General features: G+C 42.9%; 6 protein-coding genes across 19 annotated transcripts; 4 read left to right on the top strand and 2 right to left on the bottom strand.

Annotated features, from left to right (window-relative positions):
- Positions 1-3,927: 3,927 nt before the first annotated feature.
- LOC310764449 (prolactin-releasing peptide receptor-like) lies at positions 3,928-19,426 on the bottom strand. 8 transcript variants are annotated; one of them, XM_083618417.1, is made up of 3 exons: positions 19,058-19,426; positions 7,675-7,740; positions 3,928-5,091 (listed from the first exon to the last, which is right to left on the bottom strand). In XM_083618417.1, exon 3 carries the CDS (start codon positions 5,063-5,065, stop codon positions 3,944-3,946), a length of 1,122 nt encoding a protein of 373 aa, XP_083474543.1. In that variant the 5' UTR covers positions 5,066-5,091; positions 7,675-7,740; positions 19,058-19,426; the 3' UTR covers positions 3,928-3,943. The 8 variants fall into 8 exon arrangements, with proteins under 8 accessions (XP_083474543.1, XP_083474547.1, XP_083474545.1 ...); XM_083618421.1 differs by having other exon boundaries at positions 3,928-5,076; XM_083618419.1 differs by lacking the exon at positions 19,058-19,426 and adding an exon at positions 18,849-18,886.
- A 12,366-nt stretch (positions 19,427-31,792) lies between these two features.
- On the bottom strand, positions 31,793-40,143 carry CCDC32 (coiled-coil domain containing 32). The gene is made up of 4 exons (XM_083621258.1): positions 39,913-40,143; positions 37,085-37,340; positions 35,072-35,228; positions 31,793-33,933 (listed from the first exon to the last, which is right to left on the bottom strand). The coding sequence occupies exons 2-4, from the start codon at positions 37,326-37,328 to the stop codon at positions 33,792-33,794; spliced, it is 543 nt and encodes a 180-aa protein (XP_083477384.1). The 5' UTR covers positions 37,329-37,340; positions 39,913-40,143; the 3' UTR covers positions 31,793-33,791.
- Positions 40,144-40,411: 268 nt separating this feature from the next.
- On the top strand, positions 40,412-51,817 carry LOC310764724 (protein-L-isoaspartate(D-aspartate) O-methyltransferase-like). 6 transcript variants are annotated; one of them, XM_083619165.1, is made up of 10 exons: positions 40,602-41,010; positions 41,886-41,926; positions 42,263-42,404; positions 44,650-44,754; positions 45,797-45,828; positions 46,683-46,787; positions 47,469-47,589; positions 48,989-49,074; positions 49,548-49,717; positions 51,301-51,817. In XM_083619165.1, the coding sequence occupies exons 3-10, from the start codon at positions 42,293-42,295 to the stop codon at positions 51,311-51,313; spliced, it is 744 nt and encodes a 247-aa protein (XP_083475291.1). In that variant the 5' UTR covers positions 40,602-41,010; positions 41,886-41,926; positions 42,263-42,292; the 3' UTR covers positions 51,314-51,817. The 6 variants fall into 6 exon arrangements, 4 of the variants coding, with proteins under 4 accessions (XP_083475289.1, XP_083475291.1, XP_083475292.1 ...); XM_083619163.1 differs by lacking the exon at positions 41,886-41,926 and having other exon boundaries at positions 40,412-40,603; XR_014549202.1 differs by lacking the exon at positions 41,886-41,926 and having other exon boundaries at positions 40,416-40,603; positions 49,548-50,315; positions 50,395-51,817.
- A 421-nt stretch (positions 51,818-52,238) lies between these two features.
- RPUSD2 (RNA pseudouridine synthase domain containing 2) lies at positions 52,239-59,264 on the top strand. Its single transcript, XM_083615714.1, has 3 exons — positions 52,239-53,869; positions 55,122-55,418; positions 56,175-59,264. Exons 1-3 carry the CDS (start codon positions 53,351-53,353, stop codon positions 56,922-56,924), a joined length of 1,566 nt encoding a protein of 521 aa, XP_083471840.1. The 5' UTR covers positions 52,239-53,350; the 3' UTR covers positions 56,925-59,264.
- Positions 59,265-61,969: 2,705 nt separating this feature from the next.
- KNL1 (kinetochore scaffold 1) lies at positions 61,970-92,658 on the top strand. The gene is made up of 26 exons (XM_083609972.1): positions 61,970-62,661; positions 64,819-64,870; positions 65,149-65,188; positions 67,233-67,292; positions 68,419-68,480; positions 69,641-69,687; positions 69,797-69,833; positions 70,663-70,700; positions 72,356-72,408; positions 73,806-76,745; positions 77,091-77,229; positions 78,818-78,885; positions 79,216-79,311; positions 79,732-79,847; positions 81,958-82,048; positions 83,185-83,301; positions 84,248-84,335; positions 84,989-85,072; positions 85,556-85,595; positions 85,710-85,811; positions 86,538-86,638; positions 87,746-87,814; positions 88,149-88,258; positions 89,262-89,380; positions 91,053-91,175; positions 91,761-92,658. Exons 2-26 carry the CDS (start codon positions 64,836-64,838, stop codon positions 91,873-91,875), a joined length of 4,890 nt encoding a protein of 1,629 aa, XP_083466098.1. The 5' UTR covers positions 61,970-62,661; positions 64,819-64,835; the 3' UTR covers positions 91,876-92,658.
- Positions 92,659-96,414: 3,756 nt separating this feature from the next.
- RAD51 (RAD51 recombinase) lies at positions 96,415-106,915 on the top strand. 2 transcript variants are annotated; one of them, XM_083619142.1, is made up of 10 exons: positions 96,415-96,568; positions 97,189-97,302; positions 97,815-97,952; positions 98,180-98,297; positions 98,973-99,064; positions 99,869-99,963; positions 100,814-100,927; positions 103,236-103,365; positions 103,526-103,647; positions 106,097-106,915. In XM_083619142.1, the coding sequence occupies exons 2-10, from the start codon at positions 97,201-97,203 to the stop codon at positions 106,218-106,220; spliced, it is 1,035 nt and encodes a 344-aa protein (XP_083475268.1). In that variant the 5' UTR covers positions 96,415-96,568; positions 97,189-97,200; the 3' UTR covers positions 106,221-106,915. The 2 variants fall into 2 exon arrangements, with proteins under 2 accessions (XP_083475268.1, XP_083475267.1); XM_083619141.1 differs by having other exon boundaries at positions 96,423-96,568; positions 97,170-97,302.
- The last annotated feature ends 20,561 nt before the right edge of the window (positions 106,916-127,476 follow it).

Here is a 127,476-nt window from a genome sequence, read left to right as displayed (position 1 = left end):
ACTCTGCCATTTTCATTCTAAAAGTCCAGGGAATTTTACTGGACTACTTCATTTTTAGAGCACTCTTCCGAACAAACCATCTAAGTTTTTCGGTATGAGTATGCATCATTTTTAAAGCTTGATGTTTGGTGGACTTTCTGTATGATCTGCTTAATGCATACTGGTCTTACCTAGACACATTTTCCCTTGAAAACTCTTCCAACAGAGTAGTAGTAGAGATAAATGTCCCAGAAGAAAAGTGAAGTTGCTGGTGGCTGTACTCTGTGTTGGACTGCATTTCTTAAAAGCAACTTGATTGACAAGAGGTAGCATAAGAAATAACTGCAAAAGTGGCACTTCATATCAGGGTGGGAGATTGGATGATGTGAGAATGTTCCTACTTCTTTAAAAGAAACACTGAACATGCACACGCATGGCTTTAAAAAAATGTGTTGCTCTCTATGAATTATGCACAGCATAATTATGATAGGAAAATAGCTGGATACAGTTTATTCCATTCAGCGTAAAGTAAAGCATAACCTTCCTACAATACATTTCTTTTCACAAGCCACCAGCCGCAACTTGTTATACATGACCGACAATGACGCAACCTTTACCTTTTAAAACATTTATTTTTATTTGTTTTCAAGTTATTATGGAGCCACAGAGACAAGTAAACAATAACAAAAATTCAAGAATGCAAGAGACTAAAGGCAGGGCATCCAGAACCTAAACATATTAAATACGGTAATAACACCTGAGCTAAAATCATGACAGTCATATTTCTATTGACGGCACAGGGAGTGAGATAACTGTAAATCTGAAACCAAAACTCTAAACAGAAGTGATCAGGATCTTCCTATTCCTTAGAGACCCATAACATATGTGCTATTTTGTTCTGCAATAACTAAATTACAGGGACTTTTATACCGTAAGGATATAGCCAGATTTGTCAATGATTTCCACTGTGTGACTTCACCCCTAAAGGCGCATGCCTCCATGATCTCATGAGACAGACAGAGAGCCTGTCAGCAATGCTCTCAGCATCCATGTCAAAAGTTCATTTTGGTGTAACGACTTCATAGAGAAATACAGTCTTTACTAAAGCATTATTAGACCGCACTAAGCTCTCCCAAGTGTTGCAGCGCACTGTGCTTGTTACAACTAAATAGTTTCTGGTCTCACTCGTGAAGAGTGCTCGGCTGCATTTGAAATACTTAGCGCAGCTCAAGGGATTTCTGTGGTGATTGAGATTTTGCTGCTGGCACAGAGTAGCAAGGGGCTGCAAATCTTACCTAGCCATCCCCTTTATATGAAATAAATCAATAGGCACCTGCTTATACCTAATCCCCTTGAAATGGATTTTATTGAGCTGTTACTAGGAGAGGTTGTTTCAATATGTGGCCAGCTTACAAAAATAGATACGGACTTTGCTAAAAAATATAACCACATACCTTTTATCAAGCTGCAGGAGAAAACAACATGCTGCCAATTCTGCATATGTTTATTCAGAAGTAAATCCCACTTGCTCAGTAGGATTACTCCCAGGTAAGTGTGCATAGGATGATGTGAACACTTTGTCTTTGATGTGCTCGTGTTAAATAGGCCTTAGTGTTGCCCCACCCCCAAAATGCTAAACACTCCCTGAAGAATCTTAAAACTCTACTGAGGCTAGTGGAAGAGATATAAGCAGTGCTTTTTTTTCTTTAAAAGTGTTTAGGAGTACAGTGGTACCTTGGGTTACAGACGCTTCAGGTTACAGATGCTTCAGGTTACAGAAATAGTACCTCGGGTTAAGAACTTTACTTCAGAATGAGAACAGAAATTGCATGGCGGCAGCGGGAGGCCCCATTAGCTAAAGTGGTACCTCAGGTTAAGAACAGTTTCAGGTTAAGAACAGACCTCCAGATCGAATTAAGTTCTTAACCCAAGATACTACTGTACTCTCATTCCGTCTGAGATTCAGGAAACTCTGGGACAAGGAAACGAGGCTGCCATCGGGGGTAGCAACGGAACTGATGTTTCACCGTGCTAGAGAAGAACCTAAAAAGTTTTAAATCATTAGCTTCTTCTCCCGTTAGATTCACAAAATGTTTAGGGGTATGCGTACCCCTGCGTACCCCCAGAAAAAAGCACTGGGTATAAGCATGTGCTCAATTCAGTGACTCCAATCACTAAGATATAAAAATGCTTCACTTTAGCTGTATATTTACAAGCATGAAGATTGCAAGTTCTGTAACCCAATCCTAGGCATGATTACTCATAAGTAAGTCAAACATTGTAGCTCTTTCTTACAAGGAAGTGCTGCAGAAATTCCACCCTCACCCAATTATGCCAGTTGTTCTTTTCTGCAACTTTCCCAGCTCTACGATATCCTTTTGGGGGTGTGGAGATCAGAATTGCAAGCAGTATTCCAAATGTGGCTTTGCCACAGGTATCTATTTGGACATTACAATATTGGCAGTTTTCTTTTCAGTCTCTCCCCTGGTAGTTCCAGGGACAGAAATGGTTTCTTCCGCAGCTGCTACTTGCCAGATCTGACCTCCTCACTGACCAAATATCTATTTCCCAATTAGTCATGACCAGTTCAGACTGGATCATTATATATGTGAAGTTGTTTTTTTGGGGGGGGCGTTTCTGCATCATTTTACACTTAGATCTTTCCTTTTATTGCCAATCTACGTATACACTTGCAAAACTTTAACCACAAAGCTATAGCAACAATAATAGTAATTTTAAAATAGAATTTCCATTTCTGAGAAGGTATTTTTGTACATGCTATTTGGACTTTAAAAAATTCCAGCAAAGCCATAATTTAGAATAAAAATTTTTAAAGGTGCTGGGAGAGTATTGGAGTTTGTGGAATTCCCTAGCTCTTGAATAGGAGTTAATGGTGCAAATACATTGGTGCTGTGGCCTAAATATCTAATTGGCTGCTTGTTACAGTGTATTTTCCCATATCCAACTTTATTTCAGTTTCTGACATGCACATCACATTGTCACAATAATTATCTTACTTTTAAAACTAGCACAATAAGACACTAGCACAGTGTGAATGGAATCTTAATTATTCCCATTTGTTTCACTTACTCGTGAAAAATAACTTTGATGTAATGTATGAATTGTAATTACAAGCAACATTTTGAATGTTCTCCATGGAAATGCAATATATACATCCACATCTGTTCAACTCTGGTGTGACAAAGTACGAGGGGAAAAACTGGAGTTCAAAGCAAGCAATTTCTATAAATTTGGCCCTATAGACCTGACAACATTGGTTCAGCTTTTACCAAATGTACTGGTCCACTTTGCAAGTACAAAAAGTAGTGTGTCTTCTGCCAATGATATGTTCAGATGTTGATTCTGAATGAATATATATAACAGCTGCATTTCTCAGATTAGCTGGCTCCGCTTCTTCAGCCAGAAACCCCATCTGCTGGTTTTGCAATCCATCCTCCACTCCCAGTAATGCCATTTTTACAGATCTGGAACCTTTTTTAAATGGAGGGCACTTCCTTATCTTTATCTATTTATTTATTAAATTTGTATACCGCCCTTCACAGGGCAATTCACAACATGAAAATACAAACCGAGAACACAGAATACATAACAGAAAACACAAAAACCAGCCAATAACCACCACCGCCCCCTTTACAGGCTGTACAGACTACAGGGCAGGTATGCACACAGTAGTAGAGGCTGATGGGACTGCAGAGCCAAGGAGCTGTCCGTTCAGCACCAGCATCATTACAGCTTACCTGGATTACAGGGCTGGGCTGGGGCAGGGAGAAAGAGAGGGCAGGGCAGGGCAGGGCAAACCCAATAGCAGGAGCTCTGCTGTGCCTGTGCATCCCCAACACCATCCAGGTAAGTTGAATGGGTGCCAGTTTCAGGGGTCCAGCACACCAGCTGCTATGGACCACACATTATACAAACTGAGAGCTTGACAGTAGATTGGCTCTTTTTATATTTGTAGGGCTGCTGGGTTTGAGCTAAAAGGAAACTTCTCTTGCAGCGCTATTTTTTCACTGTGGCCCACAGGATGATCTGCCAAAGTGGAGCAGGTATTCAGCCGGGAAGCCTTGCGGCACATGGTGCTTGACCTCTTCCTTTGATGAAAGTAGTTGCTAATGTGGAGTCGGAACTTGTTGTGGAGGGAGGCATAGATGAACGGATTGAAGCACGCAGAACTCATGGCAACCACATGACAGGACACTTGAATGACGTTGACATATCTCTTGTCTAGGACGACAAACTCCTCGTCTATATCTATGATCAGATTAACCACCTGAAGAGGGAGCCAGCAACAGGCAAAGCACATGACAGAGATGACGAGGATCCGGAAAGTCTTTTGCTTCTTTTTAGTCCATTTCTCTTGGCCGTGGTAGGCAGCCCCTGGGACGCTCCTGTTCTGGAGGCGATAAGTAATGGCGCAGTAGGAGATGGAGACGGCAGAGAGCGGGAGCATGTAGGACAAGAGGAGCATCAAGCAAGAGTACAGCCACCTCTCGGTCTTGTGGTGCTTCCAGAATTCTTCGCAGATGATCATGTCGTGGCCAATGCTGTTGAGATCCAGGTAATGGGTGTGCATGGATGTGGGGACTGAGACCACGATAGAGAGCAACCAAATGAAGGCCACAATGTAGGCACAGGACTTGCATCTGACCCTTTTGCGAATGGGGTAAGCGACGACAATATACCGGTCCACAGCGATAGCAGTGAGGGAGAGGACGGACACAAACACAGTGGCCACTTGCATGAGGGTGACAAAGTAGCACATGAACATCCCAAAGAGCCAACCGCGAATCTCAAACGCGTACGAGGCAGTCAGCGGGACACAGAAAATGCACATGACCAGATCAGCGGCTGCCAAGTTCCCAATGAGGAAATTGGTGGTGCAGTGCAACTTTTTGGTGGTACCAATGAGGAGGAGGAGGAGAAAGTTCCCCGTGCAGGCCACCGTCACCAGGATGGCGTAGAGAGGAATGAAGAGTGGCTTCAGTTCAAAGAGAAGGTCCAGGCCTGTGAAAACGGGAGCTGAGCTATTGGAGCAGGAGTCGTTGAGGAGCTGGTTGTCCACTGCCATGTTGGTTTTCCCTTGTGACGATGCTTCTGCAATAAGATAGAAAGGAAAGTTAGGTGGGAGGGGGAATTTATGAGATGTGGGGGACTGTTACATTCATAGCCAATCTGCACACAGAATTATTCTCCCCACAGTTCCCAGTATGTTAAATATCACTGGGAAATGGGGATAAGTTGTAGGTAAAGGTATAGGTAGAGGAGCTTTCCTCAGTCTGGTGCCCCCCAGACATTCTGGAGTAAAACTCCCATCAGAGCATGCAAAATGTCTGTATAACACCAAGTTTGGGAAGACTGTAGCAGCATGTGGCAAAGGGATGTGAATGCCATGCCTAAACTTCCAGTCCCTATCTTTAAAATCCCTGCACATCTTAGCCTTCATCTTCTATCACCCTTAGCACCTCCCACTCTTCATAATGCATCCCTTAGAAGTCCTGAGAGCCAGTGTGGTGTACTGGTTAAGAGCGGTAGACTCGTAATCTGGGGAACCGGGTTCGCGTCTCCGCTCCTCCACATGCATCTGCTGGGTGACCTTGGGCCAGTCACACTTCTTTGAAGTCTCTCAGCCCCACTCACCTCACAGAGTGTTTGTTGTGGGGGAGGAAGGGAAAGGAGAATGTTAGCCGCTTTGAGACTCCTTAAAGGGAGTGAAAGGCAGGATATCAAATCCAAACTCTTCTTCTTCTTCTTCTTCTTCTTCTTCTTCTTCTTCTTCTTCTTCTTCTTCTTCTTCTTCTTCTTCTTCTTCCAAGCAGATCACATTTCATTGCGCCTCTTCTAAGTTTATTCCCTGCTCCTCAGGCATCTTTACCTTAAGCACTTTTCCTCCCAAAGCTATGGAGTCCTTCGGGAATTCTTATTTGCAACTGTAAAAGTGTCCTTAACTTCTGTCTCTCCTCATCCTCTTTCTCCCGCCTACCATCTCCAATGGCTAATCCTGTGTTGCAAATCAATTTCAGGTTGAGACTTGTTTTGTATTTTATGTTTGAACGGTGATGGGCACCACAGCTGGTCTTTTAAAAATAAACACTAAATTGCAGGATTACTCCCATGATAGCAAATTAGAAAGTGGCACCCTTTCATGTCTTATTTGTAAAGCCTTATGTCATTTTATCTTTGCAGCAGCTTGCAGATACTGTTTGTCAGCTCCAGTAGTTCTTTAAGAGCGCTTATCCCGTGTCCTTCCTTATCTGAGCATTCACAGCATTGCATTGTAGCACCCCCAGTCCATCCACTCTCAGGACTTTAATCTCCTTTCTGCTATTCAGAACATGACCCTGGTCTTTTATTTGCCATGCTCTTGGGCTATGTCATGGCCGTGCACAGTTTACAACTGGGAGAATAAGAAGAAATGAACATAGGCTAATGGAAAGAGCGTTTTCATTTGGCAGTGGCTGATGTCCACTGATGACATAGAATCTCTTGAGGCAAGAAACGTGTTGGCTGGAAAGAGCTTTCTTCATTAGTCCCACCACCCCCTGCCGCCCTTGATACAGTGTGTCTTTTTTAAAGGAAGTTCACATGGTGCCTACTGTGATGCACTTTAGCCACCAGTCAAGGGTATTTTAGTTTCCCCAGGCTTCTATTCCACTTGAACTTCTCCCTTTTTAAACAGTTGAACTCAGCTGTTGTTGCTGTGTTTGATGCATTTTGCGGGTGCTAGCTCTGTGTGCATGTGTGTGAGATAGTTATGTTACATATTCATATTATTTGTCACCTTAGGACCTCTTGGGAGTTGAAGGTGCAGGGTACAAATGTATTAAAGTCAATAAGTACTGGTTTCAAGATATTGCTGAAGAGCAGTGTTAGAAACTGAGATATGAAAGCTAGGAGCTAAAATGTCACCTTAAACCTAGGTTATGGGCACAACAACAGAATGTCTAGGCACACTTTTTTAATATAACAATAATACAAAGCAGAAAATGAATGAACTGCAGCTAAAATATTATGTTCATTTTTCACATGGTCCGGTCCTTCCCCTGCCCACTCCCCTAATATTCTTAAGAGGGTCTCTTCTCCAGTCTTCAGAGAGTAGCTGGAAGTGGGGAGGCAGAAAAAGGTCCTCGTTTCCTTCCACTCTGCAGTTTTAATCTGAAATCTTAGATGCAGTACTGCGCCCAGAGCTCAGAAACTGCTCACACTAATGAAATTCCCTGTTTCAAAATGCACCTAGAACAATGGGAGTTTCGAACACTGCTGAAGAACTACCTGACCTGTGCTCCCAATTTCTCCATGTCTTCTGTACCACGTTCAGATGCTCTGTAGTTAGTCATCATGTTGCTGCAGCACAACCCCCCTGTCTAGCTTTTAAAAGCTCTCTTCAGCCAATTCCATTGTGCCTTCTTCTCCCATATCCTGAAAGTCTCTTGCTCTCCAAACCCCCCCCCCCCTGCTCATTTCCACTTGCTGATGCATGTGCCTGAAATCCCCTTCTCAGCATAACACCTCCCTCCCTCCCTCCCTCCCTCTCTCTCTCTCTCTCTCTCTCTCTCTCTCTCTCTCTCTCTCCCTCTCTCTCCCTCTCTCTCTCTCCCTCTCTCTCTCTCTCTCTCTCTCCCTCCCTCCCTCCTTCCCTCTCTCCCTCCCCGCCAGGTCAAACCCTTTCTTAATACTCACCTTTTCCTATGAAGCCTTTGGCTTAACCCCTTGGTCTTCATTAAATGTGCATTCATACATGATGGCCTGTGTGCACATAAACAAATGACACCAGCAATGTCAATAGTGTCACTTGTATGGATTTAACAAGAATTAGACTGAATTTACAAAGGCTGCTTCTCCCCAATGACAACCTTCCATTTCCAGTTAATGTTACAACTATTCTACTGCCATCCGATATAAAATGAACTCTGCAATATGTAAAATAAAGGCATACACATCATCCTCATCCCATTTAACTGTATTGCTTATTCTCCCCCCCCCCTTCCCTTGTTTCAACTACAATCAGTGCACCATTATGGGTACAGAGCAGACTCACAGAGAAACAAGGAGGGGCTGCCTTTGCACCATCCTAGTCCTTGCCTGGTCTGCTCTCCCAAGTCAGCAAGAGTGTGTGTGTGTGTGTGTGTGTGTGTGTGTGTGTGTGTTGCAATTGTTGCTTGATCTGTGTATCATCTGGTTACAGGTAAGGGTGTTTGTGCTATTTGTAACAGAAGTTAGTGTTTAATTTCTGCCGCTGGGGTTGAAGTGTGGTCCACTGCCCACCTTACTATAGCAACAGGCCGAGGGCTGACCCCCCAAAGGGGCTGACCCCAAAGGAAACCCTGGGGCAGGGGTGCGCAATGCTGCCAGTCAGGCTATAGAAATTGAAATATACTCGGAGTCAAGTGTGAATTTCATGCTCTTTATTCAGCTCATAGTAGCAATAAATGAATTTTCCCCCCAAACGTCTAGCTATATATACATTATTTACACAATGGGCCCCGTGTGATTGGCTAATTCCGGGCTGCTCCTGTAGGCCAATCAGGTTGCTGATTCACTTCATCCATGAGCCTGATTGGCTGCTTCTGCAGGTCAATCAGGTCACTGATTCACTTCCACCTGGAGCTGGATTGGGTGGCTCCTGCAGACCAGTCAGACTGCTGCATTCTGAATCCTATTGTTCTAGGATTCAGCTCTGTACATAACAGAAGTGTAGGCCAAGCACTGCATGGGACACTTTGGAGTGGGACAACTATTGGGCAGTTGCTTTGGGGGGAAGGTAGTGAAGAGGGCCATGGCGGGGCAGCTGCAAGCATTCTTGGAGGACACAGATTATTTAGATCCATTCCTATCAGGCCTGGCCATGGATCTGAGTCAACCTTGGTTGCCTTGATAGATGACCTTTGCAGATAGTGGGACGGGTGTGTGTGTGTATGACCTTGCTCCTCCTTCTTGATCTCTCCTTGACATTTGATAGCCATTGCTTGTGGTCTCCTCTTCGACCAGCTCTGGGGAACAGGACTCAGGGACACTGTATTGCAGTGGTTCCAATCCTATTTTCCAGACCAAATCTAGAGAGTAGCATTGGGAGAGCTTCTATATTTTGTTTACGGGTGATCCTTGCACCAGGCAAAACCATTTCCTTGAGTGGTTTAGGAGTTGGGACACTAATATACCAGAACTATAAGGGAAGGGGGTTATATATCCACAGTTTCCCACACCTGGTGAATAATACATTCCTGTTGATACACTTTCAAAATATTACTATCAGTTGGGAACATAAGGCATTCGCCTGCCTTCCACTGAGTCAGCCCATTGGTTCCTCTATTCCAGCATTGTCTACCTAGACCTTCCGGTGTCTCAAGCAAGAGTATTTCCTAGCTCCACCTGGAGTTTCCAGGGATTGAACCCAAAGTTCAGCAAAGTTCTTCTGAAGCTCTGCAAAGTACATCAAGAGATCTATCATTCGCTCAGTTGGACACTTCTGTCTTCAGTATGATTTCTCCTTTTATAACATTATTCAACACATGTTTTTATGTATGTCTTTACTCAATAGGGGCTCCATCCATAATGATCTAGGGTAGCCTGCTGTGTAGAAATGGGTGACAGATTGTATGGCCTCACCTTTGGAGCTCTGGCACCTTTTCATTTTGGTGTTAATTGGATTTGCCAATTAGCAGGATATAAATTGTACAAAGGCTTGAGGTCAAAAACCAGGAGGAAATGTAAACCAGTTTATCCTGACAGAGTTTTATCCTGCGGAAGGACTATCTAATAATCTCTAGTTAGGAGCAGCTCTTGGTTCAAAACAAACCAGATCAGTAGTTGGCATAACCAGAGCAATCTTCAGGGGCATCATTTCAGTTTTCAACTCGGGAGGGAAGATATTTCAATAGGGGGACAGTATTCACAGCCAGCTTTAAATGTCTCTTTCACTATATTCAATTTTAAACTGCAAATAAAAATCAGTGCATTTTGAGATTGTGTTGTAATTTCCATTTACATCTTGTCTGAGAAACAATCACACATGGACAAATAAAGCTGCCCTCCCTCCGTCTCTCCACACATAGCACGTTGTACCACTTCAAGATTGGTGCTATACCACACAACCAGTAACATAGAAATTGGGGGTGATAGCATTCATTGTTAGGGTCCAGGGACAGGGAAGGGGATACACAAATGGTGTGCTTTGGAGTGATGGTGAAAGCAGGGTGCTGATTCCTAGCACTGGCATTGTTGGCCAGATTGGAAGTGTCCTGCATGAATGACAAATTACCCCAGTCGGGGGTACAGCATGGAGATGGGGCTGCGGGGTGATGGCCCCGGGCACAGTTTTCTTGGGAGAGCTGCTCATGCCGCCCTGTCAGCCCTGTGTCGCTTTGCGAGGCAGAGATCTGATCTGAACGATTCTCCTGGCGAATCGTTCAGATCAGATCCCCACCTCGCAAAGCAGCTCGCGGCTGGTGCCATTCCGGAGGCATCAGCGGCAAGGGTTGAGGTGGCATGGCAGGCTCCTTTCACCTTCCATGCCCCACCCCCCTGGTGCACGCACATGCCCCTCCTGGGCACCAGCAAACCACGCTACACCACCGACCCCAGTAGCATCTGTGATTAGACAGGCCTATGTCTCCTTTGCATAGGAAGGAGAGGATACCAGCCACTGAACTTCTGAGACCACTACAAGGTAAGTGATACAGATATCCTTGTTGGGATTTGTGTGCTCACCAGCTGCATGATAGCAGCACATTATTTACATCATGTGATACTTCTGATGTTACTGAGCGTGAGACAGGATGTCCTACGCTGTTCTCAGGGTTGTGTTCTCAGTGTAACTTGAGACCTTCCTGTTGTTGCTGCAAAGGAGGAAGGAGTGAGTTGTACGGAGGCTGCTGAGAGAGCAGACATGATTTGTACTAGCTCTATGTACAGTGTACAGTCTGTGAATAAAGTACAATACTAGGCTACTTTCAGACTGTTTCTTTCTTCTGCTGAGATGCAAGGGGAAAGTGAGTGTGCATCTCTCAAGAGGGAGGTGTCGCTTATTACCGGTCTCCCTGGACTGAGCCAAGACCAGCCAGGGGCAGACCACCCGAGAGAGGCCTCAGAGGAGTCAGCCTTTCCTGGGGGGGGGGCTGCTTGCCAACAGTCCTGTGCAGTTCTATCATCACTGCTGCATTCTATAGCTGGCAGTTGCTTTCGGACATAACATGGATATTTCACCTCCTGCTTCCACAACATCTCTGATGGAATATCCTTGGAAAAGGTAGACACTCCTATCTCCAGTGACACCTGGGCCCTTCATTCAGTGAAGTTACCCAGCTGTGCACATGGTCTAGCTCACTCTGGTTTTACAATGTTCCCCTGCCAGCTTCGCTGATGTACCGGAGACCAGACATGAGCATATGGTGTAGGTAAGATCCTCCACTTTATAATTGTCAGCTTTATAATTGCCTCATTTTACAGCAGTTACATTGAAAACGGCTTATGCTGAACCTCAGATCCAATTACACTCTGATTGATGGCAACTCCTCTCTTCTCTTCTCTTTCTCTCTCAAACCTCTTGGTGCTTTTTCGGAGTGGTTTAGATTTTATTTCCCTTCTCTGGAAAAAAAAGGAAGTTGTTGTTTTGAAACTGAAAATCTTCTAGCATTTTTCATTTCTATGAAAAATTGTGTTCTTTGTCTTCCATTCACCAGAGATTGCAAGAAAATTCGCAGTTATCATCCCTATGAAATTGGCAAAATGCCCATACTCTTAAGATGAGCTGCTGAAATTGAAGATTTATTGGCAAGCTGTTGGTAGGTTTGAGAGTAAACCTATACTTATAGAATGGCTGTTGTATGGAAATTGGAGGGTAAATTAAGTTTAGATCCAGTTTCTATGTATAGTACAACCACCACCACCACTACGAATATGGATTGCTTCCTCCTCCTTGATGATCACTTGTAGCTGAGTAAGATTGTCTTCCATGAACATGGTCTTAACAGTGAGTCGATAAGTGACTGTGGAGGCCAATTCTGGATCCACACGTCCTTCCACAGTGAAGACATAGGTTTCCAGGCAGGAGTTGATCTTGGTGAAGGTTTGCCAAACCTGCCTTCCTTTTAGCATGTCTCTCCCTTTCGTCCTGAGTCTGAGCATCTTCAAAGTCCGTGATACCTTTGGTAAAGGCTGTTCTCCAACTGGAGCACTCGCAGGGCAGTGTTCCCAATTGTCAGTCTTTATACTACAATTTTTGGGATTTGCCTTGAGAGAGTCTTTAAGCCTCTTTTGTTGACCACCAGCATTACGCGTTTCATTTTTAAGTTCGGAATAGAGTAGTTGCTTTGGAAGACAATAATCAGGCATCCGAGCAACATGACCAGTCCAACGAAGTTGATGTTGAAGAATCATTGCTTCAACACTGGTGATCTTTGCTTCTTCCAGTACACTGGCATTAGTTCACCTGTCTTCCCAAGTGATGTGTAATTTTTTTCACAGACACCCACCCCACGCACGCTCCTCCCCCCTCCAGTGACAATGGGTAGATCACTGCCAGTTTTTTTATACCTGGAGAAGATCACAGTCTGTTGGGAGTTGGATATGCCTGAATAGGGCATAGTCAGATGATGAGCTTAGTCTCCAAACCTGTCAAGCCCTGCATGACACAAGAGGGTTATCCAGATTGAACAATGCATAGTCTATTCAATACCAGAGGGGTAAAGGTGGGGGAACACATTGTGAGTGCTTAACACTGGGATATTTAAAGGTCTAGCAACCTATATTTCCCATGCTTTGCAAATGCTACATGTATTTCAGTTTTAAACTCTGCTGGAGGTTCTTTTGGCTAGAGAGTGAGTCAACCCCACACTTTTGGAATTCAGGCAGTCTGCTGTTTTGTTTAGTAGTTTCTCACACACAAAGGACTTCAGAATTTATTGGTATTCACCAGTTCTTTCCCAACACCCCTAAACTACTCTACTGCCTTCAGGTTTTGTGAAGGACACTATCCCATGACCAGTTTTGAAGAAAGATCTGACGGCCACTGTGGTTGGCGCCTGTTTGGGAAATGGGGATGGGTGGAAGGTATCTTGTTCTTTTCCTCACAGACAGCGGCATTTCCCCCTGTCTGTTGGGAAACTGTGTACGTGCAGCTACTCACACAGTCTCAATTAAGGTTTAGCAGACAGCCAGAAGGCAATCTGAAGGAGTAAGTCTGCCTGGTGATAACAAAGGCATGGAGACATCTCCCTGATTGGTCAAGCTCTTTCAAAGGAGTGATAATTAATGGCCTACTGACTGGAATGTGTTAGTTCAGAGTTCAGTAGTTCAGTTGTTCTGTGTCAGTGTAGGAGTTGTGAGTCGTGTATCAGAGAGCTAGCTAAAGATCTGTGTTCTGTTCCTGTAAATAGTCCACTGTATATAATAAACACCTAACTACAAGTTCCTGGTTCCTGCTTCGTCTATCCTGTCTGCAGCCAAGTTGCCAATTGCTTCCGTGGATTCTGCGTTTACTCTGCTAGGTCTGGCTAAGGTCCTGCAACTAGTCAGAAAGTTGTGAAACACCAAATAGGTTTTACCAATACCTTCTTGAGCAAAACTGTCTTCCAAGCCATCTGGGAGGCTACTGGGAGGCAGTCCTGTTTAGGGAAGTTTTTAATGTTTGATGCTGTATTGTTTTTAATATTCGGTTGGAAGCCTCCCGGAGTGGCTGGGGAACCCAGCCACATGGGTGGGGTATAAATAATAAATAATAATAATAATAATAATAATAATAATAATAATAATAATTATTATTATTATTATTATTATTATTATTACTGTGTCACACTGAGAATTTGGAAAGCACAGCCTTCAGCATAACCAATGGATTAAAGAGGGAGGGGACACAGCAATCCCAACAGCAGTTGATTCAAGAATAACATTTCCCACCTACAAAATATTGTGACCTGAATGAGAATCCTCACAGCGGAAACCTGTACAGAGCCAAAATAAGGGTCTAGCACCACAAATGAAGAACCACCATGTACGTTTATGGGGGTGGGGAAGAGAATTATTGCGTAAATAAAGCCATCAATAAAGCAACCACACACACACCCATCCCTGTGTGACTAGTTACTCTTTGAATAATAGCTTGTAAAATTCAGGTTTTAGATTCCACATGATAAATGCCAGAATGCTTTTTTGGTGGGTAAAGGTAAAGGTGCCCCTGACCATTAGGTCCAGTCGTGGATGACTCTGGGGTTGCAGCGTTCATCTCACTCTATAGGCCGAGGGAGCCGGCGTTTGCCCGCAGACAGTTTCCGGGTCATGTGGCCAACATGACTAAGCCACTTCTGGCAAACCAGAGCAGTGCATGGAAACGCTGTTTACCTTCCCGCTGGAACGGTACCTATTTATCTACTTGCACTTTGATGTGCTTTCAAACTGCTAGGTTGGTAGGAGCTAGGATCGAACAACGGGAGCTCACCCCGTTGCGGGGATTCAAACTGCTGACCTTCTGATCGGCAAGCCCTAGGCTCTGTGGTTTGATCCACAGTGCCACCTATGTCCTTTCTTGGTGGGTAAAGGTAAAGGTACCCCTGACCGTTAAGTCCAGTCGCGGACAACTCTGGCGTTGTGTGCTCATCTCGCTCTGTAGGCCAAGGGAGCCGGCATTTGTCTGCAGACAGCTTCCGGATCATGTGGCCAGCATGACTAAGCTGCTTCTGGCGAACCAGAGCAGCGCATGGAAATGCCATTTACATTCCCGCCAGAGCAGTACCTATTTATCTACTTGCACTTTGACATGCTTTCGAATTGCTAGGTTGGCAGGAGCTAGGACCGAGCAACAGGTAGGTGTAAGCAAAACAGGAAAAAACAAATTGCCTCAGAAAACAGCAGTGAGGTTGTCATCCTAAATCCATTTGCATCATTTCTCTGGGTGTGACTGGACTCCAGGGACTGACTACAACTCGGATTAGTAGCTCTCTGCCAAGAAGGTACAATATGAAATAAAGCTGAGGATCTGCCAATGGATAATTTGGAGTATTCCATATCTTGCCACAAGGAGGAGCAAAATGTCCACTGAAAGAAAAGCACTGGGGAACTGATTCTTTTCACAGGGAATAGTGAGTTGTATTCACTATCCAAAGCTTTGCAGAGGAAGAAAACTCCCAGCCTATGCCAATGAATTATGCATTATGCTGATGTTTTCCATCTGGGGGGAAATTGGAAATGTGTGAATGGTTTTTAATAGGCACTCTAATAAGCAGTGGCTTCTTTACATAGCCAGGGATAGCATGAATCCCATAATAGATCTGCTTGCCGGCTCCTTCCGAATCTTCCCCCCATCCCACTCCTGATGTCAGCACTCTGCTCCTGGGGGTGGTGAGTGCAACACTGGAAGGGGATCAGACCAATTCTGCAAAGTGAAGCAGAAGAGGGTCTGATTGTAAGAGGGGCTTATGGAAGGAATTCCACATGGAAACAGTTCCAATAAAGGGTGAGGGATTGGTGAAATGTGGGGAGGACTTCTATGAGGGAAGAGCATGAGCATGGCCAATAAGCACACATGTTGTGGGAGGAAGAGATTTTCCATGCATGTGAGCAAGAAACCAAACCTTTGTTTTTTTCACTGCAATACATTTTCTTAACATTCTTTGCTGTTTCCTACATCCAGATTGGTCCTGTTCAGTAGTGAATTCTGAGCAGATTGACTGGATGAGGATGACAAGAGTTTACAGTGCAATCCTAAGCATGTTCACTCAGAAGAAGCTCCTGCTGAGTTCAATAGGACTTACTTTCTAGAAAGAATGCTTGGGACTGTATTTTCCATGGGTAAGTCCTACATTTGTGTTGACCACATGCTAATGCAAGCAAAACCCAATCTAACATCTCTACTGGCTTAAATGTGCAGTTTTACTTCCATGTTCCATCCGGCATCGGTGATGTTCTCACATTCCACATCAGCAACAATCAGTACATCAATGTGAGATGCTTTTGGATATCTGGTATGGAAACACTATAAGTAGCATGCCTCCTCTTGTAAGCAGCTTAGCTCATTTCTTTTCCTTCCCTCAGTCAAGCAGAAACATGAGTGTGTTAGCTCCTGTGTTTGAATGGGAAAGGGTTTTTGCAGGGAGTTCTCCTGGTATCTGCTTACGTAGGATCAATAAAATGTGTGTTGCTGTTACTTCTGTTGTCCTGCCCCTTCTGTGTGCTGCAAAATGTACAAGGAATCAAAGAAGCTGCCAAAGCAGATTTGCTTCATGTGTTATATTCAAATTACGCATGGGCTGGATTTAGGTTTGATGAGGCCCTAAGCTACTGAAGGTAATGGGGCCCTTTATATGTCCAGCTGTTCTTTGTCAACAACAAATTGTCACTGTTTTTTATGGTAATTTATGAACTTAATAGGTCTCTAAAGCCATTTGCACATAACAATATATATATATATATATATATATATATATATATATATATATATATATTATCATAAAATACATATTTTATGTAGGCACCCTATATATAGAAATGAGCAAACCAGTGATATTTTAGGGAGCAGGCTAGCAGGTGGGGCCCATTACTTACATCACAGGAGCCTACACAACGCAAAACACTATTGCTGTATGTAGGTTTTATTTTATTTGTTTTTTATCTTATATTTTGGAAATGTACATCCAGGTGTTTTTTCCTTTAATTCTTTTTGGGGGCCCCCAGGAGAATGGGGCCCTAAGCTATAGCTTGTTTAGCTTATACTGGCACTGCATGGAAGATACTGTACATAGGAACTAACACCCAAATTGCACATGTACTATAATCCAACATGTGAGGGCTTTAAAAATATGTATGTATTGGAAGCCATAGCTGCGTAGCAGACAAACAATCTATATCTATATACCAAGATAGGACTATCACATGCTAATATCTACAGATATGTTTCATAGTTATTCCTACTTGGAAGTACTTTCTGTGCAGGAATTGTGTGACTATCAAAGTGGCCCTGAGTTCCATTAATTATTTGCTCACAGTTGAAGTTGCTTGCATGGACATAAATGCAAGGATTACTCTTGCGTCTGCAGGAATCTAACCAAACTACACAAATCCTCTTAAGGTACTGACTAAGATGAATGCTTCAAACATGACACCAATGTTGTCTTGGGCTCCTTTGGCAGGAAAGGTTGGATATAAACTTAATAGATAAAATAAACATAAATGTGATAAAATAGTGTTTTGCCCTGATTTTAAACCCCCTCAGATTGCAGGTGGGTGTGATTGCAGAAAAGAAAAAAAAATGATGATTTGCCAACAAGAAGATGGACCACCTTGTTTCTGCTTCCCAGCTTGGTTCATCAGAATTCTTTTGTGCACAGCAACCTGTAAACATTTTACTTACATATGACCAAGGCAGAGTTCACTCAGCCTTCCATCAGTAAAACCAACTTTGTATTCTTACCACGTTGCTTGACCATTTCAAGGGCACTTGGAATAAAGATTGTGCTGTCTGTTAATAGATCCTGGATTGGAGCATATCTCTTTCCCTTCTGATTCACTGCTAGGGAGACCCAAGGCAGCCTCATGTAATTCACACACACACTTTGTCACCTGACGGTAGAAAGCTGCTGGGTAATTGCCCTTCTCATTTCAAAAGGTACTGTGCCAGCAGCATGACAAAAGAGGGCACAAAACCTATCAGGATCTGTAGAATGTTAATTAACATCACGACTTTTCCCAGTGCACTTTTTCTATAGAGAAAGCACTTCAGCTATAAGAGAAAGCAGGTAACCCACATGAGGTTTGGCCAATTCCAGCTGCTTAGCATGCAAGGCACAGCTGCTTAGTAGCAAGACACAACATGACAATAGGCACTTTCCTCCTGCATGGTAGTGTTTTCTGTGGAGGGAAAGTGTAAGGTGTGGTACAGCTCTTCACCCTTCACTCCCCAGCCCTCGCCACCAACGGGTGGGTACTTGTGCACTTGGCACAGAGGGCATGCAATAGGGATCTCCACAGGGGGTGCCTGGTTCTGTGCGCCTGGGGCAACAGCCCCCCTGCCCCCCCCACTATGCCACTGCTTGGAGGATTCAGAATACTTCGTGCTGGTGTAGCATAGTAGCTTGTACAAAAACAAGTGGGGCAGTGGCTCAGAGGCTGAGGCTGCATATACATGCCATACCTTTAAAGCACACTCAAAGCACACATATATGCAGGGCTTTTTTCAGCCAGAACTCACTGGAACTCAGTTCTGGCACCTCTCAGGTGGCTTCCATTGACACTCTTAAGAGAACAAGGAAGGTGTTCATGGTGAATTCTGGCACCTCATTTAAAAGGGTGGTGTGTGTCTTTAGCTACATTCAAGAGGTGCCAGACTCTAATCATTCCTCTTCCGCGAACTCACTAGGCGGCTGTAGTCAAGCCACACACTCACCAGCCTCATCAACCCCCCACAAAAACAACTACAGTATGGCGAATAATAATATTGACAAACCAGTGGTGAGAACAGGGCAATTTGCTTCTGTTCTAATAAGATGCTTGGCAATTCCCACCCACAGAATCCATTATTTTACTACAGATCTGACAGTCCATGATTCAGATTTCACCTCTGCCATGAACTCACCAGGTGGCCTTAGGCAACCTACTCTTTAACCCAGTAACGTCTCAGTCTGCAATATGGAGAATACTGACCTACCCTATAGGGGATTACAACTAGATAAGGCATGTGACGTAAGCACAATTAATAATTATCATCTATTATTGTTATTGAGGGATTTTGGGAGAGAGAGAGGTGTTTGAACCCCTCTCCCCTGCTCCCAAATAGGTGACTCCAAGGAACTTGAAACAGGCAACTTGAAACAATGAAGAGAGAATAGCTAAATGCCCCAGAGAGCCCCGGGAGAATTCGGGGCACTCACATTTGTTTGCTCTCTGAACTTCTGTGGTCTTCAGCGATAGTCTCACACACACCCAACCCTGCCGCGTTGCTCACTACTCACTTTCCGCTTTAATGAATCCCGGACACTTATCTCGATCCTCAGTCTAAGCTCAGGGCTGAGATTTTTGCGCACAGAGTCACGCTAGGGGGAAATTAGTTATAAAAATAAAAAAAGTAAATTTCCCAAACCTTTTCCTCCTGCCTTTAGGCTGCTGGCTCTTGCTTCTCCGCGAAGGAACACTTTAAATCCCCTTGAAGTAGAAGGAGAGCCACAACAAGTGGCTTTTCGGCAGGCGGTTAAGTGTTTTCTGTAGATCCGTCTGGAGCTGCTGCGAAGACGCGGTTTCTTAACAGTGTGTTAACAGTGTGTTGGCTGCTCCTCTCTCTGCCCCCCTTGTCTTTCCGCTAGATGTTTCAGAGAAGATTCAATAGCCTTCCTGGGCTGTGGGCTCGTCCCTTTGCTCCGCAGCATCGTCCAGGCTGGATCAAGAGAGCCCCACGGGGAGCTGTCCGCGCCTGGTGGTGCTAAAGCAACGCGCGCACTGGCTCTGACTTGCAAAGCGAGCCGCAGAAGCAGACCCTCGCCCCGCTCCGACCGCCGTCTTTTATTCAAATCAGCGAGCTCCTCTTCTCCTCCCACTTCATCCCCTTTGCATCAAATTTTATTCCGCCCTTACCGGAGAAGAAGGGTGCTTGCGGCGGCAAAGAGAGGTCGCCTGCTGTGATGACCTCTTCCTCCTGATCCACCAGCATTCACTTTAAATGACCTCGGTGGCTTTCCATCTATGCAGAAATTCCAAACGAAGCCTGAAAGCTCTTTCACGCCTAAAGCATCGAGATTTTAAACCCCACTGGTTTCTTTCTTAAAAAAAAAAGTTTTTATTTATGAAAAACAACCGAAGCACAACCAAAATTGCAAAACGTAGGAGCAGAGCAGTACAGAAGCCATGTTTTCCAAATAAGTAGAGAGCAGATATTGTGGAAAGATGCGAGCTGCAAAACACACGGTGAAAGCCAAATTTTGCAATTTGTTGGGGGAAGAGAGCTTTGTATATCTGTATTTGACACGTAAGAAATGCAGTCTCACCAAATAGTATAGGAACGTTCTGGGTCTTCCCTACTCTTAGAAACACGTAATATGTGAGTTATTTTCTCAGCAATAGTCAGAGTCCACATATTCTTATACCACAACGAGAGTCTTGAAGCATCTTTGACTTCTGAGCCAAATAAGTTCTTGCTGCAGTCTGCATCCATGTAAGATGTTCCTTACAGTGGAAAACATTTTTTTCAATCACCCCACAAGTTCAAAGGACCAAGTTGTGGGGAGATTTAAATGGGGCATTTAATTAAAATAATAATAATTTCAGAATCATCAGCCCAAAATGTGGATGCCAAAGAGCATTCCCACCATTAAGTGGGAAAATTGCCCCCTGCTACCACAACTATGCTAACAATCCTATAGTATGGGTTATTTAATAGCTTATTAGAAAGCTGCAAAGCTGTGTGGTACTACCTGTACATAACTTTTAAGGAATATTCCATTCCATAAAATGAGGTGATTTATAGGGCTTAGACCCCCAAAAGTCTTTCCACTTATATTCATCTATTTTCAGTTGTGAGTTCTTCTCCCAGGTAAGTTTAAGACCTTCTAATGAAACATAACAAAAAGTTGTTGTTGTTTTTTTAAAAAATAAAGCACAAATACAAATACTCTGCCCCAATGACCCAGATTTAATTTTTTTTTAAATCCTTCAAATTTAGTAAGGAGTCCAGCAGTGTATGCCTTAAAGACAGAATTAGCCAATAAATGTTGAAACTGACAGATATGCAGCCAATTTAGCCCTGGGTCTCCTACAACTAGTCTGACTTGTTCAGTAGAAATTGAAGCATCATTGTTATAAAAGTTTCATAACCTGAATAAGTTCTCCCAATATAAAATGATATCCTGCAAGCTCATATCCCCGATCTGTGGGTGGTAGTTTGTGGCATGAGTGCTGAACAAACTGGAGAAAGACGGTGCTGCCATTTCCCCCCATATCCTCAGTGTATAGATTGTAATGCAGAAGGAAATGGCAAGACCCATACATCTTTTTCTTGTGACCTACCCTATTCTAATGAAATTCATTTCTTATTAACCTTCCTAATAATAAAACAAAGCTGTCCTATTTGAAATGTGTCTTAATATCACAACAGATGTGAAAGCTTCATCCCCTTCCATCTGGCCTATAACAATAGTTTTTCAATGCTAATCCAGGGTTCTTTTTGAAATAAAAAATTATAAATTAGATTTTGTCAATTTTTAAGAATGCCAGGATGGAGGGTATGGAGAGAATCTGAAAGAAATACAAAAAAAAAAAATTGTATTATTACAATTTGGCCTAACAAGGACAATTGGGGACTGTTCCATTGACCAGTATCATTTAAAACAACCACAACAAGAACAGCCGTTGGGAATATAATTTACGGTATACAAGTTGTTTATATTTTGTGGAATTTGAACTTGTAAAATTTATTGCCCTTTGGAATATTGGCTGCTTCTTTTAGCTTTGATTGCATACCTGGGGCTACATTAAAATACATGATTCGGGATTTGTGAAGGCTCATAGGAAGACCTGCCATCTGTTCAGCTTGAAGTAGCTCCCTTGAACTAACTGAGCCTCTTGTGGGTTACTTACCATGCAGATCATGTTGTCTAGAAGTTTAAAAGATGCTCTTCCGCCTTTCTCCAGGGCTCCTTTATATTGGGGTTAGAACAGAAAGTGATAGCTAATGGCTCCAGGGAGAAGTCAAAGGGCAGTGGAAAAAAGGGGTAACAGGTGGATGCCCCTGTTGGTAGATATGGGGCTTGCTTCAAAGGGAAGAGAATTCCAGAGAACTGTTGCCACAATGCTAAAAGCATCTGCTCACACTAGAGTGTTTCTGACCTCAGAGGTGTGTGGCACCATTACTTCAGATGGAGTCCCCAGTCAGAATATATGCTATCTCAGCTTCCTGTTATTTTTTTAAAAAAAATCAGAAATGATGTCAGTGTCTGACAATACCTGGTGCTTTGTGCCACTTCCATTTTTCGCTCCCTCAGGTGATTTGATGATTATTTCCTAAGGAACACGTTGCTAAGGAGCACAGACTTACTTTGACTGGCTTTAGGACATTCCCAGAGCCAAATGCAGGGAAATGCAACTGTTCGATTCTTAATGGGGGTGGGGGCTCTCTTAAAAAATAGTAAGAATCAAGGCAGCCTGAAGCTGTCAGAGGAACAAAATTTCCCAGAAAGATCAATATGCTTTCAATGCACCATGCTGAGATGTATTAATTATTTCCTGAGGTCAGACTCTGCAGTGAGTTGGTACACAGATTATGCAATGGCAACAATATTGAGAACTTGAGCAAAAGCCTACTGTTTCAGCTGCCATGTATTTATTTGGGAAGCCCTGGATTTTGTATTTTGTGCATGTGGATTGATAACAGATAATATTGTTTCTGTGAAATACTGAATAGCTTTCACCCAATAAACTGTACTCCAGGATGATAGCAAGCCACCAAGTTGCTATCCCCATGCATTAAAAATTGCTATGGACCAAGCTTTTCCTGGTGCTACTAATATACCACATTTCCTACCCTCTGGTGATCAGTGTTGTTGATTTTATTTATGTATTTTACCTGCCCCATTTGTACAGTTTGGATTGTTAATTTGTGTTTTATTGCTGCTAGGTAATTTTGAGCACCTTTTGATGGAAAGGAGAGATTCAAAGTTAACAACCAAACAGCCAAACATTAAGACTAGGTATGTGCGTGTAGAATTAGAATTTAAAGACAACCTGAAGTGTTGGGACGTCTTCATTTTGGAAATGGCAGCTGAAAGCAGGTAGGCTTCTTATAGTTGCGCAGATTCAAATGAACACACAGTGTTTTGAACCTGGAGCTTCACACTAGGAAGTGGGAGCTCTGTTGCGGCAAGTCACATCCCAGACCATCTCTGAGCCTAGCTATGTTAATTGCAGGCAAGCAAGAATATCAAGATTGTCAACAGAAAGCAAACCACCGTTACAGCCTCACCCCCTTGAGGCTGTCCGACTACATCCCTTTTAAAATGCACAACAGTATTAGGAAAATTTGTAACTTTTCCTTTGTTTGTCTCACTCCTATCCTTCCCTTCATCAGTTCATGATCTAGGGGTAGTGAGGATAACCTTTTTCTCCCTTGAAAACTATGCAGCGCTGAAGGAAGAAGTTGGAAGAATAGCCCACTTTCCCACTTCTTCTTTCAGTCCTAGGTGCTTTTCAAATTTCAGATAATTCTAGAGGCTCTGAGTTTTACACAGGTCTCTGGAAAAGTGAAGGGGTGTGGGTGTTTTCTCTCTGCCTACTCAAACATCCAAATGACCCATAGACCTGAAGAAAGTTGGCAGCCCCTGAACTAAAACATACATGCATCTCACTTGTTAACAGAACAGCAGTGTTAGTATTAATTTAGAGCTGGCTGGGCTCTAAATTACATCTTCATGTACATCTTCAACTCTTGCAAAAAAAAAAAAAAATCAGTACCAGGGGCAGCTGCATGCCAGAGTGGAAGGCCTCACTGAGATAAAGAATGTCCCTTTACTTATCGTCAACAGGTTTACCACACCTATCAGCCAATCACCGATTCCCACCACCCTTCTGAGTAATACCCCTCCCCACCCTCTCACTATATATAAGGGTCTGGTGACTTCTGTTTCAGTGTATCTGAAGAAGTGTGCATGCACACGAAAGCTCATACCAAGAACAAACTTAGTTGGTCTCTAAGGTGCTACTGGACAATTTTTATTATTTTTATATATATATTCCTCTACCTATGTGTCTCTCTTTCTGCACTATGTCCACTGAGAAGTCCCACTGTCTTCACTTCGGCTTACACCCTAATAGGTGTGCTTAAGAATGCAGTTTTAAAATACATTTCTATTTTGTATGCTTTTTTCTTCATTTTGCTTTTTTCATTTTTAACCGCTGCACCTGCTTCTCTCTCCCTCTTTGTCTTTCCTACTACAAACATACGTTACAAAGGTTGGACACCAGCCAATCTCTGCTGACTGGTAGCAAGATTCCAGGAGGTTCCAAGCACTCACCTGGGGTCTGTGTTCCTTTGAGAATCAAGAGGTAGCTTTAAGAAATATGATTTCACGGATCGGATCAGAAGAATCTTTATTTGCATCAGCCACTACCCATAGCAATAAAATAAAATAAAATGTATTGAAGGTAGAGGTAAAAACTTAACTATACAAAATACATTTTGGAGGTTTACATCAATAATCAAATAATAGAGATTTATTCACATATTTACACCTGAATTAAGATGGAGTGAGTGACCATCTTACGACATGGTCATCTCAAGAGGGGCTTGCTCCTCACAGCAATGCAGCACTGAAGTCCAAGACATCTCTCCCAGTCTCCCTTCAGCCAGCCTGCCAAGATCTGTTCTGTCTTAGTTCTCCTTCTTCCTCTCAGCCAAACAACTCCTTCCCTTCCATTTCCTATCCCAAGCCTAGTTTTGTAGAAGCACATTTTTCCTGTGAACGCAGCCTGCCTGCTCCCCATCACCTTGGTAATCCCACAGCCTTGAGACCCTTCCTTAGATGTCCTAATGACCAGTAATTAGCACTTTTGTCTGTTAGTGGCTTTGCTCTTAACTAGCCCTGCCAATATGGTTTGCATAAGCCAGCTCAGGGATTCCTTGTCTGGTACAGTTCTGCAGCTTGTATTTTTCATTCATATCCCAAATAATAAAAATCCTACCTTTTGTTAATTTCTTAGGTTTAGGGGATCCCCCTCAATTTATAACAATACCAACCCTTCAGCTATTAACTGGGTTGTTCTCCGTGGGGACTGCAGGCACAGCTAGTATTTCAAGTCTACAGCTTCCATTAGAACTGCAGTCTGTTATTCAAAAAATTCTGTAATTATTTGTGAAGTTTGTACAATTCAAAGGCACAAAGAGTTAGGGCAGGCATAGGCAAACTCGGCCCTCCAGATGTTTTGGGACTACAACTCCCATCATCCCTAGCTAACAGGACCAGTGGTCAGGGATGATGGGAGTTGTAGTCCCAAAACACCTGGAGGGCCAAGTTTGCCTATGCCTGAGTTAGGGCTTATCTCCATACCTGTGGTGCAACAGATAGTCCATTAGCACCTTCTAACCAAAGCACCAATCCCCTTCTGCTTTGCTTCTTGCATGTACCAGTGCAAATTCCATTTCTAAAGCAGTTTTCTATGGCATAACTTAAACATGAGTCATTTTGGGGTTGCAGCTGAATACTTGTATTAATACTGTGACATTAAGGTGCACATGTGATGTTTGCCTTCTAAGACAATCAGATGAAGGTGGCCCTGTGGTCTAAACCATTAAGCTTCTTGGGCTTGCTGATCAGAAGGTGGGTGGTTCAAATCCCCATGATGGAGTGAGTTCCTGTTGCTCTGTCCCAGCTCCTGCCAACCTAGCAATTCGAAAGCACACTAGTGCAAGCAGATAAATAGGTACCGTTTCAGTGGGAAGGTAAATGGCGTTTCCATGCACTCTGGCCTCTGTCACGGTGTTCTGTTGGGCCAGAAGCAGTTTAGTCGTGATGGTCACATGACCCAGAAAGCTGTCTATGGACAAATGCCGGCTCCCTTGGCCTGCAAAGCGAGATGAGCGCCGCAACCCTATAGTTGCCTTTGACTGGAGTTAACCATCCTGGGATCCTTACATGTGGTGTTTTCCTTCTAAGGCAATCAGCACTTAATTTTGAGTGCTCATGTTCAGACATACTCAGCATGACACAAAACAGTCTCTCCTAAAACCATAATTTAAATTACCATTATGTCTGGAGACTCCAAGTGTGTTATTCAACATAATTATTCCATATTCGTGTAATTGGCTATTCATGGTGAATCAAGACTAAGTCTTGCTGTCTGAATTTCACTGCCAGATACATCTTGTGTGCTAACTTCCTTTGTTGCCTTTGGAGAAAAACAAGTGGGTCCTGCAACAAAATGTTGCAGCATGGGCTGCCTGTGTTCATTGTTCTAATAAGACAGCCATGTCCTCCTCCAGGATCATCCTTTCCAAGCCCTGCTTAAAATGACCATGCTGTAAGATTTGGATTCCCTCTATGGTGTCAATATGTGAATAAATCATACTTCTTAAAGCTCCAACAGTCACTGTCACGCCTTCAATTCTCTAAAGGAGCACAAGCCCTGGGTGAGCACCTTGAAACCCCTGGAATCTTGCTACCACTGGGCAGAGAGTGAGGATGGCGCCCAACTTTTTAAACATGTTTACTCAGAAGTAAGTCACATTGAGTTCAATGGGACCAACTCCCAGGACAGTATGTATAGAATTGCATCCCAGCTCTCCAGTTGAATTTGGTGGAGTATGAGCAGCTTGTGGATCTAACGTATAGAATAAGAGAACAACAAGAACATTCCTTTAAAGAAGATCGGAAAATGTTTATTGAATATATGGGGGAGGGGTTGTGTACACTTGAAAACGTTGGCAGCATTAAGATAAATTCAACAGTGTAAATAAGTTTTGATGGAAGTAATAATCGACTACTGAATGGTTTAGTTGATATAAAATATGCCGGGATTTATGCTATGCAAAATGAACCATTGAAAGAGAAGAAAGGAAGTCATTGATATGTTAAGGTTGTATAAATGAATATTCTAAATTGTAAAATAGAAAATTTAATTAAAATTATATTTATATATGTATATATATAGAGAGAGAGAGAATTTGGTGGAGTCTAATAGTGTCCAATCTGCATTTGAATTTATTTTTTTCAGTCATGTTCCTTGAGTACAATACATTAATGTCCAAAACAGAAGACCAAGAAGAGGAAGTTGAACAATCTTTTCTAAAAATAATATAACAGATTCCTCAAATTATTCCAGGAACATTCTCAATGTTCTTTCATCTCCCTACCTCCACACCAAATTAATATACAAAGAGATGGCAGATAAACTATACAAAAATAAAACAGAGTCAAAATCAAAACATGCCTTTCAATTAAATATGTAATTTGTGTGGTCTTTAGAAGTCAGTGGTTACCATGGCAATCCATATCCTTTAAAAGCACTCAGCACTGCAAATCTCCTCCTTCATACAGTAATGTTGTGGAAGGGAACTGAGGCTTTATAAGTCTACGCTGCTTTGGAAATGCCAATTTTTATAGTAGTGAAAGAAAATGCAAAAGATAAACACTGTTATTTCACAAAGCAGCTATAATTTCATTGAATAGGGAAAAGAAAAGGAACAGATTCTGTTTTTCTGCAGATTTCATTTGTAGGCAAAGCATGTCTCCATCATCACCAATGAGGTGACAATAGGTATTAAATAGAAATATGAGGTCCCTGAAGACTGGAGATAGGCAAATGTTGTCCCCATCTTCAAAAGACGGGGGGACCCAGATAACTACCAAATGGATACTAGGAAAGGTCTTAGACAAAAGCTTTAGATTACAGTCCTGTACCCACTTACCTGTGAGTAAGCTCCATTGAACTCATTGTGCCTTACATCTCAGTAGACATGTATAGGATTGTGCTATTACATCTCTGTCATTGAAAAAAATGAGAACTAAATGTACTAGAGTTTAGCAACAATCTGCTCTAAGTTTTTTAGTTATATATTTCTGGTTGCTACACATAATTCTCCCCCTGAGCCTTCAGGGGGAAAGCTGACAGAAAATGCAAATAAATAGATAAATTCATCACATGGCCCCTTTGTATTCGGGAAAGATTCACAGGAACACTTTATGAAAAATGCAATGGAAGAAGCAGGTTTCTGATACATAAACATAGGATACCATAAAGTGGCATTTATGCTCATTAACCTCAGTGGAAATTCTTAAATCTACAAGAGGGAGTGCCAATATGATCAGACAGGAGATAATATTTAAATACAGCATTCTACATTACCAGTGCCAGGCAATGCAATGCTGTAATTACATTCTTACCCATTTTTAGAAGATCCTATCTAAATTTCTCTTTCTCACTGATGCATACTTTTCCTTGAGGAGGTGCAGGGGGGAATTGAGTAACAATATGTTTGACCCTTTTGATGCTTTTGAATTATGGTGCTGGAGGAGACTCTTGAGAGTCCCATGGACTGCTAGAAGATCAAACGTATCCATTTTTAAGGAAATCAGCCCTGAGTGCTCACTGGAAGGACAGAGCCTGAAGCTGAGACTCCAATACTTTGGCCACCTCATGAGAAGAGAAGACTCCCTGGAAAAGCCCCCGATGTTGGGAAAGATGGAGGGCACAAGGAGAAGGGGACGACAGAGGACGAGATGGTTGGACAGTGTTCTCGAAGCTACAAACATGAGTCTGACCAAACTGCAGGAGGCAGTGGAAAACAGGAGTGCCTGGCGTGCTCTGGTCCATGGGGTCACGAAGAGTCGGAAACGACTAAATGACTAAACAACAACAACATGCTTGACCCAGTGTAGGACCTCTTGTTAGGATACTGAATTTGGACATTCATCCTGAGGTAGCCTACTCACCTCTATCTTTAAGCATTTACCCAGGTTCACCCACCAAATTAATACAGTTTCAGACAAAAACCTGGGACATAGATGAATACCTGCTCTAAACAAAGAAATGGATCTTCCAGGATGGTGAAGACATGGCAAGGCTGAAAAGACCTATTCCTATTTTATCTGGGAGTTGGCCCCATTAAACTTAATGGAATTTACTTCTGAGTAGCCATTACAATGTTGGCGTTTCTCTGCTGTGCAGCCTTGAGTAGCTTACCACCTGGTGTACCAGCACACAGACCCAGAAGCCTTCAGTTCCAAGTCTCAGTAGATTGAGTTATTTGCTATGAAATACGTAGCAGGTCATAATAAGGAAGGGAAAGACCCATCTCCCTCATCCCCCAGTGCCTCCAAGATGGGAACCTGAAGGAATCCACTGTTGAAGTCTCCAATAATACTGTGTGGCTGTGTTTTTGTATCTAAGCATGTGTGTGCATATGCACACACACACACATGCATGCACATGCACACACGGTTATTAATGGATATAATTTGCCATTAGATTTCAGTAAAAATTCCTCATTCTATGTTGTTTTGTATTCGAATTATAGGATTGGATAGGGTCTTCATAACCTAGAACAGTGGTTCCCAATTGGTGGTCTGTAGACTCCCCAGGTCCACGTAACCAGGGGGTATGTGGCTCCATTTACATAACAAAAACTACCATAGAGGTATCAAAATTTTCAAAAGTAGTCCATTGCTGGGCTTTTGAAAAACAGGGGGTCTGCAGTAAGTACTTAGCTGGTACTTAGTAAGTACTCTGGCCTAGAAGATAAAACAAACAATAAGGTAGTACTCCATTTACCATCCCAATATTTCACAAAATAAGGCTATGTTCCAATAAAAGCATTCATTGGCTGGCTGGCTGCCTCTCCTCGAACAAAACTGGCTGGTTTCTTCATTTCCACATTATGCCAAGTTCTTTTTAGACAAATAGGATGGTGCCATCACAATCTTCCAGTTAGCAGAATCTGGGTTTCCATGTACAGTGGTACCTTGGGTCTCAAACTTAATCCCTTCTGGAAGTCCATTTGACTTCTGAAATGTTCGAAAACCAAGGTGTGGCTTCTGATTGGTGCCGGTGCCCCAGAAACAATAGCCGACAACCACATCATTCAGCTCCCAAAAAAACGTTCGAAAGCTGGAACGCTAACTTCCGAGTTTTTGGCGTTTGGGAACCAAGGTGTTTGAGAACCAAGGTACCACTGTACATATAATAAATAATACATGAAAGATTCTAAATCACGTGTGCACTTTACCTTTCCAGCCACAATAAGGATGTTTTGACAAGATCTCGTGGTAAATTATATCCTGAGAAACAGTTTCTATCCAAATGCAATTTTGGTTTTAAACGCAGTGTAAGGTAGTCTCTATTGGAGTATATTGTATTTAATTATGGGGTATCAGAGTTTTTAGGGGGCTAACCAGGCTGGGATAGCTGGGATAGCAGGCTTGTTGGTTTTTGAATGTCTGATGTAGATTTTTTCAATTTCGTTGTTCTGTATGGGACAATGACAATAAAGGTTATCATATCGTATCATATCCAGCAATAATGTTATGTGATCTATGTGTGTGCGCGCGTATAGGAATATTAAGAAACAAAAACAGAGCAACAAAATATCATTGGAGTAGCATGTTGCCAACAATAGATCCCATCTCCACTTCAAGCAGACATTTGGATGGCCAGATGTTAAGGACGTTCCTGTAGCTCTTGACTTCCTCCACTGAGCAGTGTGTGGGCAGGAAATCGGAGCATCCTCAGTATGTCTGTCCAGCCTCGAAGACCTCCTCCAGCATGGGAAAAAGCCCACCATCCTGGCTCCATTGTCAAGCAGCTCTTACTTGCAGACTTTTCTTTTAATATTCTACCAATCTCTTTCTCCCTGCTCACTGGCCTGCTGTGGGATGGATAGATCGCTCATGGAAGATATCTAAGCTGATCACATGCTTTTGAAATTGGGCAGGCATAATGAGATACAAGGAGGCATGCTGCCTTTGTGTTCCGCTTCTGGTCCTCCTTGAAACATCTGGCTGAATCCAGGTGACATCAAAAGGTACAAAATCATGTATATTATATATTTATGCAAAAAAATCTAGGGGTTTCATTTTCAAGAGGTGTCATTTTCAAAGTGTTCCTCAAGAGGTATCAGAAGGAAATGTTTGAAAATTGATGAACGACCACTATAGATAAAAAGGATTTACTCCACACAACTATTTTGAGGACAGGTTATAACAATGTATAAAAGCCATAGCAGAAATTGGTAATTGAACAGGCGATGTGTAGGGAGAAGGGATGAAAGTATTTTGAAATGATAGTTGGAAAAGTTATTTTATTGGGAGCAGCAAAGAGGGGACATCTGTGGGTGGGTGGGAAGTCAGCTTTTAAATTTGTATTGAATTTGTTTTAATTTGGTGGCAATTTGTGAAAAATTATGGAAAATCAATAAAAAATATTGGCAAAATCAACAGAGAGGCCACAGAGGAAATGGAAAAGTGTTTTAATTGATGCTTCTTCAGAGTCTAGGGCAACTGCTGTGATTAGCACTAACAGTACATTTTAAAATAGAAACAATATGATGTCACACCCACACACCCAGGAGTAGTTTGACCTGCCAGGATAGCAATTGCTCCATGGATTTGTCATTTAGCAGGAAATAATATTAACTGTGTGATGAACCCAGGGTTTGTGCCCATATACTGCATCATGCACAGGGACCTAGTTCTGCTTCTCTTGTCTCCTGCTAAACAGGGAACACAGGCCTGGTTCACATGACATGGTCAACCAAATTGTGCCTTATGGAGACCATACAATCGTCCAGGCTTCCAGAGATGGGCTTGCAGGTGCTCTGCCCCAATTCTTCTTGCTCCCATGCTGAGCTTAGCTGAAGTTTGGCTTAGCATGTTATCCTAAGCAGGACTCCCGGTTAAGTTCTCTCCTCTAACCAGCATAAATAAGAAGGAAGGCAGGTAGACTTGGAGGAATCTGAGGTTGGTGGGGCAGCACCACATTTTCCCCAATGGATCAGCCTCCACTGGTTCTTGCTGTTCCCTAGTTTCAATTTGCCTGTTCCTAATCCTACCCACTTAACCGTTCCCTCTTGCTACTTCTTTCTCAGGTCCTGGTGTCTCCTTTTCATAGAATTATAGAACTGTAAAGTTGCAAGGGACCCTGAGGATTATCTAGTCTGACTCTTTGCAATGCAGGAATTTCAACTAAAGCATCCATGACAGATGGAAAACCAACCTCCAAGGAAGGAGGGCCCTATCCTTTTAATTCACCGGGAAAGGGTGTGTGTGTGTTCCTAACTCCTCCATACTCTGTGTAGAGCCTAATGCACTGATGACACTAAATAAAGACAGCAAACTTTAAAAGCCTCAGTTCTGAAATCGCATGTTCTTCTATCACAACACAAAACCATGTGAAGAGCCACAAAGGTACATCATTTATACAACAGGCAAATATGTTTTGATGGATCAAGACAGAAGTCAGTGAAACTCAATTTTGAAAAGGCATATTAACTACGCAAATAGACAACCTAGAGACTATCCCACCAATGTGACAGCAATATATGCAGTTCATCATCCATAGCATATTACCAGAGCAGAAAAACTCAGAGGGAAGTGAAACATAAAATGATGGGAAATAATAAAATGTAAACTTCCCCAATTTTGAGATGTTTTGTCTAACAAATTTCCGGATAATTTCAGCAAAACTGCAATTTTGGAGAGCAGGCAACCACAGCACACATTTCCAAATACTTCAGAAACACACGTACCTAGTGCTATGCTAATTTTTTTTCCAGGTTCAGTATTTCCTATTTTGCCATCTTGGCTTGCCAGCAGTGCCAAACCCAATTCAGCTATTGCTTTGTTACCTTTTTCAAAAAAAGCACTCTGAGACCAGTGAAGTCACTATATGGCCATTCAGACATAACATATCACCAATGGCAAAAAAAATATTCAAACCAAGTTTGCTTTCAATGATATCACCATGCAATCAGATCCAGTTGTTTGCATTATTGCAACTCCACTGTCTGCAAGAAGCAGAAAGTCAGTGAGGGGAAAATGGCACAAAAGCAGCAACTGGCCTGGGCTGCTACATATGTTGAAAGGTATCAGGGAAGGGAGCAGTGAAGGGCTATGGATGGCCACGGAGTGAGGGAACGTAATGAAAATGAAGTCAGGGCATGACATGTGGCTGCAGCACAAACATTTTCACCTCCTTTTGCATGCACTGACACACACGAAACACACACACATAAGTGAATATGCCACAGGGAGTAAAAAGGTTAATGAACTACATCCTCCTTATCCAGCTCACCACTGATTTCATACTTGGTCTTATTTATGCCAACTAAGTTCCTACAGTTTTAATTCCATATTGTTTCGGAATACATTTTTCTTTTCTTCTTGCAGCAAGGGAAACTGAGAGTGAAGAAGAAAGCATGGATATTCCATTAGCTGGAAAAGATACTTGGGGAAATCAGATCTCATGAATGGCAAAGCAAAGTAGCTCCATTCCAGAACAGTTTTAAATTCAGAGTTTTAAGAAAATAACTACATGAAGTGCTACACTTTTCAATTCAAGACCTGCTTGCTTGCAAGGACAAAGACAACAATTTTAACAAAAAGAGGGCTGTGTGGGTTTTTTCTAGTAGAAGACGCTTCATCTCTTTAAGACTGAAACTGAATGTAAAATGTAGTGGTGTGTATTTTATCCCCCCAATTTTTTTTTTCTTCCTAAAACCAAAAGCAAAGGTTGCCAAGATCACTCAAAACTGCACCCGCGGTTGCTTTTCACTTCACAGAGGAAAAGATACAGGCATGCTTGGGCTTAAAAAAAAAGTTGGGAAAAGAGATACACACGAGTTTCAGTCTTAGAAGTCATACATTTGGGGATTATATGCTGTGAGGAAAGGAATGTTTTCACGTCCTGAAATTTGAGAGTACAATGTTTCTGCACAGTCCATTGAAGTGTGAGGTGACGAATTGTCTGAAATAATGCAGTTTACAGGATCCATGTGCATGCAAGTCCTCCAAAAAGAACACAACAAAAACCTCTGGGAATGACGCAGACCCCCAAAAAAGAGACCATAAAGGAGAAGAGCGAAGCAAATGGATGAACTCTTCACTCCCATGCCTGACTCCAGTCCATCTCATTATCCAAAGATTATATCCACTGCCTTTTATGTTCAGTCATCTTAGTAGATTCTTACATATGACTAGATTTAAATCTGCAACTTCAAAGCCACTGAAATTTAAGAAGTACAGTGGAAAGTGTGGTCTACTATCACCAAGCACTGGCACTTCCCTCCTCTTGCTGCTTTAAAAGAAACTGCACCAGTCCCCGGACTGTAGGCAAAGGTCAACATTTCACTGTTCTACAGCCATCATCAGTTCTTCTTCTGTCTCTTGCTTCTCTATACGAGCCTCGAGCGGAATCAAATACTGCACTTCCTCGGTGCTGACGGCCACTTTCTCAGGCTGTAGCCAACGCTTCAAGTGTTCCAGAGTGCTGAGAGAAAGCAGAAAGGGCAGGGAACAGTAAAGAAAGAAGGCAAAAGGCCAGGACCAGCCCCCACCCCATCCCCACTAATCATTTCAACTATTTTCTACCTAAATGTAATGGAAGGAACTTTTGACTGTCAGATTAGAGAGGCCCAAATTCAAATCCCACTCAGCCCTCAAGTTGGGTGACCCTGGGCCATTCACTCTCTCAGTCCAAGCTACCCCACATCTTAGAAAAGGTTCGGGTTTGGGCTAAACTCCAACGGTTTACGGAATCCTGTGACAAGCAACTATTGAGGAACACCTATCAGTTCAGCACAGGTCCTCTCCAGAGAGGGCACACTGCAGATAGGCGAGTCCCTTGTTCCCCTATGAAGAAACACACAGAAAACTAGCACAGGGAGAAATGGCTCAGCTAGAACAGTTTTCCAGTGGACTAGATTTCTACATGAAATGAGTTTTCGACCTAGAGCAGAAACAGAAGAATACACAGATAATAGGAATTGGGGAAAAGTCTCCTCTAGGGTCAGACTAACAGGGCAATCCAAACCCAAACCAGGCAGTAACAGGCCGTGGTAAGAGTGGAAGAGACACCACTAGATCTGCAGCCCTGTCACTCAAATCAGTTGGGGCAGAAGGCAGTGCGGGAGGCAGGCAAATTGCTGCACCAGGCCATTGGCCAACAAGGGATGGCAACGGGGCTGGCTCAGGATCCAGTGGATCTTGGTTCAGATCAGCCCATCTTTTGGCGTGCCCCATTTGGGGGCTTTGGGGGCTACTGCAGGCAGTAAATGCACCACACCTGCACATTTGGTGAGTGGAATGGAGTTCCACGCCAGCAGAGTGATGCTGGTATCACTTTATGGGGGAGGTCTAGGGGGGTCCTGAGCAGAGGGATGACTCTGCCTAATCCAGCCCTACTTCCCCACAGCACAAAGGGGTTTTTCCAGTCTGCGCATGATGCAGTCTGCACACGATCAGAAAAACACCCTAGTGTGTTTTGACCTGAGCCCTGGCACTGAAAACAGGGCTGAGGGCAAACCGTGGCTTGAATTAAGAACAGCCCTTACTCCATAAGTGGTGGGCACTTCAATAAGATGCACACTTCAAAAGCCACTGCATGAATAAAAGCCTCATTGAATTACCTCTCGTCCGATTCAGTTCCCTCCGTGTAAAATTCAGACTCAGACTTCTCCTGCAGAAACCTGTCCCAGCATTCTTTCTTCGCCTGAGAAAGAGTATGCAGCATGTCTTTGGAGGTCACCTCCTGTGACAAACCCTTTATCCTCATCAATCTTCTCTCTAGAGGCGGGGAGGGGAAATCACACAAGTGTGGCCAAGGTAGAGTCAGGAATTTTCAATCCAAACCATTTCATGGGTTTTCATATGAATTGTAAACCACCATTTAAGGCGGGGTGACTAACCTGTGGCTGTCCGTTGTTGCTGGACCACCAGCTCCCATCATCCCTGACTATTGGCTGCGTTGTGTGGGACTAATGGGAGTTGGAATCCAACAACATCTGGGGTGGATGAGCACAGGTTGAGCTAGGGCTGGGTGATATATCGTCCAAAACTGGTTTGAAGTCCATATCGTTATATCTAGAGTTGCCATATGTCCAGGAAAACCTGGACATGTCCTCTTTCGGGGGCCAACATGCCCATCTGGGCAGATTTTTACATTTTAAAGGAAATGTCAAGGGGTTTTTTTGTTTTTCTGGGCTTCGGCTTTGGCAGCCCAGGCTCGGGCGTGAGAGGGTGGCGTGCATGCATGCCTCTTTCTAAGGCTCAGGCTATTCTCTTTTTTGCTCTTCAAGATATGGCAACCCTATTATCGGTTTCATAATTTTTGACCTGGCAATATATATCGCAAATCATGGTGGGTGGGTGTGCGCGTGCACTATGCAAAAAGCATGATGAGGGAAGAAGCCAGCCATTGCCTCTACATACTTCCATCTTTATTTCAGACATCGTGATATATTGGTATATTGCGATGTTTCGCTGGTGATATAGTACAATGTTGAAAACGAGGTATTGCCCAGCCCGAGGTTGGGCACCTCTGATTGAAAGTATCCACTTTACCGCAGCACTATATTAGATATTTCTCTTCCATGTCCTGACTTTTGCTCATTTTAATTTTGCCAGAGAATCGGTAAAAAAGAACTAGCATGCAATGCCTCGCTAAACTACTTTTCCCTCCACTGCCCACTCATGTTCTCATTCCCAAACCCATAATAAAAATGGAAATCAGAAATGGTTCTGCATTAAATCTGTATCTACACTAAAATAAACAATGGAAGTACATTTCATTCTAGGTTAAGGATCACTGCTCACCCATCTGCCTAGAAATATTTGAAAGGAGAGACTCAATTGAAATTATTGTGTGCAGAGCACACAAGCAAGAAGTTTAATGGAAGTCTTCAAGTTCTTGTTCTGGAAATTTAGCTGCAGCAAATTCTTTTCTTCTCCCAGCAGAACACTAGATGGATTATATTCCTCTCTCGCTGCACAAAAGTTATTGGAAAGAACAATCTAATATACTCTTCAGAGATTTATGCAGGAATAAATTAGACAAAATTGGGCAAAGGTTTTCTCTCATACACTGCCTACTTCTGTAGTGACAATTATCTTGTCATTCCAGTGCTCTTAAAAATAAATTGTAGAACCTTTCTGAAGTCCCGAGAAGATCAAAAAATGTACAGGAGAGACTAAGATCAATGATTTACACAAAAAGTAGCAATGGTCACAGATTTTCAGGCCATGTCCACCTATTGTGGAACAGATCCATTGTCTTTAACAGGCATAGGCAAACTCGGCCCTCCAGATGTTTTGGGACTACAATTCCCACCATCCCTGACCACTGGTCCTATTAGCTAGGGATGATGGGAGTTGTAGTCCCAAAACATCTGGAGGGCTGAGTTTGCCTATGCCTGGTCTTTAACATATAATTTTGGACTGAATGGATTTTTAGTCCAAAAGCCTTGATTTTCAGCTGATCCAAACACTAATACTTGCTGTTTGGGATTAAATGCATACAGATGGAACAATCCCACCCCTGTCATGTTACTGTAATAATAATTAACAATTAATAATTACTATTCTCAAAGGTTAGGTATTGACTGCAACAAATTCTCCAACTCAGCAGCTCCCAATATACTGACCTAAAGATGCCAAATAGGCATCTGAATCCTTCAGTGGTGCCCAGGGCTTCATGCTTTCTTGGAAAGTGGTGTTCATGACTTCATTCTGACTTTCCACATGAACGTGAGCATCTGTGAATGAATCTGCAAATGCATTGCTTGACTCATCATTCTTGTCTGGATGTGGCAGGGATGAACAGATTTCAGCCCAGAGGTCCTGGCTGGAAATCGTGACTATGGAGTCAATACTTTCAATCATTATCATGATGGAGAAATCCTGGGGGGGAAATATGTAGTTTATGAACTGCGTAATATAATACATACATCTATATATTTCCTCCCTCTTCTATCCCATAAAGATGAGAAGCCATGGGATTTTCCGTTCTCATTTAAAACAAAACAAACAAACAAACAAAAACAGAAGCCAGAAGCCAAACTGCTCAAAGACTAAAAATCCAGGCACCTAAACAAAAGAATGGGGTTTATGCTAAAGAACACTTAATGTAACAGCCTAGATGGTTGTCAAGCCATGATATTTAACCAACTTCATACCATGAAGGAACAAAGGAAGGAATGGAAGAGCTGTGTGGAAGGGCATAAGGCTTGTTTATATATTGGTTTATCAAGCCAAGATACGATCATTCAAACTCTCCCAACATTTAGACAGAGGAATAGTTTGGACAGAGAAAAGTACATATATTTCACCATGTATTTTTATGCATTTGAATCCCATGGTTCATGTTGCTGTGATAAATTTTATTAGTGATTTGTATTTTAATATTGTGTAGTAGGGGTTGTGAAGAAAACCGCTTGCTAACCTTTATTGTCTTATAGATACCTACCAACAAGATGCCAGGAAGCTGTTTTTTTAATGTAGGAAGTTACAGTGAGAGTGATGGTGGCGAATGCACGGGATTGGGGTGGGAGTGTCAGTAAAGTGTCCTACCTCAGCAAGGTGGGAAGTCACTGAGAAAATTGCCAGTGTCTGTTTCACCATATAGAAACATAAAACTGGCACAGGCGGGTAAAAAATATCCAGGACAATTCTATCATTAGAGCCCATGATTGCTAGAAAAAGGACTACAACAAGGGAGCATAAAAACTCTGACCGTTCTAAATTAACAACATGGTTTAAATGTCTGGCCAACCAACCAACCACAAGGTTCAGGGCCAGTTCACATAAGCATGTATAGGAAATAGGGGGTATTCCATAGGCAGGCCATCAGATTTGGCAAACCAATCCATCCTACGTACCAATAGAGAAATCACTCTCCAAGTATGAATATTTAGGTAGGCAAAAGAACGAAGGTATCAGCAGGCTTGGAGGAAACTTCAAGGTGTGCAGCCATACAAAAAATATTTAGGGGAAAAAATCTAAAGGGTGGGAATAACAGAAGAGGCTTTATTCAGCATTGTTATGTACTGAGTTGAATAGGATCCAAAATGCAGCAGTCTGATTGGTCCACAGGAGCCACCCAATCCAACTCCAGGTGGAAGTGAATCCGCAACCTGATTGGCCTACAGGAGAATCCTGGAATTAGCCAATCACGCAGGGCCCATTGTGTAAATAATGTATTTAAAGCAGACATTCTGGGGGAACTTCCATTCCTCCTCAACACAATGAGCTGAATAAAGAGAATGAAATCCACTCTCGACTCAGAGTATATTTCAAGCACAGACCTCAGCAAGTGTAATTGCCACATTCTGGGCAGAGTTAGCAGAAGTGATAAGTCTACACATATGCAGAAGGGGCAAACTAGGTATGTGCAAAGCAGAAATGTCTTTAAGTCGCTGCTTGTACTTCTTGCAACAAGGAACCCAAAGAAAGCCCAACAAAGACTGATCATGCTCAGTAGGCACACTTAATACCATAGGAGTGGGAAGGACAAATAGAAAACTAGCAGAATGGATTATCCTGAAAGGGGTGGTGGTGGCAAGCACCCTGATCAGTATTCCACACACTGCTGCAGTGTTAAGAGTTTTGCTCTTGTATCGCAGTGTGTACCGGGAAACTAAAATTAAACGCAGAACAGGACATCTGCTACCGGGATTTCTAAAGGACGATCGAGCCTGTCTACGTGTGCTGTATCATTCGTGGGTGTCAATGTTTTCATGACCCGCGTTTCGCACATACATCTTACAGCAACAGTCAAAATAGTCAACTGCTAAGCGACTGGCTCTTTCCAATGGTGTGAAGCAGCAGGTTGGGAGTAAGGCCTCAGGGGGGCTGGGGGGTCGGTCAGAGAAAAGCCACAGCAGACACCTCCCCTGGTCGCTGTGACCAGGCCAGGCTTCTGCCACTGGACTTCGGACACACGACCCTCCAAGTCCACAGACCTGGGATCCGGCTGCGCACGAGATAAAAGCAATAGGACACCAGGGACAATAAGGCAAGGGGATAAAATCGTATTTCCCCCACCACCAAGAAAAAGTGGGCGCTTTTGCAATCATAAACTGGACACACCTCCTGACTCTGAATTGATTCTAGAATGAATTGATTTTAGACTGCACAGTATTTCAATGAAATGATTATGATTTTATGTAAAATGTGTTATTTTTTACTGTTGTTAGCCGCTCTGAGCCCGGCTTCGGCTGGGGAGGGCGGGATATAAATTAAAAAAAATTATTATTTATTATGCGTGTTTGCGGCGGCGATGACATTCGGAGTAATCCTGAGAGTAGCTCTTGGCGTTAAGGTCAGGAGAGCAAACGCGCCTGGCGGGAGAGGCCTCTCACGGTGGCTTTTCCAGGTGGTCCCCTGCCTCCCCCGGGGCCTACGGCCTCCCATGCACCCGCATCCCCCCCCCCCCGTGCCGGCGTCCCCTCCTGCGCCCCTCCTGTTCGCCTACCTGGAGCGGCTGAGGCTGCTCTGCCCCCTCCGTCGCTTTCAGAGTCCACAAAGGGCAGAAGTCTCGGGAGCCAGGAAGGGCGGGGCGGGGAGCGAGGAACCTACTGTTGTCCCAAACTGGCCAATCAGTGAACCGAGCACAGCTTTCCCGCTCCCATAGGCTGCGGAGGGATACCAATCACCACCGAAGCTTGGCAAGCAGCAAAGGAGAAGGCTGAATGGTTCGCAAACAAGACTTCCGGTTCCCCTTGACAAACTCAGGAGGTGAGGGGTAAGAACGGTGGAGAAATCAAGGAGAAATAACCTCTGGAGGCAGGGCGCGGCGGGCGTGATTGTTTCAGAGCAGAGGAACCAGGAGGGCCTGTCAGCTTTATCGCTACGTCACTGACAATTTTGCACGGACATTCCCCCACCCCTCAGGCCTCTGAGCATGGAAGTGCCTAACTAGAACCGGAAGTGAGGGTATCTTTATTTTATCCAATCTCTTTAGGACCCGTCTCGCGCGACATTTTAAAGCCGGGCGGAAGTTACTGAACGGCGGCTTCTCTCTCCCGCTTACGCAACAGCGTAAACAACAGCAAGCCTCAATTCCCCCAGTTACTCTCAAATGCCGTAATAAGCAGCTGCTGCTGAAAGAGGAGGAGCTAGGAGGGCGAGAATGCGAGTGCGGAGGACTTAGTGCGACTGCGCAGGTGAGTCCGCCTTTTTGTGGGAGGGGTGGGGTCCTGGGGACGGGGTCCTGGGTCTTGGTTCTCTCTGGGAAGCGGGAGGGCTGCTCGAGCCTGAGCTGCATTTGGGGGGACAGCAGTCTGCTCTCTCTTCTCCTGGCGCTTGGGAGGGAGGCATCAGAGGGGCTCCTCAGAAGAGGAGTCGGAGCCCAGTCCAGCCCACCTCCTCTTACCACTAAGGAGCCTTGCATATGGGCTCTTCCCTTCCCCCACCTTCCCCATCATAAGACACTCTTGAAGTGCCTCTTTTTATTCTCATCTTTTAGTGGGGCGGACATTTCCTTTTATTATTATTTATCAAATTCGTAGACTGCCCTTCATCCAATGCCTTGTTTTTGCTTTGAGACACACATGCTTTGAGGAACAAATATGTATGTTTGAGGATGGTAATAACACTGTGGTACCATTAAAGGCTAGCCCATTTATTGTGGCATCGGGTTTTGTGGGCAGCAGTCCATTTCCCTCATATACATGAAGTGTTGTCCTAAGTTACAGGTAGATATTTATGTGGGTGGAAATTGCAATCAGTGTGGTCAGAAGGAAATGCAATGCAAAAACAAAAACCGCCAAGTGAGATAATTGTTATTTATGTTATTTGTGTGACCACTCACAAGTAAGTTGGCAACCCATACAAACAGGTTGGTAATGCATGTAATATTTTATACATGTAGTATTTTAAAAATCCATTTTCCCATTCGTTCTACAAGTTGATGTACTGTAAGTCAGTGACATAGCTTTGCAGACAATTACAGTCACAGCCCAGTCTCTACAAAAAAGAATAGATGAGCACTATTGCAAATTATTTCACTTGTTAGCTTAACCTGCCCACTCCCCTTTACTGGCCCTCCCTGCCCACACCTACAGCCTTGGCCGTGTGAGGCGGCTGCCTTGGACAACACATCTTGAGTCCCATTAATAGGCAGCAAAGTGTCTGTTGTTCTATTTTATAATTTTATTTTATAATGTTACAATTATTATTGTAGTCTTGCTGCCAGAAAGGAGGTGTTTGTAGGGTTTTCTGCCTCACGTGCCAAAATAGCTTTGATTGCCATTGGCTGCAATACACCCTGATTGTAGCGAGGAGGACATGCCGTGCACTGCTATGTGCCGCTTGGCCACAGACAGTAAAATATCTTGGCCAACTCCTTACGTTTATCAATGTCCTTAGTTTGTATTTATTTTTGTCACTGTGATAACAAAATTTATTTATTTATTAATACATTTGCATTCCACCTTTCTTTCCAAGGAGCTCAAGGTGGTGTAGACCCTTCTTTATCTACATACTCAGTGAGTTTCATAACACAGTGGGGATTTTAACCCGACTTTCCCAGAACCTAGTCCAATGCTCTAATATCTCTCTTCTAACTTCTTGGACTGGTGGGGGGTTTTTTTGTTTTTTTTTAAACTTATTAGCAGTACTTTTATTGACATCAAACAGTCTGTTAGTATTTGACTTAGACGGCAAATGTGTTCTCCAGATTTCCCTGTATTGCATCTGTGCATCTGTTCTTAATCTTGGCGGCTCCTGCGTGTGGAGGATTTGGTTTCTATGAGGCGTTACATGATCTTGCTCTAAATATAAAAAAACTTTCTCTCTTTGGTTCATTGTGACTGGCTGGTCAGGCTTGGGAATCCCCTGCACATTTTTATGGGATGAGCTGTACGCTGCCTTTTGCCACCTTGCTCATGGGACTCCTGCTGACAAGAACCATGGCCTGGACCTCGACTGGAAAGACACATGCGGAACTGATCAACAATCTTTACAGTAAGTACAATACAGAGCAAACAGAACCAAGGACCGGCAGCAGCCTGACGTTCAGGGCTCACCTCTAAAACAGCTGATGAAATGTTTGGATACTGTCCAAAATCCTCACTTATTTCTAGCATTGTTGACTTGACACCTATTTCGTGGAGTGGATGTCAGTGTGAAAACCTGTTTTAAAATTCTACCTGCATATGAGCTTTAAGATTCTGGGCTCGTGTCTGTCTGCTCTGCCTATGTATTCAGCTATACAAGCAGCCACAAATGATGCAATAGAGAAATCCATCCTAAGCATCTAATTTAAGAGAGGTTATTCAGAGCATGCAGAGGCTCAGCTCCCCTACAGCTGAGGCAGGTAGCCATTTCTTCTAATGAGTTTCTTTGGGAATGCAATAATCCATAATTGTCAGGCTGCCTGTCTTAGATGGGAGCTTACTCAGACAGTACAGAAACCAGGAGAGTCAATCTGCCAGTGGCTATGATGGCCATAAAAAAGCAAAACAATTAACTGGGAACCTTTCTGTATTTGTCCGTCCAACGATTGTTTATTTTTTTTAAAGAAAATGAGTATATTTTGCAAGTTACAGCCCTGCCATTGCACCTGTTTTTCCTTGGGCTCACCCAGGGCACAGCTGCAATGTTAGGCCAATTGTGTGGATCTTTTCTGTGGAATGGATGATAATGTGTAAATGACATCCTAAGAGAGCACAGCATAATCTGTGCAGTTCTAGAGGTGAAATCTTAAGTCAAGTTCATTTCCCCAGTCACACTTTCCCAAGCTGTTTTATTGAACGTCAAACCCAGCTTAAAGCACTGTCTCTGAGAATAGATCTCTTTGCGTTTGGTATTTTTCGGTAAAGCCCTCATATGGAACAGGACTGGTCAGGGTTTATTTTTACACAAAGCTATTGAGAGCAATTGCTTTTTCTCTTATTTTACGTGAGGTGTAGCCAGTGACCTGAATGTGAGTCTGTTCCCAAATTGTCTAGATGAGCTGATTTCTATTTTGCAGCTCATGGGAACAGAGGGACCAATTATAATCGGGGCCAAGGACGAGCAGAACCTCCCCTGCATCCAAATCCCAGCTTGCTATTGCTGGTTAGGGTGGAAGGTAGGGAGGGTGGTCCATTGGTGCTGCACCAGTTCCTTGGGCCCCTTGGGTCTGAAACCTCTGTTGCCCTTATTTTTTTTGGGGGGGGCGTTTCTACTGGCTGCCTCTGGCAGGAGACCCACTGGCAGTAGTGTCCCACCATCTCGGGTGGAGCTTGGGCTTGTTATGTAGTAGAGCCACACCGCAAGCAAAGAGGTGATGCATCCTAAACTGCCCACCTCTTAACACCAGAGGATTAGGATTGCAAACCTGCACCAGCTTTTCACAGGCAGTAGCAGGGTGGTCTGCATATGTGGACTTATTCGCATGGACTGGAGCTGAGCGATGTGGCTGGGTTTCAGCACCCAAGATTTATTTGCTGAATTTGGGGTCTAGAGCAATAACCCCCTTTCCCTCTCCCTGGTGTGTTGCATGCATGCGTATGGATAAATAGTGGATACAATGAGAGCCAGTGTGGTGTGGTGGTTAGAGTGTTGGACTAGGACCTGGGAGGTAAAGGTAAAGGGACCCCTGACCATTAGGTCCAGTCGTGACCGACTCTGGGGTTGCGGGTCTCATCTCACTTTATTGGCCGAGGGAGCTGGCGTACAGCTTCCGGGTCATGTGGCCAGCATGACTAAGCCGCTTCTGGCAAACCAGAGCAGCGCACGGAAACGCCGTTTACCTTCCCACCGGAATGGTACCTATTTATCTACTTGCACTCTGACATGCTTTCGAACTGCTAGGTGGGTAGGAGCAGGGACCGAGCAACGGGAGCTCACCCCGTTGCGGGGATTCGAACTGCCAACCTTCTGATTGGCAAGTCCTAGGCTCTGTGGTTTTACTTGGCCATGAAGCTCAGTGGGTGACCTTAGGCTAGTCACTGTCTCAGCCTACCCTATCTCACAGGGCTGTTGTGGGGATTAAATGAGGAGGGGGAGACCCATGTATGCCACCTTGAGCTCCTTGGAGGAAAAAGCAGGATAGAAATGCAATAAATAAATAAAAATTAAAAAAACAGTGTAAATTAGTACCTGTCTTTGGATCACAGTGCAGTAAAATTCAGTATTGAACAACCTAAAAGTGATACTAAATATAAATAGTAATAAAAAGTATGCTGCTGTCAACCTTATTATCCTCTCTCGTGTTTTTCTGTAGAAAATGGTGTGATTAAGTCTCAGCAAGTCCTTAAAGTGTTGTTGGCAACAGACAGATCCCACTATATCAAGTATTTTCCATATATGGACTCTCCTCAGTCAATTGGTAAGAAATGTTGCTGTAGATTGCAATGTCAGTTAAAGGAAATACTGCATATTTTAGAGACCATATTGTCCATAGCATTGTCTTTTGGGAACTCTCCAAATCCTAGAATCTAAAGTTGGGAGGGATCTCAGAAGTCATCTAGCTCAGCTTCTGCTTAGATATCTCCAGCTCGCTACCTCCCAAGGCAGGACTGTTCCACCCTTGAGCCATTAAGAAGCTTTCCTAACCCTTTCCCAGCATCTGCTTCCCTGCCACTTCCACTTGCTGATTCTAGTCCTGTTCTCTGGAGCAAATCCCTGTGAACAAATCTACTCCTTCTGCATGACGGCCCTTCAGATATCTGAAGGTGGCTGTCAGGTCTCCACTTAATCTTCTCTAGGCTAAACGTACTTGGCTCTTTCAAGCATTCTTCATAGGGCATGGTTTCCAGATCTCTGAATGATCCTGGTCACCCTGCTCTGGACACCTCCCTAGTTTCTCAATGTCTTCCTTAAAATGTGGCATCCAGAACAGGACTCTACCTCAGATGCAGCCTGGCCAGTCTAGAAAGCAAGTGAAACCATTATTTCTTCTCATCAGGACACTATGGCTACTGTTCAGGCATTGGCTTTTTAGCTGCTGCATCACACTACTAACTCATTCAGCTTGTGCCAAGCCAGGTCTCCTCCACTCTATCCTTGCACCTTCATTTGTGTGTTTTGCACCTAAATGCAGGACTTCGCCTTTATCTCTGTCAAATTCCATCGTGTTAGTTTCAGCCCAGCGTTCTAGCAGCCCAAGATCATTTGAAGTCTTAATTCTGTAAGACTGAGAGTTGTCCTTTGTGCATGGGCTGCAAAAGTAAGCTCTGAAAACTAGCAAAGTGGACAAAATATTCTACAGATAGTATGTCAAACTGAAAGCTGGAAATCCTTAGGTCTTTGAGTTGTCTAGGAAAACCGAAAGGGCGGATTTGTGGTGAGAAACGTACAAATCGCTAGAAAATGCTCCAATTGTTGTAGTTATAACATGAAAAGCAAACTTATCCACAGCTTTCTTTCAGGGTACAAGGCAACCATCAGTGCTCCTCACATGGTAAGACATACTTTTACATCCAATAATATACAGTATATGCATTGATAGCATTCAGTGGTTGAGGAAGCACAAAGGCCATGAACCATCGCAGCTGCCTTATGCAGAGTCATTTCATTGGTTCATTTGGCCGAGCGCTGCTTTCTCTGGCTAGCAATGGTGCTGGTTTTAGGCAATCTTCTGTGGTCCTGTTGCCTGAGATCCCCTGAATTGGTGACGATGGCGAATTCTTTCTGCTAGGCATTGGCTGAACAATCCTGTGTGCTGGAAATGCGTGTAAACAAGCCCACCGGTTTTGGGGTGGTCCCAAACCCCTCAGAGCTTAGGACAGCTGTTCCTTGCTTCATTCAGGAATACAGGTTGCACTTGCTGCTGGCTGGCTATCAGGTCAAAAATGTCCTGCTCATCATGGGGCAGAAGTAGGTATCTTGGTCTACCGCTTGACATCACCTCCTTTATCCTGTCTCAAGAGACTGCATCTGCCTTCTTCAGTCTCAGGCCCTTCCCCTCCCTTTCCATGACTGCTACTGAGGCTTTGAAGCCACCAGGAGGAGCTGGAAAACTTGCAGGCCCTCTCAGTCTCACCCCACCCCTTGCATATCATCGAGGCTCCTTGGGAGCAGGCAGTCTAGTCGTTTCTTCTCCACACCTTGTGTGTGCCTCTATTGCAAACTTTAACATGCCTCGGAGAAATTCCTCAGCTGAAATATCTGTGGGCGTCAACTTAGCAGAAGCAACCTCAAAATCTTTAGTAAGACTGTGTATCTTAACCATCCTGCTTCTTGTTGCCTTTTGGCAAGGGGATCGTGAAAGATGCCGGTGTGGGAAGAGTGAAATATAGTTGCTTTCTCCCACAGCATGCTCATGCCCTTGAGTTACTGAAGGACCAGCTAGTGGAAGGAGCAAAGGCGTTAGATGTCGGATCAGGAAGTGGATACCTCACAGCTTGCTTTGCAAGGATGGTAAGCAGAATGGAAATTGAGAGGAAATCCTTTTTTTTCCTGTTTGGCTAAAAACGTCTACTTGTAAAGCTTACCTTCTTAAAGAACAGATGATCTTATGCATATGTTTGGTGTTGCTTCTCTGTAGAGCAGGATTTGACTGCTGAAAATGATTGAATTTGGATAAATTGCAAGGGGTCTGCTAAAGTGAATTTTAGTTTTAACACAATTTTAACAAAAGCAACAAGAAACGCCTCTCTACATATAGAATTCTGAAACTATTCCTCCACTGTCAAGTAAATTGCCTAGCACTGGGGGGGGGGGGATAGAATGAGGCTGCAGTCCTATACACAGCTCCTTGGGAGTATGTCTCATTAATTCAACATGACTTACGATGGTTCTGAGCAGGCATGCATAGAATTGTACTATAAGATTTTCCTCCATTGGAATTGGCCAATTAGTATATTTAATGATCATGTGGAACGCGGGACAGGTAAAATTGTAGGAATAACTGCAAAGGGACTGTTCACTTTCAAGGTAACCAGTCACTGGAACTATCCTTCTGTCATTCTAAAACTGGATGGAGAAATAATTGGATAAAATTGATCAGGCATTGCAAAAAAGGGAACCTCTCTGCTCTCTCAGATAATTTTGTTTGTGGTAGTAACACAGATTTGAAGCACATGTGGCATCTCTTGACAGGTGGGTCCCACAGGGAAGGCAGTGGGAATCGAACACATTGAACAGCTGGTTCATGAGTCCATCAAAAACCTCAGAGAAGATGATCCCTCTTTGTTGAGTTCTGGCCGAGTGAAGCTTCTAGGTGAGCATCGGTATCCTTTGCAAATTTGATGCTTTTGAATTATGGTGCTGGAGGAGACTCTTGAGAGTCTCATGGACTGCAAGAAGAACAAACCTATCCATTCTTAAGGAAATCAGCCCTGAGTGCTCACTGGAAGGACAGATCGTGAAGCTGAGGCTCCAATACTTTGGCCGCCTCATGAGAAGAGAAGACTCCCTGGAAAAGACCCTGATGTTGGGAAAGATGGAGGGCACAAGGAGAAGGGGACGACAGAGGACAAGATGGTTGGACAGTGTTCTCGAAGCTACCAGCATGAGTTTGACCAAACTGCAGGAGGCAGTGGAAGACAGAAGTGCCTGGCGTGCTCTGGTCCATGGGGTCACGAAGAGTTGGAAACGACTAAACAACAACAACAACAAAGCTAGAACCCCTTCACACTTGTGAAAACTTTACTTAGCAGGAACGGTTTCAGCCTAGCAATAACCCTAAGATTTGTTTCATGAAAATAAATGAACAAGCTACTGCAGAGGATTGCACATTTAGAGCTAGTTTTCCGAGCCTGCAGTCTTAAGCACACTTACTTGGGAATAAGCACTATTGAGCGCAATGCTTACTTCCAAGTAACCACACACAGGATTGCAATGTAGAAGTATATTTTTGTAATGCGGTCTTCCCAGCCTGAAGCCCTCCAGACTACAACTCCCATTGGTCCCAGTCACACGACCATTGGTCAGGGATAATGAAGATTATGGTCTGAAACATCTGGAGAGCAACAGGTTGGAGGAAGCGAGATCAATGATTTCTGAGCATCTAAAAATAATGGTAAAGGACCCCTGGACAGTTAAGTCCACTCAAAGGCAACTATGGGGTTGCGGTGCGGGAGCCAGTATTTGTCCACAGCCAGCTTTTCTGGGTCATGTGGTCAGCATGACTAAACCGCTTCTGGCACAACGGGAAACCGTGACAGATGTCAGAGTGCATGGAAATGCCATTTACCTTCCCGCCTTAGTGGTACCTATTTATCTACTTGCACTGGTGTGCTTTTGAACTGCTAGGTTGGCAGAAACTGGGACAGAGCAATGGGACCTCACCAACGTCACACAGATTCGAACTGGCAACCTTCTGATCGGCAAGCCCAAGAGGCTCAGTGGTTTAGACCATAGCGCCACCCACGTCTCTTTAGTTCTGCTTTCCCAATTCCACCTAACCTTGGTAATATCAAAGAGCACGGTTATCTTTTTCAGGTCTCTCACTATGGTTATTATACTTCATTTTGATACCCCCAGTGCCAACATAATCTGCATACAAGTCTTCCTTGCACGCAGATGCCAAGTGAAAGGAAAGGCAAAGGAGAAGTGTATAGGAGAAGCTGCCATCTGAACAAGAACCTTCACTGCACATTCTCTTTCTGTCTCCACAGTTGGGGATGGCAGAAAGGGGTACCCTGAAGAAGCCCCTTACGATGCCATCCATGTTGGAGCAGCTGCACCCACAGTGCCAAAGGAGGTAAGAGAAAAAGTTGCCTGTCTCTTTCCTCTCAGCTCTGGCTTGGAACCTTTTTGAAGCGGTTAATTTACTAAGTCTAAAAGACTGTTGTGAAAAAAGTATAGCAATATGTTTCAGCTGTTATCATAAGGAAAGAGAACTAAAATTGAATAGAACAGAGACAATATTTTACATACTGAAATCTCTGATGGCCTGGAGATTTGACCACGTTTCTATTGACATGAGGTGTAAGAAAAATGGTTCACTCTTGGCATTTCTCAGCACATCACACAGAGAGTGTTTAGGTATAAGTGAGTAGCAAATGTGTTGCCATTTTTAATTTTTATTTTGGAAATGGCTGCTTTTCATGGACTACTTCAAGAGCCAGAGAACAGTGTTCAGTTTGTCTTACTTCCCTTTTGTGTGTACGTGGAAACTGAATTTCTCCGTTTTGTTTCTGTTTTGCCTTTGCTCTTATTGATTCTTACTACTAGTTGCTGAATGAGCTGAAACCTGGAGGACGACTAATTCTGCCCGTAGGGCCAGAGGGTGGAAACCAGGTTTTGATGCAGTATGACAAAACCAAAGACGGGCAGATTGTGGAAAAGCAGCTGATGGGTGTGATATATGTCCCTCTGACAGACAAAGAGAAACAGTGGCCTCGGTAAATTGTTAATAAGCTCCTACCCTCTTGTGTTCCAAGGCATTGCTGGATAAAAGCTCACTTTCCCCACAGTTACAGCACTACTAAAAAGAGAATCCCTATCACAGGGTGTGTTTATTAGGCAAAGATACTAATATGCTGTGAGCAACTTCGTAGTGAAACCATTTTTTAAAAAACTGTGTATTCTCTTAAAACAGAGAGTAAATGTCTTGGGAAACATACAGGGAGTGGGAACCTTTGTCCCATGGACCAAATGTGGCCTGGCCTGGGTCCATTTGTCTCATAAGTCCATTTTTTCCAGATCAGAACCATCAGTCAAACCAAAAAGTTTCCCCACCCCAATACAGAGGTAACTTAATGTTCTTTTTAAGGCTATGTAACGCTGGGATTCCAGGCACTTTCGCAAGAAAGCCCAATTGAACAAAGCTAAGCTTATTTTTCAGTAAGATTGTAGTCTTCTCACAGGCATGCGGTTGTGAGAACATGATTCCAGACTAGATGGGCCACTGACCTGATCCAGCAGGCTCTTTTTATGTGGATTTGTTTGTTTGTTTGTTTATTGCATTAACCACCCACCTTTTTCTTCAAGGAGCTCAAGGTGGTCTTTAATTTAATCTCCATAGCCACCCTGTGAGGCAGGTTAGACTGAGCGTTTAAAAAATGATATTCAACTGCAGTCAGACATAATGGCTAATTGTGGTTTAATTAAAGCAGGATGTAAACGTCAATGAAGTAGGGAGGACGGGACACTGAACAATGGCAAGCCAAGAGCTGAGTTTTCAAACCAGGTTATTATAGCTAAACTGTTATTGGGCAAGAGAAAGCCAGTGTTTCCATTAGCCCTTGTTCACAGGGAAAATATAAGACCAAGTAGTGATTGTACTGTGCCTCGTGATACATGGGATAAGGAAAACTCTATTGCCTCTTGTAAACACAGATGAATAGGTAGAATCTATGTTAAAAAAATCAGTCAGAATGTATATTTAAAAGGCCCACAAACATCAATTTTGAAGGTCGAAACTTTGAAACAGGTCCATAATATTTGGCCCAAGAAGATCCAGCATCTGCTGGGGGCATTTAATACAAATGATGCTATTGGCATGATCCTTCCCTGTGTGGAGGCTTTGCTTGCATGCAGAGACAACACCCACAAATGGCTATTTATTCCCGCTTCTATATGTAAAAAAATGTTTTTATATCTGAAGTTTAGAAAATCTACATTGCCCTTTCCCAATATTCATGTCACTTCCCAACATTAAGGTCTTATTTTTGTAAATGAAGAGTAAAACTCCTGAATCAAATGAATTGCAGAGCCATCATTTTCTTGGTGTGATCAAATATTCATAGATATTTGCATGTTAACCTAATGGCATTTCCCTTTTTATCTGTGATTTCATTAACTGCTTATATTATAGTCTCTACCACTTAGCTGTATATATTATCTTTGAGAAAACTCAAGGCAAGGAATACCATTTCACTTTGGGCAATATTTTCATCTTTCCAGCTAAGTGTGAACACTTGATTTTTGCGAAAATATATTCATGTATGCTTATATTAATTGTCAATTGTCTCTCTTTCTTTAGGGGTGAACTTTAAAGATCTTAAATCACCTTTAAAGGATCTTTGGAAAACCTGTGAACTATGTTTGGAAAGAATAGGCATTCCTATGCTGTGCAGATAAATGCATAAGGCACTGCTTCTTAAATGGACTTCTTTAATACTATTAAAGATAACAACTCTTGTAATGTGAGGGAAGCTAGGATCAGTCCTTCCACCAGGCTAACAGATTCATTTTCTGTTAACTCCAAGAACTCTTGGAATTGGAAGGCAAAGCAGAGTGATAGGTTCAAGACTGATAACTAGCATCAGTCCAGCTGTTTCATAGGATACAAAAAAAAAACCTGCATGCAGAAGCAAAAGAAAAAGTTGAGGTGGGTGTTTGTGCACAATATGCCTTTTTATTATGCAAGGAAGCAATGCTTATGTGGCCGTCTGCTGTTGGGAGAATAATTTAATTGGTCTTCTACTTCTGAAAAAGGACATAACTGAAAATAGCCCGCAATTGTAACATCTCAATCTAATAAACTAATGAACTTGGAACTTGCTTTTCTTCTTTGTTTTTACTATCACACTCATAATACAATTTGTCCTGCTGGATGAGGACTCTCCTCAAGCATCTGTTTTCATCAGTAGCCACCCATCTGTTTAAAATCTCACATGTAAGTCAGGATACCTGTTTGTTCTTACCATTTGGTATCTGAAGGTTTACTGTCTCTACTCATGGGGGAGGGAATACTGCTACCCACCAAGCTAATACTGTCACCCTGCAGCTTGTACATATTGTCATCTGTAAGGTTGAATCTTCTTGCTATTTAATACTGGATAGCAGTGGGCAGCATTTCGGCATCTTGTGCTGTGCCAGAAATGTATGACTCAATACAGAATGGGGTGTGTGTGTATTTCTTCTTCTTTGGCAATCACTCATAGCCGAGGAAGATTGTCTTCCATGAACAGTGAGTCCATAAATGACTTTGGAGACCAATTCTGGATCCACAAGTCCTTCCACAGTGTTGGACATAGGTTTCCAGGCGGGAGTTGATCACGGTGCGTGTTTGCCAAGCGTGCCTTCCTCTTAGCTCGTTTCTCCTTTTCGCCCTGAGTTTGTGCTTCTTCAGAGTCCATGACACCTTTGATAAAGGCTGTTCTCCAATTGGAGCGCTTGCAGGCCAGTGTTTCCCAGTTGTCAGTGTTTATACTACATCTTTTTAGATTTGCCTCAAGAGAGTCTTTAAACCTCCCTTGTTGACTACCTGCATTACACTTTCCATTTTTAAGTTTGCAATCAAGTAGTTGCTTTGGAAGATAATCAGGCATCTGCACAACATGACCAGTCCAGCGAAGTTGATGTGTAAAAATCATTGCTTCGCTACGGGCGATCTTTGCTGCTTCCAGTACACTGGCATTAGTTCGCCTGTCTTCCCACGTGATGTGTAAAAAAAATTGTAGTCCCCGGTGATTCTGATGGCGTTTATAAGTGGTCCATGTTTCACAAGTGTACAATAAAGTTGGTAGTACAATAGCTTTGCAAACCAGCATTTTGGTTTCCCTGCGAATGTCCCGGTGTGGATGCGCAAAATAAAATGGAGCATAAAATTGTATGGAAGTATAGGTCTGAAATTGTTGTTTATGGTGAACATTTTTCTATTCTCTAAATTTCTATTTTTAACTTTTCTTCTTTTATTCTCTTTTTTCCCCTTCTTCTTTTTGAATATTGCTTTACAGATGTATAAATAATTATGTTCATGTGTATATGTATGAAATTTGTTTCTTTATTTCTTTTCTTATTTGATATTCTTTTATTTATTTTATATTTAATAAAATTTAATTCAAAAAAAAATAGAGCTAGCTGGCTATAATGTCCGCGTAAGCTTATCGGAGCCGTTTCCCCTGAAGGGCTTGCTTTACATACAGTCTAAGCGAACTTCTGGCAGACTGAGCAGTCGCTTGTCAGGTCTGTCTTGTCGCGCGACTTATCCGTCACCGAGAGCGAGCGAGCGAGCGAGCGCGATTGGTTTAAGTGACGACGCGTCACCGGGCAGCGCCGAGGAGCCGTGTCGCCGCGACGCGCGGATCATGCGGCTGACTCTGCTGCGCTCGGAGCGGTACTCGCGGTCGCGCTTAGCCGAGCCGGGCGCCCGGCGTCGGTTGGCAGCCGCCGCGGCCTCGCTCTTGCCCGGCAGAAGCATGGAGGAGAGCCAGGCGGGCGGCGAGCAGGGGAGCTCTCCTCCGCCTGTGAAGAGGCTCCGGCTGTGGACCGGGAAGGGGAAGGCGAAAGGGAAGCGGCCCGGGCTGGCCGAGGAAGGCGAGAAGCGCTACGTGCCGCCTCCCAAGAAGCGCAACCCCGGCGTCAGCTTCGGCCAGAGCCACTTCGCCGAGACCAGCTACTACTTCGAGGGCGGCCTCCGCAAAGTGCGGCCCTACTACTTCGACTTCCAGACCTACTGCAAGGGCCGCTGGGTGGGCGAGAGCCTTCTGCACGTCTTCGGCACCGAGTTCCGCGCCCAGCCCCTCGAGTACTACCGGGCCGCGGCCCAAGCGGGCCGCCTCCGGCTCAACGAGCAGCCCGTGCGGGACCTGGGCGTCGTCCTCAAGGTCAGGCCGGGACGGAGGGAGGATGTGGTGCTGGGGTCCGAGCGGCGGGCGATTTGGGGAAACGACGGCGCGACCCTCCTGCTTGGCAGTTTGCAGGCGGGGAGATGGCATGTTCGTATGCTCCCAAAACAGGCAATGGTGAAGTGGGGAACCGCCCACAGGAAAGTAGTATAGGTGGGTCAGTTACCTTGCTTTCTGTTTTGGAGTGGACTTGCACACCGAAGTGGTGGTAATAATTTTATTATTTATATCCTGCCCACCTGGCTGGGTTTCCCCATCCAGGAACAGTTGCCACCTTGCCTGTGGAACAAGTTGCAGAAACCTACATACATGATTGATGGCCGGAGGGAGGGGAGTTACTGTATAAATAGTATGGTCAGGAGGAAATGGCATGCAAGTAGACAGTGAAAATTTTCCTGTTTAAAGTGATAAAAACATATCCGTGAATTGTCACTGTTAATAAGCTAATTACCACTCTCTGTACTTATCTGCTTATCATTTCCATCTGATCTCACTATATTCAATTCCCTCCCCTCACCCCCAAACACACACACTTCAAAGTCATGAATATATTTGCCTGCAAGTCTGGACCATCATTTCATGCATCTGACAAAGTGGACTGTAGTCTACATGCAAAAGTTTATACCATAATAAATGTGTTAGTCTGTAAGGTGCCCTAAGACTCTTCATTGTTTTTGCTAATATTCTTACTATTTCATGGGAGCATGTCATTATGTACATTAATGGCAGAAAGCATTTTTGTTTTAGTTTGTAAAGATGTAAATTAGAATTCACTTTGCTCCCTGTTGTTGTTGGAACAAGACATCATAGAAATTGACATAATATGAAGGCCTTTACCTGACATAGGATAATGTATTTTGGATACAACAAAATATTTTCAATGTTTTAGTTAGGATGCAATCCTAACCATCTCTACTAAGAAGTAAATCATATTGCATTCATAGTGGCCTATTCCCAGGAAGTGAGGCTAGGATTGCAGTCTTAGCTAAGTGCTAGAGTTTTATGACTGCCATCTTAATTATTATATATAAATTACACTGCTATATATAATGTTACCCACCTTGCGCATCCTTGGTGGATATATAACCAATAGATAATAATATTCCCCTTTTATTATTTTTCCTGTTTGTTTTTTTTACTAAATGGAGCTAATAACCATAATTCTTCACAAACAGGCTATTCTAGGAAGTTTCCTGCTCCTGCTAATGTACAGTAATTGTTTTGCTTTCAGAATAATGACTTCATCCGGAACACCGTACACCGCCATGAACCTCCAGTCACAGCACAGGCTATTGAGTTCCTGGAAGAAAATGATGAGGTTGTGGTTGTAGACAAACCTTCATCCTTGCCTGTTCATCCATGTGGCAGATTTCGGCACAACACTGTCATTTTTATTTTGGGTAAAGAGCACAACCTGAAGGAGTTGCACACTATTCATCGGTTGGATCGCCTGACGTCAGGCGTCCTCATGTTCGCGAAGTCTGCAGAAGTGTCCAAGAGGATCGATGAGCAAGTTCGACAGCGACAGGTGAAGCCCCAAAGGTTTTTGTTCACATTTATAACCCACGCGTCCTCCAAATAACTCTCGGAGACATACAAAGGTGGAGTTATACTCTCCTGTTGTCCTCACAGCAACCCTGTAAAGTAGGCTAGAGTGACACCCATTGAGTTCATGCAGTGTTCGAAATTCACCAGGCACATTTTGCACCTGGCTATCGGCCACTTGCAACCAAATGAAGACGTCCGGGCGCCAGGATGGCACCTGATGTCTCTCCTTCATCTGGAGGTGCATGCCTGGGGATCCTTGGATTTTGACTTTTCACACACTAGCAACACATCCTGTAGAATTCTATCTGTTATATTTTATCAGCACAATCAGAATGAATTTCAGGAACCCAAAAGTCATATTGACCTTCAAGCCATCTGGCCTCAAAATGACAACTAGGCATTCCATTTTGGCAACTGTAGCCCTGGTTTAAGGAGTCATTTGGCATCTAGCTTATATATTTGAGTTTCTAACACTGGCTTCATGGTAGAAGCAGGGATTCAGACAGGCCCGACACTCCAATCACTATAACACATTGTTGTCTATAGAAAAATTCACAGTGAAATGAATGGATTTGGTGGACATTACCCTTGCATAAAGCACTCAGATAGGCATAGGTGCTGGTTCAGACCCTTGCCAGATACCATGCAGTGGTCTTTGTGGGGCTTCTGCATTCTAGAACTTAAACAGATTCTTATTTTTGTTTCCTTCACCCCACTTCCCCATACCCCCCAATAGCTGGAGAAGGAATATGTGTGCCGTGTACTTGGAGAGTTCCCAGAAAATGAGGTGACGTGCGAAGAACCCATCCTGGTTGTCTCTTACAAAGTCGGGGTGTGTCGAGTGGACCCCAAAGGTAAAGTCTGTAAAACGGTCTTCCGGAGGCTCAGCTACAATGGCAAGACTAGTGTGGTGAAGTGTTTTCCTTACACTGGCCGCACGCATCAGATCCGTGTCCATCTCCAGTTTTTGGGACATCCTATTGTTAATGACCCCATCTACAACACCGATGCCTGGGGTCCCAAAAAGGGCAAAGGTGGCCATATTAATAAGACGGATGATGAGCTGCTTCGGGCTTTGGTGGAGGAGCATCTTTCGAAACAGAGCCTGGGTATCCTGGACGTTGCTGAGGAAGATTTGAAACCCATTGTAGGAGACAGAGTGCAGGAGGCTGTGTTGGACACCCCTGTAAATGTCAGTTCTGGCACTCGTGAGGAATCTGCAGGTGGAGAAAAGAGCAGGATATCGTCATGTTCTCAGAATTCTGTTCCTCAGGCAGAGCTGCACAAGACGGAAAGTGGAGAAACTTGCTCAAATGAGTCCTGGGACGAAAAGGACCCTCTCTGTGGAGAATGCAAGATAGTGAGGCCGGACCCATCACCCAAAGATCTAGTGATGTATCTCCATGCTTTGCGCTACAAGGGAGCAGAATTTGAATATTGCTCTAAGATGCCAGCCTGGGCACAGGATGACTGGGAAGAGACCTGAGACTTTTAAAATACTCTGTAAAGACTGTGTGTTAGTGTGTGAGAGAAAGAAATGGAAACATTTTACATGTTTAGATGCACACTGAATCGGTCAGTTCATATGTAACAATCCTGGCTTAGTAGATGATTTATTAAGCTGGGAACAAGGGTCAGACCTGCATGCTCTGTTCCTTTGTGGTCTCTTTAAACCAGTTTCCCATTACACCTGAAGTAGGGAACTGTGGGTTTACTACCCAGGACCTGAAATCATGGTTAGTAAACCAACCTTGAACACGTTTTCTGCTTCAGTTGTAACAGGCAACTGTAAGAAACCATGCTCAAAGTGCCAAGCAGTATTGGAAGAGGAGAGAACAGTGCCACTTAAAAAAGAAAAGAAAAAGCTGTGTCCATGTTGATCCATCCTGTCCTAAGTATACAGTTTTTTTTGGGGGGGGGGATGTGTGAAGATGCTTTTAAATAGGCTTCCTTTTTAAGATCTCTTCCCTGTGGCCAGTGACTTCATTGCTAATCCTGGTTCCTTTTCCATGAATGAGCACCCCAAAGATGGGCCGATGCGTTTGTATGAGGATGCCTTAAGTGCTTGAAGCAACTGCCTTTATATCAAGAGGTGGGTAATGGCTAGACGCTGGGCCAAATCTAGCCCATAGTGTATTCAGTCCATGGCTGCCTCTGCCACATTTCCATGTTCTCCTTGCCCAGCACAGAAGCCAAGCAGGTTGTCTAAGGAGGAATAGCTCAGAGTGTCTATCTCTCTGTGTGTAGTCAGTTGGGCCATGTAGTGCTTAGGTCTGCATCAGCAACTAGCACTTCAGCTTTCTTCCAGACACAGCCGGACCTTATAACTGCTGAAACCTTATCAAGCATCATTAGGTCTGTGAAAAGTTGCAGAGAGAGTGCTTTGAAGCAGCAGCTTGGTTTTGGGTTTGTAAATGGATGCGGGCGAGGGGTGTGTGTGAATGGGGTGAATTGAGCAACAGTAGCCCCTGGCATACAGCTCTGTAAATGTTGACCCTGATGGAATGCATCCTTCTGCAGAAAAAAAGATTCAGCTCTGTTTTATAAGAAGGAATGTGATGACAGAGCCTTTCAGATGGTTGCAACTACTAATCAAATGTGCATCTGTGTAGGGTTGAAGCAGGGTGTTTATATGAGAACAGCTTATTATATTCCTGTCTACGAAACTTTTGAGCCTTCTTCCCTTTGGGCTTGAGAGACAATGGAAATGTCTTCATTGCGTGGGAGGTGGGAATGCTTCGCCTTGTTAGGACCAAGTGTTCCGCTCCCTCTCTGAGAATAGAGGGCTTTTACTCGCAGTTTCCTAAACACTGTCTGGTTCTTGCTCATGAACTGCAGTCATGATTATCTACCTAAGACAGTAGTAATATATTTTAATATCCAGGGGCCCTATTTTAAGATTTCGGAGCAACCAATATGACAAAAATAAAGGAGGGTCCTATCTAGGTGGCTTCTTTCCTATACAAAGCTTAATTGTAGAGATTACAAGAAAATAGTTTTACCATTGAACTGCATGTGTACAGTCACAGCTTCCAGTGCACTCAGAACTCTGCCCACCCATCCCCTTCCCTTTGGTGATCCTGTCATCAGTTTTTCTAGCTTATTGCTGGGTTGAGCAGGAGTTTTGCACCTGCTATGGTACACCTCTAAGGTCCAGGTGTCAGCCCTGTTACCATCCTGCGGGGTCTGGAATGTGAAACACTATAAATAGTAAATACGTTATAATTTGTAGTTCACTGGGAGTGCAGTGACTGCAAGAAAACACAATTCTTTGTAAATTTTGCTTATCCATTTTTAAAAAAAATAAAGTTTAAAATTGCTATTACTGCAGAGCAACTCATTTAAATATTGACAAGCCCAACCCTGTACTTAAGGCAGCCACTATATATTGTAATAAGCCACATTTTATTTGCCCATGGTAGGCTTTAAAATTGATTCATTCAAGCATGCAGTGGACTTGCACCACTGAGGTAAGTACAGATTGTAAGGTCTGGCTGTCACGGTTTGGCAGGTTTTTCCACGATGCATGTTTCTATACTCCATGCTCAGTTTTACTGTGGCTGGCTGCCATTCAGCTAATCTGTTCCTTAATGGTTCTGTGTTAACCATTCCAATAAATTAACTGTACAAGGAGGCTCATTAAACAGTTACAAAGATAGTTAACCTGAGGAGCAGAATTGCCTTGAGGGAGCCCTTCACCACCTACTTCATTGCTTGAAAAAATCTCTGTAATGAATAGAGCTCATTCTGGCCTCTTCAAAGCATTCATCTGTGGTTATAAAATCAGGAGGAAGCGAACCATTTCTAATAAAATACACACATTAAACTTCTCTTTGTAATTTTTGGGACAAGGTCAGTATGCTTGAAAGTGCCTGCATTATAGCCCCTGCCTATGCTTGTTGAATTTGGATTTTCTCACCTGAAGAAACAGCACTGTCCAGAGGTGCCAACTTGAAAAAAGTATTTTGGGGGAGCAGGTAAGCCACACAAGATGCAGCACACACACCATTTGAATGGCAGTGCCCATCAAGTTGGGGGGGACCCCTCAAATATTTATTTGGGGGACTGAAGAGACCTCAGCCCTTAGGAGTTGAGTCCTATGGTACTGTCAAAGGTCACATGGAGGCTATATTGTTAGGGAGGTATTTTTTTATTTAAAACCTTTATTTTGCCCCACCTTAAAAAAAGAAAAGGCTCAACGGGTAACAGAATTTAGCAATTTAATAGACCTGTTATTGCAGAAATATTCCAACATTTTAAAAAAAGCACTAGTTCACCCACACCAGCAATTTGGCAAATTAAAATAAATACAGTAAAACCACAGACTACAATGTGGAAATCTTAAAAGCAGGAAAGTTTAGATTAATTTCTGGAAGACCATTAACAAAAGAGGTTGAATTGTGCCTTCCTTAGGAGGGAGTTCAAGGGTCTAGACACAGTCCCAAAACCCTAGTTTAAGAGTGAAAGCAAACATAATGATGTGAACACGAGGACAAACATGGCTGAAGAAAAATGGGCGTGAATTTCTACATTAGGAAATCTTTCCTCAGGAAGATTTGGCCCAAGGTGATTGCATGTTTAAGCATTCTACAGCAGGAACCTAGGAAGCTGCCTCTATTTGAGGCAAACATTGGCCTGTGTATTTTAGAAATAGGTAGGTAAAAGGTAAATGAACTATCCTGATTTTTTAGATTTATTTTATTACTATCTGACTGTGAGTGACACCACTGTTTCAGGGAAGTCTTTCCCAGCTCTAATTGAAATGCCAGGGGCTGAACCTTGAGACCTTTTGCAAACAATGCATGTGCTCTGCCCCTACATTCAGATTACAGTCATACCTCTTGTTACATTTGCTTCAGGTTGTGCGTTTTCAGGTAGCGTCCCGTGGCGACCCAGATGTACCGGAAAGGGTACTTTTTGCAGATGCGCAAAAAGACGTCATGCGCAGAAGCGGCGAATCGCGATGCGCAGACGCAGATTGCATTCTGCTCATGTTGAGAACGGGGCTCTGGAACGGAACCCGTTCGCAACCAGAGGTACCACTGTATAGGACTACAGAAGCGTTCTGCTTGGACGTGCTTCTACAATTTCCACCAACCCTACCTTCTGTATTTCCCACAACCCTACCTTCTGTATTTTCCTGAATTCTGTGCAAGACACTCTCATCCATCAAAGTGCAGTGTTGTCATCGGTGCATGGTGATGAGGAAGTTAGAGTAGACTGGACTACCTACCTATTGGAGAAAACGCACCATCACGCCTTTACAAGGCTTGAGAGAAAGTTTATGGGCACAGCAGGGGCAGGCACTATATTAGGGAACACTGAGTGATTAAATCTGGGACATCCAACACAGTGCACTCCAGGTTTGCTGGGATTCAGGGGTGCCAACTTGAATAGAATATTGGAGAGGGGGTAAGCTCTGCCCACCATTTGAATGGGAATTTCCCTCAACCTGGGGGGGGGAGGGTGTCCGGCCCCCTCAAATATTTTACTGTGGGTCTGAAGGAACCTCAGCCCCTAGTTGGTTTCTATGGTGGGATTAGAGCTCCCATGAGGAGAGCTGCCGTCTCAGACTCACAATGAGGCATCGGACTTAAATAAGGCATCCAAAGTGCCCCTTAGCTACTTAATAAAATATTAAATATAATCTTAAAAAAATTAAATATTTAAGATAATAGTTTAGTTTTGTGTTACGTTGCTTTGACTGTACACTCTATATTTGACTTTCTTCAGATTGTTTTATGTCTTATTGATTTAATATGCTGTACTGTAAACCGCTTTGAGATTTATCTTAAAAATGCAAAGCGGTATAGAAATTTAAAAAACAAATAAATTAAAATATTAAAATAAAAAGCAGCAGTTGCTATCCTTTCTCTGCAAAGTTAGCCTGTTGCAACATAAACAGCTAAGAGATTTGTGCCACCTAAATTCTTAAGGCTGACTTACCCAACGCTGGTAATATGCAGCGCAGATCTATTGAAATCAGTTGGCAAATTATGTGGACCCTTAAGTTCAATATGGGACTAACACTGGGTGTCACCTTGTCTTCTGGGGGCGGGGGGGGGCGTAAGCTCTTTTGTGGGGCTAGAATGAAGCTCATTCAGCACAGTTGTCATCCTGACTTTTACGATTTCGGGGTAAAGCTTCCTAGGAAGAGAGAAAATTGCCTTCCTTCGCATTCAGAAGTTCCGGGGGAAAGCAGTGACCATTCTCTCAAGCACAGTACAATAATGATCATAATTGTATTACTATTGTTTCTTTCCCCCCCCAAATTTTTTAAATTGATTTTCACAAAATTAAAAACACACTAACAAATAAACAGACAAACATAAATCACAACCTTATTAAAACTAATCTTCTTAACATTGTTAAGTGACTTCCTCGTATCCCCCTAGTTGAATTTCAATGCATATCATTTTAACGCTTTTCCAAATGTATTACTATTGTTTCTATTGCACTGCGCCGGTGAAAGGGTTTTGCATTTTGCTTCTCAACTGAAGTTTCCCCACCCCAAATAAAGAGTTTCATCAAGTAAACCTCACTAGTGGATGAATAAGTCGGGATTCAGATTCTCACCCCCGACACACTTGGCTTTGCATTACTGTGTGTCCAGCACATATTAAAGAATTTGCCCGCTTAGTAAATAAAGATCAGAAGCAGCCACGCCGAATTGTTTTACGTTAAACAAAAAACTTCCGACGAGGATGGGATTCGAACCCACGCGTGCAGAGCACAATGGATTAGCAGTCCATCGCCTTAACCACTCGGCCACCTCGTCACAGAAACCTCCACTCTCTCCAAGCCTATAAGGAACTGTTCCAACCGTAAACCTTTCTCTCGCCACCCGCCGGCTTAGATGAATATACCGTCGCCCCTGAGCAAACGCTATGCCGTGTGCGGTACAACGAATGTCCTGAAGAATGACAACAACTCTCCCGAGCAGCCACAGAACGTTTCGTGGGCTCCTGCCTATCCCTTTCCCGGCGGTGGCTCCGTAGGCCTCACTGCACGGAGGCCGCCATGTTGTACGGAACGAGGGCGCTGCCGCGACGCCAATCCGAAACCGCCATTTAGGCCTTGAAGCGAGGTTGGCTGTTGGAGGCGCATGCGCGCGGTCTGGCGGTTATTTTGAATCCCGCCGGAGCCTAGTCGGGCGCTGTGCCTTCAGTCGCGGGGAGGCCTTAAAGGAGACGGGTGTGCGGCTGGGGACCGGACCCGGGAAGGTGAGCGGGGAGCGAGGGCGTCGCGCCAGAAGCGTCGGCGTGAGGGGAAGGGAGCGAGGCTTAGTCCGGCAAGTGGGGCGGGGGGCGCTTCGCGGCCTCCCCAAATCTCCTTCCTCGCGTGACTCTGGGCTCGGCACTGGCGGCCCTGAAGCGGCTCCAGCCGGGAGTGCTGCTCCCTCCCTCGCCCTCCTGCTCTCCACCCCCGCCGAGTTGCTTTAACCCTGTTTTCTTTTTCTTTTTAAAAAATATTTAATTTTCACATTTTGAAATATACAACCAACCAAAATAAAAAGAGAATTCCATGCATTCCCCTGAACTTTCTCTTCTCCCCTTTGTGTACGTTAACTTTTTTCCTCCTGTATCTTCTCTATTAAATCTCCATGGCAACCGTTAAACTACAAGTCTCATTCCAATCCTACTAATATTTTTAATTGTTTGCAATGATTTTTAAGGTAAATTATATATTTTTCCCTATTCCTTATTAAAAAATTTGGTCTTCCTGGTTTCTAATTCTTCCGGTCATTTTTGCTATTTCGGCGTAATCCATCCGTTTAATCTGCCACTCTCCTCTCTGGTAGGGATTGTGTCTTCTTTCAATCTCTGGGCTAACAACATCTGAGCAGCTTTCCCCTAATTTCTTTCCCGCCTTGACCCATTTCTAGCGCGCGACATTGACTTAAGCGGGGCTTACTTCCGAGTAAACCGTGCACTGCGGGTCAACCTCGAGTTGGCGCATTTCTGCTGGCGCCTTTGCTGGAAGTAAGAAAAAGGCAAGCGAGGTAATATTTTATATAGTACTGCCAGAAGTTCCTGCCTCTGGCTTGCTAGATTTAGGCTGGAGGCCCACTTTCCTGGGAGTAAGCTCCCTTGCTTTTGGGTAGACATTTATAGGAGTGTGCTGCTAAAGGCCCAGTTTAAAGAGTCATTTGTGATAATTGAATTATATCATGATGGTGTTTTCCCCCCCTGGAGATGCGCTTTGAAGAAGGAATACTTTCAAACTAACTCACCTGATAATGGGGTTGTGGTAGGAAAAACTAAATGACAGCAGAAACTGGTGGAGAAGTTTACCAGAAAGATGAAAGCTGGCTTAAGATTTTATGTTGTGAATGGTATATACTACTACTAATAATAATTTTTATTATTTATACCCCACCCATCTGGCTGGGTTTCCCCAGCCGCTCTGGGCAGCTTCCAACAAACTATTAAAAATACAATAAAACATCAAACATTAAAAACTTCCCTAAACAGGGCTGCCTTCAGATGTCTTCTAAAAGTCAGATAGTTGTTTCTTTAAATACAAATTCAATAAATAAATAATAAAAAAGACTTTGGGGGGGAGCATTTCTGCGGTTCTGTGAAGTTAAGTGGGTGGCTACATTGGAAGTTATGGAATAGCTTCTCCAGGGAGGCTCGCCTGCCACCTTTATGGTCTTTTCCCACCCGTTGAAGACCATTTTATTCACTCACACCTTATGAATTTGTGTTTTAAAACCAATCCTAGTCTTTCAGTATTTAAATGTGGTTATAACTAAACTAGACACTTTTGCTCTTTCAGTATGATTTTTATTCTGGCCTGCAAATTGTGTTATTCTGTAGTAGAAGGAACATCTTATTGTTTTTACAGTGGTGCCCCGCAAGACGAATGCCTCGCAAGACGGAAAACCCGCTAGACGAAAGGGTTTTCCGCTTTGGAGGTGCTTCGCAAAACGAATTTCCTATGGGCTTGCTTCGCAAGACGAAAATGTCTTGCGAGTTCCTGCGGGGGTTTTTTCCTCCCCCCCCCTTTTTCCCAAGCCGCTAAGCCGCTTAACAGCTGATCCGCTAAGCCGCTTATCAGCTGATCCGCTAAGCCGCTAATGGGCTTGCTTCGCAAGACGAAAAAACCGCAAGACGAAGAGACTCGCGGAACGGATTCTTTTCGTCTTGCGAGGCACCACTGTATTGGGTTCTTTTTAAAAGTTACTGTATTTTTTAGGTTTAATATTTTATAATGTGTGGTTTTGCTATATAAGCTGTCTAGAGAGTTTTATTGATGGTAGCCAAATACTGTAGTGTCCATCATTTTTCATTTAATTTTGTCTCAAAGAACACCTGTGGCAGCTTGTTGTACTGTGCTTTCACACAGATTTAAGACTAATTTTGCACTACTTGTAGGAAACCAGTCTTCCAAAATGGACAAGATTTATTCCGAAATGAATGATGAAAAGTAAGTTGTGCTTTCAGTGCATGCCTTTTCTATGATGACAATTTGTTGTTTTTTATTTGCTGATTGTTATGTCTCTATCAGCTAGTGGCCTGTGAGATTACAATGCCTGTGCTTTGTATTTGAGTAATGACTGTTTACTTTCATAAAAGTTCTGAAATTTTAAACCTGTATTTTACTTTTCAGAAAGTTTCTTGCTTTTCACTGTAAACAATTTTGCATAAGGTGTGTTGAGGAGGATTGAGGTTTAACTTTCAGAGAGTTTCCTTTTTCTTTTTTAGTGACTTCACAGAGGGCAGAAAGAAAAGAAGGATTTCCTCAGTAAGTGTAACTTTGAATAAGACCTATATATATAGATTTTCTTTTAGAAGAAATGTAGCAATTGGTTAGGCCAGTCAAATAACCACGCAGCAGTCAGAGAAATAAAGAAAGAAAGTTTTAATTATTTGCCGGCAGCAACAAGCAATGGGACAGAGGAATAAGTTACAAAGTCCGGCCCCTCCAAACAGGGGAGGCTTCCCTTTATACAGTACATTCTTAAATCAGGTATTTATCCAATCAAAAGTTACAGCATTACACATAACTGTACAGTACTCAGATAGATACATTAGGTTCCGCCTGGAGACAAGAACTGCTTTGCCTAGAGATTGTGTTCCAGATAGATACATTAGGTTCATTAGAGATAAGGCATGAGGAGTTGGACATTCATGTCTTCCATGTCCTTATGTGGTAATCTTTATCAGCCTATCTCTGTGTGTCTCTGGGTAGTGGGTGTCTGAGTGTATTTACTGGGTATGGGGGCCTGGCCAGATCAACAGAATGGCTTCCTTGCTTAATATTTTAACTCTCAAAATGGCTTCCCTGAGCACGTTGCCACAGTAGATCGTAGTAATCCTGACTTCACTTGCTTGTACAGAGAGAAATTAGTTCATTGGTCTTATCCTCCTGTTAGTGATTTTGTATTTGTTGTGCTAATGACTATAGTTGGCCTGATTACATCCTACATTTTGTCATTTTATTGTGTAACCCACTTGATGAACAGTGGGAAATTAATGCATAAAATAAATAAAATGAAAATAAATGTAATGCAAAACTTTTGCCGTTATCTATGTATTATCCACTTTATTCCTGTCCTAGGGATAACTTTATTCCTGACCTGCAGCTACATACATACATAATTTTATTTGTGTGCCACCTTTCCGCAGTTAAAACCATGCTCAAGGTGGCTTACAACATGAAAAATATATAATTACAAATATAACAAAAGTAGTCATAAACAATAAAACATCAAAAGGTACACAACCAAATTGAAACAATTTCCGCATAAATCATAACATCCAACATAAAGATACAAAAAATTAATAACAGCAACACCCCTGCTTCCAAAATGGTGTCCCCGCCCCCAAATACCTTAGCAGCTGGAGTCAATCAGGTCCGCACTCTCCTAGGCCAGGTAGAAAAAGGCCTGCAAGGCAGTGAGCAGGACTTCCCAGACTCAAAGAATGTATCATAATGAAATTCTGAATATTCTGTTCAGCAATCAAGACTAAACATTACATATATATTGTGCCTCTTTCTGTAATGGTGGCAAAAAAAGGAGAGCTAATTTTCTGATACTAAATGTACTCTGCTCTTATAGAGCTTCATGATCTAAAACTCTGCATTTTGTGACAATTCTGTCAATAATTGGCTAAAACATATTTTTTAAACAATAGTTTAAGCTGTCATATGAACCTATATTTAATACATATGCCAAGTTTTCTGCTTTCTGAGTTATCTTGCAAAGTGAAACTTCTAGAACAATCTGTAGACTGAATCTTAAGCCATTTGTGCGTAGGGAAGGGGGAAAGCCTCAGCCAGATTTTATAGAAATTCTTGCTACTGCAGCTCTGCAGACAAAAATGCAAGCGACTGTTTAGTTCCAAGTGTCTTGCAGTGTTATCTATGGAAATAATGCTACAACAGTGTATGAAGTTCATTTCCATGCATGAAAATGTTTATTTGGATTGCAGACATAGCAAATAGATTTGGTAATTTTCTTTAGGACAGTTCCTTCTTTTCAGTTGGAGTGTGTTCATCAGCCTTTGACTTGAAATATTCAGACTGCCAGTCCTGGTTATTAAAAATTACAAGGATAGTAAGGAATAAATTACTATCTTGAGTGACAATTCAGAAATCTGCTATTAGTGCATTCTGAAAGGCTTTATCTTGGAGATATATGCATATAGTACTACTATTTTGAATAGCAGAAGTTGTTCCACAAACCAGAAATCTGTTTACTGTGTAATATGCAATGTTGCTTTAAGAAATAGTTTTGTAGCTGCTTCAGAAATTGTTTTCTCAATGATGCCTATTTCCTTTGTAGATTTTAAAAGCTCCCCAGACCCCTCTCCGTGACTTAGGGAGTGGAAATGAATTAACTCAGGTAGGCATTACATTACATACAGGTGAGGTCATCTCCAAATGTAAGTCAGTGTCTGTAACCTACCACTGGTTAATTTTTTTAAAAAGATGTCTATATTTTAAAAAGTGTATAACTTCTTGACATATTTATTTTGAAGTAGCCTTGTCTCAAGTTAGTGGGTGAAATTCACTGCTGCCATCCCACTTGGAGAGCAGCTTTCAATGCAGTGGAGTAGCCTGGTAATGTAATGTTGGGGAACCTCTGGTCTGCATGCCTAATTAAGCCTGTTAGGGGATCTAATTTGGCCAATAAGGCCCAGCCTACCAGTGCTACATCTGACATCATATACTACCTTCTCAGTAGTGGCGCCCGCCCTGTGGAACGCCCTCCCATCAGGTGTCAAAGAGATAAAAAACTACCTGAAATTTAGAAGACACCTGAAGGCAGCCCTGTTTAGGGAAGTTTTTAATGTGTGACATTTTAATGTATTTTTAATCTTTGTTGGAAGCCGCCCAGAGTGGCTGGGGAAACCCAGCCAGATGGGTGGGGTACAAATAAATTATTATTTACTATTATACGCCTGTGCAAGAGCCATCTATCAGTTGATTGGCTTCAATTAAGAAGCCCAGTTCCTTTGCCCATAAAGTTTGATTTCATTTCCAGTGGACAAAAGAAAATGGCATGTGATTGAATCAAAATAGCTCACAGGGGTTGAAGGAGGTTTCTTCCACTTCCCCATTCCTGCTACAGCGACTTAAATCTGCTTGGGGAACCTTTCAAAGCAGCATGGAAAATGTGTGGATGTGTTGCAAAGGGACCAAGGAATCAGAGAAAATTGCCTCCCTTCATTTTACATTAGCAGATTGCTCTGCTGGATCAAAAGCATTGGATTTCACCCAACAGGGGTTAATTTGCATGTATGGGTGCAATCCAAACTGTCTATGCCACTGGGTGACTTGAAAACCAGCTCCATGAGCATTGGATATTTAGCATGTTTGCAATTTAAATGTGTTCAGGTACCATAGATATATAAGTCTGTTCCTAAAGGTTAATTTTCAATAACAACACTTAATATCAGGTATCCTGGTTGAAAGCTTTCATATAAAAGTTGCTGCCTATGCATTTAATTTCTGTGTTGCATATTCAGGACTGCAATGTTGAAAAACGTCAGAGAAACTCCAGGCGTGTCAGTTTTGCAGCTACTATCAGGTAAGCTTATTCTTAAAGTAGCATATCTATAAAACTGGTCTTGAATGCAAACAGCCCCAAACTCCACTTTAAAAAGCTATAGATCCTTATCAGCTGTCTACATTCTCTCTTAGATTGATGAGTGAAATGCTTGTTAAGGCAAGATTTAAAAATATCAATTTAGCTGCTCTTTACTTAATGAAAATGGGGTGTGGGGTATTTAAAAATCCCAGCATACTGTTCTGACGGTCCTAAACAATATGCACTGTTATGCTATAGACTAGCACTACCACTTTTTAACACATTTGGAAACAAGTTTGGAATATGGATCATTGCTTGTGGTGTGTACTGACATCCCATTTGGTCTCATTGCATTGCAGATTTTTTTACTATTGTCAGAATATACTAAATAGTGCTATTTGTGGAATGGAGATAGTTTCTAAGCACAAACAATAGAAACGTATTTTTATTATTTTATGCTAGCATGGCTTAGTGATTAGGGTCAGCCTAGGACTGGAAGACCCACGTTCATATTGTGCCATTCATTCTCGCTTTTAGCATGACCCATCTCCCAGGGTTGTGAGAAGCAAGGGGAGAGAACTGTTTTTAATTATTTAAAACATTTATGTACTGCTCTTCATCTCAATCATAACAAACCAGTTCACAATATATGAATATAATGCATTTTAATATGTGGATTGTAGTGTAAGAAAACACACCAAGATATAAATGACTGTATCCAAAAATACATTACAACCAAGCTAGGAATTAAAAGCAAATGAATGGATACGTTTTAAGAAAGGGCCAAAAACTCATCCTGTCAATTATAAAAGGTTAAATCAAGTTTTAAAACTTTTATGTTATAAAGGCTAACTGCTCTATCCATAATTAACTTGTGCACTCTCCCAATAGCATACTTTAGTTCCAACTTTGCATGAATGCAAGGGAGTCCTTGTATCCTGAGCTGTGACAAAATCAAAGTCGGTGCACATATAGGGTTTTATTTAGGGGTTTTTTATTGGGTTGTTGTATTTTGATTTTATGTATTTGAACCGCCCTGAGACCTTCGGGTATAGGATGGTATAGAAAATAAGTAAATAAATAATATGAATGTTTGTTTTCTTTACAGCAAATATTTCCAAGTTAGTAAAATTGTAATTCCTTTTGTCTGTGTGTTTTAGCATCTTCCCATCAGATCCTCCAGCCACTGAGGTATCAGACCATACCGGTGAGAACTTTTGTTCATTTTTATGTTTTGGGATGATAACGAGAGCCTTATTACATTCACCAACATCAATGCTGATGTTTCTTTCATTATGTTTTTTGTTTAATTTTAGGAACAGCAACAGCAAAGAATCAAGACACATTTAATCAGTAAGCCTGAAATAAATTGCCTAATAGAACAGATTTCTCAGTTTTAAAGTACAGTGGTACCTTGGTTTAAGAACAGCTTAATTTATGAACAACTTGGATTAAGAACACTACAAACCCGGAAGTAGGTGTTTTGGTTTGTGAACTTTGCCTTGGAATAAGAACGTTTCGCTTCCTGTTGAGTGTGTTCCATTTGTAAATTGAGTCCCCTGCTGGTATGGGAAAGCACACCTTGGTTTAAGAACACGTTGGTTTAGGAACAGACTTCTGGAATGGATTAAGTTCGTAAACCAAGGTACCACTGTAGTCTGAGACATGATTTCCAGTCATATAATACTTCTACCAGTGTTGACTGCTTAATGCAGTGTTTCCTAAACTTCTGATAAAAGGGAAATCATTTTTCATGGACTGAAATTCCACCTGATAGGGTTTGTTCCTAGAGTGTGCAAGATGGCAATAGTCAGCTCCTCTGAGGGCATAAATTCTAACTCTGGAGTGATTGGGCTACTCAGTCTATTGCTTTCTCATGGCATGCTGGTATATTCCAATAGACAATGTGAGAATGATTGACTTGATGAAGGGATCTACTGCATAGGAAACTTTATTACATGCCTTTAGAGCTGGAAGAGTGATTTAACTGATAACTACATTTGTAATTGATCTTAATGGTGGGTTGGATTTCAATTAAAGTGCATGTAACAGGGTCATAGTATAATAGAAGTAGTGGTATAATTCCAGCAGTTATAGTTCTGTTAATTGCTAGTTTTCCTGTTGAGATAATCTTTGATATAAATTAAATCAAGTTATGATTTATTGTTACTGCCTTTTTAAGGAATGCAGAACTGGAGGCCAACCTGTGTAATATCACTGGTACGTATGAAAACAGCAATTACCTTTAAATATCCACTGCTTTTTGATAATATGTTAAAATTTTGTATGATGGTTTTGCAAATATATTTGCTACTTGGAAGTGACATAGATCATACTTAATTTGTGGCAATAAAGCCTCAGATCCCATGTGGTGACATAGAAAGTTTGCTGGAAGAACTAAACAGTCCGGCTGCTGTGAAGGATGAAGAAATTGTCGATTTTGGATTAGAACAGCAATCCAACACCAGTGCCCCTTACACCAGACTGTGAAAGATTTGGATTGGGTGGAAATGTACCTTTGCTACTGGCAGTATCCCTGTTGGTGGGGGCCAGCAGAAAGTCTCAAAACCGGGTATTCTGAGAGAGAAGGCGGGTCTGAGCTGGCCCAGGTTCCAATGGGTCCTGAGCTGGTTTTGCTATCATGTGATGGCATTGGGCCTGATAAGACCTGACTGATGCACAAGCCTGGAGCTGACACAGGGATCAGACCTGATCCTGCCCTACCTTCCACTATGGCCACTGAGAGCAGACTGGGTGGGTGTGGATGCAGCAGTGGCTCTACTTCTCTGTAAAACCACACCAGTGGGAAGTTGGCTTGCACCCTGAAGCAGTGGTTTTCAACCTTTTTGAGTCCACAGCTCCCTTGGCCACCTTCTTTGTGCAACTCTCCTATGTGATACAAGTGAGTCCTCATTTATGTGGGGGTTCCATTCTGGACCACTGTTCACATCACCTAAACACATAAGTGGGGATTCCCCTGTTCTGCTCCTGCCCCATAGCTGAGCAAGTCTCGATGTCCCTGCTGCTTGCGAGCAGGAGGGACCTCAGGGCTTCTTTGCAAGGCTTAGCTGGGGGGTGGGGGGCGATAGCAGCCCAAAGAAGCTGGGAAAGGAACAAGCTGTATTGTCCCAGTGATACTCCTCTCTCTGCAGTGTGAGGGGCAGAGCGATGGCAGCTTCACCTGGCAGTATATCACAGGTGAAACTGCAGCTGCTTCTGAGTCCCTCTGCTGCTACCAGCGGCCGAATGTTGAAAGCGGCGCTGGTAGCAGAGGGACTCAGGAGTGGTGTCAGTGTCACCCGCAATATACTGCTGGGTGAAGCCGCCATCACAGTCCGCTCCTCATACCAGTCCTGCTCAGTGTATCGCTACATTGCCCAGGCCTAGGCAGACGTGAAGTAGCTGGGGTGTGTGTGTTAGGGCTACTAGGGCTAACCTTTTCCAGATCATGGTCAATTCTCGAAGGGCCAAAGTGAAAATGGCCAGTTTTTACTTTGCACAAAGTTTCTGTGATCTTTTTCATCAGTAAAATAAATTTATTTTTTTAAAAAATGGATGGATTTAGGGGGCTCTGAGTTAGAGTTAGGCCAAAAAAAGTTTGGATTCACAACATGGGAATAATTGGTTCTTTTAAAAAAATGGACAAACCTTGATGGAGGCACACACAAGATCTCTTGGTCAGCCAGTCTGGAGTCTGATAGAATAATTGTGGCAGTTATGGCTCCTATGACCTAGCAACCCCCAGGTGGCAAGAAAAGCCAGGAAGCATGGTACGTCTGAAATTCATGCATTAATTTGAACTAACCAGCCAATACTTTGGCTTCAGAATGTCTGTTGCGTAAATAAACAATTTTTTGATTTTTTTTTCTCAAAAGGGATGAACACCTTACTTCATGCTCCCATCAGGACACCTTTGCAACAATTGGAGGTAAAAAAAATAAATACATTTGTTCCTCTAACATAATACCATATATACTCGGGTATAAGCTGACCCGAATATAAGCCGAGGCACCTAATTTTAGCACAAAAAACGGGGAAATTATAGACTCAAGTATAAGCCGGTTCACCACACCACAAACCTGGCGGCGGCGGCAGCGGAGGAAGAACAAGCAGCCCCAAAGGGCTGCTCTCAGGCTGCTCATTCCTCCGCCGCCACCTCTGCTGCTCACAAGAGCAGGCATAGGAGCCGCGGTTGGGAGCAGCGCAGCGCCTCTCCCAACCACGGCTCCTGTGCCTGCTCTTGTGAGAAGCGGGCAGCGGCGGCGGGACCAGCAGCAAGAAAGGGCTCCTTTCGGACCGCTCGTCCCTCCGCCGCCACCTGCCTCACTCAAGTATAAAATTCTGTATACTAGCTTTCATCAATCAGATGTTCTTGGGCCTGCCCACCCCCCATGTTGTTCAACTACAACTTCAATGATGTCATGGTGGCTGAGGTTGATGGGCCTTCTGGTCTAACATCTGGAGGACACCAGATTGGCAAAGACTGCTGTCAACAAAATGAAGAGCAACACACTGAAGAATACAGTGGTAACCTCGGGTTACATACGCTTCAGGTTACAGAATCCGCTAACCTAGAAATAGTGCTTCAGGTTAAGAACTTTGCTTCAGGATAAGAACAGAAATCGTGCTCCGGCGGCAGCAGGAGGCCCCATTAGCTAAAGTGGTGCTTCAGGTTAAGAACAGTTTCAGGTTAAGAATGGACCTCCAGAACGAATTAAGTACTTAACCCGAGGTACCACTGTACAGTGGTACCTCTAGATGCGAACAGGATCTGTTCCGGAGCCCCGTTTGCATCCTGAAGCTAACGCAACCTGCGTCTGCGCTGGTCGCGATTCGCCACTTCCGCGCATGTGTGTGATGTCATTTTGAGCGTCTGCGCGAGCAGCGAAACCAGGAAGTAACGTGCTCCGTTACTTCCGGGTCACCACGGAGCGCAACCCGAAAATACTCATCCCGAAGCTACTTCGATCCGAGGTATGGCTGTACTTATTTACTTTAGAAGACCTGGTTCCTCCCTGCCCCCAATCTTTACATTGTTTGTTTAGCTAGTCAGTAGTGTAATCTGGCCTTAACATTTTGGTATCTGAAAGTTAGGTTAAATGTGCTTAGCAGTTAAGTATAGGCGGCAACCATTTTGCATGGGGGCTCTATTCCTGGACCCCACACGCATCAGTGGAACATGCATGAGCCCGTTCCACCCCCATTCCTCCCCTCCAAAAGGACCCGCGTGTTGGCAGTCGTGTGTCAGTTGGATGTGCTTAAAGTGGTCGCTGCCTGTACATAAATTTCAGTAAGCAGTTTGTTTCTTTTTCTTTTTTTAAATAGGATAATGTAAACACCAGGCAAGAATGGAGCAAAATGGATAGGACGCTCCTCTTCTCAGATGAAAATGAAATGGATATGACGTCTGGTCACACTATAATAATTAAGCATGCCACTGAATTGAAACAAGAAGTTATACAAATGAATGATCTCAGTTTTAATAGCTGCGCTACAAAGGGGAATGAGTCCTGTTTGTCTCAACAGAAGACAAACACTGAAAACACAAAGAAAATAAATTTTGATGACTTCTTGAAAAGCTTGAAGTCCACTAAACTATTTCCTTCACCCATTGCTTCAGAGGCTTCAGAAAGAAATGTGTGTCCTTCAAAGGAGAATGTATACACCTACTTAGAAGGGGGAAATAGCAAGAACACAGATTTTGGAAGACCCGCTAACAGGCAAAACTATGCAAACGTTAATGAAGGAGGTGTTAGCATAAAAAATGCTAGCAGTGATGCCTCAGTGTCTTGTTATCAGGGAACTATTCCATTTTCTATGCCCTTTGGATCTGTTACTTCTATGCCTGTTCTGCATGGTAACACTAATAGAAAAAGTGGGGTTTTAAACAATGCAGCATCCTTAAATTCTGCAGATAAAACTTCTATATTTGGATTTGGTGAGGACATGGAAATAACTAAACCCACATACTTAATAGATAATCCTATAAATGCTGCTGGATTCCAAGATATGCCCTCTCAAGAAATGGGAATTGGTAAGAAAGGTATAACTCTATTAGATAAGACAGTTTTATTTTCCCTGAGTGAAGACAATGAAATGGAGTTTACCAAGAGCTGTACAGTAGCAGCGCAGTATAATATACAGCAGTGTGAAAGAACATCTCAAGTGCCCTCCTTACAACCTCTGGATAAAACTGTTTATCATAACAACATGGACGAGACTAAAGCTATAACAACCATAATAGATCAACCTGTAAAAGCTGCTGGTACCCAAGCTATGCAAAAACAAAGTGAGTTGGGATCAACTAATGTAACCGGACCAGCTTGTGACAAAACTCTTGTATTTCCCCAGAGTGAAGACAATGAAATGGAGTTTACCAAGAGCCTTACAATGGCAGTAGAGGAAGCTCCTCTAGCACAATCATGCATACCTGCAGGGAGTACCAACATGTCTGTATTTAGCAGTAACATGGCAATAAGTAAGTCCACAGCTTTTCCAGAAGGTAAAACGATTATGTATGTGCACAATAACGGCATGGAAGTAACTAAGCCTATAAGTCACATAATCAATACATCTCGAGAAGATACTACTTTCAAGCCTTTGCAGCTGAAGAAAAAAGAGATTGACAAGGTGATTCGATCAAGTTCAGCCAAGGAAGAGACCATGTGTTGCTTGGATAAAGACAATGAGATGACGTTTATGAGGAGCCATACAGTGTCAGTAAACAGTGATATTATCCCATGGGCCAAGGTAGCTACTCAAGTACTGTCCTCAGCTCCAGTAGATAAAAACAGTATGTCCACACACAGCAGTGATGCAGCAGTAACGAAATCCACTACTTTTGTTCCTGCAAATAAAACGATAATGTGTAATAACTCAATGGAAATAACAAAACCCATATCGAGTGCATTTTTGAACAGATGTTTCAAGTCTTTGCCGCAGCAAGAGATGAGCAATACCACAATACCAGGCTCAGTTACAGATAATAATGTTCTTGCCCTACGTGATAATGAAATGGAGATGACAAAGTGCCATACAATAACTGTAAATGTTGATAACATCTCCCAGTCAGAAAACTCCCTCCGTATACAATTTCATCAGGATGATATGAACATTGCAGGATCTTATTCCATTGCTAAAAACCATAAGGGAAACTTGCCTTGGAAGGTGATGAAGCTGGAAATGGATGCTGGATGGGAACCCTCGTCAGATCAAATTGCAACATTAGCTATGGCTGGCACAGAAATGGTTAAAAGGCAGACAATGCCATTTGACGACAGAACATCCATGTATTGCCAGCCAGCTAGCCAAGCTCAGCTCTTAGGCTACCCCAATAAGACTGATTCATTTGCATTTTACCAGGATGGCACAGAAGTCACAATCCTGCCACCTAGTGCTGCTGTTAATGGGAACCTGGAGGCACCTGAGAAACAAGAAATGCTAACTAAAAACTTAAGACAGAATTTAGGTAATGTACCTTTCCCTACATGTAGGGGGACATTGCAAGATATAGAAGCTACTAACATGGACCTTCCTCCCATCAATAACGTTACTTCAGAGGAGGACCCAATCCTTTTGTCTAAACTATCTGATGTCAGTGATTGTTCAAAGCTTAATGATAATGGGAAGAAGTCTGAACTTTTCCTACCCTCTCAAGACATTGGGAAAGAATTGCCCCAAATGGCAGTGAAGCCAGCTGATCATTTGGAGTTGAGAGAAGATGTAAAAAAAGTATCTAATATTCCTACTGCTTCTAATGAGTGGACAAACAATGATTTTACAGATGTTGCTCCTCTCTCTGTGCCCTTAAATGCCATGTGGAATGATAGCTGTAAGATGAAAAAATCAGCCCTGGGTATCTTCCCACCTAAACTGCCAAATAAAAGGAAGCCTACTATTTCTAATGCAGAATATATTGGTGCCAGATCAGAAGAGAAGGTAGAAACTCAAGGTTCAAAAATCACTCAGTTTCTCAGGAGATCCCTGGACAAAGTTACCCCCAACTTGAGTCCATCTCATTATATAGATGAAGAGCTGCTTCCTGCATGTGTAGGTGAAATGGATTTTGATGAGTCTTTAGGCTGTGAAGTGCCAGAAAAGCTGATGAATGAAAAGGAGCTTGCTGATACGGAAGGCTGTCTGCTTGAAGTGTTTGAAACAAGTAACAGGAAGAGAAGGTCTTGGAATCAAGATGATGAGAAACTTCAGCAGGAAAAGAAGCTCAAGACAGACGAGGGCTGGCATGATGCAGTAGAGTTCAAGCAGGTGGGTTTAAGATGATTGTTTGGCACTTGGTCACATTTTCTCGAGTCTATAAAATCACCTATGAATTAATGAACAAAGTACATATTTAACAGTGGGTTTTATCCTAAAGGAAGCTGAAATGGTATAGTAGCTATAAATTCATTAAGTGGTTTGGGGCAACTGATTATTCTTTCAGTTGTAGTGCTGTGCTCCTGAAGTGTGGGTAAGAAATAACATTTTTTAAAAATCAGCTGGTCTTTCAAATATTTGGTGATCCACAGCAAACAAAGAAATAGTTGAGTTGCTGTATCAACAAAATAATCTTGCTAATTTAACTTTTATTGAATAATTTTTTTTTTATTTTAGCCCCTCTCCAGCACAATGTTAGCTCATGAAACACAGGAAGGTGAAAATGTTACCGACCTATTAGCTACAAATATGGAAAAGAAGCAAAGCAGCAACAGCAGCTCTTTGGATTCGGTTAAGGCTGATACAGACTTCTCTAGTAAGAATTCCTTCTTATCTGATTATATTGATTTCAACTGATTCCATCAGTAAAGAACACTACAGTATCTTGTATATGATAGAGGTATTCAGCAATGAATGGCTTCACAAGCGCACCTATGCAAATAGGATAGACAAGCTTCTAAATGAGACACTCTTGTATTTAGTGTTATCTAAGGGTTCCAATGGAATTTCTCAAAATAACTTGTCAAAAGATTATACCTGATTTGTGCCCATATGCATAGTCTTGCTTCGTCAGGTTACTGTTCTACTTTTGCAAGTCCAAGTAGACCCACCCCTGCCCCCTTTGCATTTCAACAATATCTTAGAGCAAGAAGCTGCTGGAGGAGAGGACAGTGAATTGAGGTCTACTTAGTTTGGGGCAATTTTCCTTTCTCAGCAGCCCTGTATTCCTGCCCCACCCACTCCAACCCTCTGGTGAAACTTTTGAGTGGGTGCAGATAGCTATAGTGGTGAGTTAAGCCAGTAAAAAAATATCCTGTAAACTTACTTAACCTACCTGGAATCCAAACCATCACCTCTGATTAGAGTCTCCTCTGAGATGCTTCTTCAAAGTGGGAAGCTATAATGGAAAAAAGTGCCAGGTCCTCTGTTCTCTTACAGTTTTCAGTCATACTCTTACCACAATTCACCCTTTCTTCCTTTGGCACTGCTAAGAACGCAGCTGCCTTGCTGGCTAAGACTAGAAGTCCATCTCCTTCAGTGTTCTATTTTCAAAAAGAGCCAGCAAGCCCACACACAGGGTATGATGAATATAGACAGGCTATTTGCCCCAGTATTTATGGAAGCCTATTGACACTAATAAGAAGCTTATGTTCTTAGCTTTTAGGGCTAATTGCTATTGATAGATTGATCCTTAATAGCTATTGGTGGTTGATCCACCCTAAACTTGTCTGATGCTGTTGAAAACTCTCTGGCATTGTTGCATATTGTTTTGGTAAATTCTAGAAGATACCCATGTATTAAATTGTCTACCGAAGGCTATTGGATGGTGCCTCCTCTCTCTGCCAGGAGGAACATAAGGGCAAGGGAAAAACTAGCCTGGCTCCGGCCATTGGTCAGAAATGAGCAACTGCAGAGAGCTGCTCTTCTCTCCCCTCCCCCGGAAAAAACTGTTCCAACTGCCAATTGCCCTGAGATTTAGAAGCAAAGGAAAAGGCACCCTGTTCTCTGCATTGGTCAGAGCATTAGGAGCTGCTGCGTGTAATCTGCCTTGAATAGTATTTGAACCATCTAAAGATTTTACATAACATTTTTTATGCTTCTAGTATTTTGAGAGTAGCGTTTTGTTATTAACTACACTATTTGTATTTTTTTAAAAAACAAACCTCCGTATTATGAATTGGGGGTGCAGATCTACTCGGTTACAGGCACTTCATTGTTAAGATCTCAAAGACCACCAGGACTTGATCTAACAAAGATCACAATCCTAAATCACATATAATAAAAATCACTTCAGACCACTAGTCTAGACTGAAGTGGCCTTCACTTAACATTGATATATTGTGGGTATTCTGTATATAATTGGGACACAATTTCTTGTTTAGCACGTCTGTTTTTCCCCCTAGTTCAACAAAATAGTGAAATGGAGATTCCGCTTCTCACGAACATTATTTGTGACCAAAATTTGAAGGAGGTATGTAAGAAGCTTAAAGCCCTTTAATTCTCTTTTCTGTGAACAGTGTATTTATTGCTGCAGTTATAGAATAACACCCTTAGTGATATTCAGCAGGCTTCCATTTTAGATGTGTAATTTAAGACATTCAGATAGTCTTCTCTCCATTACCAGATGCCTCTGAATGTTACTGCTGTTGATTTGTTGTGTTTGTGTTGTTTCTGCTGAGGCTGTTTTTTATTAATTTATCATTTTAATCTTAGTATTATGATTTGTGTTTGTTTTTGATCTAGAACCTCAGGTAATACTAAGCCTATTTTAAGTAGCTATGTGTGAACACTTCATTTTCAGAAACTGCAGGATGGTACTATCACAGTCGGTGAATTTTTCACACTCCTCCAAGTTGATGTGATACATTCTCCTCACCAGAGTTTGGTCTCACCCAAAGTAAGCATACAAACATACAGATCTACATTTAATAACATGTAAAATATGTGTTTGGAAATTGTTACAAGACCCACACTATATATACTCATCAACTCTTTTTGACTTTTTGCTTCAGTTTCAGAATGAGCTTGGTGATGACTTGTACCATATGTTAACTGAGACCCATTAGTACTGTACGTGCGTTTGTAACTCTTCATGCAACCATTACAGTCGGTGACAGCTTCATTAACCATGAGCTTGGCCAAAGTTTGCTTTTGTCTTTCTTGCTCTTGGGCAATTTAAAAAGCCTCTATTCAGAACTCCTGCAGCAATAAAGACACACTTAACATCTGGCTGTAATTCTTCTGTTTGAATATACATCATGTCTTTTGGACTCTTAAATATATGAAACCCTGTTGACTTTTATTTTCCTCTCTACAGCATGCAGTTAACACAGCTCTTACCCCGGAAGATGAGTTTTTGAACGAGTACATTTACTGTCCCAAGTTCCAAATTTACAAAGAAGATTGCCAAGCTCTCTACCAGATAATAGAAGAGTAAGATGCTTGTAAATTTTGTTCATGGAGTATATTTTTGATTACTGCAACTTCTGTCAGATGTGTGTTATCATTGATATAAGTTGATCTCTTCAGTAGGGTTTGCATGACATTTTTGCTGGGAGTTTCACAAGCTCTTTTAAATGCAGGTATTGAAGTTGTCTGTGTGCCTTACAAGTATGCTGGAGAATGCAGGCACTTATCTTTTCCATGTTTAGCTTTTCTTCCCTCCCACCCTTTGCTCCCAATTTTCTGGGATACAGTGGCCATATCCGTTATCTGAACCCTCTTATTAACTGGAAGAGATTGAAATTGGTGATAAAAAAATCAGGCAACTATAAATGGTTATCTCCCCGCCCGCCCCAGTAGAAACGCTTCCACAATTGTTTTATTGTTTACATATGTATACAGAAAAGAAGTGAATGAAGAAAGATGTGATCTAGGTAGAGATGCTGGAGGATTTAATTTACTCTACCTTTTAGAACAAACTTGGCTGATTCACTATACTTCAAGAAATGCTCTAAGAAGCAACTGGATGTCATTCATTACATGTTGCCTCTTCCAGGGTAATTGTACAGAAAAAAGGAGGCTGTCAACATTGGCACCACACTTACACACACCCCACTACAATTATTTAGGAATAATTATACACATAATAATATATGGCTGCTTCCTGGAGCATTTTCACAAATATTTTCAACCTGTGTAGAAGGAGCTGTATTTTCTAGCTGTTCTAATTAGAATAAAACTGAACAAGAAAAGAACTAAGAGGCATCCTTCAGTTCACCATATTACAAACCTAAGATTTGTTTATTTACTAAAATGTTGTTTTTAGTTGTGAAAAAAATTAAGGTTGTTTTAAATTCACACAGAAATGGGGCTTAATGGTGAACATGTGCAGAACAGAAACGGTTGTGATAAAGTACATTACTTCCATCTCTAGATATAAGGTGCCTTTGATCATGATGAAGGGAGCCCAGCAGTTAAATATGATTGAAGGTCAAAGTGAGCTGAATTAAATGTAGGTGAAATATGTGGCTAGGTAGTAGATCATCATGTTCTACAGCAGCTAAACCTCATTGAGGTATGCTTTCCTGTAAGAGCTTGGAAGGTTTCATACAGAAGAAGAAGAAGAGTTTGGATTTGATATCCCGCCTTTCACTCCCTTTAAGGAGTCTCAAAGCGGCTAACATTCTCCTTTCCCTTCCTCCCCCACAACAAACACTCTGTGAGGTGAGTGGGGCTGAGAGACTTCAAAGAAGTGTGACTAGCCCAAGGCCACCCAGCAGCTGCATGTGGAGGAGCGGAGACGCGAACCCGGTTCCCGAGATTACAAGGCTACCGCTCTTAACCACTACACCACACTGGCTCTCTAAAACCTCAAAAACCTCAAAACCCTTAAGCAGTGAGAGCGAAAGGCCCATATGAGGTGCTGCTACGTCTGCATTAGGGCACCTCAGGCCCCTTTTTCAGAGGCACCTGAAAACCCTGCAGTGACCTCTGACACAGCCGAATCAGCTGGAGTCAGAAAAAGAAACAGAGGATATCTAAGTGACACAGATGGGGCTTTTTGGATCCTAGCCAATGTGTTCCTGCATTGGCTTGGATGCTGTCAACAGCATACTGTAGTCCAGTACACATAATCTCTAAATAGGACAAATCCTGCTGGATGAGACCAAAGGACTATCTAGTCCAGCATTCTGTTCCTACAGTGACTAGGAGTTGGCCACAAGTGGTGGCCACAAGTGGAGTTGGCCCAATGAAATTACGTTCTCAGAAATGCTAGCTTAGAATAGTTTCAACATTAAAATCTATGAAGAGCAGAATATATTCCAGGCCAGAATCACAGGTCATTTGAAGGCGCTGCTTATTCTCTTAAGATAGAAGCACATCAGAATGCTAATATTATAATATATTAAAATGTTATATATAACCAGGGCTTTTTTTCAAGCTGGAACTCACTCGAACTCAGTTCTGGCACCTCTTAGGTGGGCACCATTGCCATTCTAAGAGAACAAGGGAGGCATTCATGGTGAGTTCCGGCACCTATTTTTCTAGAAAAATTGCACAATATAATTATTACAATCATTATTTATAATTAATATTTCAGATTAAAATTGTATGCCGAATACCAACATAAACTTCTGGTGAATGTGAACAAAAGTCTATGGGGAGTAATGAGAACCTGTTCGGATGAGGAGGTATGGGCAGCTGACTCATTCTGAATAATTAAATGTTTGTTTGTTTGTTTGTTTGTTTGTTTGTTTGTTTAGAAAGCTACAGACTTCTAATGCATTTGCATCTCTCATGGCAGTCTGCAACAATTAAAAACAACAATCCCATACAGTGGTACTTCGGTTCTCAAACGTAATCTGTTTAGGAAGTCTGTTCAACTTCCAAAACATTCAAAAACTGAGGCACAAAGGGCTGGCTTCAAGTTCAATTGGAAAACACGCAGCGGAAGCCGTTCAACTTCCGAGGTTAATTTGAAAACAAAAGCAATTACTTCCGGGTTTTTGGCGTTCGAAAACTGAAATGTTCGGCTTCTGAGACACTCGAAAACTGAGGTACCACTGTAATAGAAATAAAACAATTTAAAGGCAGAAGCAGGCTTGGCAGATCAAAACATTAAAAAATGAAAGACCAGTGATTGCCAAAAAAGTAAACTTTGTCAGTTAGTGGGAAACTGTAAGAGAAGGAGCCAATTGGATCTCACAGGAAGGGTATACCACAATTTGGGCATTGGAAGTTCCTCTTTTGTCTCATCAACCATACCGTGGTCACAAGTGGGACACAGTTAGTATAGGCCTCTGCAATATATTGTACAAAGTGGTCAGGCTAATGTAAGAGGAGATGGTTTCTCAGTGATGTTTTTAAATCAGTATAATAAAACACTGGAAAAATGGCTGTTTAGTTGGTGGAGGGAGGAATAATGCAATAAAATCTAGATCTGTGGCATTGAAGGGTACTTTTAATCAAATGGGGTGTTGTCTTCATAAACTAGTTTTGTGGTATATTCTTATACAAATAATGAGCACACAGAGAGATATATCTGTTGCAGACATGCACCAAGGGCCAAACTACACATTGCAAATAAAGGGTGAAGCAACTTACTCTAGGGACACCTCCATAAAGAACTTAAATTTGCAGCCGGTGAGCAGACAAGCAACACATGGGGGTGGGAAAAGAAGGTGTTTCCTGGGACAACTTGCCTTTGAGGTGCTTCCCACTGCCAACCAAGGTGCGCTTGAGAGGTTCTGTCATTAAAAAATAAAATAAAACTATCATGTTCACTTCCAGTTCCCTTATTCTGCTAATGTATTCTATTTCACTGCAGCTGAAACGCTTTGGAGAAGGGCTACGCGAAATGAAATCCAGTTTCCTCAAGAAGAGTAAAGTTCTTGCTCACAAAGGAAAAGCAACATTATATAGAAAGCTGGTGCAAAATGGACAGGTAAATTTTTGAGGTAACCAGTGAGATAATACTTGGATGCCTTTCCATGTATAGAGATGTCTTCCTTTTTGCATCCTGCCCTCCTTCCAATGAGTTCTGGGCATTCTACAAAGGACTGTCCTGATTTTTTCCTCACAACAACTATGAGATATGTTAGGCTGAGAGATGAGGTGAGCTTCATGCCTAAACAAGGATTTGAACCAAAGTGTCTCTGGTTAAAAGTCCAACACTGTAACTGCTGCATATGAGAGAGGTTGTCTTATTTCCTCATGTCCTTAAACACAGTTTGGTTCCTGGATTTAGCTTCACATTTATATTATGGAATAAAATGGGGAAATAGCATGGGTGCTAGAGGAGTTGTGTATCTTAGTTTGGAAAGCAGCGGGAAAAGATAGTTTCAATGTAACTTTTAGCTCTATGGCTAAAACATATAATCCTGTTCGGTGGATCTGCTTGTTTGTAGTATTCTTTATAATTCTTATTTTTGTTTACTAACGTATAGGTTTAGACTTTGAGATAAAGGCTACATAGTGAGCGGATTCCCTACTTGAACAAGACCCTGCATCAAAATATAGCAGTTCACCTAGTGTACTAAACTGTCTCTATTCTAGTCCTTCTCCCCTACAAATCAGTAAAAAGGCATTGGTGTTCTCTCCTGCGTGTTTTAATCTGATACTGTAAACTGATTTCATTTGGGGCCCAATAAAAAGTCTGGGATACCTACTGCTGTCATGTTGCTGAAACAGCTTCTGTGGGCCAGAGCCCATCCTTTGGTGGAAAGACCATTAGGAAATATATGTAATAGATAAATGTTTTTTTAAAAAACTGGTTTTATTTAGTAGCCAGAAATGCCTTTTAATAATATTTGCTTGCTAAAATAGAATCTAACCATATTTTACATATTATATTACTACTAATAATAAACAACCACATTTTTACCTTTAAGCTTCAGTGGGAAAAACTACAGTCAAGACTGGCTAAAGTAGAAGAACTTATAAAGGAAATGGACAGCTGTCTTCTTGCTCTGGAAACAGGTACAGTCTCAAAAATTACTTTTCCAGTAAAGCCAATTTCTTTGCAGACTAAAGAAAGCAAAAAATAAAAAACAACACCCCTGTTGACATAATTTGGGCATACTTTGGTGTCAACAAGAAATCAACATTCTTATACACATTAAGATCATAGGACTAATAAGCTAAGAGCCATGCAGAGAAACAGGCGACGTAGAATAAGTCCTCTTAGACAATGGAAATTATTTGGCTTCTGAAGCTTTTGTGGATACAGTCAGCATGTTATTAGTCTATATGTAAATGGATGAACTGCTTTTTTAGAAAATTGAGCCTCACAGGAAGTAAAATGTTCTGTTGTGGTGATTTACAATGTCCACTGGCCTTTGCTGTAGGATGTCTGTAGAAAGATAACTAATATAGAGTTTTCTCTTTTTCTCACTATCCTGTCAAATCAGTGAGCATGACTTGAAACAAGAAGTCTTTGAATGTTCTCAACTGTGTACCAAAAGTCTAGAGCAAAGCCAATCTCAAACTACAAATATATCATTTTTGGGAATGCACCTGAAACTCAAAGTTGGGAGCATAATTTCAAAGGTTGTATTTCCTGCTAAGTTGACCGGAGTATATGTATAGCATTTTTGAAGTGAATGTTCTTATAAAACACTGCTTAATTTTAGAAACTTCTGCATTGGAAGAGTCTGAGCCAGATGTCAATGATGCCATGGCAGAATACAAGTCTAAGATGAGAGACACTGAGAAAGGTACTGGAGCTGTTTTGAGCTGCATGATACAGAAGGCTGTTAGGACACTGAAATTGCTGTGGCTGTGTTTATTATATAGTCTCCAGATCTTTTTTACTAACCTGAGTTGTAGAATGCATCTTTCTGTCCTGCCATTGCTGACGGATATTTTCCTGTACTTGGGGCTGTTTTGACTGATCTACATGGAGGTTACTACATGTATGAGCTCTGGAAAGCTATGATTGGCTGCATCTTTTCAGTGCATGTACTGTACATGCTGTGAACGGAACACCTATAGGTTCTTCATATACAATATCCTGTATGTAGGATTCACTCAATTCTACACAAATTACATCCATGTAGGAATTTAACTGAACACCATTTGGCCTTGGAGAATAAACCTAATAGCGTGTTGAGGACTAGACCTGCTTAATCAGACAGAATAAACAGTTAATGCTTTTCATCAACATTTTGACTCTTACTGTGTATTTTCTCATTTCTTAGAGCTGGAAAACTACAGAGCCAAAGAGGAGGCACTTCAAAGGTAGAATTAAGCATTAGTGTTTGACATGTATTTATGTGTTGTGAAAAACTCTTGGCTTTTAATACTATTCAGGGTATTTGGCAAATGCGTTGCACTTTTGTTGTACTCCTTCAGAGAGCAATCGAATATCAGAGACAAAAAGAAACAGAGAACTTCTGAAATAAGCCATCTCAAGGAGTATGCAAACAGATGTCAGGAACTTATGAAGAAATACAAGTAAGTAAATTCAGTCAATTAATATCTTGCTGTAAAGGGAATCCAATTCAAGTAATATATTGTCTATGTTTATGTGACATCAGTGGTATCTTCTAATTTTGTCCCCATGAGCTGGCAATCAGAGTAGGGGTGGGAAAACCATGGTTTCCAGATGCTGGCCATGTTGGTTGGAGCTAATGAGAGTTGTAGTCCCAGAAAATCCACAGGTTTCCTATCCTTGCTCTAGAGTATAACCAAATTGTTTCAACATTCCTCTTCACCTTCAAACAGAGGATGGCATGGTCCTTATAGGAATGACGTTTACTGCTTGGGGAAAACATTTACAAATAATTACATTTAACATCTATATTCTAAGTAAAAAGAACAAGTGGGCACACACAAGCAGTTTTTATCTTTCCTTCTTTAATGCTTTGTTCCGTATGGTCCATGTGGCTCAAAAAGATTAAGAAATGGGCCCCCAAATACATGTTTTGTTTAAAAGTGGGTCCTAGGTCTGAAAAGGTTGAAGGTACCTGCTCTAGTCAACTTAGTGTGTGAGGGAGAAATATATAGGTTTTTCAACTTGCAAAGGGGACAGATGTTTTAGATAAAGTTGTTCATGACTACTGAACCCCAATTTAAAAAAAAATTAAGGTAGTATTCTTACCAAGTGTCCAATAACTGTACATGCACTATCTTTCCCATTGTCTTTTGGTGAATTCGTTTTTGATAATTTTCTGTTTGTAGCTTCTCTGAGTGGGCAATAAAAGAGTGGAATGATCACCAGGCTGTTTTCACCTTCCTTTATGATTCTGTTGAGCTCACTCTCAGCCTTGGGTGCCCTGTAGGTGAGTTGCAAAAATACTAAAAACTCTATCTGCTATAAAAGCACCACTATCTACTCTAGATGTGTTTTTTGATATTTTACTCCTGCCAAGAGGTCCCAAAAGAACTCAGGTCTACTCACCAACATCATAACGTGATTTTTTTAAAAGCTAGAAAAACATTAAAGCAGACTACAGGCAAAACTGATTAATTTGATAAGAACTGAGCTGTAAAAAAAATTGCATGCAGACTGAAAAGGCATTTGGTCTTCAGTTTTATTGAGTGACATAAATTTAGCTCTCTAAAGTGGTAAACCAGTGTTTGGGCTATCTAGATTACAGGTATTTAATATTTATTACAATTATTCCTACAACTATTCAGGATCCAAATTCTTCCAAGCCAGTTTACAACATAACAAAATTAAAATATTAAAATAAGTCTGATTCCTTCCCACAGTTGGTGGTAGATGACCATGTGAAGCACAGTAGGGAGTATAGTGTAGAAGGAGCAGACAGTGATCTCTTTGCCAGCTTCTGTCCCTTGTCTGAAATACTCCATCCAGAGCTGCTGGTAGTGTATGGATCTAATCACCTTATAAAATTGTGTTACCATTCACTGCTCCAAATTTGGGTCAGTAACTCTTTGCCATGTCACTGTGCAGGAAACTTTCCTCAATGTTCCAGGAGTTTGCAGGGGTAGAGCTGGGAGTAGGATCTCATACAGATGACCACGGATGGCTAGGCCTCATCCTGGCAGTTCCCACTCTTGGTGTCTGCAAAATCAGATCATCAAGCAGATCAGTGAGAAATGGAGCGTGGATCTTTGCACGAAAGTCTGCAGAATTGTGTCTTTAGTACAATGGTATTGTAAGCAGCAGGGAGGGACTTGCATGGTTGACTATTCCACTATACAAAAAAAGTATTTGTATATATACATCTCCCCACTTCATCCTGCACATCATGGCAAAGGCTGGACCCTGGCATGCAGGTTTTTTGTGCAGAATGATTTATCTATTTGAATTCTGACCTATATGAAGAGGGACAACCCAGACACAGGTTGACCATCTCAGTGAAAACTAGACCTCATTCTGAAACAGAATCAGAACTTATAGTATGTCTGCTTTCTCATAGATGGTGCTGTTTTCAGCAACAGGTTCTGCGTGAATATTGTTGGTGTGAACCTCGAATCACTGTTGGATGGTAAGGCTTTGAAGCACTTTGCTTCTGTGATATTTTTTTCTGGAAGGAGATCTGCATTTTCTAGCTTCTCTTGTGAAAAGTATTGCTAAACTTCAAGAAAACATGGAAAGCAGTCTTCTGTGAAGAACCTTCCTTTTTCTCAGATAAAATTTTCAACTAACAATGAAATTCCCAGTGTGAAGCAAAAAGCAAAGCAATTAAATGAAACTAAATATCAAATGCCTTCAAGGTTTTGAAGGCATTCAAAATCATCCATGAGTTGAATAGAATGAAATGACTTGAATATAACTTAAACCTAAGACAGAGTTTGTTGTTTCTTTGTTGTCCTATACAGAAGCAAAGGCTTTGCCATCTTCAAAACTAGTGCATAGACTCATCTTCCAGTTTATAAACAGTCAGAGTTCATTGAAGGAAAAATGTTCAACAGTGCATCATCTTTATCAGGTAACTTAACAATGAAAAGCAAAAAGGGTTTTTTAAAATGTTGCTGTAATTTGTTCTATGCTGCTTTTATTGCTTGGAAGAGTCAACAAAGAAGATCCAGAAGTACAGGAGAGTCTACATTTTGGAGCAATTCTAGGTGGAAGTAGCTTCCCAGCAGAACTTTTTCACCTGCTTGAGTGACACTGTAGTGACACTTAATGGAGGCTATGAAGAATGAATGGAATTCAGCATCACACTCTTCCAATCATTGCAGCTTGCCAGATGGAACAATCCCCCCCTCCTCCCCCTGTGCGCAGTTCTGGGAGTTCTCCCAACCCCTCCCCACAAGCCAATTGCAGAGGAAGAATGGGGAAGCCCTGTTGTGTAAGCAGAAGTCCTTGCAGAGTTTCCACTGATAAGGCTGATTAGGTGAATCCTGCCCAGAGAATTTGTGTTGTGATTTGCTTTATTGTTTTTCTGCATTTGATGACCATTTTCTAGGGTAGAAAAGCAATTTATAAAGTGATTACATTGAGTGTAACTTTAAAAGTATAGGAATGCAAATAAATGACAAAATTATAGAATAGGTAAAAGTCACTGGTCTAGTTCAGGGGTAGGCAACCTAAGGCCCGGGGGCCATATGCAGCCCAATCACCTTCTCAATCCAGCCTGCGTACAGTCTGGGAATCAGCATCTTTTTACATGAGTAGAATGTGTCCTTTTATTTAAAATGCATCTCTGGGTTATTTGTGGGACATAGGAATTTGTTCATTCCCCCCCCCCAAAAAAAATATAGTCTGGCCCACCACATGGTCTGAGGGATGGTGGACCAGCCCACAGCTGGAAAAGGTTGCTGACCCCTGGTCTAGTTAATGTTGCTTTGTGTCCGGAGAAGGTTTGCACACATCCTCCTTCTTGCTGTGAAGAAAATGTAGAAGAGGAGTGGCGTACCTTTTTTCCCATCCTATCTCAGGAAATCTGGGGCCTAAGTTGTCATCATTACTTGCTCTGATTGTCCAATCAGGTGCTGCGTGACATTTCTCTTGTGGTGAGTCGTTGTGAACTTCTAGGAGAAGAGATCGAGTATCTAAACAGATGGGGTGGAAAATTCAATCTGCTGAAGACAGATGTGAACGATACAAAGTAAATGCTTAACAAAGTCTATTCTAGTTCTCTAAATGTATTTGTTTGGTGTACAAGTTAGGATTGGTGTAAAAGTTAGGATTGGTAGAGGGTGTGTTACAATCCTTCCAAAATCTTTCTGGCAAGAATTTAATATTTATAGCACAAAATTCTGGTGTGTTTCACCTCAGCAGGATTTTAAAAAGCTGTTTCCCCCTATGTAGTACTCAAGATAGCAAGCAAGGAATGAAGTATCTTAAAATATACAGTACAGTGGTACCTCTGGTTGCAAACGGGATCCGTTCTGGAGGCCTGTTCGCAACATGAGCAGAACGCAACCCACACTGGCACGTCTGTGCACACGCAGGTTGCGATTCGCCACGCATGCGTGCGCAGCGAAACCCGGAAGTAACCCTTTCTGGTACTTCCGGGTCACCGTGGGACGCAACCTGAAAAAATGTATCATGAAGCAAATGTAACATGAGGTATGACTGTATTAAAAATGCATTGCATGAACAGCAGTTCAGCTAAAACATGATAAATAAAAGAGCAGAACGAAATTAAAACATTGTACTTCCAGAGCGAAAGATGAAACAAAACCAAGTTAAAGCAACTTCTAAACAAAAAAGAGCCTTGTCAAAACAAGATGGACTGTCTGGCACCTAAAAGATAACAAGAAAGAGCACTGAGTGGATCTCCCTGACAGGGGGTCCTGCAGGCTGGGTGCAATCATAAAAGGATCCTCTTTGTAGTAGCTAGCCACCTAATATCAGAAGGCAAGGGTACCCAGAAAATGGCCTTTAATGAAGGTAGATTCACTGAGGGAGCAAACAGTCATCCAGGTGGCTTGGACTAGGTGTTTTAGGTCTTTATAAGTCAAAACCCCGCTGCTTCAATTGGCCTTGGTGGCAAGCAGGGGCTCTATGAAGGTCTTTAAGAGCTGGTGTAATGTTTGCAATGGAAGGTCCCTGTTAACAATCTAACTGCTGTATTCTGAACCACTTAAAGTTCTGAAAACCTTTCAAAGTCAGCCTGAATTGTTACTAATCAAGACTGAATTTTTATTGAACCATAGGTAGATAGCAAAGTTGTTTTATTCCAGGAGGCGGCACAAGCATAATCTGGAATTGGAGAAAGGAAGTCGAAGGCAAAACTATCACATTGTGATCCCAACAGCAAAGCTGGATTCAAATACTGTATATCCCTGAGTTACCAACCTGATCATTAAGGGGGGTGCAATTCATCCAGTACAAGCTGAATGCCTCCACCATGGTCCATGGTCCATTCCATCTACCCACAGTAGAATACTTAAGTGTGCATGCACACGAAAGCTTATACCCAGATCAAACTTAGTTGGTCTCTAAGGCGCTACTGCACAATTTTTTTATTTATTTTAACATTCAACAGTTACTGAGACACAACACAAATAATTATTTGGACAGTGGAAACTCGTGTTACGGACGGGATCCCTTCTGGAGGCCCATCCATAACACGGAACTGACGCAAGCCAAAGTGCCGCATCTGCGCACATGTGCAGTGTGATTTAGTGCTTCTGCACATGTGCGAGCGGCAAAACCTGGAAGTAACTTGTTCCGGTACTTCTGGGTTGCTGCGGGACACAACATGAAAACACATAACCTGAAGCGGACGCAACATGAGGTATGACTGTATCTATATTTTGTTTTCTACGTAGAGTGAAGCTCTTATTCTCCAGTTCTGTATCATTTGCAAAGTTTGAAGTTGAACTGTCTTTATCTGCCAGCTATCCTGCGTCCCCAATAGCTTTCACCATTCCAAAATGCACCGGCAAACTTAAGTGAGTAAAATAAAACAGAAGGTGTGAGAGCAATAATTTTTACTATACAGTGGTGCCTCGCAAGACGAAAAGAATCCGTTCCGCAAGTCTCTTCGTCTTGCGGTTTTTTCGTCTTGCGAAGCAAGCCCATTAGTGGATTAGCGGCTTAGCGGGTTTAGCGGATCAGCTGATAAGCAGCTTAGCGGATCAGTTGATAAGCGGCTTAGTGGATCAGCTGTTAAGCGGCTTAGCGGATCAGCTGATAAGCGGCTTAGCGATCAGCTGTTAAGCGGCTTAGTGATCAGCTGTTAAGCGGCTTAGCGGATTAGCTGTTTAGCGGCTTAGCGGATCAGCTGATAAGCGGCTTAGCGGCTTGGGAAAGAGGGGGGGGAAGGAAAAAAACCCCGCAGGAACTCGCAAGACATTTTCGTCTTGCGAAGCAAGCCCATAGGAAATTCGTTTTGCGAAGCACCTCCAAAACGGAAAACCCTTTCGTCTAGCGGGTTTTCCGTCTTGCGAGGCATTCGTCTTGCGGGGCACCACTGTAGTTTTATGGGAAGGTTTTCATTTATTTAATCCTCATATGTATGCATTTTCTCTTCACAGCCAAGAGGAAATTTCTGTTGTTTTATCCAGTGTTCCAGTGGGAGCCAACTACTTGAAGAGAATGGTCAATCAGATTCATTGTAATCTGCTCCAGGGTCCTTCAATCCAAAGATAGCAGAGCAGCAGGGTGTGTGTGTGTGTGTGTGTGTGTGTGTGTGTGTGTGTAATGAGCAATCATTCAGTAGTCAAATCTTTGCTTATTTTCTTAGTAAGGATCACCACTTAGTCCTTTTTGCCTACTGAAAAGTATAGCTAAGGGATATTGCATAGTTCTGTTGTTGTTTTCTAGCACTTTTTAAGGCTACTCTTAATTTCTGATAAATTAATTTTACTGCAAAACTGATGTTGCAATTCTACTGCAGTAGTTAGTGCAATTTCATAGGTCAAGTACTGCAGAGACGTGTATCTTCCAAGGCCTACATGTGTATTAATGGCTAGCAGTAGCTTTTGACCCCTACAAAAATAAAGAAGTTCTATTTTTAGAAAGTTGCCCCAAGATTGATTAATTGCAACACAAAAATTAAAACATTGCACATAGAAAAGTAGGTGTGCCATCCAATGTTTCGGACTTGTTAATGAAGTGAGTATTGGTGCATCCATGCTTCTGTTGACTGAATTATTTGGCTTTAGAGATGTCTGCCATCGTCACTAGTCCAGTCTGACTGTTAAGATTTTTAAATTATTCAGATAGATGTGGTTGCATCTCATATCTACAAAGCTTATATTATTATAATAAGGCATCTATATTTTTTTCCACTGTGATCTCTAGTTGCTGGACGATGTATGTATATGTGTAAAGTATAGCATTTTTAATGCTTTTTGAATTGTTTAGTTTTTTTAATTTTGTTACTTTTTGTTAATGGGGGAAGTATAATAAACCCACCTACACTAAAAAAAATTGTCTTAGTGGTGACTTGTAAGTTAAAGTAATGCTGCCAACACTTCCTCTAAATCCACTATTTACTTTGGGTGGGTGGGTGTGGGTGTGTGTGTGTGTGTGTGTGTGTGTTTTAAATCCTTTAAACTGTTTGGACAATTTTGTTTTTGCTGTTTGTCTTTCCTCTCCTTCAAAAATGGTTTCATATCAAAAGACTGGAAAAACAAATTACTCATTAGAAAACATCAATGGAATAAATGCAAAATATTACACATTCAGTTCTAAGAAGATTGTAAGTTACCGTATTTTTCGCCCTATAGGACGCACTTTTTCCCCTCCAAAAATGAAGGGGAAATGTGTGTGCGTCCTATGGGGCGAATGCAGGCTTTCGCTGAAGCCTGGAGAGCGAGAGGGGTCGGTGGGCACCGACCCCTCTTGCTCTCCAGGCTTCGCGGACCTCTCCACAAGCAGCGGGAGCGCTCCCGCTGCTTGCGGAGAGTTGCCAGCATGCGAAGCCTGCGCGCGCTGAGATCAGCGCGTCCAGGCTTCGTGGACCTCTCAGCAAGCAGCGGGAGCCAGCGCTGGGCTCCCACAGCTTGCAGAGAGCTGCCTGTTTGGGGGCTGGGGTTGGGAAGCTCGGGCCTCCCCCGCCCCAGCCCCGCGCCGGGGGGGAAATAATTTTTTCCCCCTTTATTTCCCCCCAAAAAACTAGGTGCGCCTTATGGGACGGTGCGTCCTATAGGGCGAAAAATACGGTATATTAATCATGGTATTGTGCTCATTTCTCCCTGCTTTTCCTTTCTATAATGTGGTGGTTGTGGTAAAATAACTTGTTTTGACAACCTATTCCTTGTTTAACTTTCTAGAACTGTTTCAGAAAAATTCTGAATATGTTGAATGAAAGGATTCTTTCTACTCTTCCTTTCAATTTAATAACCTCACAAAATAAGAAGATAAATAAATGTTATTTGACAGACAAGACGAGGCCAAAGTGTATGCTTAAAAAGAACAGCATACAGTGGTACTTCAGGTTAAGTACTTAATTCGTTCCGGAGGTCCGTTCTTAACCTGAAACTGTTCTTAACCTGAAGCACCACTTTAGCTAATGGGGCCTCCTGCTGCCGCCGCGCTGCCGGAGCATGATTTCTGTTCTCATCCTGAAGCAAAGTGCTTAACCTGAAGCACTATTTCTGGGTTAGCGGAGTCTGTAACCTGAAGCATATGTAAGCTGAGGTACCACTGTATACCATTTTATACTGCCCATTAACAATTAGGTATCTGAACCCCATAAACCAGACTAGCAACCACTTGCTCAAGCTCCTTGCTCAGAAAGGAGTTGTTAGCAACCAGCTATCATTTATATTTTCTGGGTCCAGCTAGGTTTTTTTAGGAGTGCTTAATTACCATTTTGTTTAAGGAGGTTAACACCACTTCTCTGAAGGAGGTGCTTGCAACTCTTGGCGAGACATCCCCTTCTTATTAGATGAAATAAGCTGCAAATGTCTGGTTTTTGACAGGTGGTCAGCTGTTGTTTGCCAAGCACCTTGTCCACATCCTTGGTCCTCAGCAACTGAAAGTTGCCCTGTTGTTGCTCTGTACACCTCTACTAGCACAAAGGCATTAATTGTGGAGTCCAAGTCATGACTGTTCCAGCTGACAATCAACTGAGGCTGCAAAACCAAAGAGAAGCAGACCAGCCTCTGTAACCAGCTAGGCATCACTGGAATATTACACTGCCTGCCTCCCAGAGACAAGCCAGAGCAACTGCACCTTCTGGTCCTCTGCTTTCTTGACTACTGAGCCTTGCTGGGGTTGCACTGGGCTGAGCAGATGAAAGGGTTCCTGGCTCTGCCTCGTTAATTTCTGCATCTATCAAATTTACTCTTATCAGTACCAATCAGTAATCATTTGATAACATTTATTAATCAAAGTAGAACAGATATCTCATTGCTTCAGTTCATTTTTAAAGAAGTTTGCAGTTGATTAATAATTGCCTCAAGTTAGCACTATGCTGTTATAAAAGTTCCCCAACCTGTAGCTGCTTTTTCAGTGCTGTAGTGGCTGTTCTACATAGCTTTTTCTGACGAAACAATTACTATTGGTAGAAGAGCCATGTAGAATCAAATAAAGCAAACACCAACCTTCTTAGGCCCATGGGTTCCCTGGGATTTTTGAGTGAGTGCTCTTGGTACCACCTCCTCTGGTTCCTTCTTGTGTCACTCCCATGGATCAGCTCCCTACTTAGAAGGTGCATGCACACACTTTTGCACAGATCCCTTAGGAAAGCAAATGTCATTGGGAGGGCCTTAGAGGCTTCCTGTGCACCAGGGTAAGACATAAAGGGTGCCTATGGGGGCTACTTGGGACTAGGAAACTTACTGTTTTGATGTTAGGCTGTGCTTCACCGTCAGAGGGCACTCCTGCTGCAAGTTTTTGACAGCTTTCAAATTCCCATTTGTTTTACTGGCTAATTAAAATGGAAAGTTGCTGGTTGGAACTGTAGTGTATATTTGTTTATTAGAGTAGCCCATTGCATCTGCTTGGCTATCTGTTCCAGATGATAGCAGGGTGGATTGGTTTTAAATTGGCAGTTTTAAAAAACCCAATGTAAATCAAGTTTCCCGTTAATAAGTCTCTCTATATACCCTCACAGCAAAATTTGGATCTCAGCAATCCCACCACCGTTGTCACCTGGCAAGAGACGATCAGGATGAATGTTGGCATCCATCTGTCTGGAAAGACAATGGAGTGTGCCTCTGGGGGTGAAGTCAAGCTGCTGTATTAGCAGCACCGAAATGACTTCCCCAGGGCGCAAGCCTGGACAGTGCATACGGAGGTCCTGGGCTGCTCATGCAAGACCCCCATTGTCAGCCTGTCTTCACATGCAGGGAAGTCTAACTAACTGAGGTTTTGATACCCATTGGCTACTCCCACCTGGTTTAGCTGGCCAGTCAAAGCCATTCTGAGGTGTGGGTGCTACCTATCCCATGCTGACAGCATATAGAACACACATCTGCATCTAGATGAATGCAGGGTGGGGACCAAAGGTGGACAGAGGCAAGGTTAAAAACAAACTCATAGGAGCCAACTCCTAGGGGCCGAGGAGTCTTTGCCCCCCCAATAAAATATCAGAGGGAGCTGGGCCTCCCAACGTTGACGGGCACTGCCATTCAAATGGTGTGCATGCATGGCATCGTGATTATGTAGGGCAGGGCTTACCTCTCTCCCCCCGCCCCATATTTTGTTCAAGTTGGCACTCCTAGACAAATTACCCCAGAAGGAGCACAATGTGTCCCCCCCCCAGAGGTACTACCCCTCCTTTAACACCCCATATACTATATTTTAAAGCCACGTGTGCGTGCATGCGCCTGTGCGTCAACATTCCAAGAGTGAATTGTGTGAGGAGAAACGACCAGGGGTAGCGTTTGGGTTTCAGGTTCCTCTCTTCCCCAATATGTGTTCCACAGATGCGGCCACCAAGTCCAAACCTCTTCAGCCTGCTGTGAATACAAGGTCTAGACTACTACCCTGAGTGGACCACCGCCCCGCCCCTTGAAATCTACCAACACCCCAGATGATGTTGGGCTACAACTCCCATCATCCCTGAGCTCTGGCCTTGCTGGCTAGGGGTGATGGGAGTTGTAGTTCAAGAACATCTGGGGACCCACAGGTTGAGAAAGGCTGCCTCAGAACTTTTGAAGGGAGCGGGGCGTGGCTTAAGAGGAAGGCACGCGTAGGCCCCGCCCCGCTACAATCCGCTAACGAGCCGCAGCCGACGGACGAGCGCCAAACCCGGGAAAGGGAGCATGCGCGCTGGAGGCCTCCGCCCTTCCGAGACGTCGCTACGCGCGTGCGCGTCCGTTGCGTCACGCAGTGGCGGGCTCGTCTGAATCCGGAACGGGGACGGAGGGACCGGAGTGTGTGAGCGGAGGTGAGTCTGTGGGCCGCTCCTCTCGTCCTCCTCCCGTTCGCCCTCGCGGGACGTAGAAACGGCCTTTCTCCGCCATCCCCCCTCCGAATGGCGTCCGTCGTTGTTGGGTCACTGAAAGGCCCAGGGAGCGGGTTGGGCTCGGGCTTCCCGGCCTACCTGAGAGAGGGAGAGGCTAAGGAATAAGGAGCTGCTCGCGAGGCCTCCTGTTCCGTGTGCTTTTGCCTCTGCTGCGCTACCTTGTTTGCTTATTGCGGTTTATGCACCGCCTTTCTTCCGCGAGCAGCCCAGGGAAAGCGCAGTTAACAAAGCAAAAGCACCCTGAAACGATTTAGGCTCTCTAAAAACAGAGGCAAGCTTAAAAACAAACACGTGAAAGCAGTTACGGTTGAAAACTGTTACGTGGCAGTTCGCCAATAAAATGTGAATACAAAATGTGGGAAGGTGGGTTAAGCGCAAACCTACTCCAAAGCGAGTGAGCGAACCTCTCTGGTGTTACAGTAGTGGTGGTAGCGTCCTGTGTGAGCATAAGGTTGTAGCAGTAAGATGAAATCGTTGTTTACAAAAAAATCACATCACTGAAATTGCATAACTCCTGCATTAGGTACTTCCTGTTTTGATAGGAGCATTGACTGATGTGCGCCATGGCCATGCAGTTGCAACGTGAGGAAGATGAAAGTCTGGAAACATCAACAGAGGAGGGACGCTTTGGTCCTCAGCCCATTTCACGGCTAGAGGTATGTGACCAATGGGGAACTTAAGGTTATAAAATGCACGCTTGTGATTAAATGTCTATAGCGGCCCAAACTTTCTGTAACTGAATCTTTAAAATGTTAAAGTACAAGATTCATTGCAATTGCTCATATCATTTTTAATAAAATATACACAGGCACAGATATACACAGCAATATGTACCTCAGAGACCTGCTTTTTGCCAATGACAGCTTTATTAAAACTTTACTGAAAGTTGTTTATCTGATCTGTCTATGAAGGAATGAAAATATAGCAATTTTAAAATCAATTGTATCCAACTCTAAAATGTAATGTTTTTAGAAGCAATATTTTGCATGAAGTGAGATCGTTAACACTGAAAGCAGAACCCCATGTGTGTCTATTGCACCTGTTGAGTTCAATGCTACTTACTGCCAGAGAAGTACAAAATTATGTTAAAATGTGATAAGCTGCAACTGAAGTGATTTATTCAAGAATCTAATGTTTCATACTGAGTAATATATATTGTCTTGTATAGCAATGTGGTATTAATGCCAATGATGTGAAGAAGTTAGAAGAAGCTGGATTTCACACAGTTGAAGCTGTTGCCTATGCACCAAAGAAGGAATTGCTCAATATTAAAGGCATAAGTGAAGCTAAAGCAGATAAAATCCTGGTAATTATACTTAACGCTGTTATAATGTATATATATTGTTTTCAAGAGGCTATGGGAATACAATGCTCTTTGAAAGTTTTTCAAGTAAGAGATGAATGCATATTTTTTCTAAGTCTTATTATAGTATAGTTTGGAATAAACAATCCTAGCAACAAAAAGAGTGGGAGTTTTAATATAGGGATGCAGGTGTTTATTACTCAGTCTTTTGATCTTACCTTGTTTCTCAGGCAGAAGCAGCAAAATTGGTACCAATGGGATTCACCACAGCAACAGAGTTTCATCAGCAGAGGTCAGAGATCATTCAAATCACGACTGGGTCCAAAGAACTTGATAAGCTGCTTCAAGGTATATATATTGGTGTAACCCTTGATTTTTTTAATGTAATTTTATCACACATTATAAATACAAAACCAAATATGGAATAGTTGCTATAGGCGTACATATAAAATGCAAATTTAAGTGTTTATGGGCTGCCTTTCAGGGCATAGCCTTCATAAGTTGATGTAGAGAGCTAGCTAATATATATAAAGGTACATTATAAAGATCATAACAAACACTCAGGCAGCAGCTTAAAAAGTAAGATATGCACATAGCACACTTATATAGCTTCAAAGTGCTACGTAGGCTGGATCCTTATAGACACTTCACCTGAGAGTATGTCCTGTTGAAATCAATTGAGCTTCTGAGTAAACATGCCTCCTTAAAGACTAGGGCGATCTGTATCCCTGCTTCACAAAGCATTTATGATTTGTTCATTATAAATCACATTCCATAGCTGGGAAACCAGTTCAAAAATAATTTCAATAGTAACTTCACAAAGAAATGTACATCTAGTTGTTGTTGTACTAAATACTTTTTCTTCCCATTTTATTATTAAAAAGTGGCTGTTATATAATTTACTTGTCATTTAAGAACTTTAATCTAAATTCTGTCCTCAAGAGTTCTGTAATACTCTGATATCTGCTGTTTATATGATTATTGATAAGAATCTGAAGTATGTTGCATTTCTTTCTTGTAAAGGAGGAATAGAAACTGGGTCTATTACGGAGATGTTTGGGGAATTCCGCACGGGAAAGACTCAGTTGTGTCTCACACTGGCAGTAACCTGCCAGGTAAGTGGCTTACATAAGTACTGGACAAAAAAATTAACCCCCCCCCCCCCCGTTTCATGCATTTTTTAATGAACTGAAGTATAATTTGCATGATTAGAAAGACAATGCATGAGATCTTGTGATACTGAAGGCTGAGCTAGACATTTAGCGTCCTATGGGGCGAATGCAGGCTTTCGCTGAAGCTTGGAGAGTGAGAGGGGTCGGTGCGCACCGACCCCTCTCGCTCTCCAGGCTTCAGGAAGCTATCCGCAAGCCTTGGGAGCCCGCAGGAGTTCCCGCCGGGCTCCCTAGGCTTGCGGATAGCAGCCTGCACCCTGAAGCCTGGGGCGCGCTGAGCAGCGTGCCCCGGGCTTCGGGCAGATATCCACAAGCCTAGAGAGCCTCCCAAGGCTTGTGGATAGCATCCTGTTCTGGGGTCTGGGGAAGCTCAGGCTTCCCCAGCCCCGCGCCTGGGGGGGGAATTCTTTATTCCCCCCCCCCCAAAAAAAAAAAACTAGGTGTGCCCTATAGGGTGAAAAATTACGGTACCTTTTTCCTCACTATCTTTCTAACTGTCCTTGTAAAAAATATATATAAAAAAAAAATCTAAGCATTGCTGGCAAAATCACCAATCTTTACTTTTGTCTCCCAGATGTTCTAGAATTGCAGACATGTTTTTTCCCTGTTCCTGCATGATCCTGAGAGAATACTTTAATTAAACACATTAAGCTGTACGCACATTATAGAAAGATGCTCTTAGGTTTAAGTTTCCCAGAGATCAAAACGTTGTTGTGACTAACTGGATTCCCACCCTTTTTTTGTTAGCTCCCTGTTGATCGAGGCGGTGCTGAAGGGAAGGCCATGTACATTGACACAGAGGGCACATTTCGTCCAGAGCGATTGCTTGCTGTGGCTGAGAGGTCTGTAGTTGGAATAATTGGTGTTGCATCCAGAGTTCTGTAGAAGATTGTATAACAATACTGCCATCTACTGACAGTTGATTAAATAAATGCATGGTACTCGGTATCAAGTCCATAGTGAACTTGATATATTGTTAAACATTTCCCACTGAAAGTGACATATCATTTGCTTCTGTCAAATCTGTTTATTAGATTTTTATTCCATTTTTCAGATGAATCTCCTCACAAAGGGACAAGCATAACACTAACAATACAAAAGCACAATTCAAAACATTTAAAACACCTCAGAACATTACAAATAGCCACTACATTAAAGCCACAGTCTACCAAGCACAGTCATATAAACAGAATTAATTAGATTAAATGTGAGAATAAAGAAAACACAGGGCATCAGATTTGGCTACATGCTTCTACAAAAAATGGACTTGGAGAAGTGATAGTTATATTAATTAACATGATAGTTACATTGCTCCCTGGGCAAACTTGAAAACTTGAGTTTTCTTGAAAGGGAATTGAATGAAAGTGCACATTGTAAGCTTGAATGCAACAAAGCAGAGAAATCTGACAAAATTATCTCTGGTACGTCACTTGCAGAGAACAACAGGAAGGGTAATAAAGAAAAGCTATTCAATATAAATGGAACATATAACATGGAAGTATTTTTTAAAAAAACAAAGTTTGCTTTATTAAGAGTTCATAGTACAATATGGTGGAAATGGTGTGGGGGAGAAGTAGCAATAGATACTCTTTGTCAAGCAAGCTTTGATCAGATTCATTTAAAAGGTGTCTTATAATGCCTGCCACTTTGTTAGGCAGAATCACATTCTCTTTTGCTTGGTTTATTTCCTAGGTATGGCTTATCCGGCAGTGATGTGCTTGATAATGTGGCATATGCACGAGGATTTAACACAGACCATCAGACCCAGCTTCTTTACCAAGCATCTGCTATGATGACTGAATCAAGGTAACCTCAGTAGAGGGGATTTTATTCTTTAAGAAAGTGTATCTTCTAAGCCCAACTCCAACTGGCAGAGCAGAAGAATACCATGGTAAAGGCAATGACCAATTTACTTGCAACTGCACACATTGCGGCAACCCGGATATGGCCAGAAGAGTGGGTGGGGTGGGCTTATGTGTCCTGCCAACACACACAGGGCTCAGGAATGTAACCCCCATTCAAATTCACCATTGCCTGTAGTATCAGAAGCTGCTGATTGGGGCTGAACTAATGGTGTTGAGTAGAACTAATAGAATTGCACTCTCACCATCCAGATGCAGACCTTAGTCATGTATCAGAGGCACTCAAGGTTGTGTTTCTATTTTAAAACAGGGTAGGGTCCAGACTAGAATGGGTCTAAGGCAGAGGTTTTCAACCTTTTTGAGTCCACAGCTCCCTTGACCAACTACATTTGTTCTGTGGCGCCCCAGTGGGGCTCAGGAACCCACTTATATCAAGCCTTGCCTGCAGAGCTAGCAGACCCTCACCGCTTTTCAAACACCCTCTCTTGTGGAGTGTTGCCTCAGCCTCCTCTCTTGTCCCCTCTCCTTGGGAGTCCTCCGGGCACTCACTGCTGCCCTCCCCCCCGCCCCGCCCCAAAGAGAGGTGCTTCCTCACACTGCCCCACAGGGGCTTGGGACTTGTCTGTCCATTCCCAACAGCAAGGGCTGGCGGGCTGGCTGGCTGGGCTCCCTAGTCTGCTTGCTTGCTTACTCCGAGGCTACCTCAGCTCCTGGCAACCAGCACCTCAACCAGCCCCAGAGGCTTGTAGCCAGGGCTGCTGCAACAAACAGCTGTGCAAGCCTTTGGGAGGCAGAGACGTGATAGGGCATCAGAGGGAAGGAAAGAGGGACTGAGGCCATTGTTACCCACAGCACCCCTGACCATCAATTCAAGGCGTCCCAAGGTGCAGTGGCACACTGGTTGAAAACCACTGGTCTAAGAAATCAGTTGAGGACCCTCTGGAACAGCATAGTACTTGGGGCTGCATGAGGAAAGGGGGAGAATTGGCAAAATCCAGTTGGATAACCAATTTTCTTCACAAATGAAAGAAGTTATGTATTATCCAATAACAAAGTTAACTGGCAAACAAAACTTTTAGAATAACTAAGAACCAAAGCAGTTTCTAGTAAATAAGATTATTGAAGGCATATTTTGGTGGAGACACACAGTTATTGAACTCCCTTTCCCTAAAATGGAGTTTCACCAGTGTTCTCCTCCTCTGCCCCCATTTTTCTTTGACATGTAACTGCATCTATTTTTTAAGCTGGCTTTTAAGATCTGATCTGCATTTCTTCTTAAACCTAGTGTATTTGTTCTATTTTTATTGCTCTGATTTATTATTATTGTTTCCATTTTAATTAAATGATTTTTACTCTGGTTTTATTGTATTTTTGTTGTAAGAGGCTTTAGTTATAAATAGAAGAGTTCAGTCTGCATTAAATAAGGGTAAATACAAAGTTAGAAAGCTGTTTTTATGGGGGGGAATACTTAATAACACTTACGTTTGCTTTCTAAATAACTATTTTAGCTATGTGGCTCACTTGCGCAAAAAACCTCTTCTCATGCAAATGCGATTCCCCTTACCCCCCCCCCCATCACCACCTCACCTTTTCCAGAGGGTTTGGGGACTCATGAGCAAATTGCTGGCGGTGGGGGGGGGGGGGAGGAAGTTCCAACACACCCATTAGTGTGGCACTGGATCTCACAGAACTTACTGTATTTAGTTAAAATAGTTCTTTAGAACGTTGCCAGCTGATTTGTCAGTAAGCCCCATTCTAAGCAGCAAAATAGATAACACCCCTTACTACAAGATGACAAGATGAATTCCAAGTTGGCCGTTTCCTTCTCTCCCAAATATTTCATGGAACAGTGATACCTGTTTTACAGAAAGAAAACTACAGGTATTGATCCTGATATTGCTTAGCCAATTACAAGAACTTGTTTCATCTTTTATAGTTTTAAAGTAGCATTATCGTAAGGGAAGATGATGGGTTGTCATCAGTAAGAATTTCTGCCAAACAGTAAGGTTTTAGAATTTAGTGAATACAAAGAGAGAAAACAAGATGGCATTTGAGCTTGAGTTTGTTTCAACCAAATATGATTTTAGGTAAAGATTGTGTGGTTACAGATACATCTTTTCTCTGACAGATAATTAGTTGTTCCATTGAATTTGCTTAAGGACAGGCCAAGCTGCACACAAAAGTAAGATTATCTCTTCAAGCCAGGAGTGGAAATCTATGCATAGTAATGCCCACCTGTTGCATTCTTTCAGGTATGCTTTGCTGATAGTGGACAGTGCTACAGCCCTTTACCGGACAGATTACTCTGGCCGTGGTGAACTGTCAGCCAGACAGATGCATTTGGCCAGATTTCTACGTATGTTGCTTCGAATTGCAGATGAGGTAAATTAATAATCTGACCTACCTGTCATTTTTGTTCCATTTGCAAAGTTCAGGGCAAGTGTTTCTGGACACGCTTATACTGGTGAAAGGGACAGACCACTGGAAAATATTTTTACATCAAAGAAATTAAAAATGATCACGTTTTTTTTTTCTATGGCAGTTTGGTGTGGCAGTAGTAATCACGAACCAGGTGGTAGCACAAGTAGATGGAGCTGCAATGTTTGCTGCAGATCCCAAGAAACCTATCGGAGGAAATATCATTGCACATGCTTCAACAACTAGGTAAAATGTCAAATTATTAGTCTCTTGTCTGCATTACTTTTTCAGGTTATCCTTTGACCAAGTGTGAAATGTTTATATGGTTGGAGGTCTATATGTGGAGCTTAGTAGTTTCATTCTTGGAGCAAGAACAGGTTTTGTTCTTCAGGCAGAATTCGAAAGTTGATATGATCATCATTTTCAGCTTGTGCCCTAGCTCAAAGCAGCTGGCAGCTTTAACAAAATGTAAGATACATTGAAACATGATGGCTTAAAGGTATAAAGATACAAATTCCTAAAAATGGCCGGATTTGTATCAAGTGTACCTTAAAAAAATAAGTTCCCGAGCTCAAGGATAGCCAGAATTGAGTGACTTTGTGCCAACCAGCCATCTCAATAGGTTTATAGATGATATCAGCTGAGAACTGGTTGATGGACAGTTATGATAGGAAAATAAAGGAGCAGCACACTCTTCAAACAGTGTTGAAGAAGAAGAGGAGGAGTTTGGATTTGATATCCCGCCTTTCACTCCCTTTAAGGAGTCTCAAAGCGGCTAACATTCTCCTTTCCCTTCCTCCCGCACAACAAACACTCTGTGAGGTGAGTGGGGCTGAGAGACTTCAAAGAAGTGTGACTGGCCCAAGGTCATCCAGCAGCTGCATGTGGAGGAGCGGAGACGCGAACCCGGTTCCCCAGATTACGAGACTACCACTCTTAACCACTACACCACACTGGCTCTGTTAAACTGATTTAAGATGAAACTTGATGCTAGGGATTGTGAATAGTAGTAGAAAGATCTAGTGCAAACTAGAAGCACTGGCAGTCATGTGCTTCCAGTAACCCTTTCTCATCAGTAGGTGGCCTGTGTTAGTCTTTTCTCATTATGTCTCTAAAACAGCTTTCAGAGAGCACTTTGCAGATATAGCCTCAAGGTTATGAAGACAGAAAAGCAGTTGCTGAGTGTGAATGTGATAGAAAGGCCTCACAGTTGACTTGCCAGGTGGTGTTGGTGAAGGCGTTTATGAGAAATTAATATAAACATAAATGCAATTATCACTAGGAAGTTGCTCCACCATGCCACCTGATGCAAGCTAGGGTGGTCCTATGATTTGGAAGCAAACAGGGCCACCCAAAATGAAGGTAGTGGTTTTTGCATTCTTGAGGCAACTCCCTAGGTATGCAGAAGTATATTAGTTTGCCAATTAAAAGAAATATTTGTAAACATAAACCAATGAACAGTTTTCAGGGCCCATAGAATGTTAAGGGCAATTGAATTCTGAAAGTGACCATTGAAATAGATACAAGTAAAATAAAAATGGAGGGAAGGAATTGGTCTGCTTCAGCCCTTAGGACTGCAGAAGGAGAATATATGTCATGTCATTCTTGCACTAAAAATGGAAGCAAGGCAAAAGAACATCTACACCATACCCTGCCAATCTCATTCCCCAGAACCCCTCAGCAATAAAATACTGGTTTCATGCTGGGTGCTAGCCTTGAACCGGAGTTCTTCAGCACATTATAGCGCAACAAGAGAAGGTTTCAGAAAAGTGGAGGAGAAAAAAAAGTGTCCTTTTTCCTTTTACACATCATGAAAGCCCCCAACCCGCCACCCTAAAGCACTATGAGGTTCCTGTTCCAGGGTGAAGGAGTTCTCCTGTAAGCAGCTGGAGATGCACTGTAACAGTCTACCGTGAATCCCCATTTGCGTGTCTGAGGTTGGGAGGAGCTACCTTTCATGGTCTCCTTAACTGTCCTGTTCCAAAATAACTTCTGATTAAGTTATTATGAAGCAGGCTAGCTGACCAGGGAGCAGTGAGACACAAACTGCTGTGGATTATTGAATATGATAAGACTGCACAGTTGGATGTTGCGTCATATATCAATCTCTACTTGAAAGATAAAATTTGCATGTTGAATGTAACTCAGCATTTGTACATGCCTGCAAATTGCCCCTCACCTAACTGCCTGTGGAAAGAAAGAATTGTCCCCCGTTCTCTTTTCTAGCCTTAAGTTCTAGAGGACTGTACATCAGGTTGCTTCACACTCTCAAAGCAGAAAGAAATAGACCTGAGTCTATAGACCTCAATTCCTCAATTGAGGAATTCCTCAGTTCCTCTGTGAGAGAGTACTGCTCAGTTGGGGGGGGCGGGGGGGGAAGAGGAAGGAAGTAGAGAACAAGGAATCCTCGCAACTCAGCAGGTGAGTTGTTATATTAATAGTCGGACCTGTTTGTTTGCCTGCCTGCTTGCCTTCCCACTCAGAAAGGAATGCTGCAACCATTTTCAACCTGCTGTGAGAATAAGCTCTTTGCCTCACTTACCCATTCTCACCCCCTTAATTCACAATAATTTATCACAGGTGGGGAGAATTAACTTGTAGATAATTGATCTGGAGTCGCATGACTGCTAAGTATTTTTACTTTAAATAGATAAACAGTTGCAATTGAATAAATGCATTAATTTCTTCCTGCCAGGCTGTACTTGAGAAAAGGTCGGGGTGAAACTAGAATATGCAAAATCTATGATTCGCCTTGCCTCCCTGAAGCAGAAGCCATGTTTGCTATTAATCCTGATGGAATAGGAGATGCTAAAGACTGAAGAATACCATATTTCAATTTGCAAGAAGAGAGTGGTCAAAAAAGGCTCTCCTTTCCATATGGTCCTTCAAGATGATTCTTCCACCATAGCTTTAGGCTTCAGACTGCCACAGAAAGCTTCCATACACTATACTTGGACTGACTACTCCTGCTGGTGTTGCTGCAACTAGTTGCAAAACAAACCTCAAGGACTGTTTGTCCTGCTGACCCACATCTGATGTTTGTCGGCGTGGTGGATCCTTCCATTGTTTAATACAGTAATGTGGTGAGAAACAACTTAAACATTTACAAAATGTGTGCAAAGCTTATGGATACAGAAAGTATGAAATACTGAACATTTCCTTGTTATAGTGACTGATGCCAAAGCAGAATGGAACAAGTATGTTCAGTAAAGGAGATTTGCTTATCCTAAAATTCAAGCAGCTGCCAGTTCAGATTAGAGGCTTTTTAATAAAGGCATTAGCAGAGAACCTGTTTGAACTGATAGCTCTACATCTTTAGAACAGAAACTGAAATTAACTTTTTTTATTACTCTGTTTGCACTGCTGTAAATTGAGATGTTATTTGCATCAACCCAGAAAAGCTTGGCATCTTTCTATGTAACAGCGTTGCTGAGATGTGCTCTGCATCTTTATCTTCTGCCTGTAAATACTTTCTAGACAATTTGATTTAATTAAAGTTAATCATACACATCTAGCAGTTTGGCTTTAGCAATCGGTGCCTGTTGTGTTCTTACTCTTATTCATTGCTCTGTGGCAAACACAAATGTACAGGAAATCATATTTAAACTCCTGTAAGCCCCAGATAATAAGGCCTAACAATAAGTATCTGGAGAGCACCATGTTGGCAACCTCAGACATAGATTACATGTGGATCCCAATGAAAGAATAATCCAGGCAGAGTTTGTTATGCTTTGCAACAGAAAAATCAAAATGATTCTAATGCAGACATTTCATTTGTATGCTTTGGATTAGAAATGTTGGAAGCTACTTTATACTGAGTCAAACCATTGGTCCCTCTAGCTCAGTAATGTCTACACAGTACTGAGCTAGAGCTTTGGACATCGAGTATCTCTTAGATGCCAGGGGTTGAACCCAGGCGCATCTGCATGCAAAACAAATGCTCTGCTCCAGAGCTCTCATCTTTCCCTGGAGCACTGAGTTGCATTGTTTTAACTTCTACAAATTCAGTGGATTTTCACAAAGGTCTAGTGCAGGGGTCTGCAACCCGCGGCTCCGGAGCCGCATGTGGCTCTTTTACACCTTTGCCGCGGCTCCAGGGCGGATACTAGCGAGGGGAGGAGGCGCATTGTGCGCCCCGACACTCCCCACTGTGGCGGGTGCTGTACTGGCTGTGACGTCGCATGGGGGCGGTGCGTGCGTTAGTCACGCACCGTCCCGACGTCACCTTCCCGCCCGCCCGCTACATTGTAAGGGGCATGTATGCTGGTCACTGCATTGAAAGGGGGCATGTACGCTGGTCACTGTTTTGAAGGGGAGTGAAGAACACACACACACACACACACACACACACACAAAAGGTAACTTGTTAATTTAACGTTTATTTCTATGAGGAGGAGTAATTCTGAGGGGTCAAACAAAGAAATAATAAAAAAAAGTGACAAAAAAGTTATTTTTATAATGACGAGTTTTGCGGCTCCCAGTTTTTTTTTCTTCGGAAACGGGTCCAAGTGGCTCTTTCTGTCTTAAAGGTTGCAGACCCCTGGTCTAGTGGGTGAAAAGCAAGCAAGGTAGACATGAGCTGCCCAGAGGACAAACAAAAGCCCATTTAGCATTATTTACCAAAGCTTTAAACAAGCACTTAAGATTCAGACCTCCTCCCTACAAGAATTACACTTTTGCTAAGGTGCTTGTATCATTAAAAATGCTGTTACATAATGGGTAAGCAAAATGTCAATACTGCAATATGCATAGCACATATGCACATAAGACTTGCAGTTTTGTGATTGCTTCTCACATTGGTTTTTCCCCTCTTACTTTCATCTTAAAAACAGAGGAAAACAACCACAGGTGTTAATGAGAGCCTTAGTAAAACAGCCCACAAAGTTCTTCCTGAGCTTCTCTACTATCTGTGCAATAACTACACATCTAGTTGTTCCAGCCAATACCCTACACCTGTTTTAAGCATGCAGGCATTCACAGAGTAGTGTAAAATTAGTAACACTAACTTTTAGAATCTCATGTGAACTCCATTACTACACCTAGTGAACACCAACCCTATCATAACTAATTGCAGCAGTAAAGAGTTTGTTGAAACAACTGGCTTTCTTTTAAAAAACTGAATTCAAAGGTTTACACAATTCGTACAACACTATCTGCAGTCTTATAAGGTCTAGCTGAAATACTGTGGCAATGAAAACAAATGACAAATGCAGCAGTAAATTAAAGCTTTGCTGGAATTTTCAGGTACAGAAAGCATGTAGAATGGAAAGGGAATGACATTTTTTATTTCCTAAAATAGTGTTAAGCAAATTCTATATTGTATGCCAGTGTGCCTGTTTTGAATATTTAAGCTTTAAGTTACATTCAAGTTTCATATATTTCAGTGGGCCATGTTTTCAGGGGTCAAATATGGTTGCAGATCATCTGATGCCAACTAGCTAAATACTACATAATGTGCATTTTATCTCTGCTTATCACAGGGTTGTACAGCCATGTGCCTGCACTGTAGATGAAGGCAATCACAAAGACAACAGAAGCTTCCCTTGTGTGCCTCCTAGAGGCATCCGGTTTGCTATTCGATGAGAACCGGAAGCTAGACTAGATGGGTCTTTGGTCTTAATCCTCTTATTACATTATGTTCTTCTGCACCACATTGTTTTTGTCTTTTGGAAAACTTATTTCCTATGCTTCCAGTTTAGTGCCGAGTCTCCTATCACATGGCAAGGTGATTAGCAGTTGAATTGCTCACTATTTTTCTGCCCCATGTGCCTGATTATGGGCAAAGGCTACACAATGTGCAGGTAGTGCTTTTTAATGGCAACTCAGATATTTCACTAGAACCTAAACGGATGTTTAGATGTAACTTACTTTAAAAATCAGAAATTCGCCGATATACAAATAGTCTGAAACCCTAAATGTATTGTACCAGTTCTTAAGGACTGCACGGGTTTTAAAGAAATTTGACTAATCAAAACTCCATGTGTTGAACATGAGTTTCTGGTTTTGTGTTTTTCTCCCGAGGATGGTTTGACAGCTGGAGAAGAGGCTAGGCATCCTGCTGCCTAAACTGACCCAAACTGTTTGAGTACACTGGTTTAGTTACCAGTCACGAACATCCTGCTGCCACTCTTTGGAGGTCTAACACATCTGCTCTACATATCCAAGAAAACTGGCAACACCATGGGGTATACAATTAGCATGTTGTACACAAATTAAACTGCTGCCTAATATATGTGAGATGTCGAGGAACCGCAGAGCCAGAGGAACTGAGCCAGCATCTCAGTTGGATGAAGAAATAGGGACTTAGCGTTGAGAAATCTGTTCTATAATTTCTGGAAAGAAAATCCACATCTTGTAACAAGTTTGCGGGCAGAGAGCTGGCTGAATTTGACACTGTGTGTGGTCAGAGAAGTCTAGTTCTTTGCCCAGCTTTTCAGAAGCATATGATAATTTTTTCCATATGTTGGCTTAATTGGCCTAAAAATAGGGAGATTGATGGCATGAATTAGAAATCTCTTAATTTTTGCGAAGAATTTTATATAAGCAGTACCCACTATTAGGGATACTCCGAGAAGACCCAATGAAATCAATGGGCTTAGTTACTTAATCCCATTGACTTCAATTGGTCTAGTCTTGAGTGTGACTTACCATGTGAGATATCACCCATGCATTATACAGTAGTTGCATGCTACACCCACTATGATTATTGATTTCCAGGGCACAGATGTATCTTTGAAATGTAGTGTGGGTGATAAAAGTATCCAGTTAAATAGCACAAGGGAAGTGGTGGCACCTTCTGTTAATCTACCTGGGGGGAAATGCAGGCTGAAGGGGATGATCCTGCACCCTTTTCTTCCATATTCTGTGCACATGTTTCTCCCGGTGTAAGTACGGTTGGTGCCTACCTGAAGCAACACTTTCCACGACCCTCAGTTGATTGAAAGGGAGTTGGGTTCAGATCTCTGTGTCTGAAGTGATGGAGATGGGTGCTAAGAGATTCCATTTCAGTAACATGACCAATCCCAGAGAAGCCAGCAGGAGCCCCTGGGAGAGTTTTCTTTATGAAGGTCAGGGTTGCCCTGGAATGGGTTCGCCCTGAGAGAGAGGCCCGAGCCTTGGAAAGCATTATGGTTACAGCAGTGTCCAGCAAGATCTCAGTGGCCCTTGAAAATCTGAGGGAGAGGGTCTAAATCTCATACCCATAGCCACAGCAAGTCTCCAAGGTGAACAGCCTCTGGCATGGTAAGAATTTATACAACTTGATGTTGGCAAGGGTCCTGCTAAATGAAATAGCTTTGTGCAGTAGTCTATATTATGATAGTTTGTGAAACTTTTCTTTCCTGTGTGGACAAACTGAGAACTTCAATATTGTGCTGTTGGGTTCAGCTGTCACTAACAGGACAATCCTTTCTCTATTGTCTTCCTTGTCATAACTGCACCTGCTTTGTTGTTGTTAGCATCCGTCTGTCTCGGGAGACAATGGAGTGCAGCTCCAAAGTGACCTCCCAGGACGCAAGCCTGAGCAGTGTGTATGGAGGTCCTGGGCTGCCCAGTCGACAAGACTCCCACTCTCAGCCTCACTGATGTGGTCCATAGGAAAGCAGAGCAATACATTTGGCACTGGCTTGGCTGCAGGAGTTGCTGGAAGGAGGCTTACAAGGCACTATCCAACCATCTTAAGGACTCCACTCCGGATTTGTGTAGAGTTTACTCCTTAGCCTTTTCTTCTCCCAAAGATATCCCACAAGGCAGCAGAGGTTTAGGATCAGTTTTTCTTCTCCTAGGTGGGCTACCTTCTCAGGTTGACAAGCCCCACCTGCCCCTCACTTCCTTCTGCAGCACATGCAGAAGTTGCCTCTTTGGCCATTGGACTCCCTATTGGTCTCATCCACTCAATCTGTATTCACATGCAGAAGAAGTCCTTAACTCACTGAGGGTTGAGACCCATCGGCTGCTCTCACCTGGTTTAGCTGGCCAGCTGAAGCTGTTTCCAGGAGTGTGGCTGCTGTTGGATGCTGACAGCTTCTGGGGGCCACAGGTGAGAGCTGAGTACGGAAAGGAGGGTGGACAAACTACCTAGAAGGAGCACGACGTGTTCCCCAGCAGAGGTACTACTCCTCCCCTAACACCCCATGACCCCACACCTGCTTTGTAGTACTAAATAAAATACAACAGTTGCTCTGGAAGGATCGTTGTCCAAGAACTATAGATTTCATTCGCTTTTTAATGGAAATGTGTCTTTATTCATTTCACAAGATTTATACACCACTTGGTTGTAAGAGAACTTCAAAGTGGTTTGTAAAAAGAATAAAACTACAAAATTATCAATTAAAAACAAGTTAAAAATCAGCAATAAACTAAAAACCAGACTGAAACACATGTTAACATTCTACATGTCTGGTTAGGTTTGCCTAAACAAAAATGTTTTTGGCAGGTACCGAAATGAGTAGTGAAGGTGCCTGCCGGATGTCATTAGGTAGGGAGTTGACATCTTACAAATGCTGAACAAGTGTTATGTAGCACCTATCTTGTGTCTCAGGAAAAGTGAGTTGGTTTCACATTGTAAAGTAATCTTCCAGTATAGTCAGTATCTATAAATGCACATATGGATATCATACCTGTATAAACGAAAATATATAGTTATCTATGCATGCACATATTATTTGCACAGCATATGATTTGCACCTAGCATAGGTGGGAGTTATGCTCTGAGAGAGTTCTACACTGCAAATACTTAGGGTGGTATTCAGCTAAGTTTTACTCAGATTAAACGTGTTGAATTCAATAAACATGGCCCATTCCAGTGGATCTACTCTTGAGTACAACTCAGTTGACTATCACCCATTCTCTCAAGAGTCTGTGGTCCTTGGAGGTTCCATATTACATAAGAACATACAGAGTGTCTGCTGGATTAGGCCAATGGCCCATTTTATCCAGCATCCTATTCTCACAGTGGCCAGCCAGAGGCTTGTGGGAAGCAGACAAGCAGGACCTGAGTCTAATGGCCCTCTGCCCACCTGCCATTCCCAGAAATGCATTCAGAGGTGTGTGGCCTCTGGCGAGGGAAGTGGAACATGGCTATCATGGCCTTTGGTAGCCTCATCCTCCATGAATTTGTCTAATCCTCTTTTAAAGCCATCCAGGTTGATGGCCGCCTCTGCCTCTTGTGGGAGCGAGTTTATATGCTAGGTGAAGAAGTACTTTTGCTTTTATCTGCCCTGAGTCTCCCAACATTCAGCTTAATTGGATGTCTATGAGGGAGAAGCACTTTTCTTGATCTGCTTTCGTGCCTCCTTTTATAAACTCCCATTGTGTCTTACTTGCCTTTCCTCTAAACTGAAAAATCCCAAATGCTTCAACCTTTCCTCCTAGGAGAGTCGCTCCATGCCCATGATCAGGGGAGGCCTGGAGGGCTTTCTGGGGCTGATGGCAGGCAGCTTTTCCCTTCAGCCCTCCGCCCTCCCTCCACAATCTTGTGGATGGGAAATGAAGAGTTAAGGGGAGGCTGTCACAAGGTGAAAGCGGCTGGAAGGGAGAAGGGAGGCAGTCACGCAATGAAAACAGCGCTTGCTCAAAGGGGGCAGGGTTCTCACGCATTGCCGTGTAACCCTGTCATCTATCTTGTCACGGTCCAGGCCCTCCTGTCAGCATTAATCCACCCCGACAGTGGATTAATCTTCCCCTCACACACACTTCCCTCCCAAGGGTGAGACGGGGAGGGGGGCCGAGTTGAGAGAGAGTCTGTTCTTCGGCCAAGAAGCCTCCACTCCTCTGGCTCGCACCCGTCCTGAAATAACAGCTAGTTAGGGAGAGCGGTGATTATGTCTCGATTTTGCACGCCAGAAGGAACTTTTTCATTTCAATTCCTCCTCTTCATTGGCAAGATATCCTGACAGCTAGCCCTCCCTCCCTCCCTCTCACCGCCCCCCTCCCTCCACTAAGCATACAAACATACTGAGGAGAATTCATTAGAGGAATGGAAGGCCCATTATTATAGTCCAGGCAGAAGCCTTCTTCCATCAGACTTAGGTGCAGGTGCTCAGGGTCGGGCAGGAACCCCCCCCCCAAAAAAAAACTACTCTCTGCCATTCTTTGTACATGAAATGTAAGCTGGAATGGGAGGAGAACAGTGTTTGAGCAAAGCACTTGGATAACCTTTGCCTGTTGGTTTAACCTGGAATGTATACAGAGGCACTTGTGCTTCTGAAATATTTGACAGAAAGTAACGGGGCAGAAGGAACTCTTCTTGAATCTTGGCTGGAGTAGGTTTGCTGCAAAATGTTACTAGGTCTCCCACACTGGATGTGGATTTGGAAAATCTGTTTGGAATATGGCTCTGCAAACACTACAATGGAACCCCGGTGCAAATACGACATTCACTTTAAGAAGGATTGACCTGGTTGCTTATTCCCTTGCTGGCATGAATATGTCATGTTTCCCGCTTGAATAGTGTATTTAAAATCATATATTTGGCATCTAACAATATTTGAGGTTTCATATTGCTTATTATTCGATAATGATACGCAATGGTATTTAATGTCTGACTGTGTGAGAGAGTTCTGATGTATGGTGGCATTTGCTATTGGACAACTATTGGCAGAAAACCAACAGTAAGTTACTGTTGATAGCATTGGTATTTGATATTTTAAATTTAAATCGAGGTTAAATTTCAATAGACGTGCTCAGAGGGAGTGAAGGGCTGGATGTGGGAAAATAAACTGAATTCTGAAATAACCGAGGCATTATGTGTCCTGAGTTCTCAAGTCTGGGAGGTGGGGAGACAATCTGTCTTGGATGAGGCTGCACTCCCCTTGAAGCAGCAGACCCACAACTTGGGAGTATTCCTGCATTCAACATTGTCACGGGAGGCTCAGTGGCTAGAATGGCTAGGAGTCCCTTTTTCCAGCTCTGTCTACTTTGCCAACCACAGTCTCTTTTGGACAGAGTTGACTTGTACTTCCAGATTGGATTATTCCAGTACGTTCTGTGTGGGGCTGCCCCGGAGGATGACTTGGAAACTTAAATCGGTCCAAAATGCAGTGGCTGGGGTTCCATTTAGATCTCATGTAAGCTCTGATCTAAAACAGCTGCATTGGTTGCCAGTTTGTTTCCGGGTCCGAATTCTGGGCTCATGTTAGTGTTTAAAACCCTAAATGACTTAGGCTCCAAAAACCTGCCTCCTTCCCTACAGATCCTCTCAGCAGTTGGGTCCTCTTGATACTTCTAACCCCCTCAGAAGTTTTTTTGGGGGGGGGAGGTCCCAGGTGAGGGCACTCTGTGGTGGCCAGTAAGTTGTGGAACTCCCTCCCCACAGAAGTATCTCTAACACCTTCACGGTACAGTTTTTGGTGAATGCTGAATATGCATTAAGTCCCTTTGACCTGAGATGTGTATTTTCAGGACTCACTTTGTGACTGTGATTTGTTTTAAACTGTGTTTAATGTTATGCTTTCACTTTTTTGACCCACCCTGGGGCACTAGGGTGAGGGGCAGGTAACCATTCAGATTTTTGTTGATAATGACGATATCTTACATTTCAAAAAGTTGGATTGTTTTGATTCCCCTTCCCCCTCCCCCCCAAAAAAATTCTTTTCTTGCCAGCTTCTCATATGGTACATTCCTAATCCTTTATTATTGCACTCGGTACAACCTTGAGCACAAAGAGGTTTGTGATGGACAAAATTCTATGTTTTCTCTTTCATAATTTGAGATGAGCCCCACACTGTGCCAAGCAACAAGAAAGCCATACACATCATGCTAATGGATCTTTTACGAGCTGCTGAGGTCATGGGTAAGAAAAAGTTCAGTGGTGAGGATGGGGGAGTAGGGGAAGACAGGTAAGGAGTTCAGGTTTAGTTAGTAGAGCAGAAGCAGTTCACCAGAGGAAAAAATAGAGAATGGAAAAGGCACTGAATCAGCTACAGGAAAATGCAAGGTAACACAGTACAGTTATTCATTCAGTTCCCTTCTGACTTGTAAAATGGTAGCTGCTTGCATTTTACATTTATATCTCTCATTTTTCTCCATGGAACTCATGGTAGCCAAGTTCCTCCTCACTTAATCCCCACAACAAATCTAGTCAAGGCACATCCTGACTCACAATATGCAACACGCACATCCCAATACGTACTTCTCACACCCAAAATCCATCTTGCATCTGCACAAATCATACCATAACTTGCTATGCAACCCATTCTACTCACACACATCCACCAATTGCTCCTTTCACTCTGCTGAAAACACCAGGAGACAATAAAACCATGAAATCATGGCAATTTTGTGTGGAATTAAGTTTCACCAAACTCAGTGGGACTTTATTTTGCACTAAATGCCTGGCTAAAGTGCCAGACAGGACAATTACAAATTAACAGGACTTACTTCAGATATGTAATGTAAGGGAGTTCCAAAACATAGGTGCTGCCATACTTAAACATTGAATGGAAAAGACTTTCAATTCAGTATACAAAGCACAAAATTATATTTTAAGCATTGTGGTCCTTGGCTGTATAAAGCTTTGTATACTAGTACCAAGACCTTGAACTTCACCCAACAGTTAATTAGCAGCCAGTGCAATTATTTCAGCAGCGGTATAACATGACAGTGATTTTCTGCTCTACTGAGCAGTCAAACCACCACATTTTGCATTAGCTGCAGCTCCCAGGTCAACCTCAAGGGCGGTCCTACATAGAGCACATTGCAGTAGTCCAGGAAGTCACCAGAGGATGAACAACAGTGGTCAAGCTGTTCCAGTCCAAAGACTGTTCTGGCAATTTTACCAGAGAAGCTGGTAGAAGGCACTCCTAGCCACTGAGGTCACCTGGACTTTAAACAGTATGAAAAGTTTTAGCAATAAATTACTTTGGCTCAGTTTATTTTGAAAATACGAAAAGTAAAGGTGAAGTAAGTTATGGCTAAAACCTAGAAACTCCCATAAGGCTTGGAGACACTATATAGCTACCAAGAATGGAAAAAATTATAACTGGAAGCATCTGCAGAGAGGAATCTCTCCTCACTGGCCAGAGTTTACCCAGGAGAACTGCCTCATTCACCCTGCTGCATTGACAGCAAAAAAGGTCAAGAAATGCTTCCAAATGTTACCTGAACCTAGAGTGTTCTTTAGTTGTTAAATGTCAGCTGCTCTTTGGGTTGTTGATGGAGTGGAAAATCTGTACATGATGGGGATGAAATAATCATGAAATCGTATCCATCCAATTACACAGTTCATTTATGATCCTGGCTGTATGACAGAACTGCGTGCAACAGGGGACATGTTTGGGACAGAGAACAAGAAGCTGAGAGTGAAACACACACTCAGCTATTCCTGCTGAAAAGGAGCTTGACGCTTTAGCAGAAATAGTAGTTAGTAAATGTAAGTAAATATACATAGGCACATACACACAGAGAGAGTTTTTATAACAATTTGAGTCAAGCATACTTAACAAAACATCTTAAATCTTCTTAGGATCACTACAGAAGTGAGGCTGCTTGAGTATTTATTTATTATCCTGTCCCCAACTACCAAAGGATCCCACTCTGTGTCTGCGCTGAGTTAGGGCAGCAAAGGAGCATAAATAAGAATTCTCAGTGGGTCCCCCACAATGGCCCATTTAAAGTAATTCATTTAAAACTGCCTGTTCTCTCAAAGGAAACCCTCCCATTCGCATTCCCTCTTCCTGTCCTTCTCTCTAAAACCCCAGGAAACATACTCTACAGGGTGGCCAACATCAAAGTCCTGATTCCTGAAGCTTCTTGGATTCAGTTTCGTAAAAGGAAATCCAGCTGTTTTCAGCGCTCAACAACCTGCGGCTCAAAGCTGGTGCAGTGGCTTCCAGGGGCCCTGTGTCAAGAGGCCAGACATCATGTCAAAGACCACTTTGGCCAAAATTTGAGTGAGCATCTTTGTCAGTGGTCTGGCTCCATAGAAACATGAAAGATGGCCTGGTTGGAAGCAATATGGTACAGTGGTACCTCGGGTTAAGTACTTAATTCGTTCCGAAGGTCCGTTCTTAACCTGAAACTGTTCTTAACCTGAAGCACCACTTTAGCTAATGGGGTCTCCTGCCGCCGCCGCACTGCCGGAGCACGATTTCTGTTCTCATCCTCAAGCAAAGTTCTTAACCTGAAGCACTATTTCTGGGTTAGCGGAGTCTGTAACCTGAAGCGTATGTAACCTGAGGTACCACTGTACAAAGAACACTGGGGATGTTTGTTAATTAGACAAACTTTCTGAGTTGCAGGAAATAGCTTGGGGAGGGGATTAGACGCAGTGAATAGCAGATGGGAAAGGGTTAAGTGCGCACACATGCACACTGTTTCTTCTTTGTCACTCTCAGCTGAAGTGGCTGTAGGTGTAAAAAGGACCATGGGATGAAAGTTACACAGTGTGGTCCTCTGTGCTTTGCCCACTGGAGTGCCTTTTCCACTTAAAAGAATCGCAGCCGGCTGAGGAGGAAAATACTTCTCCCTGGTGCTCTGGGGGGGTTCTGCTGGTGGGGTTAGCCAGTCTTGGGCTCAATTAATAAAAGGCCTGACTCTCAATATAAGACCGTTTTCTATGTCTGCTTTCTTTGCATTTCCAGTTTCTGAATTTTACCACATCAAACTCCTCTTTAAAGAGTCACGTTTACATAAGAAGAGGTTTCTGGATCAGGCCAATGGCCCATCTAGTCCAGCATCCTGTTTTCACAGTGGCCGGCCACATGCCTGTGGGAAGCCTGCAAGCTGGGCATGAGCACTCTGTCCACCTGCGATTCCCAGCAACTGGTACTGAGAGGCGTTTCACAGCAAACTTGGATCTAGATCACACCCTCTGTCTGCTTTCGTTTCTGCTGCAGGGCTCATATGACATTAATTTCACCAAAGTTTTAATGGGTTCTTGCTTGCAGTTTGGGCAAGGTCTAAAGAAAAATTGGAAAGCGTGAAATATAGCTTCCATTTCCCCTGTGTGCTGGAAGCACTGAATATTGCCTCTTAAGTTTATATAACAGACACAAATACATATTTACACTGTCAGCTAACTTTGTTTTTCCTTCTAGTCTTGTTGAAATGGTTTTGTTTTCATCTGTCCTGGTTCAGCCACAGATTCCCGAATCACTCAGCACTTGCAAAACGATGAAGTATTTCTGTGTATCTTCTATACAGTGTATGGAAGAGAGGCGACAATCCTCCTAACTCTGGAGTAATTTATATGTAACAAAATTGATGGGGTGTGGGAGTTCCAGGGCTGGATTACCCAACCCTTTATAAACAAAAACCTTTAAAACAGATGCACTGCAGGGCCTCTGATTTTGATTGAAGTAGATGCACTGAAGGATTTGTTTATGTGCTCTAAACTTTTGTTGTTGTTTAGTCGTTTAGTCGTGTCCGACTCTTTGTCCATGGACCATGGACCAGAGTACGCCAGGCACTTCTGTCCTCCACTGCCTCCCGCAGTTTGATCAAACTCATGCTGGTAGCTTCAAGAACACCATCCAACCATCTCATCCTCTGTCGTCCCCTTCTCCTTGTGCCCTCCATCTTTCCCAACATCAGGGTCTTTCCCAGGGAGTCTTCTCTTCTCATGAGGTGGCCAAAGTATTGGAGCCTCAGCTTCACGATCTGTCCTTCCAGTGAGCACTCAGGGCTGATTTCCTTAAGAATGGATACGTTTGATCTTCTTGCAGTCCATGGGACTCTCAAGAGTCTCCTCCAGCACCATAATTCAAAAGCATCAATTCTTCGGCGATCAGCCTTCTTTATGGTCCAGCTCTCACTTCCATACATCACTACTGGGAAAACCATAGCTTTTACTATACGGACCTTTGTTGGCAAGGTGATGTCTCTGCTTTTTAAGATGTTGTCTAGGTTTGCCATTGCCTTTCTCCCAAGGAGCAGGCGTCTTTTAATTTCGTGACTGCTGTCACCATCTGCAGTGATCATGGAGCCCAAGAAAGTAAAATCTCTTACTGCCTCCATTTCTTCCCCTTCTATTTGCCAGGAGGTGATGGGACTAGTGGCCATGATCTTCGTTTTTTTGATGTTGAGCTTCAGACCATATTTTGTGCTCTCCTCTTTCACCCTCAATAAAAGGTTCTTTAATTCCTCCTCACTTTCTGCCATGAAGGTTGTGTCATCTGCATATCTGAGGTTATTGATATTTCTTCTGGCTATCTTAATTCCGGCTTTGGATTCATCCAGCCTAGCCTTTCGCATGATGAATTCTGCATATAAGTTAAATAAGCAGGGAGACAATATACAGCCTTGTCATACTCCTTTCCCAATTTTGAACCAATCAGTTGTTCCATATCCAGTTCTAACTGTAGCTTCTTGTCCCACATAGAGATTTCTTAGGAGACAGATGAGGTAATCAGGCACTCCCATTTCTTTAAGAACTTGCCATAGTTTGCTGTGGTCGACACAGTCAAAGGCTTTTGCATAGTCAATGAAGCAGAAGTAGATGTCTTTCTGGAACTCTCTAGCTTTCTCCATAATCCAGCGCATGTTTGCAATTTGGTCTCTGGTTCCTCTGCCTCTTCGAAATCCAGCTTGCACTTCTGGGAGTTCTCGGTCCACATACTGCTTGAGCCTTCCTTGTAGAATTTTAAGCATAACCTTGCTAGCGTGTGAAATGAGTGCAATTGTGCGGTAGTTGGAGCATTCTTTGGCACTGCCCTTCTTTGAGATTGGGATGTAGACTGATCTTCTCCAATCCTCTGGCCACTGCTGAGTTTTCCAAACTTGCTGGCATATTGAGTGTAGCACCTTAACAGCATCATCTTTTACAATTTTAAATAGTTCAGCTGGAATACCATCACTTCCACTGGCCTTGTTATTTGCAGTGCTTTCTAAGGCCCATTTGACTTCACTCTCCAGGATGTCTGGCTCAAGGTCAGCAACCACACTACCTGGGGTGTACGAGACATCCATATCTTTCTGGTATAATTCCTCTGTGTATTCTTGCCACCTCTTCTTGATGTCTTCTGCTTCTGTTAGGTCCTTACCACTTTTGTCCTTTAGTATGGTAATCTTTGTACAAAATGTTCCTTTCATATTTCCAATTTTCTTGAACAGATCTCTGGTTCTTCCCATTCTGTTGTTTTCCTCTATTTCTTTGCATTGCTCGTTTAAGAAGGCCTTCTTGTCTCTCCTTGCTATTATTTGGAAATCTGCATTCAATTTCCTGTATCTTTCACTATCTCCCTCGCATTTTGCTTGCCTTCTCTCCCCCGCTATTTGTAAGGCCTCGTTGGACAGCCACTTTGCTTTCTTGCATTTCTTTTTCATTGGGATGGTTTTAGTTGCTGCCTCCTGTATAATGTTGCGAGCCTCCACCCATAGTTCTTCAGGCACTCTGTCCAGCAAATCTAAATCCTTAAACCTGTTCCTCACTTCCACTGTGTATTCATAAGGGATTTGGTTTAGATTGTATCTTACCGGCCCAGAGGTTTTTCCTACTTTCTTCAGTTTAAGCTTGAATTTTGCTATAAGAAGCTGATGATCTGAGCCACAGTCAGCTCCAGGTCTTGTTTTTGCTGACTGTATAGAGCTTCTCCATCTTTGGCTGCAGAGAATATGATCAATCTGATTTTGATGTTGTCCATCTGGTGATGTCCATGTGTAGAGTCGTCTCTTGTGTTGTTGGAAAAGCGTGTTTGTGATGACCAGCTTGTTCTCTTGACAGAACTCTATTAGCCTTTGCCCTGCTTCGTTTTGATCTCCAAGGCCAAACTTGCCAGTTGTTCCTTTTATTTCTTGATTCCCTACTTTAGCATTCCAATCCCCTATAATGAGAAGAACATCCTTCTTTGGTGTCACTTCTATAAGGTGTTGTAAGTCTTCATAGAATTGGTCAATTTCAGTTTCTTCAGCACCAGTAGTTGGTGCATAAACTTGGATTACTGTGATGTTAAAAGGTCTGCCTTGGATTCGTATCGAGATCATTCTATCATTTTTGAGATTGCATCCCAGTACAGCTTTCGCCACTCTTTTGTTGACTATGAGGGCCACTCCATTTCTTTTACGGGTTTCTTGCCCACAGTAGTAGATATGATAGTCATCCGAACTGAATTCGCCCATTCCCGTCCATTTTAGTTCACTGATGCCCAGGATGTCAATATTTATTCTTGCCATCTCATTTTTGACCACATCCAACTTACCCAGGTTCATGGTTCTTACATTCCAGGTTCCTATGCAATATTTTTCTTTACAGCATTGGACTTTCCTTTTGCTTCCATGCATATCTGCAACTGAGCGTCCTTTCGGCTTTGGCCCAGCCGCTTCATCAGCTCTGGATCTACTTGTACTTGTCCTCCGCTCTTCCCCAGTAGCATGTTGGACACCTTCCGACCTGAGGGGCTCATCTTCCAGTGTCATAACTTTTATATGCCTGTTGTTTTTGTCCATGGAGTTTTCTTGGCAGGGATACTGGAGTGGCTTGCCGGTTCCTCCTCCAGGTGGATCACATTTGGTCAAAACTCTCCACTATGACCTGTTCATCTTGGGTGCCCTGCTCGGCATAGTTCATAGCTTCTCTGAGTTATTCAAGCCCCTTCGCCACGGCAAGGCAGTGATCCATGAAGGGGCATGAAGTGATCCATGAAGTGATCCATGCAGTGATCCATGAAGGGGCTCTAAACTAGTCCTCCTTAAAGCTGTTAAGGCTACTAGCTCTTGCTGAGGAAAAGCACAGGCACTTCGTAGTGCAGAGGTAGCCAAGGTGGAATATCCTCCAGATATTGTCAGACTACAACACCCATCATCCCTGACCGTTGACAATGCTGGCTGAGGCTGATGGGAGTTGGAGTCCCCTGGCATAGTGCTTCTATATATTCCCTCACCCTCAGTTTGACAAACAACAGCTTCGAGGAGGGAGGACAGTTAGATAGCAAAAGGGTCAAACAGTTCCTCCCTCAGACCCACTTTAAAACATACAGTAAAAGCATCCCTTGGACTATGCACATTTACATATAAAATGGGCCTTCATGGTAAAACTGAGGCAGAGAAGAGGGAGTACTTAACCCTTCTTCTGCCAGCCATTCCCCCCCCCCAGCTCCCTCCCATTGGATGGTGCAGTTAGGAAGCTTAGACTCTGGACTTAATGGTATTATGGGGAGGGGGGGGAGGAAGAACCGTCTTTGTGTTTTACTTCACTCACTTCAAAATGTGGTGAGCTGGCCCTTGCTGCATTTGGGAGCCCCCCTCCTCATTTTGCTGTGTGTGTGTGTGTGCACGCATGTGTGTGTCGTGGAAAGTCCTGCCCCCAAAACATTGCTCCTACCATCACCCAGGGGCTTCTCCTCAACCCTCAAGTGTTGTGGACCAATATTTACCTCACAAACATGGGTCGATGAGGTGCAACCATATGTGGGGTTGACAGGAAGCCCTTTTCTGATGCCACACACCCTTCATGTGGGCACTTCACAATGGAGAAAGAGTTGTTGGGTTAACAGTTGCTGTGCAACATGTTGCTTATCCCTGAACGGGATTTTGGAAGCTAGAGATCTCCATCCAGCCCCAACCAGCATTCTGCTTACTGAATTAAGTTATACACATGTAATGAAAGAACCCATATTTGAACCACAGCAGAAAATTTCTTATTATCCCAAATTACTCAGTCCCAAACTTTAGTTTACCAGGACGGTGGAGAATGTCAACCTGACGCCATTTGGCCACAATAACTTGTACTGGATGGTATGTTCTTTCTGTGTCGAACTCACATGTTGTGTATTTAATATTACACATGGCATGAGCTATTGTGAAAGACTTCTAATAATTGAGCATTATAGGAGCCATACGTTCAGAACTGAGAAAATGCTGTTTGGCATACTTTCAGTTTACTCACCATATGCTTGTTCCTGGCTGATTCAACATGTAGATTCATAGCCAGTTATAACCACATTGTTTTATTACTTGCACACACGGGAACATGTCTAAAAGTATCCCCCCCCCCCTTGAAGAAGAATGTGTCTGTTTATGTGTCTTATTGCTTATAGCAAATCTGTGTTCCTTTTCTATTCATCATGCTAGCTGTGTTCATATGAATTTTTTGCTTCTGTATCCTTGCAGATCTGGGGCAAATGAGTTTAATGCTGCTGTGGTAACATTGTTCACCACTGCACAGGTTCCCATTTAGAATAAAAAATATGGGTTAATTGTTGTTGTTGTTGTTGTTTAGTCGTTTAGTCATGTCCGACTCTTCGTGACCCCATGAACCAGAGCACGCCAGGCACTCCTGTCTTCCACAGGTTAATTGTATCCTGTGTGAAACATACACAGGATAGACCCACTAAAATTAATCAGCATGACCAACTTAGGCCCATTACTTTCCATAGGTTCTTCGTGAACTTTGCTGGAAACAACTCAATATCTCTTCCTGAGATGAAAAGAAAATTTAACGATGTTCCCCACACTGACTTGGCTTTATGAATTGATAAATTAAGGTTGCAGGGGCAAAAAGGCACTTGAGATCACATCCACATCCCTTGATTCCCCCTCTCCTGAAATGCCTATAAGGAGAGCCAGGTGTCTCCTGAAGCATGAGCTTCAAGTACCTCACTTGCCCTCACAGTTACGCATTACCTCAAACTGACTTTTTCCTTTTACATGCACTAAGCAAGCGAATTTGTGCAGGTCTCTGAGGAAATAGCTGTGAGAGTTTCTATGAGGGAAATAAACGCAGGCCAGAATTTTGCTGCCATTATAAAACATTTTAGCTCTCTTGAAACTGGCTCTTGTCTGGGGGTTTTGTGAGACAATGCAGGCCTTACACAAGTAAATTAAAGCCATCTGTGCTGGAAAAGAGTGCATCTTGAATACCTCTTTCCAGGCCCTGGTCATGACCCAGCACTTAGAAATTTAGCATTGATTTAGTTGAGAATAATTATTACTGTTTTAAAGCTCAGCATTGGAGAAGCAGCCAGGTTTACAACCCTGGAGATATCTATTCTCAGGTGTTCGCAGGATAAACACCCACACAAGCCTCGGTCCTGCTTCTAGCACTGACTGGAGGCAAGTGAATTGTTGCTGAATCCCACTCTGAATTCTGTGCTGCCTTTTATTACAAAAGCGCCAGAACAAAGCTGAAGATGAGAGCAAATGAAGTATTTTGTCTCTAAGAATGGGACTATGTGAAGAAAACAATCACGAGGTTGCCATAAACTGGTAACGCTAATGTAGGTATATGGGGGGGGGAGGCATTTGCAGGAGATAATCAGTAGCTGAGGAATGCCCTTTTCCTACCCATTGCCCCCCCCCCACAACACACACAGCCCCCTCCCTAGCATTCCACTTTCAAAATGTTTTTATCTGTAGCCAAGCTGCAAGGCCCCCCTGATTTGGAGTGGGGAGAATGCTCTGGAGAGCGAAGGCAGAGGGAAAGCAATGGATTTGGGAAGGGGTTAAGTACCTTCCCCTTTCATCCACTGATTCTCCTCTGCCATCTCCCCGTTCTACATAAGTGTTGCGCAGCAAATGCCTGTTTACCAAGATGGCATGTAGTTCCAGTGTAAGCCCCACCCCCACCAAGAGAAATGCTGCTTGCTTTGAATATGTTAATTCTTTGTTTGTAGGTGCGTTAGCCACATCCTTCCTTCCTTGGCAGAAGCAGTAATTCCCCATGAGCAACCAGATGCAAAACAGCACCTGCCCCTTTTCCAGTGCTGGATTTATGTATAGGCTAAGTAGGCTGAAAGGGATGTGGGTGGTGCTGTGGGTTAAACCACAGAGCCTAGGGCTTGCTGATCAGAAGGTTGGCGGTTCAAATCCCCATGACGGGGTAAGCTCCCATTGCTCGCTCCCTGCTCCTGCCAACCTAGCAGTTCGAAAGCACGTCAAAGTGCAAGTAAATAGGTACCGCTCCGGCGGGAAGGTAAACAGCGTTTCCGTGCGCTGCTCTGGTTCACCAGAAGCAGCTTAGTCATGCTGTCCACATGACCAGGAAGCTGTACGCCGGCTCCCTCAGCCAATAAAGCGAGATGAGCACCGCAACCCCAGAGTCGGTCACGACTGGACCTAATGGTCAGGGGTCCCTTTACCTTTGCCTTAAGTAGGCTGAAGCCTAGGGCCTCTAAATCTAGGGGGCCTGCCTAGCCCGCCCAACCCCCCCAGCGGGCAGTCTCCCCTTTCCCAAAATTGCAAACCCAAGACTTCATGCAAGGGCAGGGCAACTCAGGCCCAGCAACTATGAGACTCAGGGCCAGCCAGTGGGGCCCAATTTGAAACTCTGAGGCCCAACTTTAACTTTTTTTGTGGGGCCCCAGTTCACAGCCAAAGTTTGCAGAATCTGAGGGATATAAATAAAATCCATCTAGATTGCCCTGGTGCAGGGAGCCCCTTAGGAGTGGCCCACGGGGCCCAATTTGGCCCAATTGCTCCAATTGCCTTAAGGCCATCCCTGATGAGACTGTGCAGGGGTTGGACTGACAAGCCCTGCCCCTCTTAGATCCTTGGTTTTTTTCACCCAACCTATGATGCTCTTTCTCCTCTCTGATTATAGCTCAGAAGTTGAGGGCAGGCTATAGGTGCCCCAGACTATCACTGTTTCGTGGGAAGGATTCAAGGGCACATCAGAACTTAAGGTTTGCAACAACAACAACATTTATGCCCCACCCATGTGATTGTGTTGCCCCAGCCACTCTGGGTGACTTCCAACACAATGAGACATCAAGCGTTAAAACAGGCTTCCTCAACCTCAGCCCTCCAGATGCTTTTGGCCTACAACTCCCATGATCCCTAGCTAGCAGGATTAGTGGTCAGGGATGATGGGAACTGTAGTCTCAAAACATCTGGAGGGCCGAGGTTGAGGAAGCCTGCGTTAAAAACTTCCCTGTACAGGGCTGCCTTCAGATGCCTTCTAAAAGTCATTGTGTTGTTTATTTCCTCGACATCTGATGGGAGGGTGTTCCACAGGGTGGGTGCCACTACCGATAAGGCCCTCTGTCTGGTTCCCCGTAACCTCACCTTTTGCAGCAAGGGAATCACTAGAAGGCCCTAGAAGCTGGACCTCAGTTTTCAGGCTGAATGATGGGGGTGGAGATGCTTCAGATGTTCAGAGCCAAAGCTGTTTAGGGCTTTAAAGGTCAGCACCAACACTGAATTGTGCTCAGAAATGTACAGGGAGCCAATGCAGGTCCATGAAAGTGAATTAAAAGGCTGTGTTGCAAATCCAATTTTAAAAATGAATAGGAGTTTTCTGCCATTGGTTTAGAAAATGATAGGGGAATGCATTGAAAAGTGCGGGATGAATGGCTGATGAATGGGAAGAGGTATAAACACACTGCAAGAAATAAGGGTGAATACAGGGTAAATGTTCCATAACACACACACCACCTCATGCAAATCAGAACAAAAGCTCATTAAATACTGGATATAATCTAACCTCTGCACAAGCAAATCTGGATGACTGCTCAACAGACTGGTCCCTTGGAGGGATGGCTGAGCTTGGCTTGCGCCCCTAGCTGTGAGTAGCTTCTCTCTTTTCTTTCTCAAGCCTCCTTGCTTTCAGCGACTGGAGGACAGTAGTGTTAGGTTTGTTTATGCAAAGGCTTCTTGAGAACAAGTTGATGATTGAGGGAACTTATTAAAAGACTGTGCACTTGGCAACAGAGGGAAGCAACAGACTTGGCAACAGACTGCAGGACTTTGGAGCCTTGAGCCTGACAGCTTGCTTATAAGCTATCTTTATCCCTCTCCATCCCTCACTTTCACTATTCTGGACTCAGACAGTGCACCACAAGTGATCCAGCAGGAATGTCCTCCACTCCTGCGTTGATTCAGGGCTTTGGGTCGGCTCAGCATGAATTCGGTCTTGTAGCTGCTCTTAGAGCAGCAGTTTCCATTTGAGTTGCCAACTAGGTGTTGCCACCCGTTGTTCATCTTTGTGTTGGAGGACCAAACTGGACGAGTGGGGCACTGGGAAGGAGTGCAAAACCCAGCCCCCTCCCTTGAAAACCAGCCATTTAGTGAAGTCCACAAGGAGCAAGAGAAACCTATTTTGCTGTTTGCTTGGACCTACAAAAGCAGCAGGGTGTGTTGGTATGTAATCCAGCTGCCAGCAGGTAACAGTACATGGTTGATGGGCTGAATCTAGTCTGGTGAATC

The sequence above is a fragment of the Podarcis filfolensis genome, assembly GCF_964270895.1.
Source record: "Podarcis filfolensis genome assembly, chromosome: 1".
Classification (NCBI taxonomy): domain Eukaryota; kingdom Metazoa; phylum Chordata; class Lepidosauria; order Squamata; family Lacertidae; genus Podarcis; species Podarcis filfolensis.
This window is presented reverse-complemented; position numbering and strand designations above follow the sequence as displayed.

What these genes read in the sequence shown, in the direction of transcription:
- LOC310764724 (XM_083619164.1), top strand. An exon ending in CCATCAGTGCTCCTCACATG is followed by an intron (nt 45,829 to 46,682) that starts GTAAGACATACT and finishes TTTCTCCCACAG; the next exon opens with CATGCTCATGCCCTTGAGTT. An exon ending in CAGCTTGCTTTGCAAGGATG is followed by an intron (nt 46,788 to 47,468) that starts GTAAGCAGAATG and finishes ATCTCTTGACAG; the next exon opens with GTGGGTCCCACAGGGAAGGC.
- CCDC32 (XM_083621258.1), bottom strand. Translation starts at nt 37,328, where the DNA reads ATGATAATGATTGAAAGTATTGACTCCATAGTCACGATTTCCAGCCAG. An exon ending in TGCCTATTTGGCATCTTTAG is followed by an intron (nt 35,229 to 37,084) that starts GTCAGTATATTG and finishes CCCCGCCTCTAG; the next exon opens with AGAGAAGATTGATGAGGATA. An exon ending in GGAACTGAATCGGACGAGAG is followed by an intron (nt 33,934 to 35,071) that starts GTAATTCAATGA and finishes GCTTTCTCTCAG; the next exon opens with CACTCTGGAACACTTGAAGC.
- LOC310764449 (XM_083618416.1), bottom strand. Translation starts at nt 17,289, where the DNA reads ATGAACCAAGCTGGGAAGCAGAAACAAG. An exon ending in AGCTGGGAAGCAGAAACAAG is followed by an intron (nt 5,092 to 17,261) that starts GTGGTCCATCTT and finishes ATCTTATTGCAG; the next exon opens with AAGCATCGTCACAAGGGAAA.
- KNL1 (XM_083609972.1), top strand. Translation starts at nt 64,836, where the DNA reads ATGGACAAGATTTATTCCGAAATGAATGATGAAAA. An exon ending in AATCAAGACACATTTAATCA is followed by an intron (nt 69,834 to 70,662) that starts GTAAGCCTGAAA and finishes TGCCTTTTTAAG; the next exon opens with GAATGCAGAACTGGAGGCCA. An exon ending in ATGCAGTAGAGTTCAAGCAG is followed by an intron (nt 76,746 to 77,090) that starts GTGGGTTTAAGA and finishes TTTTTATTTTAG; the next exon opens with CCCCTCTCCAGCACAATGTT.
- RPUSD2 (XM_083615714.1), top strand. Translation starts at nt 53,351, where the DNA reads ATGCGGCTGACTCTGCTGCGCTCGGAGCGGTACTCGCGGTCGCGCTTA. An exon ending in ACCTGGGCGTCGTCCTCAAG is followed by an intron (nt 53,870 to 55,121) that starts GTCAGGCCGGGA and finishes TTTTGCTTTCAG; the next exon opens with AATAATGACTTCATCCGGAA. An exon ending in AGCAAGTTCGACAGCGACAG is followed by an intron (nt 55,419 to 56,174) that starts GTGAAGCCCCAA and finishes ACCCCCCAATAG; the next exon opens with CTGGAGAAGGAATATGTGTG.
- RAD51 (XM_083619142.1), top strand. Translation starts at nt 97,201, where the DNA reads ATGTGCGCCATGGCCATGCAGTTGCAACGTGAGGAAGATGAAAGTCTG. An exon ending in GCTATGATGACTGAATCAAG is followed by an intron (nt 100,928 to 103,235) that starts GTAACCTCAGTA and finishes GCATTCTTTCAG; the next exon opens with GTATGCTTTGCTGATAGTGG. An exon ending in GCACATGCTTCAACAACTAG is followed by an intron (nt 103,648 to 106,096) that starts GTAAAATGTCAA and finishes TCTTCCTGCCAG; the next exon opens with GCTGTACTTGAGAAAAGGTC.